The sequence below is a fragment of the Amblyraja radiata genome, chromosome 29 (genome assembly GCF_010909765.2).
Source record: "Amblyraja radiata isolate CabotCenter1 chromosome 29, sAmbRad1.1.pri, whole genome shotgun sequence".
In the NCBI taxonomy this organism is placed as follows: Eukaryota; Metazoa; Chordata; class Chondrichthyes; order Rajiformes; family Rajidae; genus Amblyraja; species Amblyraja radiata.
The window spans coordinates 29,617,753-29,761,931 of NC_045984.1; the positions used below are offsets into that span (position 1 = coordinate 29,617,753).

The window sequence follows — 144,179 nt, forward strand, 5'->3', positions numbered from 1 at the left end:
ATTAACTCTTTAACCCAGTGAGAGGGTTGACCAGGAGAACTAGCCTCTCTAACTCCATGATCAGCACCCACCCTGGCGCCTCTTGTGAATTTGGGAGGATTTTTGGAAAGAAATTCCTAGATGCTCTCCCTGGTTTTGATCTGTCCCCAGCACGTGTAAGTGTAAATATTTCGAGGACATGGACTAGGAATCACAACGTTCGATAAGGTGACTCTTGTGAGGAGAGAGCTGGGGCTCTCTGCCGGCTGAGGCACTCCATTAAGAGTGAGGGGTTGGAGTGCATTTTCTGGGTGTGATTTTGGGGGGGGTGGGCATGAGCTGGGTCTTGGGTGGTCCTGGCAAGACGGGACTCCACTGGGGACGGAGGGAGTCTGCCTCACGCTGGTGATATTTGGTATTTGTTTATTATTGTCACTCGTACCAAGATAGTGCAAAACATACAATTGTAAGGATTTACAGTACTGATGATTATAAATCAAGCTTTGTGATTCAAATTCTTTCCTTGATCTTTGAAATAAAAATGAAATTTGAAAGGTGTTCAACCTTGAGATCACTCACACCACACACGGGCTGCTTCATGGAAATAACTCTCTGTTATGGCTATAATCTTATGCTGGCTGAGGCTTCTGTTGGGTCCCAGAAGATTAACTGATGGAAGGGGGATGAGTCAACGCTCCCACACAAACCCAGATCTTCTCCACTCCTGCAGAGTGCTCTCAATCACACCATGACTGCCTCTTGTGTCAACCCAGCCAGACAGAGCAAAAGATTACATTCCCATCAGGGCTGGGCTGTACAAGATCACCGGACATGGGAGGAGAAATGGGGGGCAGGTCATTTCTGGACTCATCTGGCATTGCATTCTCAAAAAAGACGGCTGTGGAGGCCAAGTCACAATCACAATCATACTTTATTACCCAAGTATGTTTTGCAACATACGAGGAATTTCATTTGCCAAGTCAGTCATACAAATAAAATGCAACAGAACACACAAAATACATTTTATCATAAACATCCACCACAGTGACTCCTCCACATTCATCACTGTGATGGAAGGCAAACAAATACTTCAAATCTCAAAGATTTTTAAAGCAGAGATTACACAGGTTCTTGGTTAGTGAGGGCATCAGGGTCATGGGGTGAAGGCAGGAGAATGGGGTTGAGAGGGAAAGATAGACCAGCCATGATTTGAAGGCGGAGTAGACTTGATGGGCCGAATGGCATAATTCTGTTCCTCGAACATATGAAAACAGTGTCCTTTGGACACAAGCACTGGCGTAACTTAGCAGGCCAGTCAGCATCTCTGGAGAACATGGATCGGTGACGTTTCGGATCGAGGCCCTTCTTTAGACTCTTGAGGACAAATTCCACCAGGCAGAGGAAAGTCTTAGTTAGAGGGAAATTGATTTGGACTGAAGGATCTCGACCCGAAACATCACTTATTGACATTCTCAAGAGATGCTGCCTGACGCGCTGAGTTACTCCAGCACTTTGTGTCCTTTTGTGTATGAACCAGCATCTGCAGTTCCCCATTTCTACCTTTATAGTGTCCTTTGGATTTGTCCATGTTGATTGATTCTTTTGAGAAGGTGATAAGGAGGGTCGATGGGAGTAGAGCATTTGATGACAAGATGGAATCTAGGTCAGCATTTAACAATGCTGCATAAGGCAGGCTTGGGAAAATAGCAAATGCCCAGGCGAACTGAGGGAGAGGGGCAAATTGGATCCAAAATAGGTCCAGTGGCAAGAAGGGGATTGTTCGTTGGAGTTTTTAAACCAGAGCAAGGCTGCTTCAATTAGGTTCCAATGACTCCCTATTCACTCCCTTGAATTTTGTAATATATATTAACGATTTAATCCTACATCTGGATGTGGGATAAAGCAATTTTCAGATGATACAAAAATTGATCTTGTGGTCAATAAGCAAAAAGCTTTCGACTGCAGAAAAGTATTAATGGACAGGAAAGTGGCAAATGGAATTCATGCCAGAGAAGTGTGATGTAGTGCATTTGTTGAGGTGCATGAAGCCAAGGGGAATATACTATACAATAATGGTTTGCACAGTAGTACAATAGAGTTGCTGTGGTAATGCAGCCCGTGGTGGTAGAGTAACAGGACCAGACGGTTTTAGTAATGAATTTTATAAAAGATTTCAGGAGTCAATTGTACCAAGATTATTCAATTTATACACGCAGGCTTATACTGAAAATAAACTATCAGAAACCCTAGCAGAAGCAACAATAACACTTATACCAAAAAAAGATAAAGATTTAGATGAACCGGGTTCTTATAGAGCTATTTCACTACTAAATACGGATCAGAAAATTTTAGCAAAGATTCTAGCTAGAAGGCTAAATAATTATATTAACAATTTAATAAATACGGATCAAACGGGATTTATACCCAAAAGACAATCATTTAATAATTTGAGAAGGCTTTTCAATATAATGTACTCTCATAATTAGGACAATTTCAGTTGTCACGCTGGATGCAGAGAAGGCATTTGATCAAGTAGAATGGCAGTATTTATACAAGGTACTCCAAAAATTCAATATGGGAGAGAATTTTATTAGATGGGTTAAACTACTTTACGATAGACCTACGGCAAGAATACTAACTAACAATACGCTATCTCCAAAATGTTACTTATCAAGGGGTAATAGGCAAGGGTGTGCCTTATCACCATTGCTATTTGCCCTTATGATAGAACCGTTGGCCGAAAAGATTAGAAATCACCCGAATATTCACGGATATAACACTAAGGACTCAAAGAATAAAATTTCACTATATGCTGATGATATCCTTTTATATATTACTAATACACAAACGAGTATACCCACCTTATTAACACTAATTGAGGAATTCGGCTCTTTTTCAGGATATAGAATAAATTGGAATAAAAACGAAATTATGTCTTTAAAACCACAGGATTCGAGACACTTACTAAAATTCCCCTTCAAAATTGCAACAGAAAAATTCAAGTATCTGGGTATTCAAATTACGAGAAGACACAAATCATTATTTAGTGCCAATTTTATACCACTATTAAATAAACTGAATGATATGATTAAATTTTGGAAAATGCTTCCGCTCTCATTGATAGGTAGAATTAACGCTATAAAAATGACTTTCTTACCACAATTAATATATTTGTTTCAAGCGATCCCAATATATATTCCAAAATATTTTTTCAAAAAACTAGATTCCACTATCACTAATTTTATATGGGATTACAGAACACATAGAATTCAACGAAAGCATTTGTGCAAATCTAAAGAAGTTGGGGGTTTATCATTACCTAACTTTATGTATTACTACTGGGCAGTGCATATTAAGAACATAATGTACTGGCTGGATAGTTCCACTCAGCAGTTGGAGTGGATAAGAATGGAGAAAGAGGAGTGCTATCCGCACGATATAGGAACGATCCTGCTCTCACCGATAAAATTGAATAGTATAATATATAAGAAGAACCCAATTATTCACAATATAATAAGAATTTGGAAACAAATAAAAGTATCCTTGAAATTAAATAATTTATCAGTACTAACCCCACTATTGAACAACCCCGCATTCAAACCTTCTCTCATCGACAACACATATCAACAATGGGATAGACTGGGGATTAGGAAAGTAGGGGATATGTATGAATTGGGCAAACTGTTATCATTTCAACAATTAAAATTAAAATTTAAATTGAAGGATAATCAATATTTTAAATATATACAGGTATGTGACTTTATGAAGAAATATACACATAGATTTCAAACTATATTTTTAGACCCTTTAGAAGAAGCAATGAATATTAAGGCTGATTCACAAAAATTAATATCATACTTTTATAATAATATATTATATAGAGAATAACCCTCAACAGAAGCACTAAGGGAAGATTGGGAACATGAGCTAATGATAAAGATCTCGAAGGATAGATGGGAAACGTATTTGATGAATACACATAACTGTTCTATTAATGCAAGACATAATTTAATTCAATTCAAATTATTACATAGACTATATTATTCAAAAACGAGGTTGAATAAATTTTATCCAAACGTCTCTCCCAGATGCGATAAATGTTTGTTTCAAAACGCTAATATAACACATTCATTTGTAGGATGTACAAAGTTGAATAAATTTTGGAGTGATATATTTGATATATTTACAAAGCTCTTCAAGTCAAGAATAGAACCCAAAATGTAATGGATATTTGGAATAATAGGAGAAGATACCAATTTAAATAAAGACCAAAATGTTTTTTTTAATTATGGGTTAATAATTGGAAAGAAATTGATACTTAAATTTTGGAAAAATACAACCATACCAACTGTTAAAATGTGGATTAGGAATATGATGGACATAGCACGCCTTGAAGAAATGAGACTCCGACTAATAGATAAATATGACCAATTCTTAAGGAGTTGGTCTCCTTTCATCGACTTTTTGGAATCATGTGATGCAGCGGTACCATAAGGATTGCTGATTTCAGTTCATGACGTGGATAGATTTACATCTCCGAATATAGATTTGAAAAATTCTCTTTTAAGGGGCCTTCTCTTCTATTTCTACTTTCCACCTTTTCTTTTTTCTTTTCTTTTTTTTAAATTTATATACACACTTCACGTTTTTCTACTCTCTACCAAATATTTCCACTTTTTCCCCTTTCTATTGTTTTCTTTTTCTTGTCTTGCTTACTTCCTTCTCATAACATAAAACTAGAGGTTGTACATAGAATGGATTACGGTATGACATAGTTGGCACCTAAAATTAGGTGCCACTGTATTGTTTTGTACTGTATTAACTTCTAATAAAATAAACAAAAAAACTAAAAAAAGAAGTGTGATGTAGTGCATTTGTTGAGGTGCATGAAGCCAAGGGGAATATACTATACAATAATGGTTTGCACAGTAGTACAATAGAGTTGCTGTGGTAATGCAGCCCGTGGTGGTAGAGTAACAGCGGTAGAGTTGGCGGCACGATGGCACAGCGGTAGAGTTGCTGCCACACAGCGCCAGGTTTGATCCTGACCTCGGGTCCTCTGTGTATGGAGTTTGTACGTTCTTGCCATGATCGTGGGTTGCGTGGGTTTTCTCCGGGTGCTCCGGTTTCTCCCACGACTTTCCAAAGACTTACAGGTTTGTAGGCTAATTGGCATGGTATAAATGTAAATTGCCCTTAGTGTGTGCAGGATAGTGTTAGTGTGCGGGGACCACACACTAACACCGAAGGGCCTGTTTCCGTGCTGTATCTCTAAACTAAAACTAAAATGTTCCAGAGCAGGGGGCAAATTCGAGCTGACCCAATCAGCAAGTCCCAAGGAGGTCGAGTGAACCTGAACTTGAACCTTTTCCTGGGTTACGTCCGAGCTCGCGTGTCCCTAGAAAAGGAACACGCGGTGTCCATGGGGACTGTGGAGGCCTTCTGTGCACGCTGGTCACCACAGGAAGTTGAATATATTATCGATAAGAATGTTAATATTTTAATTTGATAATTTTGTTTAAGTGTTAAGAGGGAACACGTGGTGTCCATGGGGACTTTGGAGGCTTTCCATGAATACTGGTCGCCGTTGAAGGTCGAGTGTTTTGTTGATAAACGGAACACTCGACCTTCAACGGCCATTCGTGGGTCCAGTTGACGTTGATGTTATTAATTTGACGATCATTTGTTTGTAAACTGTCAGCATAGGCAGTCTTTGATTGTGTTAATACTCTATGTTTATGTTTATTTTTTGAATAAAAGTAGTTTCATAATAAAAAAATTAATTAAAAAAAAAAAAAAAAAAAGGAGGTCGAGATGGGCCTCCACAGCCGGCCTGGGTGCCATATTTTCGGGGGTGGTGGGGGAGTTAAACCAAACTGCGCTCTCGTAATCAAAGATCATAGTATTTTTGTCCGGATTAAAGGTGGTTTCCGGACAACCGGTGGTGGGCCTGGACAAGAAGCCCCTCCACCCCAGCGTCAGCATGACGTCACCACGCACGCAGCCTTCTACCGCGGATTACGTCACACAGCGCCACCTAGACCCCACGTGACGCGGCGGGCGGGAGCCGATTGTCCGTTGCCGTTGTTGTCGTCGCCGCGGTTCTGTGTGGGGAGGGAGGGGGGGGGAGAGAATCACGATGGTGATCGCGAACCAGAACGACGTGGCGGAGCCAGCCGACTCTGAGGACTACGTGTGAGTAAAACCGTGCTTCGTCCTGGGTGGTGTCGGCGCCGCGGGCTCGAGGCGGGCGGGTCGTGCTCCTGTGGATCGGTGACTTGTTTACGGCTGATTGACAGCATAATCGTTGATTGACAGGGCGGGAGACCAACCCCAGTGCCAGCTGTCCGCCAGGGGGATGATGGATGGCGGATCTGGATCAATCACGTTGAGACAGAGGCGGGACCTTGGGTTTGGACCGCCCCCTCCCCCCCCCCTCCATGGAGGGGTGACCATCTTTGGGGGTGACTGCCAGCGGCACAAGGCTGACAATCAAGGGCAGGCACAAAAATACTGAAGTCACTCAGCGGGACAGGCAGCATCTCTGGAGAGAAGTAATGGGTGATCTTTCGGGGGCGAGACCCTTCTTCAGACTGAGAGTCAGGGGAGAGCGAGACAGAGTTAAGGGAGGGTGAGGTGTGAAAACGAGACATCAGAGGGGGTGAAGCTCTTGGATAGAGTGGATGTGGAGAGATGTTTCCAATAGTGGGAGAGTCTTGGACTAGAGGTCGCAGCCTCAGAATTAAAGGATGTTCCTTTAGGAGTTTCTTCAGTCTGAGGGTGGTAAATCTGTGGAATTATTTGCCACAGAAGGCTCTGGAGGCCAAGTCAATGGATATTTTTAAGGCAGAGATAGATAGATCCTTGATAGTATGGGTGTCAGCGGTTATGGGGAGAAGGCAGGAGAATGGGGTTAGGAGAAAGAGATAGATCAGCCACGATTGAATGGCATAGTAGATGGGCCAAATGGCCTAATTCTGCTCCTAGCACTGCGCTCTCGTAATCAAAGATCATAGTATTTTTGCTCGTAAATTTGTCCGGATTAAAGGAGGTTCCAAAACCATTCGTTTCTGGAAAACCGGTGGTCCGTATAACATCAAGGGAAATGTAGAATAGTTCATTGTTAACTAGGAGAAGGTGGCAACATTGTATGTATGACTGCTTCAATTTCGTTCAGACTTCGGTCTGAATGACAATAAAGGCTATCTAATATAGAGATATAATTTAATCCGGGGACAGTCAGACTGGTCGGAGAACTAGGGAGGGATGAAGAGAGGGGGAAGGCATGGGTTACTTGAAGTTAGAGAAGTCAATATTCATCCTGCTGGGGTGTAAGCTGCCCAAGCGAAATATGAGGTGCTGTTCCTCCAATTTGCGCTGTGCCTCACTCTGACAGTGGAGGAGGCCCAAGACAGAAAGGTCAGTGTTGGAATGGGAGGTGCTGTTAAAGTGTTTAGCAACTGGGAGTTCAGGCAGGTTTAGGTGGACTAAACAAGGGCAGGATTTGTAGTTCCTTGGTCATTTACAGGCTGTTGAATGTGGGAGCTAGCTTTCAAAACATTTTCTGCTGGCACATTCCAAAGTCCCATGTTTCTTGCTGAAGTTTGCACTGGAGCTTGGGTCAATTGCCATAGTGACATTCTGCAGAATGAGCCAGTTTCAGGGCCTCCTGCACCGACGGAAGGGTGGAACCCATAACAGAATAATTCATATCATGATGATATGTTAATCCTGCACACAGAATGATCTGCCCCTTGCTGTGAATGTTAATGGATGGATATGCTGTATTGTACTCCAAATTAGCAATATTGTACATCAAATTGGCAACTAACTCTAGATGAAGGATGCCATATTGAGTGTACTGAAGTGGCAGGGAGTCAAATCTATTCAGGTCCGCTTTTTTTCCTTTGAGACTGCCAATTTATTTTTATAAGGCATCCGAAGATGTTTTTTTTCCATAATCCCTTTTCATGTCAGAAGGAATGAAAGGCATTTTTTTAGGAATGTCAGTTGGGTGTACACCTCTTTCAAACTGGAACAATCAGATCTTTCAAATAATACAGCATGTTACAGAATGAACAAATACTTCTCATTTGTGCATTTCTCAATGTAAAAGACAATTGGAAGTGTTTCAGATAGCTTTTAGAGCTTTTAGTTTTGCAACATAATATTCAACAGGGCATGCTAAAAATACACTAAATCCTGGAGAAGAAGGGTCTTGACCTATTCCTTTTCTCCAGAGCTGCTGCCTGGCCTGCTGAGTTACTCCAGCTTTTTGTGTCTATCTTCAATATAAACCAGCATCTGTAGTTCCTTGTGTAACACAGCGGGACAGGCAGCATCTCTGGAGAGAAGGAATGGGTCGAGACTCTTCTTTAGACTCTGTCTATCTGCTGTTCCTTCCTACACACATAAAATCTTTTCATTTTGTCAAGGTCTTTGTTGCAGTAACATTTTGTCTGGAGTACACCTACTATTCCTTTAATGTTGCTAACCTTGCAGGAGTAGGCCGTTTGGTCCTTTGTCCCCGTGCTGGTCGTTTTAATGTTCCCACAGCTCTGTAAAGGTTTTGGCATCCAATGAGTGATGCTTCTGTGGGAAGTTTAAAAAAAAAAGCTGCTTAAACCAGATAAAAAATAATTAATGAATGAGGAAATGCAGTTAGTAAACTTTCATGAAGTTGTACACCTCCATTAAATTATTTTCAATTTTCCTGCCTCACAAAAAAGTTATCTTAACTTCAGTCTCTCGCCAAGTAACCAAAATCTTTTGCCCGTGGAACCAATATAGTTATTCTGTTCTGCACCATCTCCAATGCGTGGTTTAGCGAAATACTGTATCTGAGGCATCAACAATATTTTTAATCCATTTTACGTTTGAAAATTCGGGTTGGATCGGCTGCCACCTTTTCAGTCAATGTATTCCAGATCCTGCATGTAATTATTGGAAAAGCCTTAATGTTGGTCCAACCTGCAAACTCCATCTCCATTTCTGTTTAATTGTGTGGCTAAACCAGAGGATTAATGAATGAACATTATTTTGTCTTTAAGATTAACCATCCTTGCTTTCACCAAGATCATCTATTTCTACATCTACACTATTGACTCACTCTATCCTGCCTCAGTTTATTTGTTGACACCCTACTCTATCTCTTTCTTTTATAATTCCTTCTTCGGACTAATCTACCACATACCTGCCTGATATCCTTCATTCAACCTTCTGTAAACTTGACCGATCAAAACTGTGCAATTCACCTCCAAGCTCTCACTAAAACCCTTTGCCAATCACTACAGTGCTTTATAACCGTGATCAAAGGACGCCTTTTTTAACCCATAGTTGTTTTCAATCCCTCCATGAAAACTACAACCTCAATCTTCCTGCACGATCTTCTAGACATACAAAGTTCCAGTTCTGCCTTCTTTAGCATTCACTTCATTTCAGATGGTTTTTCCTTTCACTGGCAAGGTGCCAAGCTGTAGAATTACTTCCCAAAACTTGTCTGCCTCTCTTCCCTTTGAGATGTTGCTGTCAATTGGTATCACATTTTGTTTGATAATGACCCAGCGAGGCCACATGGGTTCAAAGCAAAGCATTATAATACATATGAAAGCTTTTGTTGCTTTACAAAGATTTAACATAACTTCCCTTGCTCGTATTATGCCTCTCTTGTAGCATAGGTCCCTTATGTTTTTATCTTACAGTGTTCCAAGATTGATCTGTCACCTCCACAGATTGTATACTCCAGGATGTGAGTTTAACATTGCACCAAAGATAGACACAAAAAGCTGAAATAACTCAGCGGGACAGGCAGCATCTCTAGAGGGAATGAATGGGTGACGTTTGGGTTGAGACCTTCTTCAAGATTGCACCGGTTTATATGGCCTCTTCTTGTGATGTATCACTTTCGATTCTAAATTTTAACTGCCATGCCTGCCTAGCCGAATAGCCTACTGATGTCCTTCAGAAGGATGGCGTTCTTCTTGTTGATAAATATATTTTCATAGCCCCTGCAAACTGAAATTATACATTATATAACTGATCCAAGCTGTTAATAAATATCAACAATTAATTTTCCTTTTTTTTCTCTCTCTTCCATCTGCATTTCCTCAAACATCACCTTCCCATTATACTGCTGTGCTTCCATGCAGCCTGGAAACCCAACTGTTCACCAACTGATTGGCAAATGACATACCATTCTGTACTGGTGCCTTTTAAAAAAAGATTTGGAATAACTAGTTTTCTTCTCGAGAATCTTGCCTTCCTAGATTGATTCTTAATAAGTAAGGTGATAGGTTACGAGGGGTAAACAGGAATATGGTGATAAGGTTACAGCCAGACAGCCATGATGGTATGCCCAGTGCCAAATTCTTATGTTAGGTTTTTCTAATGAGAATGGTTCTTCGATGAGCTAAGAGTTTTTGCCTTCTGGAAAGGAGGAAGTATCAAACCTCTGTACATTCTACACCACAGCTTGGTGAATGATGCATCATGTGTAATTGCCAGTTATGAAATAGATTTTACTTTTGCCCCAATTTAATTAATCTTTCCTTTTTAATATTTTCAGCTTGATTGAAGATTACCTTCCTCCTCTGCAGTACTCTCCTGCAAAGCGTATATCACCCGCAAAACGCAAGCAATATTACATCAATCAAGCAATCCGTAACTCTGATCTCATTCCCAAGGCAAAAGGCAGAAAAAGTCTGAGGAGACTTGAGAACAGTAAGAAGTGAACTTTAACAATGCACAATTTTCATTATGCTTGTCTTTTGTTGGAAGTAAGACTGACCTGAATGGTAGATGATGAAAACAAGTTGTTTTATTCAATTTCCAGAAACTGTTTGTGAGTAAATTCACTTCCTATTGTGCAAGATGACATAAAGTTCTATTTCCACAGCTGATGAAGCAAATGTAGTCACTGAAATACTGTCACATTTACATGTGGGCAATCAGATCAGTTAAAATGTGCACCTCATTGTTCAGAAGCTTGGAGTTCCATTTGCAGTGTAGAGATCAGTTAGACCCTTTTCTTAAAGAGCAGACTGAGCTTAATCTGACCTGTCTTCCCGCTCATTCCCTGTTCTTTTTCCTCAAGAGCCACAGTTACCAATTGCAGTTCTGTGGTTCCAACTAGAGCTGGATATTGTAATTTTCCTTTGAGGTGGTATGGGGAATGAGTCGTGACTAGACATCAGACTGGCAACTGATGCACTGGCAACCTTTTATCAGTTTGTTGCTGTTGAAGGTCTTTATAGTTGTTTTTAAATGTCTGATAAATCAGAGACATTTTAAAATGGGTCAAATAGATTTTAAACTTTGAATTAGTTAACATTTTAAGTTTATTTAAATAGCTAGTTTAAGCTACTACAAAGTAATTAAAATTATAAAGTTAAAGAAAATAAAAATAAATAAACCATTTACATTTTTAGTAACCTCGTTCATTTGATGTGTAAGTAAGTTTGAATGTGATCACACTTCTTTCAAAAGCCACCCTGATGTGAGGTTATCTGGCTCGATCAAAGTGCACTCAGCTCGATATGTTTGTTCTCTATGGGACTGCCAATATCTAAAGCCTTGGAAATGTTAGAAGTGCACACAACAGTCAGGTCTGAAGCTCTCCTCATGATCTCTGCTGCAATAGGTGATTTCGGCTGGGTAAATGTTTGGGTTTTGCATTTGATTCTGCTACTTCTATATTCAGGATTGAAAACAATCAGACACTTTTTCTGTTCCTTTCTGTCTGGTGATAGGGCTTGGTCGGGTGAAAGGGGCTTGTGTATAACAGCTAGAAACAGAATCATCTTGGGTCTTAATCCTATGTAATGTCAATGAAAACTTGTTCTTTTGCATATCACGGTGACAAGGCTGATTGACCCTTACTGCAGCCTGAAGAGTCAACCTCTGGGAAGGAGGAATGGGAGCTAGACATTGGAAAAGTACTTCATAGTTAAGCTGTCATTCTAAATAGTTAAGTGTCTATATGCATGTTCTGGGGTTATGGGTGTCAGGGGCTCTGGGGAGAAGGCGGGCTATGATTAAATGGCGGAGTAGATTCGATGGCCAAATGGCCTAATTCTGCTCCTAGAACTTATGAACTTTAATAAATCTTGAGATCTTTTTGTAGACATCTGACATTATTTTGCTGCATTTTTTTCAACTACCCAAGTATTCAAGATTCAAGAGAGTTTATTGTCATGTGTCCCAGATAGGACAATGAAATTCGTGCTTTGCTTCAGCACAACAGAATATTGCAGGCATAAATAATACAGAACAGATCAGTGTGTCCATATACCATTGAATATATATATATATACACACACATAAATAAGCATATAAAGTGCCGTAGGTTAATTAAAGTTCAGATTTTGTTTGAGTTTAATAGTCTGACAATTAATCACAAGAAGAGGCCATATAAACCGAATAATGCAATCTTGAAGAAGGGTCTCATCCCGAAACGTTACCCATTCCTTCTCTCCAGAGATGCTGCCTGGCCCGCTGATTTACTTCAGCTTTTTGTGTCTATCTTTGGTGTGGCCAGGGTGGTGTGGGTCCTTGATGATGCTGCCAGCCTTTTTGAGGCAGCGGCTGTGGTAGATTCCCTCGATGGTAGGGAGGTCAGAGCCGATGATGGACTGGGCTGTGTTTACAACCTTTTGCAGTTTTTTCCGCTCCTGGGCGCGCAACTTGCCGAACCAAGCCACGATGCAACCGGTCAGCATGCTCTTGACTGTGCACCTGTAGAAGTTTGAGAGAGTCCTCCTCAACATACCGACTCTCCGTAATCTTCTCAGGAAGTAGAGGTGCTGATGTGCTTTCAGAATGAAGCAAACTTATTTGAAAGAAGCAAACTATTTTTCCTGCAATTAAATTTCACCTTCGGTTTGTATTCTCCATTTGTTGAGACATTGGGATATTATTGGTGAATTTAAAGATAATGTTGAAGTTGTAGCTGGGTGCATAGTCATGGGCATAGGAAGACTAAACCAGTGGATTGAGCACGCAGCCTTGAGGTGCCTCTGAGCTGATGGTCAACAAGAAGGTGGTGTTGGTGCTAGTTGCATTGGGAGGAGTAAAGACCTCTAGTTACATTGGGAGCTAAGACCTAGTTCCCTGAGCTGGATGAAGTTAACTGTTTCCTTCTCCTTCCACAGATGCTGCTTGACTGACAGAATTCTTCCACCATTTCTATTTGTATTTCAGGTTACAGTCCCTGCAGTTTTATTTGTTTTCAAAAATGTATTTTAATTATCTCTTTGCAAAGTAAATGGGTCAAGTACTTAAACTGTTATCCAATTTAATACTGTGTTGGGAATATTATTCAAACATTTCTACACTTTGTGATATTCATGCAAATAGTATCAGAATGAATTACTTTGTATAAGATTAGTAATGGAGTTTTGCACATTTAGAACAGTAACTGAAGTCCAAAAGTGACACTTTACCACCTTGTCAATTTTTTTTAGCTCTCAGAATGTTGGTTACAGTGACAATTCTTTTAAATTGCATGTTCTAATGTGCGGAGGAAGCTGATGAACTGCTTCCACGATGCTCTAATGAAGTAATTACACGATTTTGACCAAGCAACAGTGAAGACGTGGTAATTATATGTTCAAGTTTAGATGTGGATGAGTGGAGGGTATATGGAAGTGTTCATATTCCAGAGATTTATCATCACTTGATAGGAGAGCTCGGAGGAGTGGGAGACGCTAGTGAGTTGCTGCAGCTGACATATATTACAGGTTGTATGCCAGTGTGGGATAGGGATTAGTATAAAATGTGGGCTGCACTTTGCTCTGCAAGGGGTCCCTGGGTTGCAGATGACCTGAGCATTTTTAGAAATAGAAATATTGCAAAATGCTTTGGTATTCATCAATGACAAAATAATATATATAACATATGGGTCATGTTGGGATGAATATTCAATGCATGGAAAGAATTGTAGCAAGTGCACATTGAGCAACGATATAATATGGTGAACTATAGAAATCAGACATTTCTGACATGAAGAAATCTGCTTACAAATATTTCTCAGACCCATGTGTAACCTGGAGTCTGCCTGTAACTAAAAAACAATTGTACTTAAGTGGGGAAATACAACAAAGTCCTATTTCAAAACTCGGAGAGAGTTCCGTCAATCACAGATACCTGCAATTATCCAAAATGTACCAGTTTCTCCGAGTTGGGAATTTGATTAATTCTTTGTTGCATTCCTACTGCTCACTCTACATACAAGAGTGTTTTATTGTCATATGTCCCAGGTAGGACAATGAAATTCTTACTCACTTTCTGTCTCTTTTCTTTTCCACCTCCATATCTCTCTCCCTGTCTTTCCCCCTCCATCCTTTTCCCTTGCCTTGTTTCCTCATTTTCTTGCAGCATCCTCTATTGCTCCTCTACAAAAGGTATTTTGATACAAGTTTTGGAAATGATTGGCCTTTCTTTGCTGAACAATACCTGTGATCAACATTTTTCTAGTTATAGTTTCAGCTGCTGTGATTTGGCTTGTTCCTAATAATTCATTGATGGCCCTGTTCATCTGTTCAATGAGTGACTAGAAATAGGTCCAGAATTTGTAAATCCAAGCAAAAGACAAAACCTAATTTATTCATACAAATTTGTAATTCTGATTATGGATTATTTCAACTAAATTGTGACTGTGTATATAAACAGAAAATATTAGAAATACTCAGCAGGTCTGGTCACATCTCAGGAAAAAGAAACAGAGTCAATATAAACATAGTCTGACAAAAGGTCTGTGAACAAATGTTATCTTTGTCTCTTCCCACAGATGTGACCTGAACTGCTGAATATTTCCAGCATTTCCTGGTGTTATTTTAGATTCTGGTGTTATTTAAGATTCTAGCGTCTAGTTTTCTGATTTCCGCAGATTGTAACTTGGTGTCGATCACATAGTGTCGCTGTAGCTAATTCAGCTATGTCACCTGTTGCAGTTTGATTTTGACATCTGGTGTTATCCATGTAGAGTTTGTATATTTTTCCAGTGACTGCATCAGTTTTCTCTAAATATTCTGGTTTCCACCCACATCTAAAGGCCTGTTAGTTATTTTGCTACTTTAAACAAACCCGGTCAACGCAGTAGTATGTAATGGTTACAGAAAATAAGTGGTGTCATGTGATTGATAGGATGGATCTTAGAGAATGCACCAAATTGCGATTTTCCATAATGCAAGACCATATCATTTGAACATGCAATGCAAGTTTAAAAAAATGATGTGGATTTATTTATATTTTTTCACTTTAAATTTGCTCTCATGGACTTTTTCTGTATTTTTATTTCTTGGATAGTGATTTGTGAATACTGTAAAGGCGAATTTCCGAAACCTATGGCCATAGCACAGGAATGTGTAGGAAGGAACTACAGATGCTGGTTTAAACCAAAGATAGACACAAGATGCAAAAAGCTGTAGTAACTCAGCGGATCAGTCAGCATCTCTGGAGAAAATGAATAGGTGACATTTCGGGTCTGAAGAAGGGTCTCGACCCAAAACGTCACCTATTCCGTTTCTCCAAAGATGCTGTCTGACTCGCTGAGTTACTCCAGGTTTTTGTGTCTATCTTCGCCACAGCACAGGGGGTCGCCTACACTGTAAGAAACACGGTTTCATATTTCCTTTTGCTCATCCTAATAGCACAAAATGACAAATTTGTTGTGCGTTATTTTTTAATGCACTGGTTTCTTGTGCAATTGCCAAAACTTGATTGAAACTCTTCCGTTTATTGGATTTTTACAAAAACTGATATTCTCACAACATATGTTGATAAATAATTTGTAAAGTGTATGGAACAGAATGGGCCACCGTGAAGCATTGCTTAATTTTTATCAGTGCAATTATGTTGGCCTCCATTTTACAAATAATTGTGAAGAAACTGCCAGTCAATGGCACCAAAGCACATGAAATACCAAAATCGAGGAAATGCCACACACTCTGCAGGCCGATCTTTCTGTGACCTTCTCTAGCTTAAATTACAGCTATATCAGTGAACTGGCAACGTTTTTCGTTAATTTAAAGCAACTCGGCATATAATGCAACAAAGTGCAATATTTTGAAAGAATAAAGTACAACTCCGTTTTTAATGGGGCACTATATTTAAATTGTGGCATTACTTTTCTCCGTGCACCCTAAGTGTGAGAGTTGAATTTTCTGTAGATAATAATTTCAAAGTTGTTGTTCTGTTTGGTTGTTATGTCAACTGTCCCTCAATCTTGTGCATGTTTCATGCCCTGCAAAATTGTCAAAGTATTAACTTTAAATGTAGTGCATTTAGATTTTGATTTGCTGTCTGAGAACTCTTCAATATGATTGTATTAGACAATACAATGTCTGAAGAAGGGTCTGGACCCAAAACGTCATCCATTCATTCCTTCTCCAGAGATGCTGCCAGCCCCACTGAGTTACTCCAACATTTTGTGTTTATCTTCAATATAATTGATTACTTGGCTATCTAATGAGAGCATTGTGACGGGATACCAGGGATCTTTTGGTCAGCGAGGGCTTGGTGAACCGAAGGCCCTGTTTCATTACTGAATGTCTAAATTAAATTATAGCAAAATTGAAGGTCCCTGTCACAAGTTGGTAGATCGATATGGGAACCCTTCTGCAAGTCACTGTGAACACTGTTGCATAATCGTGGCTACAAAATCCAGTCCTTCATGATCACATTTGTAACAAATTGTGCTTTGTGCTATTCTGTTTGTACAGTGAAAGCCAAAATTTACTTTGATTCATTTTCTTTATAGCTCATTATTTGATGAACCTCGTGGAGAAAGAGGAATGCGTCAAAGATGTAGACCAGGCATATCCAGCTTCCCCAACAATTTTCACAGAGGCTTGTTGTAACGATGACTATATTGAGGTATTCCAATTTATTAACAATCCATGAATATTGATTTGATTGTAAAGATTCACAATTAAAATGTGTTTGAATAAATGTGATTTTATTTTTCCAATTAATTCTGTGTTTTTCATTTAATGGGTCTAATGGAGATGGCATGTCATTCAGCTGTAAATGAGTACATTCCTCAGGGCCTGGCCGAGCTCCAGTAGTCTCTGTACTTCATCGGTGGCCTTTACATATGAGGTCAAATATGTGTATGTTTGCACAGTATTTATTGCCATTTACATGTCTTCTAATAGGGAACCAATTCATTCCCACATTCAGCAAGACTTGAAATGAAATGTGACGAATAACACTTGCACTCCATTGAGAAATGGTTTAACCACCAACTCTTGACATTCAGTGGCATCATCATTGCCAGCCCTTAACCCACATGTCTGGCGAGTTGTCATTTATGAGAAATGAATTCTGTGCTTACAGTACAAGTGGAAATCAGAGGCTGACTATTCTGAAGCCTCCTGACTTTACTCATCCTGACAAATTCTCACACCAGAAACTCTCTTTCCCCCCACTTCCCCCTCTCCCATCAGACAAGGGAAAGGAATGGAGGGTTATGGTCTGAGTGCAGGTAGATGGAACTAGGGAAAAATAGCTGTTCGGCACGGACTTGTAGGGCCGAGATGGCCTGTTTCCGTGCTGTAATTGTTATATGGTTAAAAGAGGTACAGAATTGTGAAAACACATACCTCCAGATTCAGGAACAATTTCTTCCCAGCTGTTATCAGCAGTTATCCTATCACCAACTAGGGAGCAGTCCTGAGCTACTGTCCTTCTCACTGGAGACCCTCAGACTATCTTTAATCGGACTTTACTGGACTTTATTTTGCACTAAACGTTATTCCCTTTATTTTGTGTCCGTACACTGTGGATGGCTTAATTGTAATCATGCATAGCCTTTTCACTGACTGGATAGCACGCAACATAAAAGGTTTTCACTGTACCTCGCTGTACACTGTGGACGGCTTGATTGTAATTTATTATTTTTTCACTGCCACAGAAAAGCTTTTCACTGTACCTCAGTACACATGACAATAAACTAAAGTGCAAATAAGGATTATGATGCAATATGCCACATTTGTCAGTGCAGCTCTAACACAACTCAAAAAGCTTGCCTATTCAGGACAAAGCCTGTTTGCTTGATACCCTTCCCTCACCTTAAACATTCCCTCCACCCAACACCAGAACATGGTGGCCGCACGGTGAACAATTTATAAGATGTACTGCAGTAATTCACTACTGTTTCTTTGAGATAACTTCTCCAGCTTGTGCCCTGCAAGTTATGCACATTGTGACGTGAATATGTACTTCTGTTTCTTAATATTATTTAAGTAAAAATCCTTTAAATCCCTTCTTAACAGCGCCTTCCTGGGATTGTTCCGAGCACACGAACTAGACCAAATCAGAAAGGCACCTCTGGTTGGCGCAGTCCCGAAGGGCCTGTTCCGTGCTGTATCTCTAAACTAAACTAAACTAAACCACTATCATCTGGGTGCTGAAAAAAATAGCAAGGTGGCATACCTTAATGACTACTGAACAATGGCTCCAGCATCCACCATCATGAAGTCCTTCGAGAGGCCGGTCATGGTGCACATTAACTCTAGCCTCCCATTCAGCCTTGATCCACTACATCTCAACTACTGAGATCCATAGCAGATGCCACTTCCCTGGCCCAACTCTTTTCATTAAAATATCTGGATAACAAGGACACCTACATCAGACTCCTATTTGTTAACTATAGCTCTGGCTTCATACCATAATCCCCATCAAACTCATCTCCAAATTCCCAGACCGGGGAAACAGCCTGCTCCATCTGCGACCGGACCCTCGACTTCCTGACCCATAGACCATAATCAGTAAGAATAGGTGTTAAAATATCCTCCGAAATAATTCTCAATACCAGTGCCCCACAAGGCTGCATTCTCAGTCCCATACTCTCTTAACATTCATTACTGTGTGGACAATTCTGCTCTAACTCTACATATAAGATTGCAGATCACACCATGGTAGTGGGCTGGATCTTGAACAATAACGAGATGAAGGAGATAAAGAGCTTAATAACACAATATCAAGACAACAACCACTTCCTCAATGTCAGGCAGATAAAGTACCTAGTTGTTGACTTCAGAAAACGAGGTGGTGTACATGCCCCAGTCAGCGTAAGTGTTGCAGAAATGAAGATGGTCGAGACCTTCACCAAAATATCACCAGGAAAGCATACCAATGGAAGTTCGGCATGTCTCCAATGACTTTTACCTACTTTTACAGGTGTACCTGTAAAATATTATATTGGGATGCGTTCCAATGTGCTCTGCTCATGAGCTCAAGAAATTGCAGAGAGTTGTGGATGTAGCCCAGTCCATCACATAAACCAGCCTCCACCCATCAACTCCATCTACATTTCACACTGCCTTGGGAAAGCAGCCAACACAATCAAGGACTACATACACCATAGTAATTCCCTATTCTCCATTCTCCCATTGGGCAGAAGATACCAAAGTTTGAAAGCATGCCCGCCAGATTCAAGAACTGTTTATTCCCTGCTGTTATCAGATTACAGAATGATCCTCATAAAATAGGGATGTAGCTCTGATCTCCCAACCTATTTCCTTTGGTCTCTTGCACTATTTAAAATAAATCTTTGCAAGTTTCTTTATTACTGTAATACTAAAATGTAACACTATATCCTGCACTCTGGTATTTTTCCCATTGCAGTACCTGTTGTACTTGTGTATGGCGCAATCATACTCGTTTATAGTATGATTTGCCTGGAAACCACGCAAAATCTTTCACTATCTGTCAGTATATGTGACGATAATAAACCAATACAAGAATTTACCCTTGCACCATAATAATATTTAGGAAGATCTTAAATTTAAGCTGGCCATCTGAAATTGTTGTCTGGGAAGAAATATTCCAAGACCACATTACTTTTTAATCTTGTGTTTGAAGAAATATTCAGATGATTGTTCTTGTAAAACTTTGCCAGGATCTCCTCCTTGGAGCAGAGATTTTACAATTTAATAGGTAATCACAAAGTTAAATGGTATTAGCAATGACAGCCTTTTAGAATTGAATCACCTGTTAGATGATAACTGCTGTATCATGTACCTGGTAGATGTATTATACAATGGTGATTGTATTTTCAGATCTGGAATGATTTCATGAACCGTTCTGGTGAAGAGCAAGAGAAGTTTTTACATTATCTGGAAGAAGAGGCAATGAAGAAGGGCAAAAGGAAAGCTTGCTCAAATTCCCAGGATACAAAAGAAGGTAAGGAATTATCCTTAAGAATGGGAGGACCTTTTGGTCTTCCAAGTCTGCTCCGTCATTTAATTAGTCCATGACAGATTTGCACCTCAACCTTCCATAGATACCTCTAACTGGCAAATTGATTTAGGTCTTGAAAATTTCAATTAGTCTAAAATCTTATCTTTTGGTGGAGAAATTCTTCCACATTTCTACTCTCAAATGTGGTCATACTTCCAGATTTCACCCTTGATGGCTCTGATGTTAATAAGGCTCTTGTTTTTGATATCTGGTTTAGAAGTATTAGTTTATCATTATAAATTCCTTGAATAGATTGTGTCTAGCCACACCTCAAGAGAATGTTACTGAATTATTTGACAGACTCTCATAACTTAATACTTTAGCCTTGGTATTATTCAGTTGAATTAATGCCGCACTTCTTTCAAGATCAGTACAGAACTGAATATATTACTCTCAGATGAAATATAATCAATGATCCATACAATTGAAGCAAAGTTCCCTCTTCTTTGCACATCAACCCATTTATAATTGCCAGAAGCTCATAGGCCATTAGAAAAACATCTACAGTAACTCTTGGGTATTTTTAAAGTTATTTCCATGCCTGCAATTTTCTTGGATGTTCCAATTCCTCATTTCTCACCATTTACAAAGCATCCCCCACTTTCAAATACTAGCCTCCATTTGTTAGTTTTGGCTGTTCTACAAATCTAGAATTTCACAACATCCTGCTCCTAATCACACCAGTTACTTTGGCTCTGGCCTCTCGACTTATCATCTCTAGATATACACATAATCAACTGCTTCAGGCAAATTTTTCATTAAAATATTGAAAACCTGAGGCACCAAGATACAATTCCTGGGCAACACCATTTAACATATCCCACCATTGAACAATGTAGTCTTTCACATTTCTGTTTCCATCCACTCATCAATTTCAAACTGGTGCAGCGAGATTGCCTAAAAATTTTATCATGTAAAATAATGACATTAGTGCATAGTTGTTTTGTTTCATATGTTTTAAGTTATACTTTCTTACAGAGCACTCACGTTGCACGGGAAAAGAGTGTTTTCAGAAGATTGACCGAAGATTGCGTATTACTCTAAGACGTCGTCAGATCCCCATGGTTAGCACTGCTGTTTAATCAGCTTTTAGTTTGTTGTGTAGCTATCTAAAAGCATCCTAAAGGAGTATTTGCTAGAACATCCCATATATTTAAAAAAATAGTCAAATATTAATCTTAAAGATATTTGTAAATTTTACTAATATTTTGCAAATTGTAGGGCAACAATTTTTCTTTTCTGTGAAATAAATATAATAATTTGCAATCATGATTGTCAGCACTTGGGTAAAATTTTGTTTGAATGTAGAATACCTGCAGATTCCAATTGATTTTTATTTCAGAGGTTCAGGTATAAAAGTAACTTTTCTATTTACATCTTTCGTGCAAATTACATCATTTTGCTAGCATCAGTGAGAAAATTATGTTTTAAATAATCTTGGTTGAGGAAGCACATGTTTCAATTCTAGTGCTGCGGTGAGCACAGTTTTGGACTTTTCCTTCATTCAGGGTATCCTAGAAATTTTGGAAGAGGAGTTGACCGGATTCTTTGCCATAAAACCACAATCTGTGTACAAGGCAATGCTGGAAAACAGGTAACATTTTTTTTTTAAAGAAGTCTGCTACTTCTTTTTAAAATACCCTCTTGGCATTCAACAAGAACTCTATATTTTACCCCTGTGCACCAAATGGTGAAATATTTTGTTAATATATGAAGAATAAAGATGGTTTGAAATAATTTGTATATAGTGTAAATACTGTCTTATTTTTGGTTTATACTGTTATGCCAAGGACTTATTTTTTTTATATATCAAAAGTGATCAAATTCATAGTAAGCTTCTTTCTTGGATGGGAGGGAGTGATCAGAAAAGACTGGTTGAGTGTTCATTTTTGGTACATTTTGAAAGCTGCGCCAAGCATCTTTAGATAATTGTGAATATTTACTGAGCAATCTAAAAAGAGCCTTAAATATTTCTTCTTTCAGCTATGAGAGGTTGTTGCTTCATGGTCTGTGTCAGTATCTGGATCTCATCTCACAAAGTGAGTAAACATAATAACAGTTTAGTTATCATGGCTACTTGGTACACTGTTGGATCCTACACGCATTTCAACCAATATTTGTGCATTTACAGGTTCTGACTGCAATGGAAAAAGACAGACTGAGGTTAGCAACAAAGGCACAGATTTCCAACCCCCAGTACCACTATTATCTGTCTACCTGGAACGGCAGAGTTGATTGGTACAAAGTCTGTCCAATTCTAGCTGATCCGTAAATGTTGTGTGAACATAATCAGCTGCAGCCAAGACTTGTGTGAAAAACATTTTCCCTGTTGTTCAGTCACAAATTTAAAACACCATGGTTTCTGAATTAAAATATTAGTGTTTTTATCTGTAGTTTTGCACCTCTTGAAGTCAAAAAACATTTTTCCCACAAATTTATTTTGCTAGTCTTTCTAGTTTTTTTTAAATTGAAATTGCTTTCGGCAGATAAGTTTGTGATTTGAATGTGCAATTGAATATTCTGATCATTTTATTTAAATATCACAATTTTTGTTGCCCATCCTATTTTTGCCCTGTCTTATCAAAGTTGCCTTGCATTGACGATTCCTTTCATCCAACATGTAAACCAGGAAGAATCCTTATGTGTAAGAGCAATTCGGGAATTATAGCTTCCCAATTACCTCCCTGGCTTCCACTTATTTAAATTCACACAGACCAGGGTTGGAAACGGATATTAGTTAGGGAATCACAGCATAAAGTGTGTTTTGTTTCAAAGACATAAGGTTGCTAGAAAATAAGTTTTAAAATGTGTGTGTGTGTGTAGCAAATTTGGCTAAAGTGTAAGAAAGTTAGACATCGTGGAAAATAAATGAAATGACGTAGGATTTGATCTTATAAAGATTTGTTTTTAAACTTTTACTTGTGAAAGGTCTTTCTATTTTGTGTGCATCTTTAAAGAAAAAAAGTTGGAATTAAATGGTATTATGTTGGTGGTATTTTGTGAATCGTGCTGTATAAATATTGTTACTCAGCCATGATTGAATGGCAGAGTAGACTTGATGGGCCAAATGGCCTAATTCTACTCCCATCACTTATGATGATGTCGATACTTCGGAACACTTGTTTCAGTTTACCATGGTATGAGATAATTACCAGAGGTTTTTAGATGTTAAAGGCAATGCTATGTCTTATTTTATGCGGTCTGCTATTTAATAAAGTTTGTCAAAATAATAGGTGAAGCTTCAGTTTGATATCTGTGAGATGTTTCCATTGTGTGGAATTTTACTTTATTTTCAATCTTCAATTTTTCTATGCTGCAATAAAAATACTTGAGTCACACTCACTACTAGCCTCTTAAAAACAAACTGTTTAAACAAACTGTTGTTTCTGTGGTTACGGGCGGCCAGAATAATTAGTCACAAATGTGCTATATTGTAACAAAGCATTCATCTTCTGTTTACTTCTAGGCAAAGCTAGTACACTTTTGCCTCACGCTACCCACAATCAACATTGGAAGATATCAGTGCTAACTGACTCGCAGTACAGGGTGGCACAGGATAGAATTACTGCTTTACAGCACCAGAGACCTGGGTTCAATCCCAACTACGGGTGCTGTCTGTACGGAGTTTATACGTTTTCTCCGTGATCTTTGGTTTCTTCCCACACTCCAAAGACGTACATGCTTGTAGGTTAATTGGCTTGATATAAATGTTAAATTGTCCCTAGTGTGTGTAGGATAGTGTGTGTGGGGATCACTGGTCAGTGCAGACACAGTGGGCTAAAGGGCTGTTTACGCACTATCTCTAAACTAAACTAAACAATCTACCTTGGGTGCATATTCTGAAGGAATTATTTCATAATTAGATTGCATGCTCACGGAGTAATAAAATTGGCCGCAAAGGTAATAATTTTGTTTATGCTTAGGCAACAGCAGAAAGCATTGCTGACTTATCCATGTACCAGAAAATGAAGAGAGAACACAGGACTGAAATTGACAATATACCAAATATCTCGACGTTGCAGTTCATAACTTGGATCCATAGTTTCTCAAAACAACCTCTTTTTATTTGCTAAGTAAATTCTCATTCCTTCCAAAATATTAAGATACAACAATGTCAAATGTAGCTTTCAGATAACAAATTAAAATTTTATTGCAGATTACATTTATATTGGATTATATATTTGAACTCTATGTAACATACCCATAAGCCACTTAGCTCAGAGTTAAATGCTCCATTTTATTTGACAGATGAGGATGTTCTGAATTTACAAATATTGATTTCCCTAACTTCAAGTAATCCTTGCAACCCCTCTCCATCCATCCCCCACCCAAGTCGTCCTGTTGAGTTCCACTTTCTGTATTAACCCCCAAAGCTAACAATTAACCATTTCATGATTATCGTTCCTTTCTGCATATCGTCCACTCATTTGTCCTAATTATTGTCCATATCTCTCTCGTTCCCCTGACTCTTAGTCTGAAGAAAGGTCTTGACCTGAAACGTAACATATTCCTTTTCTCCAGAGCTGCTGCCTGATCGGCCGAGTTACTCCAGCTTTTTGTGTCTGTATTCGATACAAACTTCAAGATTGTGCAATGTTTATAAATGTCTAGCTGTGAATCTTGGAGAAAAGCACTTCCTAACTCACAGATACAGTGCATGTTTTTGGAAGTGCTGAAAGATTTCCCCACCCCCATATTAAATTTAATATTTAGAATGTTTATACACAATACCTCTGAGTTAGCAAGATAGCAACAATAATCAAATATTTACACACAGTATTTATATTTTATACAAATGTACAATTAAATCGAATACCTGCAAATTAAAATCATATCAATAATACAAAAACTCCCCATTGAAAATTGGGAACAACAAAGGAGCTTCAAGTAATAACGCTCAACCACCAATCCAATTTTTTTTGTGGATTTCAGTTATCTATACAGTTCCACACAGCTTACAATGTACTTAACTTATACAGTAAAGCTTTCACCACATCCACATGTCCCCTTAATATTTGGGTTATTGAAAACAAATTCAGTGGAGAGTTTAGATTCAATAAAATCCATCTCAGTTCCAAGCAGGGTTAACTGTGCTTTCTGATCAATGAACACACGTACACCTGTGAAGAAGAAAACAAAAATTGATGAATAGACTGGATGGAAATAATCTAGATTTAGTTATTTCCTATGTTTGACCATTCACAAGTTTCACTGAAATTGCACAATTTAAATCTGTTAATCAAAAGGTGGCGACCGAATCTCCCAAACTCAAATTTCTTTATCACAATTATATACCCTAATGCAAGGTACCCATTCCCTCTTAGCAGGCCAATGTGAGGCAAATTAAGTCATAAATCGTACACCCCTAGCAAACAGACTTCTCAGTTAATTACGTAGAATATTAATCCACTGCAAACCACAGATTGCTGATATTCCATACCATCCTGATTTACTTCTTCATCAAATTTTCCCTTCTCCGTTGCATAGTCTATCACATAGGAGAGTCCACTGCAGCCACGAGTACGGACTCCCACCTTCAAACCAACCTGAAGTACAAAAAACAAAATGGTCTTAATGGCATCAATGCAATACTTACAGAATAATTGTCAAAATCAAACTGATCTATACTGATATGTATTGCCCAGGAATAATAACAACGTGGTAAGTAATTTACTAACTAACTTTGAACATGTTACATCACCCTAACTTACATATAAATGGCTGCAGCAAATTGCTAAGTTTCTGCAGATGATTAGGAATGTAAAGTGAATGCGCAGCGGTAGAGATATGCAGATACCGGAAATGACCACCTGTTCAGTCACAAACATTTGGAAAAAATATATGTCCTCTCATCTTAATAAGATTATGCTTCTTCCTCAAAGGCACCGTCACAATCAGGTTTCTTTTGCAGTCTCTCTTTCAATTCCAAACCCAGCTGCTCACCTTTCCTCTTCACCCCTATGCCTCCACATTTAAATGCTTCAGTCAAACATAGCTGAGATTTTAGTTTATTGATACTCTAAAGTAAAGCATTATTAAGGCCCATTGAAAAATTCTACTTTTCATTTACAGAAGTCATAGAATGCAATTTAAAAGTTGCTGATTCTGACTAAATTGTATGGTTTTACAAAATTAAGCACAAGAATATCATAAATGTTGATGATTTATTCTACATTACAAGACATATTTGCTGTATGGCGGAACCTATCAAGTCCTTTTTTAAACATTTATAATCAAATAAGTACTTCTTGGAATGCCTTAACTCTTATAATGAAGCACACAAACACTGCAACCCCTCACAAATAGCAATATGACAATGGGTAGATTTAAAAAAAATTCAATTGAATAAAGAAGGCACTTCCAAAGTGCAATACTCCCATAAAAATGGCACAAGAGTAACGTGCAATTTTTGTCCGGAGTCTCTTGGGTGAAGTTTGAACCCACAAACTTCTGGCCTTTTTGTTAGCGTTATAATTTTAACTTTGACGTTGAAAGTGACGTGAGTGGAAGTGGACAAAGGTCTCAGTTTGTATTATCTAGGTTGACAGAAAGAGTGATTTTCACTCCCTGGTTCACAAGAGCATGGGTGTGCTTGTGAAGAAAAGATTGTTGACAAAAGGAAAAAAATCTCAGTTTTGCATTGTAATTCAGTAGTAATCAAGAGTCACATATTCCTGCAATGGAAAATGTAATGAGAAGCTTCAACCTATGGAGGTTCACACAAAAACATACGACCCCCAAGGACTTGCAGATTTTTGACATTTCTTATTCAGATTAAAAAAATAGGTGGCACGGAATAAATTACCCAGCCCAAAAGCAAGAGAAAACTGATTAAACAAAATACTTTTGGATGGAAATTTCCTAATGCGAAGGAGACACATAACTGGACCCAATTAACATGTTTAAAAGAAAATAACTATATATCACAATGGTTAGCAACAATTATTTTTCCTATTGAGCATGTATTTTTAAAACACCTTCCCTAGAACCAAATGGAAAGTACCGGTTTCATCCCAGTCCTTGATAGACGACAGACCTGTCATTACGTGGTTCTGGGAAACAGATTCATTATTGCAACAGAACAACTGCATTTCGTTGTCTCTGTACTGTACACTGACAATGACAATTAAACTTGAATCTGAATCTGAGAAGATGCTCTTCCACAGCTAGGCAGTTAAGACTACATGTACCACCAAGTTTGTCATTGACATAATGAGTAACAAACTAGACATTTTTCTATTTGAAATGCAAAATCTTATTTGCTAAAATCCACTTTTACTTACACATTCTGGTCTCTCTTGCAGAAGATTTTTAATTCTGTTTACAGCCGACAAAGTCTGAAAATGAAAAATAAATGTATGGAGTCAAATGTTTCAGACTGAGCAAGTTAAATATAGATTAGATAATATCAGTGTGGCACAGTGGCAGAGCAAAGACCTGGGTTAGATCCTGACTACCGGTGCTGTCTGTGCGGAGTTTGTACATTCTCCCTGTGACCGTGTCGGTTTTCTCCGGTTTCCTACATACTCCAAAGAAGTGCAGGTTCGTAGGATAATTGGCCCTCTGTAAAACTGCCCTTAGCATTTAGGACAGAACTAGTGTACTGGTGATCATTGGTCGGCGTGGACTCGGTGAGTTGAAGGGCCTGTTCCCACACATTCTAAACTATATCAAGATAGCATCAGTAAGGTCAGAAGGTAGACAGAAAAAGCTAGAGTAACTCAGCGGGACAGGCAGCATCTCTGGAGAGGAGGAATGGGTGGCGTTTCTGGTCGAGACCCTTCCTCAGTCTGAATAAACAGTCTGAAGAAGGGTCTCGACCCGAAACATCACCCATTCCTTTTCTCCAGTGATGCTGCCTGCCCCGTTGAGTTACTCCAGATTTTTGTGTCACCAGCATCTGCAGTTCCTTCTTACACATCAGTAAGATCAGTATTTTTATCAGTCCTTAAAGTGGTGGTGGTGATGCTGAGCCACCTTGTTGAATCACTGCAGTTCGTCTGTCCAGTAAACCTATTCGCACTACGCTCTCAGAATTGGAATTCCAGAATTTTAACGCAGTGACGAGAAAATAACCATTTTTTCCAAGTCAGGATGATGTACAAATTAGAAGGGAACCTGCTGGCGGGGTTGTTTTCCATCCCACTGTTCTTAACTTTCAAGGTGGTAGAGGTTAAGGGGTTGGGATGTAACGTCAGAGCAGCTTTGGCAAGCAACTGCATTGTATTTTGTAAATAGTTTATACTGCAGCCACGGTACTCTGCTGGTGAAGAGGACGAATATTTTAAATAAAAGGTTGCAGTTGGGGTACAACTAAGCAGAAAACAAGCTGTTCGGGGAACTGACCTACAGAGTTCCAATTGAGCAGCAATATATAGATTATTAGTGAGCAAGTGCTGCTGGAAACAACTGTTAATAATACCTTACACCACTCAAGTGATGATTGGGAATAGACTGTCTGATTTTCTACAGTAATCCTTTTTACTGCACTCAGAATTCTTTTAATTTGTTTTGAATAAAATCAATGACCAAGACTTAACAATCCTCTGAGAGAATTCCAAATAATCACCACTATAAAGTAATACATTTCCTCTTATCTCATCCTAAAGGCCTACTCCTTCAAAAGTGTTCAGTTTTTTAAAGTCTTGAAAGAATTAAAGTTTAAATGAGGCGTATCATTCTTCTAAACTCCACATCTCGGACCCGCAGACCCTCAGCACAGGAGCACTGCAAGACTGCGTTCTCTCCCCTCTCCTTTACTCTCTCAAGCACCTCCACAGACTCCTCTGTCAAACTTCTCAAGTTTGCGGACGACACAATCCCTATTGGACTGATCCAGGAAGGGGAGGAATCTGCCTACAGACAGGAAGTAACACAGCTGGCGTCCTGGTGCCTTTCTTTTTTTTAAATATTTTTATTAGAAGCAAACATATTATGGTAAAATATAATTACATATTATAGTAAAAACTTTTCATGTATATCAATCACATTATTAACATTTTCAATTGTGGATTGATTCTGCTTCTAGTTTTTTTTAATATAGATAGTCAATAAGAGAAAGAGAGAGAGAAAAAGAAAAAAAATACAAATGTCAATAAAGAAAAAAGAGTGGAATGAATTACTAATATTACGTCATTGGAGATAGGTTCGTAAATTATAAAGTATAACTTTTCATCTAATCCTGAGTTCAAGCTTCAGTTAGGTTTCCGTGCCAAGCCAATCTATCCCTTCAAATAGTTAATAAATGTAGACCTTCCTGGTGCCTTTCTAACAACCTGGAGCTCAATTCTCTTAAGATGGTGGAATTGATAGTAGACTTTAGGAGAGTTCCCCCTCCCTTCCCCTTCCCCCCACTTACCATCAACAACACCACAGTCACATCATCTCCAAGGACCTTAAATGGGGGGCCACCATCGACTCATCAAAAAGGCCCAACAGAGAATGCACTTCCTGCGGCATCTGTGGAAACAATCTGCCACAGGCAATGATGGTCCAATTCTATAGGGTGATTTCACGAAAGGTCACTGGAGCGTAAATCCCCACTCACGTGACCGAAAATTTTAACTGGGGGACAAGCGTCACTTCCGGTACATGTTAGTGGATGGGAAAACACGCACTTTCACACCCGTTAAAAACATCGAAAACGGCCAGTTTTTGAGCTGCAATTAAGTGAGCCAGTCGGGGTGACCGTGAGGAACAGCTACCTAAATTTACAGTCCAAAAAAAAGATAGAAACTAAGGTAAATACAAGAGGGAGCTGAAGGTGTAAAAAAGGCGGAAGTGCTAGCGGACATATTTCGTGGAGATTTAAAGATCCAAAATATCGGGAATTATCGCGTTTGCTCGCTGCATTTCAACAAAAGTGGCATTATTGACTTTGTTATCTTTATTCATTTGTTAGATGAAAAGTATTAAAAGTTAGAAACCCGTCAGTAAAATTGCAAAATCGCCCATGGTTCTCGGGTGGGTTTTAACATGCAAAATGAACACGCTTCTGAAGCTACATTTACCATTTAAATAATCGTAAGCTTGTATCTGAGTAAAATTGATTTCCAAACGCATTGAGAGTTTACGATTATTTAAATGGAGTTTCAGAAGCGTTTTCATTTTGCATGTTAAAACCCACCCGAGAACCATGGGCGATTTTGCAATTTTACTGACGGGTTTACTGACGGCTTCATCTAACAAATGAATAAAGATAAAAAGTCAATAATGCCACTTTTGATGAAATGCAGCGAGCAAACGCGATAATTTCCGATATTTTGGATCTTTAAATCTCCATGAAAAATGTCCGCAATCAACTTCCGCCTTTTTGACACCTTCAGCTCCCTCTTGTATTTACCTTAGTTTCTATCTTTTTTTTGGACTGTAAATTTAGGTAGCTGTTCCTCACGGTCACCCCGATTGGCTCACTTAATTGCAGCTCAAAAACTGGCCGTTTTCGATGTTTTTAACGGGTGTGAAAGTGCGTGTTTTCCCATCCACTAACATGTACCGGAAGTGACGCTTGTCCACCAGTTTAAATTTTCGGTCACGTGAGTGGGGATTTACGCTCCAGTGACCTTTCGTGAAATCACCCTATACTGCCATCGTAGAGTCTGTCCTCACCTTCTCCATCATGGTCTGGTTGGCTCAGCCACCAAGCACGACATCCGGAGGCTGAAGCGAATTGTTCGATCAGCTGAGAAGGTTGTTGGCTGCAACCTTCCCCCCATTGATGAACTGTACACTACAAGGGCCAGGAAGTGAGTGGGTAAGATCATCTCTGACCCCTCTCACCCTGGCATAAACTCTTTGAAGCACTTCCCTCTGGAAGGCAACTCCGGACAGTCAAAGCCGCCACAGTCAAACATAAAAACAGCTTTTTTTCACGAGCAGTAGCTCTACTCAATAACCAAAAGTCTGTAGCCTCCTTTTGCTCTGGTATTTATTTCATTCACATGTTTAAACTATAATGTTTTATTCTTAATGTTTTACTCTATGTTGTTTTGTTACTTGCGAGCAGAGCACCAAGGCAAATTCCTTGTATGTGTACATACTTGGCCAATAAACGTATTCATTCATTCATTCAGAATGTGGAATATCATTGAGAAATTAGAACACCAAGGAGACCCAAGCTTGAGGAACAATATCTTATTTTCCGTTGTTGCCTTCCGGACTCACAATTGAATTCAATAATTTTGGGAAACTGAATTTCCTAGTTTGTATCAAGTCATCCACCTGTATTGTTAGCTCTGGTTGTCTTTCGACCCCCTTCTCTGGAAGAAGGTATAGGAGCCTGAAATCTTTAAGGTCCACGTTCAAGAGCAGCTTCTTCATAACAACCACCAGGCTATTAAACACTACAACCTCCAAATAAACTGCAAACTTCATAGATTTGGGGGCATCATTTCTATCTTTGCATTATTGTTTTGTTAAATATATATTTATACCCAACTTTTTTGGTTGTGTAAGATGGCGTTTACAGATTATTATGTTTACACAACTGTTGTGCTGCTGCAAGTAAGAATTTCATTGTTCTGTTTCGAGACATCGACAATAAAAGACTCCAAACTCACTTTACCCCAAAGATCATAGAGCTCTATAATCTTTGCTTTACTCACCCTAACCTGCGAGACCTGTCCTCCTGCTATGCATTTCGTAACTCAGTTTTTGACATGGTTCTTTTGTCCATGTTCTTCACTCACTGACCAGATAAGCTGGTTCACAATTTACCCCCATGGTCAGCCCACTTTTACCCTGTCAGAGACCATCACCTCCCCACCCACTCTACAGTTTTGCATCTACCTTCGCCTTTCATTTCTGAAAAAGTGCCTTCCACCTGAAACGTTGACCTTGTTTTCCTCCACGCAGATGCGGCCTGGTCTGATTATTAACAGCATATTCATATTGTATTTTTGCCACTCCAGCAATCATTTAGCTAAGATGATTTCAGTGCAGCAACAAGCAATTGCAGATGCTGATTTACCCAAAAAAGACAAGTAGTGCTGGAGTGACTCAGTGGGTCAGGCAGCATCTCTGGAGGACATGGATAGGAGACGAAGACGTTTCAGGTCGGGCCCTTCCTCAGAATTCTTCAGTCTACATTCTTCAGTTAAATAAAATAATGATTCGCGCTCAGGTGCCGCGTCCCGCCTTACCAGCAGCAGGGCGGCCCGGGTGGGCAGACGCTGTCTCCGGGCGCTCACCGCTCTGACACTCGCCCTCACGGCCGCCGCCATCTTGTCCTTCCAACAACAACAACAACCCGCCCCCGACAACAGCCCAACCTCGAACCACACGTCTCTGATCTGCACTGGCCGAGAGGGAAGCCAATCGCACCCCGGCCCGGCAACAGCGGGAGATTCGATGCAAGCGTCTGAGAAAGCGTCAAGAGTCCAAACATCACCTCAGGTGGTGCCCGATTCCAAATGTCTCCTCAGGTGCTGCCCCGACCGCAAACATCGCCTCAGGTGGTGCCCAACTCCAAACATCTCCTCTCAGGATGGAGATGTGGGGGGGCCAGACGGTCATTGTTCTGTGGGCGTGCGACTTGACCATCAGAGATGCTGCCTGACCCACTGAGTCACTCCAGCTAGGATTTATGGAGACACCAGGAACTGCAGAAGCTGGAATTAAAAACAGAAAAGAGGAGACAGTAATCTCAAGAATTAGATTTGGACACACTGGTCTGAACAGTACACTTTTTATAATAGGCAAGCATAATACAGGTAGATGTGAATACTGTGGGCAAGAAGAGACAATAGAGCATGTCATTGTACATTGTGAGAGGTATGAGGAGGAGAGAGAACGGATGAGTGAGCAGTTCAGAAAAGAAAGAATACAATTTGATTTGGTAGATATTTTGCAAGGAAGTTCATATAAGTGCTATCAAATCCTGTTGCATTTTCTTAGGGTAACCAATTTGTTCGGAAGGATATAGGTTATTAGTATATGTAATGGTGTTGTTTGATCCACACTCCATGCCAGTTGGTGGCGGTAATGCACCAAAAAAGTTGTTTGCCAACCGCCAAAAAACACCACATAGAAGAAGAAGAAGTAGCTGGAATCCTGACATTAACACAAATTGTTGGAGTAACTCAGCGGGTCAGGCAGCACCTGAGGCAATGTGTGTAGGAAGCTGCCCGGCCTCAGGTACTGCCAGTTACAACAGCACTTTGTGTCTATCTTCGTATAAACTAGCATCTGTAGTTCCTTCCTACACACATCTGCATAGATGCTGCCTGGTCCTTGGAGTTACTGCAGCACTTTGTGTTTGACTCAGGATTCCAGCATCTTCAGTTCCTGGTGTCTCCCAATGATCCAAGATCTTTGGTATCTCTATCCATTCTTTCTGCAGCATTGCGGGTGTTCACTGGTGATCGAATCGCACGGCCACATAATAATGATCGTCTGATGTTCTCCCCATATCCCCGTCAACTGGCTCTTCCAGTGGTTTGCAGTTAGACTTTAGAGAGCCTTAAGAGTGGCGCAGCGGTAGAGTTGCTGCCTTGCAGTGCCAGAGACCCGGGAACGATCCTGACAATGGATGCTGTCTATAGAGAGTTTGCCCTGTGACTGCGTGGGTTTTCTCCTGGAGCTCTGGTTTTCTCTCACATTCCAAAGACGTGCAGGTTTGTAGGTTGATTGTCTTTTATAAATTGTCCCTAGTGTGTAGGATAGAACTATTGTACAGGGTGATCCCTGGTCAGTGTGAACTCGGTGGGCCGAAGGACCTGTTTCCACGCTGTATCTCTAAAGCCTAAAGTACAGATACAGCATGGAAACGGCCTTTGGCCCACCTAATACACACTGACCAGCATACATTTGGCAGGCTGCGATGGGTTGGATACTACAAGATTAGGTCTTTAACCCCAAACTATTTAGAAACTATATAGTCAGAGTTGTACAGTGTGGAAACAGGCTCATTGACCCATCTTACTCACAAAGGCCAACATGTCCCATCTACACTAATCCCACCTGCCTGCATTTGGCCCATATCTCTCTAAACCTGTCGTGTCCATGTACCTGTCTAAATGTTTCTTAAACGTTGTGATAATACCTGCCTCAACTTCTTCCTCTGGCAGCATATTTTACATACCCACCACCCTTTATGTGAAAAAGTTACCCATCAGGTTCCTATTAAATGTTGCTCCATCACCTTAAACCTATATCCTCTGGTTCTCGATTCCCCTACTCTGGGCAAGAGGCTCTGCATCTACCCGATCTATTCCTCTCATCATCTTGTACATCTTGTACACCTCAAAAGATAACTCCTCATCCTCCTATGCTCCAAGGAATAGTATTAGCCTTCCTAACCTCTTCCTATAGCTCAGGCCCTCGAGTTCTGGCAACATCCTCGTAAATCATATCTGCACCCTTTCCAGCGTTGACAACATCCTTGCTACAACATGGTGCCCAAAACTGAACACAATACTCTAACTGTAGCCTCACCAACATCTTATACAACTGCAACTCCAACATGATCTTTCACCTTCTATACTCTGACTGATGAAGGCCAATGTGCCAAATGCATTTTGACCACCCCATCTACTCGTGACGCCATCTTCAAGGAACTATGCACCTGCACTCCAAGATCCCGCTGCTCCACAACACTTCCCTACAACTATGTACCTGTTCTCCTAGTTTGTGCATTTGTGGATAAATAATCAGAAATGTAGAATAAAAATTGGGCATGAGAACAAAAGATATTTGTTAAGATAAACTAAATTTGGAGTTGTAAGGATTTAGCCGTTTTCACCAAAGATGTCTTGGTTTTCATTTTCTTGCAGAGATCAGCATGTATTTGTAATTGAAGTTATGTACAAATCAAATTGGGCAACTCAACTTTTAAAAAGAGCTAAAATTAATGGTATTGAAGAAACATAGAAAATAGGTGCAGGAGTAGGCCATTCGGCCCTTCGAGCCTGCACCGCCATTCAATATGATCATGGCTGATCATCCAACTCAGTATCCTGTACCTGCCTTCTCTCCATACCCCCTGATCCCTTTAGCCACAAGGGCCACATCTAACTCCCTCTTAAATATAGCCAATGAACTGGCCTCAACTACCTTCTGTGGCAGAGAATTCCACAGATTCACCACTCTCTGTGTAAAAAATGATTTTCTCATCTCGGTCCTAAAAAACTTCCCCCTTATCCTTAAACTGTGACCCCCTAGTTCTGGACTGTGACCCCTAGTTCTGGATAACAAACCTAATCCCACGTACAATGAAGGAGCGTTTAGTAACAGTTTAAATTGATTATATTTTAATGTTGAATCCAGGCAGCTCCCTGGTGGTGGGGTGGTGCATGCGCAGTGGTGGATGGGCGGGCTGAGGCGGCCTCTCCTCGGGTAGAGAGACGGCGGCTGAGCAGAGAGGCGGGTGGACTGACTCCCGCTGTGTAGAGAGACGGCGGCTGAGGCGCCTCCCCTTCGGGCAGGGAGTCGGCGGCAGTGCCGGGCTGAGGCAGATAGTCGGCATCAAACATGGACGTGGCCTACGTCTGTGAATGGGACAAGCAACCCAAGAGCAATTACTGCCCCTCTGTGTCACTCGTGTGCGCCTGGTCCTGCAGGAACCTAGTTGCCTTCACCACCGACCTGAAGAACGAGGAGGAGCAAGGTGGGTACTGGGCCCGAGACCGCCGGCTCACAATGTTTCCAGCACTTTGATTCTCTTTTTGTAACGCAGCATCTGCAGTTGCTTGTTTCTAATGTTTGCATGGTGTAGTGATGAAGTTTCACATTCCGGTCTACTACGTCAAGTGCAGTCCCGAAACGGAACAATGAAATTCTTACTTGCAACAGCACAACAGTACTGTGTAAGCACCATAATAGTTCATGTTGTAGGATCTGAATTCGGCCATTCGGCCCATTAAGTCTACTCCGCCATCCAATCATGTCAGATCTATCTTTCCCTCTCAACCCCATTCTCCTGCCTTCTCCCCATAACCACTGATACCTTTACTAATCAAGAATCTATCAATCTCCAGCAAACAGCAAAAAAAATCAATACACACACGCTAATCGTGCATAGACAAATACAATGTCCCCAAATCTATATAGTTCAGAGTTTATTTGGAGATTATAGTGTTTAATAGCCTGGTGGTTGTTGGGAAGTAGCTGCTCCTGAACCTGGATGTTTCTGTTTTCGGGCATCAATACCTTCTTCCCAATGGCAAGAGTGAAATCAGAGGGTGGAGTAGGATGATGCTGGCTGCCTTCTTGAGGTAGAACGCATTTGCAAATAAATGTTTGATAATAATTGAGTAATACTACAGCAATGTAATAAATAGCACCTTTCATTGAGTAGGAGGACTGCAGATTCAAATTTTGCTTCCAAGGACTAGTGCTCAATAGTACCACTGAAGGAGATGGGGTTTTTTCAGGTAAGATAGATGATTACGATCTCTGAGATGGATGTGATGACATTTCTTTGTAGATTAGATATTTGGACAGATTTGGAATTGGGGACAGAGAAGATGGCCAAATGCTTTAGAACATAATAATAATAATAAATTTTATTTATGGGCGCCTTTCAAGAGTCTCAAGGACACCTTACAAAAATTTAGCAGGTAGAGGAAAAACATGTAAGGGGAATGAAATAAATAGTAGAGACATGACTAGTACACAAAGTAAAGACAGAATTCAATACAAAACACAATATGAGGCAATTAATGCACAGATGAAAAGGGAGGGGGACGTGGGGCTAAGGATAGGCAGAGGTGAAGAGATGGGTCTTGAGGCGGGACTGGAAGATGGTGAGGGATACGGAATTGTGGATCAGTTGGGGGAGGGAGTTCCAGAGCCTGGGAGCTGCCCTGGAGAAGGCTCTGTCCCCAAAACTGCGGAGGTTGGACTTGTGGATGGAGAGGAGACCGGCTGATGTGGATCTGAGGGACCGTGAGGGTTGGTAGGGGGAGAGGAGGCCCTTAGAAACATAGAAACATAGAAATTAGGTGCAGGAGTAGGCCATTCGGCCCTTCGAGCCTGCACCGCCATTCAATATGATCATGGCTGATCATCCACTCAGTATCCCGTACCTGCCTTCTCTCCATACCCTCTGATCCCCTTAGCCACAAGGGCCACATCTAACTCCCTCTTAAATATAGCCAATGAACTGGCCTCGACTACCCTCTGTGGCAGGGAGTTCCAGAGATTCACCACTCTCTGTGTGAAAAAAGTTCTTCTCATCTCGGTTTTAAAGGATTTCCCCCTTATCCTTAAGCTGTGACCCCTTGTCCTGGACTTCCCCAACATCGGGAGCAATCTTCCTGCATCTAGCCTGTCCAACCCCTTAAGAATTTTGTAAGTTTCTATAAGATCCCCTCTCAATCTCCTAAATTCTAGAGAGTATAAACCAAGTCTATCCAGTCTTTCTTCATAAGACAGTCCTGACATCCCAGGAATCAGTCTGGTGAACCTTCTCTGCACTCCCTCTATGGCAATAATGTCCTTCCTCAGATTTGGCCCACAATGTCTATGCAGATCATGATGCCAGGTTAAACTAATCTCCTCTGCCTTCATGTGATCCATAGTATTGCAAATGTCTCTAAAAGTCTCTAATGCCACTATTGTATATTCCTCATCACCATCCCTGGCAGCGAGATCCAGACACTCACTGCTCTTTTTAGAAAAAAATGTGCCCACATGTCTCCTTTAAATTTCCTCCTCTCACCTTAAGGCTTCTGCCTCTAGTATTTGACATTTCCACCCTAGGGGAAAAAGGCTCTGATAGTCTATCCTATCTTTGACACTAATCATTTTATATATTTCTATCACATCTCCCCTCAGCCTCAGTTGCTTTGGGCTTCCAATATGTGGTTTGCGATTTTAAATGGTCTCTTCTGCTATTTTAAGTTGAACATTTTATCAAACACTGGTTAACTGAAATGAAATGATGTGTAGTATTAATGTTAATAGTATGTAGATTAATTAGTTGAAAAACTAAATATCAACTGAAGAGAAACCACTAACTGAATATATTAAACGGCATTTGTTTTGGGTGGCAGGCCAGGTGATGTGCTGTCAGCTGTGGGAGTTTGTAGTTTCTTTGGAATTACTCTCTTCTTTTGATACTTCTTAAGAGAGAGTCAAGTCCTTACACAGTGAAACTTTTTAAGTTTTCCAGCATCTAATTTTTTCCCTTCCTAAATTAAGTCTATTTGCTCCTACTTAAAATACCTTGTATCTGCTGTTTGATGTGTTGTCTCTTCACACAGGTTATTTTAAAATAAAGGCTGAGTAAATTATTTAGAATGTGATCGAAGCAATATTCTCTAAAATTCGTAGGTACGGCGAAGCAATATTCTCTAAAATCTTGTTGTTTTTTGTTTACAGATCTTACTTATATGATTCACATTTTGGACACTGATCATCCTTGGGATGTTTATTCCATCAACTCTGGACACCATGAAGTTATTGCCTCTCTTGAATGGGACCAATCAGGTAAATGTTTGCTTATACAGTGCCCTCCATATTGTTAGGGACAAAGACCTATCATTTATTTATTTGCCTCTGTACTCCACAATTTGAGATTTGTAATAGAAAAAAATCAAATGTGGTTAAAGTGCGCATTGTCAGATTTTACTAAAGGGTGATTTTATATATTTTGGTTTCACCATGTAGAAATCCATAGCCTCCCCATTTCAGGGCACCATAATGTTTGGGAAACAGCAATGCCATGTAAATGAAAGTAGTTATTGTTAGTATTTTATTGCATATCCTTGGCATGCAATGACTGCTTGAAGTCTGTGATTCATGGATATAACCAATTGCTAGGTGTCTTTGGTGATGCTCTGCCAGGCCTGTATTGCAGCCATCTTTAGCTTATGCTTGTTTTGGTGGCTAGTCCCCTTCAGTTTTCTCTTCAGCATATAAAAGGCATGCTCAATTGGGTTCAGATCGGGTGATTGACTTGGCCACTTAAGAATTGACCATTTTTTTTAGCTTTGAAAAACTCCTTTGTTGCTTTAGCAGTATGTTTGGGATAGTCTTCTGCAGACAGTGGTGATTGGCAAATCCACACCTGACTCCTGAAGAGTGTTTCTGAACTGTCAGACTGTGTTGGGGATTTTTCTTTATTATAGAGAATACCTCTTTCATCAGCTGTGGAGGTCTTCCTTGGCTTGCCAGTCCCTTTGCGATTAGTAAACTCACCAGTGCTCTCTTTCTTCTTAATGATGTGCCAAACAGTTCATTTTGGTAAGCCTAAGGTTTGGCTGATGTCTCTAACAGTTTTATCCTTGTTTCTCTGTCTCATAATGGCTTATTTGACTTTCATTGGCACAACTTTGGTCGTCATATTGATAAACAGCAATAAAAGTTTCCAAAGGAAGACTAGAGGAAAGACTAGGTGCTGAGAACTCTCTTATACCTGCACTAAGGAGGCATTTAAACACACCTGAGCAATTACAAACACCTGTGAAGCCATGTGTCCCAAATATTATGGTGCTCTGAAATGGGGGGACTATGTATAAACACAGCTGTAATTTCTACATGGTGAAACCAAAATGTATAAAAATGGCCTTTAATAAAATCTGACAATGTGCACTTTAACCACATGTGATTTTTTTTCTATTACAAATCTCAAATTGTGGAGTACAGAGGCAAATAAATGAACGATGGGTCTTTGTCCCAAACATTATGGAGGGAACTGTATGTGCGAGTGTCGGATGAGAATTAAAAACATCAAGTGAAGTCTCCTCAGGTGCCACAAAATAATAAATAAAGTCACAGGACAACACACAGATTTTAAAAAATGTATTAATTGGCTATCTTCCCTGGAGATTACGTGACCCATGGTCACTGAAGGCCTTGAGCAGAATAAATTAATCATTAAATGAATTATTAATGATGTTAATGATATTTGCAGCATGACAGACTTTATTATTAGCTCTCCTTCATTTCTAAGTGTGCTGGAAGATGAAACTCTTCAGCAGTTAAGAAAATCAAAATATTAATGAGGTTTTTCTGTGAAGTTATGTGGTGAAGCTTTAAAGCACTTTATGAAGAGCATGTGTGTGTTTTTGCTTGCAGTGCAGAGGTGAAATATGTTTTTGTACATATAAATTCTCACCTTGTATGAATAAATTGTGTGCATATTTCCCGTGGATAACAAATAGATTTTTGACAGATTTATGTTTTGGAATGAAAGTAAAAACAATCCATTAATTAGGCGTCCCCCCCCCCCCCCCCCCTAAATTACTGGGTTCTAAAGTGTAATTTATGTGATGTATCTCCAAAATGAATATTTATTCCATCTGTTTTGTGTTTGTAAGGTTCCCGGCTGTTGTCGGCAGATGCAGATGGCCGGGTGAAATGTTGGAGCATGACTGATCACCTTGTAAATAGCTGGGACAGCATAGTTGGGAGCTCAGTGGATGGAGATCCTATTGTAGCCTTGTCGTGGCTGCACAATGGTGTCAAGTTGGCCTTGCATGTGGAAAAGGTTTGTGCTGTAATCTAAAACTTAAGTAACGTTCCAATTATCTGTCAATAACTAAATATGTTAATAGCTAACACTAACACCTTTGTCCCTCACAGTACTGTAGGAGTCTGTGGTGCTGACTAAGAGATATATTGAATTAAGACAGATCAAATCTGAATGCTCAGTTGTTTTTGTTTTCAATTGTGTGCAGAGATTCAGATTGATTTCATCCTCATTTCCTTCATTAGGTATTGTGCAGTGAAGATCTAGAAAACTGATCTGTGACAAAAATGGCATATTATGGTTTTGTTTACATCCATGTTATGTGCTTATATTTAACTTTTCAGGCTGGTTTTCTATAAATTATGATGCAATTTCAAACTTGCCTGTGTCTCAACCGCTGGACAAAATTCATTTGGCAGCACAGTGACACGGCTGCCTTTGTGGAGTGTGCACGTTTTGTATGTGCCTGTGTGAGTTTCACCCAGATACCCTGCTTTCCTGCCACATCCTAAAGTTGAGAGTTAGTTGGCCACTAAATTGCCCCTACAATGTAAGTAAATTGTTGCATCTGGGAGAACTGATGGAAATGTGGAGTGAATATAATAGGTTAGGAAGGATTAATGGTAAAATGGGTGCTTGATGATTGGCGTGGACTTAGTAGATCGAAGAGCCTGTTTGTGTGCTCTGTCTTTATATCTAAATCCTAAAATTCAAAGTTCTGGAAGTAAACAGATTTGAAATAGATGTAAACAAAAATGCAGGTACAATGCTTGCCTTTTACTTCAATCTTTGTACATATAAATGTAACTATCAATGATTCATTCCAAAACATTAACTTTAGTGGTTGCTTGAATTTATAGCCATGAAACCAGTTGAAAATGCTGATGGTGTGCCCTGGATAGAACAAGCTCATTGGGCCACATTGCCATCCGATTCTACATCTATTTCGGTGTTGCTTTATATTATGTTGCCAGAATATTTTTAGCCAGTGGTTTGATAGCTTTAAGGATGACGTGCTTTCCTGTTTTCTTTCCCCTGCCTATCAGTCTGGAGCATCCAATTTTGGTGAGAAATTTTCCCGGGTGAAGTTCTCCCCGTCGTTGACGCTGTTCGGAGGGAAGCCCATGGAAGGCTGGATTGCAGTAACCATCAGTGGTCTTGTGACTGTGTCGTTATTGAAGCCCAGCGGACAGGTTCTCACTGCCACGGAAAGTTTATCACGGTTGAGGAGCAGAGTTGCCCTGGCAGACATTGCATTCACTGGAGGTGGAAATATTGTGGTGACCACGTCAGATGGCAGCAGCTCGTCACCTGTTCAGTTTTATAAGGTCTGTGTGAGCGTTGTTAATGAGAAGTGCAAAATTGATACGGAGCTTCTGCCATCACTCTTCATGCGCTGTACAACGGACACTGCTCGGAAGGAGAAATACCCAGCCGTCACTCACCTGAAGTTTTTAACAAGAGAAACCTCGGAGCAGGTAGGGGATCAAAGTTGTTGTATTTCTCTTTTCACTGCTCCTGTGCCATTTCTTAAATGTGCCACGTGTCAAATGTTTGAACACAGTTTATTTATGAAGTCAGGTGATGTTTCAAGTCAGAATCTTTCTTCAGACCTGAAATGTCACCCATCCTTTTTCTCCAGCGATGCTGCCTGACCTGTGGAGTTAGTCCAGCACTTTTTGTCTATCCTCGGTATAAAGTTTGAAGCTTGCCCATCATGTTGTCTCATCTTGTGCAGCATTCATGTACTGTTTTATGCACTGCGTGTTTATCTGATGTTAGCATTATATAAATCCTGTCATATCTGAAGAAACTCTTGCTATCAATAATATAATACAGGAAAACAAGGGTTTCTTCAGATATATAAATAGTAAGAAAAAGGCAAGAGTGGATGTTGGACTGCTGGAAAATGATGCAGGAGAAGTGATAATGGGGAATAAAGAAATGGCAGAGGAATTGAATAACTTTTCTGCATCGTCTTCACATCATGCTAGTGTCTTTACATTGGAAGACACTAGCAACGTGCCTGAAATTCAAGAGTCGGGGTGGAAGTTAGTGGAGTGGCTGTTACTAAGGAGAAGGTGCTTGGGAAACAAAGGTCTGAAGGTGGATGTCACCTGGACCGGATGGACAGCATCCCCAGGGTTCTAAAAGAGGTGGCGTTAAAGATTGTAGAGGCATTAGTAGTGATATTTCAAGAGTTGGAAGTGGTTCCAGATGATTGGAAAATTGCGAATATTACCCCGCTGTACACGAAGGGAGCAAAACAGAAGAGTGGAAACTATAGGCTGGTTAGCCTGATTCCAGTGTCTGGTAAGATTTTAGAGTCCGTTATAAAGGATGCGGTTACGGAGTACTTAGAGGTTTATGATAAAATAGGCCAAAGTCAACCTTTTTTGGATTTTGTAAATATCTGGCTTTGGTATGTATGGTATTTTCTTATGATAGTTTTTTTCATTCTGAACCAATGCTTCCAGTTATCTGTTCACAACCAAGTAGCGAGATAAGTCCAATCAGATGACTCTTTCCAATCTGCAAAGATCTTCCTTGCCCATCCATTTCATCCTCAATGTTTTTCATTTCCAAGCCCCCGTGCAGCGAATTTTAAGATTACCATCATCAAATCTATCCGAGATCTATCACTGCAAGCTCTTCCAATTTTTTCATCCACCCTGCTTGTTTTTGGAGCTGCAGCTGCAGAGTTCAACATTAAATGAATAATCAAAGTGATAAATTCTCTCCCCAAGCCAATCTCCCTGCCACTTATTTTGCTATCTCTACAATATGTTGAATTATTCTTCATTCAGGCTCTCAATCTCCGATGGCTGGATGGCACTTCCAATTATTTCCCCCTCTCTGAAAATGTTTGTAGTTAACAGCACTGTAAGTCGCCCCCTCCAACTCATTAGTTATTATATCAATCAAAGCCTCAAACCATTATCTTCAACCTGCTAGTATGATGAGGCATTGGAAGCACTAAAGAGAACAAGAGGAGAATTGTAAGAGTTACGATACTGGGTGATGAGCAGTGGACTTCTTGGTTGAAGTTTGTGAAATTTGATCAATGATGAGTTTTATTGTTGGCACAGCTAGATGTAAGAGTAATTGCCATGCTCTTGCCTCCTGTAGGTGTTGCTGTGTGCTTCCAGTCTGTCGGGCAGCATCGTAGAATGCTGGTCATTACGGAAGGAAGGGTTGCCAGTAAACAATATTTTTCAGCCAATTTCCCCCATGGGTGAGTATGGAGGTAGCTGCTCTCAGCGGGACTTGATGGTTATAAATTGCAGACAGCTCAGATTAAGGTTTAATTTTCAGTCCTCTATGGATTATAATATTAAAGATATTCTCCATTTTTATATGATCTGAGATTGAAAAAGGATGGTGTTCTTGGGAATCTGGTATTGTTACATAAATCACTGCAAGTTAATGCCTGCTTAGGGATGTACAGGATTACAAAAAAACATTTTATTGTGTGTGAATTTGTTCTACGAAGTGAATACATCGATGATAACAATTATAGTTAAATATGAAATGTTATTCATGATTGGCTGTAGAAAAATATTTTTTTTCATTTAGTTTTCCCTTCCCTCAAGTGTGGTTTCTATTTTCTTAGGTGATAAACAGCCAAGCATCCTGAAGTGGAGGATTCTAAGTGCAACCAATGACCTAGATCGTGTAACAGCTGTGGGTTTACCCAAACTTCCCATCTCTCTTACCAGTAGTGATCTAAAGGTGGCAACAGACACCAAATTCTTTCCAGGCATGGGTTAGTATTGTGCTTCATATGGAGTCCTCTTTGGGGGCAAAAAAGCATTAATTGTGTATATCCTTGCTACTGTGATGTAAGGAACCATTAAAAACAAATCTCTCAGCAGTGGTCTGCATCAGGACATGTTTCCCAGAGAAAGTGGAAAATCAGACTGATCGGAAAGTAACATCAATTAGATAATATTGGGGAATGCACAATGAAGCTGATCCAGTCTTCAGCTTGTTACCTACTTTATAAAATCACCAAAAAATAGAATCCGTGAAAGATGTATTTATAAATCCTTATGGTCTCGTTTGGGGATTTACTTTGTTGCTCCATGGTGTTTGCTCAAAGGACCTTGTAAACTGAAAAGTCATTTAGATGATTTGGGTAGGATGGTTTCTCCTCATTGCATCTAATCTAGGCATTCAAGGAGAGCAGGGCATTTGAGGTGATTCTATTTTGCTGATTTTATTCAGTAAGTGACGAGTTGATGGCTGGATTTGCATGCTTTTCCATTCCCCTGATTTATCTTATTGATATTACTTTCCAATCGGTCTGACTTTCCACTCTCTCAGGGAAACATCTTGAAGCAGAGCACAGTTGAGAGAATTTTTAAATAGTTTCTTCTATCACAGTGGTGAGAATATACCCCTTCCATGTAGAAACAAGGAGCAGCAGATGCTGGTTTACACAGAATGAAACAAAGTGATGAAATAACTCAGCGGGTCAGGCAGCATCTCTGGAGAACATGGATATAAAGAAGCGTCCTGACATGGAACATCACCTATCCATGTTCTCTGGAGATGCTGCCTGACCTGCTGAGTTATGCCCCTGTCCCACTTAGGAAACCTGAACGGAAACCTCTGGAGACTTTGAGCCCCACCCAAGGTTTCCGTGCGGTTCCTGGAGGTTGCAGGTGGTTGCTGGAGGTTGCAGGTAGTGGAAGCAAAAACCTCCGGGAACCGCACGGAAACCTTGGGTGGGGCTCAAAGTCTCCAGAGGTTTCCGTTCAGGTTTCCTAAGTGGGACAGGGGCATTACACCAATACTTTGTGTCCTTATTTTATACCCCTTTCATTTTTTTCCCCTCACTGTTAATGAGTTCTCCTGTGCATTTGGTGTATAGGTTATTTTCAGAACACTGAAGTAATTCCTTATTATTCTTCAGCTCATGAATTTGAAGTGACTGTTTACCCAGCCTATTGTCTTAAACAAGCATCTTGCCAAATAAGCTTGAACTATTGTTGTGATCATTGGGTTGTGAGAATGCATTTGGGTTTGCTGTGGAGGTATTGACTAAATTCTAGTTTCCTTCCTATCTCTAGGCCTTGCATTAGCATTCCATGATGGAACTATTCACATTGTTCACAGGCTTTCACTACAAACATTGGGAGTTTTCTACAGCATTCCCTCCCAACGACCAGCGGACGACCAGTCTATTAAGCGACAGCGTACAACTGCGTCGTCGGTGCACTTCAAAGCACTGCAGCTGTCCTTGACTTCATTGGCATTAGCTGGAATAGACAGCCAGGGAAAGGTAACAAATAAAATAAAAAGAATGCATTGTTAAATTATATTCAGTATTTAATAATACATTTAAGAAGATTTGCCTGTCCTTTCAGTTCCTTAACTTCAGTGATGCGGCCAAAATGCCAAAAATGTTGCCTTAAATGTGCCAGTGCCATTTAATTTCTAACTGAAATAGTAATTTTTTTCAAAAGTGCAAAGTTACTTACATTCTTATTGAAAGGTTGACATTATTTTGTTCCCTCCTAGCTGAGCATGCTAAGGATCTCTCCTTCAATGGGTCACACGTTAGACATAAACACATCACTGCGTCATCTCCTTTTCCTATTGGAGTACTGTATGGTGACGGGATTCGACTGGTGGGACATCCTTTTGCATGTACAACCTAACATGGTGCAAAACCTAGTGGAGAAACTGCACGAGGAATATACACGCCAGGCACAGGCTTTGCAACAGGTAAAGGTTTACTGGGGTGGCAGGGCGTGCATTTTATGTTTGGTAATGTTCACTTCTTTTTGTAATGTTCACTTGCTGCTCTTTTTCAGTTGTTAGTTCTGAAAGCAAGACAAAAAGCTTGCATGACTCAAACTCACAAAATGGAAATTTTAACCTGGAGCATGGTAGAGTTTAGAATCTTTCTGACAGAACTGTCAGTCTCACTTACAACAGTGGCTTTTGACATTTGCACACATTGCATTGGTTCTAATTCATCTAGTGGCATGGATTAAATGTCGAGCTATTGAGAAACAGTAGAATCTTACCATCTCATAACATGAAAAGAAGACGAATATTCAGTTTCTCACAGGTTCTTGTTTTATTTTACCATAGTTAGACATTTTTACAGCCCTATCCAATCATGTCAACGTGATAAAACATTCTCATTTTAGCAATATATAACTATTATGTGCATATACCTGTACAAGGAAAATATGAAGGAGTTTAATTGATCCTGACCAATGGAAAACTGAGCTAAAATCCTTTGCAGGAATTGACTCCAGCCGCTTGAAAGATAGGAGCTCAGAAGAGCATGGAGTTTTGAACTATCTATTTGTGACACACACATTGCAACCACTGATGGAACAATGCAAATGATGGACTGGATTATTTAGTCGCAAGAGACACTGCAGACCAAAGCACGGGTGCCTTGCAATATCCACCATCTCCCATAGATCTTGTGTGTGCAAGACAAGTTGGTGAGCTGCTGCCTTGAACGGCTGTGAAACCATTCCCACATTTAGGAAGGGATTCAAGGATTCTGACCTGAATGATGAAGGATAATGGAGGTGCAATGTACTTCCAAGTTAAACTGATGTGTGACTTGGAAGGAAATTTTGCCGGGGAGATGTTCCCACCTGCATTTTCCAGGTGGTGGAAACAACAGTTTAAGCTGGTACTAATGAAGAATCATTGGTATTTTGTAGATATTGCATATTGCAGCTTGTTTAATTATAGCATTCCCACACCTGAATTCTTAGTCCAGAGATATTCAAGGTGTTTCTATGTACTATTGAAGAATTGCTGCATTCTGGAGATGCTATATTTTAGATGAGGGGTTAAATATAGCTACTTGGTGCCTCTTTGGATAGATGTAAAAGATCTCCAAGGCATGACTCGACGAAGAGCAGGGGAGTTCTACCAGTATTCTATCCAGCACATATTCCTTGGTCAACATCTCAAACAGATTGTCTGGTCATTTATCTCATGGTGTTTGTCAGAATGCTTTGAGCAAATTGGCTATATCTGCATTACAGCATTTTTAAAAGCTATATTTTTGCACCTAAGCATCCTGAGGTTGTGAAAGGCACCAAATGAAGGTATAGTTTCCAACCATCATTTGTAGTTGCTTCCAGTTTGTTTTTATGGCTTTAGTTGAGAAATTAATGACTGCGATTCTTTATGTCGGGATGCAGCTCAGTGGAAGAGCACAGGCTTTGCATGTATGAGACCCCGGGTTCAATCCCCGGCATCTCCATACTGATGAAGATAATTTTAAACTGTGGATGGCTTGATTGTAATCATGTATGGACTTTAACTGGATAGCAGGCAACAAAAGCTTGTCACGGTACACATGACAATTGTAAACTAAACAAAAGAAAATTGCTAAATGCTTCTTGACATGTCAAGTGGTGTTGAACAAAGGATTTTATATGATCTGGCATCTTGCCTGCTAAAAATACTTGTCATTCAACTTGTTGTGAATGAAAACATGGGAGAGTTATGGTTTTGTTCAATTTATTGTTCCCTCAGAACTATTCTTTGTGGGCATGCATTTAAATTGCTTCCTCCCTTTCCCTTTATTAAGGTTCTGTCCACCCGAATAGTCGCCATGAAAGCATCTTTATGTAAGCTGTCAACAAATACACTGGCAAGAGCCTGTGATTTCCATGCAAAGCTGCTGCTGATTGCAATAGGTTCCACACTTAAATCACTTCTTCGACCACATTTGTTGAACACACCAGATAAAAGCCCTGGAGAGCGACTGACTGAGATCTGCTGTAAAAACACGGACACTGGTACGTATCCTATTTTGCACGTGGACCAAATGTAAATGCTTGAGGTGGCTGAATAACGCCTTCTGATTCTTCAAGTCGAGTGTTGTGGAAATTTCAGTAAGCTACAGATTGCTTAGTTGAAGGAATTGAGTTTTCTTTTCATTATTCCAACTGTATATTTTGTGTTGGTTATGATACTCCATCTACACTTCACGCTGCCAATGCAAGGCCGCCAGCATATTCAAGGATCAGTCACTCCCTTTTCTTCACCTCTCCCATCAGACAAGAGGTACAGAAGTTTGAAAACGCATACCTCCAGATTAGGGGACAGTTTCTTCCCAGTTGTTATCAGGCAACTGAACCATCCTATTACCAACTAGAGTGGGGTCCTGACCCCCCCCCCCCCCCCCACATGTACCTCATCGAGACCTTTGCACTATCTTTAATAATCAGACTTCATTGGACTTTATACTAAATGTTGTACCATTTATTCTTTATCAGTCCACTGTGGATGGCTTGATTGTAATCATGTATAATCTTTGCTTTGACAGAATAGCATTTAACAAAAAACTTTTCACTCTACCTCTGTACACGTGGCAATAATATAATAAACTAAACTAAAATTCAACTGGTAGAGCTCCCTTGCTCTTTATTAAGTAGCATTGTGGGGATCATTTACATCTATCCCAAGAGGCACAAAGGAGCTATGTTTAAATTCATATATAATAGGAACAGAATTAGATCATTCGGCCCAACAAGTCTACTGTGCCGTTCAATCATGGCTGATCTATCTTTGCCTCTTAACCCCATTCTTCTGCCTTCTGCCTACAACCCCTGACACCCCTCGTCCAAAGCATCTCCAAGAGGGCAGCAGTTCCTTAATTGTACACAGAAACACCTTGTAAATCTCTGCCATATTATTTCTCAAGTGCGTTTTTTTTTCAATGTGGATTACTTGGAATTATGCACATTCCTTTATGCTTGTCCTTTCTTAATTTGGTGACCCGAGAAAAAGATTTTTGACAGAACTTAATGTATTTAACAAATGTTATTTTTATTTAGTTATTGCTATTAATTCAGTATTTCAGTAAAGTTAGCTAAGTGTCCAGTTGATTAAAGATGTAATTTATACTTTCAGATATTGATAAAGTTATGATAAATTTAAAAACAGAAGAGTTTGTTCTGGATGCCTGGGTGTTGCAGTCCCTACAGCAGCTCATTCAGTGGGTTGGAGACTTTGTGCTGTATCTGCTGGCTAGTCTGCCCAACCAGGTGAGTTTACTGTCACACGTACTGTGAAAAGCTTTTGTTGCGTGCTAACCAGTCAGTGGAAAGACTACATGATTACAATCGTGCCGTCAACAGTGCACAGATACATTATATAGGGAATAACGTTTAGTGCAGTAAAGACCGATTAAAGATGGTCTGAGAGCCTCCAGTGAGGTAGATAGTAGCTCAGGACCACACTCTAGTTGTTGATAGGATGGTTCAGTTGCCTGATAACTGCTGGGAAGAAATGTCCCTGAATCTGGAGGTATGCGTTTTCACATTTCTTACCTCTTGCCTGATGGGAGAGGGGGGACGAGGGAAGTCTAATTCTAAATATAGAAGTATGCTTAGGGTTTATTTTTACCATGTGGATGGTGTAGGTGTAGCAAAAAAGACAGGATTTTCTCCAAATTTTTTAGAAATCATCCTCTGTAAAGAATGAACATATTACAAGGCTTGCATATTACAAGATTGCATCAGCAATCATCTTGCAGAGTAATTTCAGTTTATTTTATGAGATGCTTATAATAATAATAATATAATAATAATAAACTTTATTTCGGACTCAAGTTCCAGACAAGGGGCAACATTACATTAAAAATGCATTGCATATCAAATATCATAAATACATATAAAATCATGGTATATCACATAACTTCATAACTTATATATTTTTTAAACCCACAATACTTAAGTTAAAAATCCAGATTAAAAGATGATCAATGTCCTACAACGAGACAACAATACCAGTGTCTCCACAGCTGGGATTCGTAGCGTGTAGTGCTAACCCTTATGTTTGTCAAGGCCACAATAAGCACATTTTTAGAGTCATTTATCCTGCAAATGAATTTATACATGTGGTGTCTTAGGATAGCTTCTAAAGTACTGACTCCTGCAGCCACAAACATATTACTGGCACTACACCATCTAGGTTGCCTTAGCAGTGTTCTCATGGCATCGTTATAAGCCACCTTTAGTCTCTGCATACTTGTCTTTAAATAGTTCGACCACAGGTGCGCAGTGTAGAGGGGTGTGCAGTATGCTCTAAATAGCGACATCTTCACCACATCTGCACACGCACCAAATTTACGCAAGAGGATATTCGCCTGTACATACAGCATGCATCGTTGCCTATAAATATCCTCATCGTCTGTCTCTCATGTATCTATTTTCACAGAATGAGATATTTATGTTTTAAATCTTGGTACCTCGGTTTGCCACTGTTGTCAGCTAGAAAATGGCCTTAACTTGTATATGGTGTAAAGATCTATTTGTCAGAACCTCAACACAACCTCCACAACGCATTCTGAAGAATGGTCTGGACCCAAAATGTCACCTATCCTTGTTCTCCAGAGATGCTGTCTGACTTGCTGAATTGCTCCAGCACTCTGTGTCCTTTTTCTCCACAAACCAAGTATGGGAATTACAGTGATGTATCACCCTCTAAGAAATAAGTTCCTTGTCATCTGTGTCTTAATTGGATAATTCCTTATTCTGAAACTCAGTTCCCTGGTTCTGGGTTCTCCTGTGAATGCTGTGAATGGAAATTTTTTCTCATCATTTACCCTGTTAGGACACTTCAAATTATTTTCATTCACTAATTTCCTCGGTTCAAAATGAATGTAGAATTCCAGGCTCTTTAGACAATCACTTGATCTGAGGAATCAGAGTTAACTATCTCTTAATTGCCTCCAATGCAATTAATGGGGCAAAGATGATTGACATTGTATGTAATCATAGTTATTTTCTCATGCAGTAAAGATCAACATTACATTTACTTTGCTAATTACCTGCTCTACCTGTAGGCCAACTTGAATCATGTTCGAGAACCATCAACCTAACAGTAGGTTCCAGTTTTGATTTTTCCTGCTAAACGTGGATAACCTTGCATTTTCCATATTATACTCCATTTTGCTGTTTTTGCCCACTCACTTTAAACAAATGAAAACAATGTTTAAAAACTTGGCAAATGAAGCAGCACCTATGGAAAGAGATGCAAGTTAATTTTTCAGAACTGGGGAAAAAGAAAGTGAATTAGTTTTAAATTGCAGCCAGAGTGAGGGAGGAATGAATAGAAAAAAGCAAATATGTCTGGCAGGGTGAGACCAGGGGTGTAGCTATTGGTAAAGCTGTATCATTGATAGGTTAATGAAGGAATTTGGAGGGAACACAAAGTTGTGAAATGTAGTGCTGCAGAAATTACAAAGGGTGAGAGAATGAGTCAATACGAGTGAACGACCTACAGCAGAACTGGCTAATTCAGATACTGACACTCGAAGCATGTTACCTGAATTCATTGAATTCTATTTTGAGTCCAAAAGGCGTCTAATGTAAGATGAGGTGCTATACTGCGAGTGCATGTTCTGCTGATGCAGTATCCACTGACAGGTAGGAGTGGAATGGTGAACAATCAACTGAAAGTTCAAGTTAACCCCTGCAGTCATTCAGTTTCTCGAATGTACAGGTGAATATATTTATAGACATTGAATGCTTTACAATAGATTGGAAGAATTATTTAACCTAAAAGGACAGTTTGAGACCCTGGAGGTTGGAATGGGAAGAGATAGAAGGGCAGATGTTGCTTCTCCAATGGTTGCAGTGTGTTATTTTGCAGACAAAAATCTGCTGGTACATATAACAATTCACGCAACACTTTGGCTGCTTTATATCAATCTAGTGTTTAACTTTATAGAGGTGCCAGTATGTATTACCAGCACGTACCACCATGAAAAGCACGGGTTGTATGGAACAGTGTTTTAAGAAGGAAAGTGGTTATTGCTGCTGGAATTGGCAATTTCAAAATCACAATGGAATGGTTTCTGCATTAGTCGAAACAGAAGCGGTGGAATCTTATTGAAGACGGCAACAAATGCAAACTCTGTGTCCACCTCCCCATCCTTCTGCCTATCTTAGTATTGTTAACAAACTTGGCTGTAATATATTAGGTTGCTTGAATTATGTCATTGAGAAGCCCTATTAGTTGCCAATGTGAAAATAACCCAAATAATATCAAACTAGTCTAATTGGAAAAGAGAGATACTTGGATCATCACGTCGTCACAAATATTTATAGTATCAACAGTTGCTAACAATGTTCTTTGGACTAATTTATTTTCCCTTTGCAGCTTCACTTTTTTAATATCATTTAGTGGATTTGTCCTGTTGATGGTCAATCTTTCCTTACAGGGTTCTCCTGTTCGTCCAGGATTTAGTTTTCTCAGAGATGGAACCTCACTTGGCATGCTCAGAGAACTAATGGTGGTGATACGAATTTGGGGTCTGCTTAAACCTGGTTGTTTGCCAATATACACTGCTACATCAGACACCCAGGATAGCATGTCCCTGCTTTTCCGACTACTCACCAAACTCTGGCTCTGCTGTAAGTTCAAATCGCATACCTTCATTCTGATGTGGAAAAACTTGTTTTGTTTCTTTAAGTATATAAATTAAAAAATAGACATCATAAATATGGCATCAAGTTCAAGGATGATGTGCTCTCACCAAATTCCTATGCATTCCCCATATATCTTGATTCTCTGAGTCTCCCTGCCTTCAGTTTACGCAGTAACTGCATACAAAGCCCTTGTGGGAGAGAATTCTAAAGACTGACAATCCCTGTTTGATGGAGTGGGTTGTACAAAATTATTACAAGACATAGTAGATGTGAGGTAGACACAAAAAGCAGGAGTAACTCAGCGGGTCAGGCAGCATCTCTGGAGAGAAGGAATGGGTAACGTTTCAGGTCGAGACCCCTCTTCAGACTGCCTGAAGAAGGGTCTCGACCCAAAACGTCACCCATTCCTCCCATATCCCAAAGATATATTGGTGTTGGGTTGATTGCCTGTTGTACATTGCCTCCAGTTTAGGTGGGTGGGTCAGGGAGTATTCATGGGTGTATGTGGGGAACAAATAGGTTAGAGGGTAATAAAAAGGGGAAGGGTGTAGGGAAGGGGATGACTGAGAGCTGGCGTTGATTTAATGGATTGAGTGGTCTACGTTGAAAGGAACTACAAAGCTAAGTGGCAGTGAGAAATATGAGAATGATGCAGACAGGTTTCAGAGGAAGAGAGACAGTTAAAGTAAATGTGCAAAGATATGCAAATGGAATTTATATCTGGAAATGCGATCATCCACTTTCAGAGGTAGAATATTTTTTTAAATTGTAAAAAATTGAAAGTTATTGGTGTTTTAAAAAAAAAAAAAATATGGGTGTCCTCTTTATAAATTACTGAAGCTTAATGAGCAGATTCAGCAAGCATAAGAAAAGGCAAATTATGGCCTTTTGGCCTTTATTACAAGAGGGTTGAATACGAGAATTATGGCATTTTGTTCCAATTATAACTTTTCAGTTGCAATATATATGTAGTAGATTTCTTGATTACCAGAATATATCAGTACAGTATGTTCCAGCTGAATAGGCAAATCGAAAAACTTTTAAAGTTACAAATATAATATGAATGTTCACACACTTCGCGGCCAAATAGAAACCCTGAGTTTGTATTTCCTCAAGCAGGTATTAATTTACACAGCTCTCTTGAATTCATTCAGACTGTAACTCAGCACTGAAATGCAATCCGATCACTTGCGAATGAGGTGATACATTTGTCTGAGGGCTTGTAATAACTTTTCCTTTTGAATATTTATTGTCGCGTATGCTCAGTGGCTAATTCTTGAATGGTTCTTAAGTTGGAGTAATGCAGCACAGCAAATTTGGATTGATTTGGAATTATACTCTGCAGTGTCCTCTGGCTATAATATCCATTTAGCCTAGATTGATTATAAGAGTGATATTTGATCTGACTGATCTGTATGAATGCTACCAATGAACATGGAGGCACAGGACAGACCACAGCAGAAACCTAAGAAAAACACTAAATGCTGGAGCAACTCAGTAGAACAGGCAGCATCTCTGGAGAAGAATCTTAATTGAATAGCAGTAACCTAATTGGTATGAATATGCAATGCAATAACTGATGGTTTTCAGAAAATTATAAGTCATATAGGCATAGAGTATGGAATGGAATGCATGAATGTACATGAATATGAAAAATGAAACAGTTTATTGATTTAAAAAAATAATTTATGGGGTGTGTTGTTGACAATTGGGATTGTCCATCCCACATGAGCTCTTAAGAAATTAGCGGCGAATCACTCCTGGGACTACCACATTCTCAGCAACGTATATGTTTTCGGCAATGATCCATGTTTTTGACAATTTGTTCACTACTTATCTTTGCCTTTGCACTAGTGAGAAGAAACTATTTCCTTGTGTGTTATCTTCCAAGCAGCTGATTACACCCTTGAATCTCAGAAATGCACATCACTTAGACCATCATTTCACTCCTGTAGATTATTGGAGAGCCTTTTTAGTGAGAGCCCCTCACTGGTTAATGCCCTTTGTAGAGGAGAAATGAGGGACTAAATACAAACATTTTATGAGCGCTGATCGACTTAGGATGGTTGTGTATATATTTATATCATGGTATATGGACACATTTATCTGTTTTGTAGTAAATGCCTACTATTTTCTGTGTGCTTAAGCAAAGCAAGAATTTCATTGTCCTATACAGGGACACATGACAATAAACTCACTTGAACTTGAACTTGTCTGCAGAAGTCACATTATTGGGAGAGAGTTGAAAACATAATGCCACGATGTAGCTGCTGCTTCATTTTTCATACTTGATTCCATTGAACCTTTTGTGATTTTTACAATCATCTTCTTGCATATGGCGTGCACAGCCTAAAGTTGCAGACACCAAAACACTACATCTATTTGTTTGTGCACGTCGGGTTGATTGCATTAGTCGAAACGGGGTGGACCACCTGAAGGCTGCAATCTCCCACCCTTATCATGCAATGATTTCCACTGATAGGATCTGCATGGATAATCACAAGCAAATTAAAATGTTTCTTCCCCATTTCTAATGTTACATTATAGGTTGCATGCATAAACCATCTACAATCACAATTGTGACATCCATATTAAAGGTTTGTTTTGCACGTGTAGAGAACTTGTGGGGTCAATAAGTTCATATAAATGTGTTGTTTTTATAAGTGTTAACGTTTCTCATCGACCAATTTTTCCAGGTAGAGATGAGAACCATATGACTGAACCCGATGACAATCTGATCGATGAATGTTGTCTGCTTCCCAGCCAGCTGCTGGTTCCCAGCATGGACTGGCTGCCAGTGAATGATGGAATTATTGGCAAGTTACAGAGCAAACAGCCACTAAAGCTGCAGTTTGGAAAACCAGTCAGCGTGCCTAGCCACTTTGCAACCACACAGCTTGATATCTTTGCAAGGTAATTGGAATGTCTTATTTACAAAGAGAATCCTACCCTGTTCTGCCTATGTTGACTTTGATGCATTATCATCACAAATACCCATTGTTAATTAATCAATATTGATTAGATCATTAAAATATAGCCAATGGTGTTAGTTTTGTGATGACTTTGTATTGTAAATAGGCCTTGGGTTAATGTTAATTACTGTTAATAGTGACTTCCATAGTTTTTGGAACTAGTTTAAATAATCTCCATTGTCTGGGAAAGAAGCGGCAACAGGTAGCATTGATGTACGTTGCAGATTTTTACATTGCAAACATTGCTCTCTATCCCAGTTGAGATCTGTTCATTGAGATCTGGGAAGAGGAATCCCATTGGTTTGATTTCCATTCATCTGTTCCACAATATGACATTATCTTAATCTTCCCTGTCCACAAATACTCATTCATAATCTTGTGGAGAAGTGGGTATGAGGAGTAGCTATGGGGGAAGTGCTGCCTGCAAGGTTCCGTAACTGAGTATTTCTCACCCTAGAAATCCGATTGAGATATATCTTTGCAGATGTGCAACCACCTTGGGTAAACGTTGTACTAATACAATCAGAATCACTTCCACTTGTCAGCCTCAGCCAACACATTGAAGCAGGAATACATTTCCTTCATCCAATTGAATTGTGAAGTATGATTTAAAAAGTGGGGATAGGATAGGTAGACTATTACACCATCAATGTTCTACTTCATGTGAATGCAATGACTACACCATCATTTTACCTGATGTTCAGGTCACCTGGGTATCAGAAGATGGACAATTTAAGACGACTTAATTTAGGAGTGTGCCCAACAGAAGAAACCAAATCCTGCACCAGGTAAGCAAATATAAAGACAAGAATCTTATTTGTGGAAGAGTTCAACTTGATCAGTGACAAATTGCAGACATCAGTTTAGCTAAACACCATTGAAATATGTACACTAGAGCTTGGTTATGAGACGCAATCCCGACTGGATCAGGTCAAATCAGGTGCAGGTTCTGATAAAACATGTGGGTTGTGTTGTGCCAACCTGTCTAAGCAGTTATCCAGGTCCGAGTGATTGCATTCTATCGCTTCATATTGAAACCTTTGTGTTTCAATCTCAGACAGATCAAAAACATGATGAAGGTTTTTACGTTAAAAGTTGATAGCCAAGTTGGATTGGGTATGGAAAGTATTACAGTGCTCTCCATAATATTTGGGACAAAAACCCATCATTTATTTATTTGCCTCTGTACTCCACAATTTGAGATTTGTAATAGAAAAAAATCACATGTACCTAAAGTGCACATTGTCAGATTTTATTAAAGGGTATTTTTATACAGTTTGGTTTCATTATGCAGAAATTACAGCTGTGTTTATACATAATCCCCCCATTTCAGGGCACCATAATGTTTGTTTGTGCAGTGGGCTGGTGCTATAGACCTGCACGGGAAGGTAGTCACTCCCGCCCCCACGAGTCTCGAGTCTAGAGACATCAGCCAAACTTTAGGATTACCAAAATCAACTGTTTGGAACATCATTAAGAAGAAAAGGAGTACTGGTGAGCTAACTAATCACAAAGGGACTGGCAGACCAAGGAAGATCTCCACAGCTGATGACAGAAGAACTCTATCTATATTAAAAACATTCCCCAAACACCTGTCCAACAGATCAGAAACACTCTTCTGGAGTCAGGTGTGGATTTGTCAATGACCACTGTCTGCAGAAGACATCATGAACAGAAATACAGAGGCTACACTGCAAGATGCAAACCACTGGTTAGCTGCAAAAATAGGATGGTCAGGTTACAGTTTGCCAAGAAGTACTTAAAAGAGCAACCACAGTTCTGGAAAAAGGTCTTTCGGACAGATGAGATGAAGATTAACTTATATCAGAGTGATGGAAAGAACAAAGTATGGAGGAGAGAAGGAACTGCCCAAGATCCAAAGCATACCACCTCATCTTTGAAACACGATGGTGGGCATCGGGTATGTTATGGCCTGGGCATGTATGGCTGCTGAAGGTACTGGCTCACTTATCGTCAATGATGATACAACTGCTTGTATCAAACTGATTTTGGTTGGGGGCGCTGTCCTGTGCATGGCTGCCCAGCCAGCAGCTGTCTGTGTCTGATCATCTTTTTTTTTTTTTAGTTTGTTAAAGTGTTTTGTTTGGAGGTCTAAACTTTTTTATGTGGGGGGTGGGGGGGGGGGAAGGGGGAAACTATCCTTCAGGGTCCCTACCTGGTCGGAGAGGCAGCTTTTCTCCGGGCTGCAGTTTTGACCCGTCCTCGCGACCTACCAGCGGGCCTGGAGTGGCATTTCCTGTCGGGGACCGCCCAGTACCACAGCTTCGGCGGCGGCACAGCGCTGGAGCGCTATCGCGGAGTGGGCGATGCCTTGCCCGGGTCGCCGCGCTGGAACTGGGACCGACGATAAAAAACATCGCGGAGCTACGGGTCTGAGGAGCGGCCAGCTGCGGGCGGCAGTGCTGACTTTACATCGGGAGCCTGGGATCTCTCGACGAGATCACCAGTTGTGGAGCTCCATCCGGCACGGCCTTGTTGGCTTCGGAAGCCGCGGTCTCCAGTACGGAAGCGGCCGTTCCAGGGTTCCCATCCCGCTGTGAGGATTCTCCCGACGCCGGAGCACCATCACCCGGCGAGAACGGCCAGGAACATCGGGCCTCCGTAGAGGCAACTGTGGAGGCCTCAATAGGCCCGACTATGGGTGAACTGGGGATGGGGACTGGACTTTGTGCCTTCCCTCATAATGGGAACCATTGTGGGGGGATGTTTTTATGTTTAAATGTCTTTATTATTGTTATGTCTGTATTCTTTCTTTATGTGCTGCACGGAGAGGACGCTGGTGCTGTTTGTTTGCCGCTTCTCCGTTTGCTATTGTCTGTTACTATTGTAAAGCGACTTTGAGTCTTAGAAAAGCGCTATAAAAATTAATTTTATTATTATTAACTGCTGATGGTAGTAGCATAATGAATTCTGAAGTGTATAGTCACATCCTATCTGCTCAAGTTAAAAAAAAAAAATGCCTCAAAACTCATTGGCCGGCAGTTCATTCTACAGCAAGACAATGATCCCAAACATATTGCTAAAGCAACAAAGGAGTTTTTCAAAGCTAAAAAATGGTCAATTCTTGAGTGGTCGTCAATCGCCCGATCTGAACCCAAATGTATACATGCCTTTTACATGCTGAAGAGAAAACTGAACGGGACTAGCCCCCAAAACAAGCATAAGCTAAAGATGGCTGCAATACAGGCCTGGCAGAGCATCACCAGAAAAGACACCCAGCAACTGGTGATGTCCATGAATCGCAAACTCCAAGCAGTCATTGCATGCAAAGGATATGCAACAAAATACTAAACATGACTACTTTCATTTACATGACATTGCTGTGTCCCAAACATTATGGTCCCCTGAAATGGGGGGACTATGTATAAACACAGCTGTAATTTCTACATGGTGAAACCAAAATGTATAAAAATAGCCTTTATTAAAATCTGACAATGTGCACTTTAACCACACGTGATGTTTTCTATTACAAATCTCAAATTGTGGAGTACAGATGCAAATAAATAAATGATGGGTTTTTGTCCCAAACATTATGGAGGAAACTGTGTAACTGCTTTCACTCAGGTTGGATTTGGATTGCCTGTATTAGAACAGGTTTACATTTTGGTTAAGCAAACAGACTTCTTGTGTGTTCATCAATGATGCTCTCTCGGTGTCTATCAAGCTGTCATTTTGCAAATAAACTGTGTTACAATTTGTAGCTAGTATTTTTAAAATAATCAAATGATCAGTCTCTATGGAACTGAATTAATTCTTATTCTTCACTCAATTGTGGTCAGGAATTTTCAGCCTCCCCCTCTGGGACTCGATATTGAATTCAACTATTTCAGATAACTAGCCTGAATTCAACAATTTCAGATAACCAGTTTTGGAACTGATCAGTTTGATTTAAGCTTATCTAGATGTGAAATCAACTCTTCCCTCCAGAGATTCTGCCAAGTATTTGCTGTATTGCTTTTTGTTTCAGCACTTCTGATAACTGCAACATTCTGCCCCTCTCACTTCCAGCATGTTATTTTGATTTTCTTCTTTCTAACTATCCTCAAACATCTCTCAAAAAGATGGCTGGACAACTGTGGTCTGCACCCTATTACAGATATTGCCTCTGCTCTCGTCACCCCTCCCTGTCGCCGCAACTTAAAGCAGACTTGTTTTCTCAATAGTTAGGATTAGTGTAAATGGGGCACCTTGGTCGGTGTGGGTAAACTGGGCCAAAGGGCCTGTCTCCATGCTGTATGACTTTGACGCTAGAACACCTTTTTATTCCATTCTCTCTAGATTTTAGTGTCTCTGATTAAAACTTTCATCTTTTAAATAGATGCGGATGCAACACCATGCTGAAATCACCAAACAAATCAACAGCGGTTAAACAGTGGGAACAAAGGTGGATCAAGAACTGTCTGTGTGGTGGACTATGGCGTAAATTCCCTATTAGTCTCGCCTGAATAACAGCAATTAATTTGTACTGGTAATGAAGAAATACACAGCTGAAAATGTTCATTGAAAATTTACTGATGTGCAAAAGACACTGTATATATTGCTTAGAAATGTTTTCTGAACGTTTTAATAGAATTTTTCAAGTAAATTGACTTATTTTCCATTCAGGGCTCAGATTTTTGTTTTAATGTCCACTTTGGTTTTCTCTTGTATTTTCTCCTGAGGTGATTGAATTCCAGGGTTTTGATGGATGCCAGCTGCCTTTTCTTTGCCCAAGTTGTCCATTATTGATGTGCAGCCTTTACAATGATTGTCTCCCAGCCGTCTTGTGCCGGGGGTAGTATTTCATTCATTTCTATTCTTGCTCAAAGCTGCACATTGACTTTCAGTAAGCTTGAATTTGGAAACTAATAAGGTTTTGAAATGGTGCTATGTTGCAGAATAGAATTATAGAGCTGTACAGCCCTTGGCCCACCTTGTCCACACTGGCCAAGTTAGTATTCTGGACTTGTCCCATTTGCCTGACATAGATACAAATCCCTCTAAACCCTTCCTAGCCATATCTGTCCAAATGTCTTTTAAAAGCCGTAATTGGATCTACTTCTATAGCTTGAAGATAAACAAAATTCTGGAGTAACTCAGCAGGACAGACAGCCTCCTGGATAGAAGGAATGGGTAACGTTTCGGGTCGAGACCCTTCTTCAGACTCGACCCGAAACGTCACCCATTTTGTGACTTTCAGCATTATGTACCCTCCAGCACTTTGTGTCTACGATGTAAAAGAGCATCTGCAGTTCCTCCCTACAGACTTCTATTTGGCAGCCCAGTCCAGATAGGAACTGAGTCATATACCATCTGAGTGGAGAAAGTTGCCCCCTGAGGATCCTCTTAAATCTCTCCCCTCTCACCTGGAGCTTATGTGCTCTAGTTTTAAATTCTCTACTCTGGGGTGAAAAGGACTGAGCATTCCATGCCCCTCAGATATTGTACACCTCAATAGGTCACCCCTCAGCCTCATACACCAAAGAAAATAGTCCCAGCCTATCCAACCTCTCCAGAATTGTGAAATTCAAAATAATTAGAAGGAATTATTCATTCCTATTTTAATTGAATAACTTTTAATTGAAATTTGAATAGATATGGATGCCAGTTTTCCACTTCAATTACAAGCCTGTGGCCTAAACATCCTGATCTGTCATAATTCACTCAACATCAGTTTCTAGTTACAGACTCTGGAAATATACTCAATTATTCTGAAGCTTTGCAGGGAATGGTAATAGCACCTGCTTGGTCTCAGTTACTAAAGCATTCTGAAACCTGTTAATATAAATTCCTCAGATTTGCTCTATATTAATTTATCACAATGTCTTGTTCCAAACTAGTTTTCTTGCTATTGCCATTAGCTCAGATTAAGATTCTATGTTAGCCACATACCTGTGGAAACAAAATTTACTCTGAACTCTGTTAGCTGTAAATACTGCATGTTAGAAAACTAAGACTTTAAACTCCCATTACTAGTCCATTTCTGCTGGTCAGTAATTTGAGTAACCCTCCTCCATCAAAAAGCCACACAATTACACATTGATTTGGAGGTAAGTTTTCAGTTTGTGTACAGAATTGTATGTTTCTATAATCAAGGGAGAAGGCAGGCACGGGTTATTGATTGGGGACGATCAGCCATGATCACAATGAATGGCGGTGCTGGCTCGAAGGGCCGAATGGCCTCCTACACCTATTTTCTATGTTTCTATGTATAAGTTTGAACAGAGACAGATATGTTTATGGTCCTGAGATTTGGAGTGTCTATAGTTACAAATACCTAGTACAGAACAGTCATAAACTGTTAAACTTCTAAGATGTCTCAAATTGTGAGGGGAAAAGGTAGTATTCCGGTGGTTTCATTTTGAATGTAGAAATAAGGAACTGCAGATGCTGGTTAATACACAAAAGGACACAAAGTGCTGGAGTAACACAGCAAATCAGATGGCACCGCTGGAGACCATGTATAGGTAACATTTCAGGTCAGAGAAGAAATAGGTGGGAGTCTGGGAAGGAGTCCCTTTGTTTAATTTTGAATGTTGTTCATTCCTATATCTCATGAATATACTTTCAATAGTCTACAAATAAGTGTAGGAGCCTGTATAAGTTAGAGCTTGGTATAAAGTTAGAGGTAGAATGGGATTTTAAATTGTGCACTGGTCTAAATGCAGGCTCCAGCACTGGCGGTCGAGTTAAAATACCTGAGCTGTTAATGATACAGCTGATCCCAAGTTATAAATATGATACAACTCTGAACTAGCTGCTGGCCAAATCTCAGCCAGTGAGATGTTGAATAGTTCCAGTGACATTTGCTGTTGCCAATCTAAAGATGTGTAATAGTATTAAATGCTGGCTGTGCTGGCACAGCAAAAATAAACAGGTGAATAACTTGTTTACAACAGATTTGGGGATTTGCATTTTCATCTGTTGCTAAACTAATTTCCTGTACAAAGCAGTTGCTCCATACTCTTCAAAATCTTGGCGTGCTATACACATGTGGTGGAAAGTGGAGAGACCTGCTAAAATGGATGCTCCTTTCCATGAAAGGTACTTCCTGTTGGAAGGTGCAAGAACCTTCACCTATCAAAGGAGAGGAAGAAATATGTCAAAGGAGGGATACTGATATTTACAAATAACAGCATTTTGGAATGCATCTTAAAGGATTTATCTGACTTTTTAATTTAATTACAGTATACAAATATGCCTACAGTGAGTACTCCAGCTGAAATCAATGCTGTTAAATAGCTTACAATAACTTACTTCCTTGTTACACAAAAATGCTGGAGAAACTCAGCAGGTGCAGCAGCATCTATGGAGCGAAGGAAATAGGCAACGTTTCGGGCCGAAACCCTTCTGGGTTTGCCTATTTCGTTCGCTATTTCCTATTGCCTATTTCCTTCGCTCCATAGATGCTGCTGCACCCGCTGAGTTTCTCCAGCATTTTTGTGTACCTTCGATTTTCCAGCATCTGCAGTTCCTTCTTAAACACTTCCTTGGCACTTGCTGGAAGAATGCTAATGTAATGAAATGTAGCAGGAGGTCCAGGAATCATACAGATCAAGGCACTGCACATTCTTGCACTTAAAGGGAAAATTGCAGAAAGGTACCTTCTTTCCTGGTTTTACAAGGTCTGATATTTCCTGTTGAATTCTCTCTCCCATGTTTCTGAACATTGTATTACCACCAGCTAGGACAATGTTGGCGTACATGTCATCGCAGATATCTTCTTTACAACGCTCAATCACAGAATGTGCCAATGAAGGCAAGTTCTGAATGTCCTTGCCTGAAATACAAGGGGATTGTATCAACAAGGTGTAGTTTTTACTAATGCAAACACCAAAAATAACAGAAATGCTCGAAAGTAGATCGGGCCACTTCTAGGAAGAGAAGGGTCAAAAATCCTCCCACATTTCATTTAGATTGTGTAACAATACACACGTCAAGGATACTGTATCTGAAAGCATAGCAGCAATTAATTTACCTTCTAATAGATGCTGCATACGTAATGGCTATGATGTGATAACTATTACAGAGATGTGGTTACAAAGTAACCAGTACTGGTCTGAAGAAGGGTTTTGGCCTGAAACGTTGCCTATCTCCTTCGCTCCATAGATGCTGCTGCACCCGCTGAGTTTCTCCCGCATTTTTGTGTACCTTTCCAGCATCTGCAGTTCCTTCTTAAACACTGATTTTATACTTAAAGGGACAGGAGCTGGTGTTCCTCAGTTGAGAACGGTCATGTTGGAGAATTAATTTGGGTGGAATTAGAAACTAAAGGAAAATGAATGTTGACTGGAGGAACTCGGCATCCACGGAGGGCATTGACAAATGACATTTTGAATGAATACGTTTATTGGCCAAGTATTCACGTACAAGGAATTTGCCTTGGTGCTCCGCCCGCAAGTGACAACGGCATACAGTGACAGTTAGGAATGACACATAAAACATTTTGGGTTGGGACTCCTATTCATTCAGTCTGCAAAAGGGTTGTAAGTAGATTAGATGGATGAGAACAAATTTGGCTAAGAGGCCCATGAATCTTTGGAATTTGTAGCTTTGAAACAACTTGGGCTGGTGGGCAAAGTAGGAAATTGGATTTGCATCTTAGGGTAGATCAGACATGACTTGTACACCTATTTGAGATATATAATGCAAGCAGGAATATGAAGACAGAGGCATCAGTCTATTGCTCCGGGACCATACCCTATAACAAGGTTAGGTTGCATGAGCCACAAGTACTCGAAGGCTTCTGCTCGTGCCCAGGACTAACCCGTGACATTTAAGTTTCAAGTTAATAGTCCACAAACAAGAAAAAAAAAACAGGATGAAATGGGGTCAAACATTCTCAGTTACCTATTAAAAATGGCTTGAACATGACTTCAGGACAGCTGAATTTCTGGTTTGTGATGATCATATTTTGCCCGTCTGGAAGCTCATATTCTTCCTTTATTGCATCTGGATTATTCTTGAAGTTCTGGAGCTCTGTTTCAAAATCCAGGGCCACGTAGCAAAATTTCTCCTTGATATTTCTGATAATATCTAGGCCAGCTGAGGGGAAATAAAAATCATAAAATTAAAACAAATGATGCACCAGTCAACTACGTTTGGCAATAATTAGATTATAAAGATTTCTCAAAGTCAATGAGACACATTTAGGCAGCGTTGTGTATCTAGTCTGAAGAAAGGTCCCAACACAAGACGTTGCCTATCCATGTTCTCCGGAGATGCTGCCTGACCTGACCTGCAGTTCCTCATTTCTATATCAGGCACAGTTAGGGGCTGGCTCTTGGTCGAACTCCTCTTCCTCCACATTTCTCTTAGTTCTACTTAAATATATTTAAAGTTAAGATTGATAATGATGTAAACTGTATCCCAGAGGAGCAAAATAAATCCCTCCTCATCTCAGCATTAAATAAGTAGACCCTTAGTTAGAAATTATGACATTTCTCACTGCAGGTGAAACTAATATCAGTCAACAGCAGAGGGAAAACATTCCAGTGGTTAGAGCCAAATCTGACAAAGATTGTCATGGTTGTTAAATAACAATCATTCCAGCCTCAAGACATTGTCCTGAACAACTCCTGCAGCATTGTGTCTCAGTTCCTTCATCGATTACTTGTTTTTAAATCATGAGGCGAGAAATGGAGATGGTGATAATTGATTGCCCAACATTGAATTCTGTTAGCAACTTTAGGGCAGTGTGATGGTGCAGCGGTAGAATTGCTGCCTTACAGTGCCAGTGACCCGAGTTCAATCCTGACTCCAGGTGCTGTCTGTACGGAGTTTGTACGTTTTCTCTGGGATCTTTGGTTTCCTCCCACACTCCAAAGACGTACAGGTTTGTAAGTTATTTGGCTTGGAATAAATGTAAATTGTCCCTTGTGCCTGTAGGATAGTGTTAGTGTGGGGATGGCTGGTTGGTATGGACTTGGTGGGCTGAGTGGCCTGCTTCCGTGCAGTATCTCTAAACTCAACTGCTTGAAGAAACAAATCACTCCACTGCCTCCATGCAACACAACCCAGACAACATTAAGGCATGGGCTGACGTAATATTTTGATGATATAAGTGCTAGGCAATGGCCAGATTCAATGAGAGGGTCCTGCCACTTACTCATTGACTCTCTGCATCTATTCACCTGGAGTTCACCATTGACCAGAAACTCATTTGAAATTCAACTGATAAACTTTACAGTTTCTGCAACTGAGGTCCAGATCTGCTAATAACAGGTGGTAAAGGGAGGCTTCCATTTGCAACTAAATTACAGCCTCATACAATTGGGCCATTTGGCCTGTTTCTTCATTGTAATTTTTAAGTAATACAAGAAACTCCAATTAAAAAAAAACAATTATCCTGTGTCAAACTGACTTCACCTAGACCCATATTTCTCAGCCATTTGTATGTGTTTTAAAATGGACAAAGTGAAGAACAAGAGAATGCAATATATTTTTATTGACCCATTTTACGTCATAGTGGAGCTTGATGTTTCATTGAACCTGACATAGATACACATCCGCCAATACACAAGGATACGCCAATGCATAAGAATAAGGGGTCGGCTATTTAGGACTGAGATGAGGAAAAACCTTTTCACCCAGAGTTGAGAATCTGTGAAATTCTCTGCCACAGAAGGCAGTGGAGGCCAATTCACTGGATGTTTTCAAGAGAGAGTTAGATTTAGCTCTTAGGGCTGAAGGAATCAAGGGATATGGGGGGAAAGCAGAAACGGGGTACTGATTTTAGATGATCAGCCATGATCACACTGATGGCAGTGCTGAATAGCCTACTTCTGCATCTATTTTTCTATGATGTTTTATGTCTGAGAAATAAATCCTTGTCCTGGCATATACTGCTGTAAATGGACGGGTTGAGTTACCGTGATGGTACGTTACTACCTTTGGAAGTGAAAGACCAGCTGTTGTTTTCAGCCAAGGATCTCATCAAGTGTTCCGTCAGGTCCTCTCCTCCCAGGGACACGCGCTGGGCGACGTTGTTCAAAGCACCTCCTTCAAAAATAGGCACCACATGTGTCACAGCAGATCCTTCAATCAGAAAGAAGAAAATTTGTATTGTCTGAAATAATAGTATTTTTTAGTGTAGACGCATTGCATTGTTTTAACTAAAGACGTAAAATGCTTTTTACCTTTACATAGATGCTTGTAGACTAAAGCCCCTGCCCCACTTTCTGGTGCCATCTCTAAAACACAAGTCTCCTCTCCGAAAAACTCTCCAGCTATGAATGAACATGCCTTGGAGTGACAGGTGACCTTCTGCTGTTTAAATAGCCTTTTTTTTCTACTGACCTTTTTTTCACCCCGGAGCTATTACCTTCGACTGCCTCCGACCACCTACGACTAGCATCACGACCTACCTACGAGTAAAAGAGTATCCAATTTTTCCATGCCGACCTTTTTTTTAAAACTCGTAGACATTTATTATCAGGCTAGAAAAAACACCGCAACCTACTTGATGCCATGAGTACACGGAGACCACTCACGAGCATGAGAAAGATTCAGATTCAGATTCAATTTTAATTGTCATTGTCAGTGTACAGTACCGTGTACAGTACCAGTGTACAGATCTATGTGAGTCAAGGGCAAACTCGGCAGAGGTTGCGAATTAGGTCGTGAAATTGGGACATGGGCTTAAGTGTGAATGTTGATAACTGAGTAAATCAGTAACAAAGTAGTTAATTGTGTAAAAAATTACCTCAGCAAGTCAGGCAGCATCTGAGGAGAACATTGATAAGCGACATTTCGGGTCAGAGCCTTTCGGACAAAAATGTAGAATTTTTTTTGCAGCCACCAGTCACTGTGATCACTTTGAGACCACACCTCCAAAAGGTATATGAAGTACATAAGGCAGTCTGCACCCAAGTGCAAAATAATATACAGAAATGCATCCCAATTCACTTGGTGAGAAGATAGTACCTGAATCAATGACTGTCCCAGAAACTCTGCCGGTGGAGTGTAAAGCCAGCACTGCCTGGATCCCCAAAAGTAGAGACGGAACTTGAAATGCTTCAAAAAGAATCTGTTTTAGATAAACAAAATGCAACTCAGTTAGTTATAAGTGTTTAAGAAGGAACTGCAGATGCTGGAAAATCGAAGGTACACAAAAATGCTGGAGAAACTCAGCAGGTGCAGCAGCATCTATGGAGCGAAGGAAATAGGCAACGTTTCGGGCCGAAACCCTTCTGGGTTTCGGCCCGAAACGTTGCCTATTTCCTTCCTGGAACGTTGCCTATTGCCTATTTCCTGCTGCACCCACTGAGTTTCTCCAGCATTTTTGTCTACCTTCGGTTAGTTATAACCCTGGATGAAAGTAACTGAATAACTGCAATATTTTTTCATTTGTTAGCTAAAGCGAGTTTTCACTTGGCATGTGGAAAGTCAGCTCCCACCGCACCATCCTCGAGAGTGATGGGATGTGTGTGCATTCACAATCGTGGCCATAGTTTCAGAGGGAGGGAGGCAAACACAGTAAAAGAAAGTCACCTCAAGCTGATAGTCGGTCTGTCTTTAATATTGGAGGCAGGAATAGGAAATTATATATCCTGACGTGTTGTTAACAAGGAAGAGATACAGCAGGCCGTGAGGACGAGAGTAAGAACTGGACTGCCTCCAATATTGTGTGAAATGAGGAAACGTTTTACAGACAGAAAATAGTGGAAATCTGTAGCTTGGTGTTGAGATAATCAAACATTTTACGACAGATTAATTAATTTTTGTTAGGTATGTCAGGGTATCGCGGGCTGGGTCACTCAGGCAGGAAACTAAATGGCTGAACAAGCTCCAGGGTCTGAATGACCATAATTCAAGAGCAGTGCTAAACAGTTGCTTCAAAGAAAAGGGAAAATTGAGGAAATTGGTCCCTACTACTTTCTAGTTTATCATGTGGAGCTTAAATTCAAAAATTAAATTAAATAGTCTTATGGATTTTAAAATATGTATCAAGCAAGCCAACCTTTCTGGATTGGATCTCCTTGCAGGTCTGAGGGGAAAGGGAAATGTTCCATCATCACCTCATAAGCATTCATACCAGATTTTAAGGATCTATTCCAGAAGGGTTTCGAGATAACGTCCTTCTGTCCAGCTCATCTCAGCAGTAGCTGGTTAGTTACCTCAGTTGTTTTCTCCCTGTTCTTCTGGGGGTTGTTCGCTGGCTCCGTCATAACAACTGGATGGTTCTCAACGTCAAGACGCAGTTCGTTTTCAAACGTGTGCCCCCAGAGGACTTCCATTTCTGTCCAATGTGTGATCAGTCCATTCTGAATTGGATACTTCAATGAAACACAGTCAAACATTTGAAGACGTTGACCTTCAACACTTCCCACAACACTTCAATTGTTTGTACTTTACTAGTGAATTTGATATTTTGGGTAAATCTTTGGTTCTTTATGTTGAGAATTATAGTAGCTGGCTAATCAAACGTCCTTCACGTTCTACATCCACGAGCGAGCATCACTTAACCCCCCATGGATGGGCTATATTGAAATGTTATATTTCAGGAGGTTCCCATTTAGCACAAGTCTACACTAGACACTTGCAGAGCTATACAGTCACCCCCCAAAGTCCCCATGTTTCCTTAAAGTCCTGCAATTATTTTAGTTACATATTTCTTCTGAAAATCACAGTTGAATCTACATCCATTGCACTTTCAGGCAGCGCATTCCATATTATGTCCACTCATTGTGTAAGTTTTCATTCACCTCATCACTAGATATGTTGTCAAGTGCTATAAATCAACTTCCCTCCTGGGATGAATAAAGTTCTATCGTATCGTATCTATCTGTATTATCTGGCCATTAAGTCCTCTTTTAACGGAAATAGATTTTCTCTTTTACACGACAGATTTTAAACTTATCAAACTTTCTTCTCAACTTCCTTTGCTCCATGGAGCATAACCCCTTCTGTTGGTAACTACAATTTCTCATCCCTGGAACTACTATACTGAACTTTTCTGCAATTCCTCTTGGGCTTACACATCCTTGTTAAAGGACTTTCAGTCAGAGGTTGGCGAATGCCTGTAGACAGAGGGTGATGACTTTCACCCTTTTCTCCCACACCATGCTTTGAGCCACGCAGTTGCCTCTTCAGTCCAATTACCCTTTACAAGCTGGCACGTGGTTTAGGTAATCTGCAGATCACATACTCCAGCTGATGAACCCTGACCAAAGTCCCTTGAGCAGCCAATGCTTGCTGCAGATGTAATCACCGCTCAACACAATGAGGTCCACCAGTTACCACACTTTGCAATGACAACACCTCGCGTGCAGGCCATCTCTTCTACTTAATCAGCTAATGTAGTACTCAATTTCGTACCCTAACCAGCGTTCAAATGTCTTTTTTAACCAAGATAAGTAAGTAAGTTTATTGGCCAAGTATTCACATACAAGGAATTTGCCTTGGTGCTCCGCCCACAAGTAACAACATGACATACAGTGACAGTTACGAATGACTCAGAAAAAATTAAACATTAATAATAATAAAACATTAATGATAAAACACCATTGATCAAGGATGTGAACCAACAAAATACCAGATCACAGATTTTTGGCTGTTGAGTAGAGCAACTACTCGTGGATAAAAACTGTTTTTATGTCTGGCTGTGGCAGCTTTGACAATCCGGAGTCGCCTTCCAGAGGGAAGTGATTCAAAGAGTTTGTGGCCAGGGTGAGAGGGGTCAGAGATGATCTTACCCGCTCGCTTCCTGGCCCTTGCAGTGTACAGTTCGTCAGTGGAGGGAAGGTTGCAGCCAATAACCTTCTCTGATTTTGCATTAACTTCAAACAAGTTTGTATCCATGGAGGACAATTTTTTGATTCCACTCAACTCACCATGGCCTTGTGAGATCACAAATGATCAAATTAAAATTGAAGGAAAATTGGGTAGACTAACAGAAAAATTATGAAATGTTATTAGTATTTTTATGCACAAGGTTTCTACTTACAATCAATTGAAGAATGCTGCGTTTCCTTTGGGCTTCCTCTCCGACGTACGTTTCTCTTCCAGATGATCCAAAGATATTCATTGATGTGTTCTTTGGCCTTCCAACCACACTTGGGAAAACGAAAGCTGGAGAATGATTTCCTGAGAGTCCGGCTTTTATCAGCCCACTGCCATTATCAATTATAACCGGAAGGCCCAGGTCACTGGGCAAGCTACAGGTGTCAATCACCTGTGGCAATGAACCATCTGGCAAGGAATTTGGATGATAAAAAGGTAAATAAGACATGAAATACCTGTGAGTGTTCATGGAAGAATCTAATGGTAATCCAATCAACATTATCATCTGATGCACTAAATTCCACTCAGCTAATCCGTTACATTGAGATAATAAAAATGTTAAATGTAAAAGTACACAAGGTAAAAACAAACATTGTTTTAGTTGAAAATAATGGAAAAATAATAAGACGAGCCTTAGCTCACCATGCTGCCAGGTCTGAGGAAAGACATTCTTGCCATAGAGGGAGTGCAGAGAAGGTTCACCAGACTGATTCCTGGGATGTCAGGACTTTCATATGAAGAAAGACCGGACAGACTAGGCTTGTATTCGCTAGAATTTAGAAGATTGAGGGGGGATCTTATAGAAACGTACAAAATTCTTAAGGGGTTGGACAGGCTAGATGCAGGAAGATTGTTCCCGATGTTGGGGAAGTCCAGGACAAGGGGTCACAGTTTAAGGATAAGGGGGAAGTCTTTTAGGATCGAGATGAGATTTTTCACAGAGAGTGGTGAATCTGTGGAATTCTCTGCCACAGAAGGTAGTTGAGGCCAGTTCATTGGCTATATTTAAGAGGGAGTTAGATGTGGCCCTTGTGGCTAAAGGGATCAGGGGGTATGGAGAGAAGACAGGTACAGGATACTGAGTTGGATGATCAGCCTTGATCATATTGAATGGCGGTGCAAGCTCGAAGGGCCGAATGGCCTACTCCTGCACCTATTTTCTATGTTTTTATGTCTACGAAAACATGCTTAAACCTATGTATAATGTGTCGATTAATATTCTGGATACACATTGTGTTTGTGAGGAGATACAGGCCACTTGAATAAGGAATGCAAGAAGAAGGCATTATCCATAGCATCTTCAACAGACGGAAAAAACTAAAAAATAGTGATGCCCTTTGTGTCAGAGTTGATAAAATGAACCCATTTCTCACCTTCATGTCTCATCAGCAGGTCTTCATCACAATATAGCGCCAGATCGTGCAGTTCAGAGTCGGGGGGTCTGGTTGCTTCTGCCTGTGTTGGATCACTCCCATCCTCCTGAACTACCACTGTAACCTTGCTGACCGATTGCTCCCGTAGTGCAGAAACTGAGTCAATCTCCCTCAAACCACAGTCCTCTTCTCCCAAAGTCTTGTTATTAATGTTGCCGTTATCTGTTAATCAAAAAAATGTCACATGACAAAAGGGGGTTGAAAGATACGTGCGATACACTTCTTGATTTCTGGCCTTTATCATCCAAGATCGATTGAAAAAAATGATCATCAAATCCTCTGGTGTCTAGTTGGACATATCTGCTTTAGATAAGTTACGTAAATTAATATACATTATTGGAGGACGTCACATAATATTAAATGTTTAGGTTAATTAGAAGCATTGTATATTATGCTCACCACACCCCCCAAATTTTTTTTATTGAATGTGGTCATTTGCAGCTATTTTGATGCTGAAGAGGATTTTGAGAACGACATCAACTGACACAACAAAAACACACAAAGAATGTAAATAAAAACTGCAGATGCTGGAAATCCAAAATGAAATCAGAAATTGCAGGACCCGTCGAATGCTTCTCACATTTTATGTTTGTACTTTGAAATGACATAGTTTAATATTTCTTTATTATTTATGAGTAAGGAGGCTACTATTTTAGTTTAGTTTATTGTCAGGTGTACTGAGGTACAGCAAAAAGCCTGTTTGTTTATTTGGCCCATTGCGAACTATTTGGGTTTGTATTGGTACAAAGTATTTGAACAGCAAATATGACTAAAAATCATATCCATTGTTGATCAAAATTGATCCTGCAATATTTTATATTCTAAAATTGAGGCTCCTTGAGCATTTGTAGAAAAATCAGAAGACCCACAGATATTGCTATTTTCATTTGGTCCTATTTATTATTTGTCATGAAAGGAATGTTTATACTCTACAGTAGAACCTGTTCCTAACGTATTATGGAAACCATTATTCAGCTATGCTAAAGTAATATATAATATATATATTTTTTTTTTCCTAATTGCACAAAATGATTTGCAAGTCCCCTTCTTCCGACAAAAATGTTTCTGACACCATTTTTTTTTAACACTGCTTATCCTTGTACTTCATTCTGCTTAATTGGTCTCATCGTTTGCCTCTTGTTTAAACTCGACAATAAGGAGATATTTAAAGATAACTAGACCAAGTGCAGACCCGTTGGGTCTGTTTCCCCAACGGCGTTTGCGGGGTGGGGGGGGGAGGAGGGGCTGCGGCATCAAACTCACATTAACCACCCCCCAAACACACAGGTGGGGAGAGGGGGGGTGAGAAGAGGGAGGGGAGAGGAGGAGGAGGAAACGGGACAGATTTGGGAGGGAAAGGAGAGCGGGGTAGGGGGTGAGAGAGGGGGATGGGGAGAGAGATGTGGGGGATGGGGAGGTAGGGGAGGGAGGAGGAGAGGGGTAGGGAGAGTGATGGAAGAGGGACAGGGGTAGGAGGAAGGGGGCAGGGGTGGAGAGAGGGAAGGGAGTGGCGTAGAGAGGGAAGGGGGTGGGGGAGGGAGGGATGGGTGGGAGAGGGAGAGGGGTGAGGAGAGGGAAACAGAACCATAGAAATTAAGTGCAGGAGTAGGCCATTCGGCCCTTCGAGCCTGCACCACAATTCAATATGATCGTGGCTGATCATCCAACTCAGTATCCTGTACCTGCCTTCTCTCCATACCCCCTAATCCCTTTTGCCACATCTAACTCCCTCTTAAATATAGCCAATGAACTGGCCTCAACTACCTTCTGTGGCAGAGAATTCCAGAGATTCACCACTCTCTGTGTGAAAAATGTTTTTCTCATCTCTGTCCTAAAGGATTTCCCTTATCTTTAAACTGTGACCCCTTGTTCTGGACTTCCCCAACATCTGGAACAATCTTCCTGCATTTAGCCTGTCCAACCCCTTAAGAATTTTGTATGTTTCTATAAGATCCGCCCTCAATCTTCTAAATTCTAGAGAGTACAAGCCGAGTCTATCCAGTCTTTCTTCATATGAAAGTCCTGACATCCCAGTAATCAGTCTGGTGAACCTGCTCTGTACTCCCTCTATGGCAACAATGTATTTGAGCATTGGGCATTGTGACATCACACGATGGAATGTTCACCAGGGGCTTGGGCTCCTGCAAAGGCATATGTAAATGAATCTATTCCGATTGGACATCTGTGAGCATCGGGCATTGTGACATCACACAATGGAACGTTCACCAGGGGCTGGGGCTGCTTCTATGGGTGAGAAGCCAGTTTATTTTTGAAATATTGGGTGGGGGGGGGGGGGGGAGAAGGATTTGATTAAAAACGTGTACTTAAACACGACGAAATGTAATGAGGAGCGGATACTTTGAAAGAAAAGTGAAATCTCTACCGAAATGGAAAAGATGTCGGCGATTCTGCGTCTGGTTTTGGCGTAGCAAGGAATCAAACGAAGAAAGGCAGCCGGCAGCCGGCCATGTACATGGATCCATTCCGATTGGACATCTGCGAGCATTGGGCATTGTGACATCACACGATGGAACGAATCAAAAGGCAGAAAGGCAGCCGGATGGCTGGCGGTAGCCACAGACTTTTATATAATAATAGATAGATGAACACCAGCTGGGGTTTAACCATCCCTAGACCATTTAGATCACCAGTACCTTTATCGTCCAAAGGAACAAAAAGGCGTTCAAATGGTCTGCAGCGTCTACACAATACATCGTCACCAACACTTTGTAATGCAGTCAGCAACAAAGCAGGAAGATCAATGCAAAATCCCCCGAAAAGCCAATGACTGATCTGGTGAAGTTAGATACAAAATGATGGAGTAACTCAGCGGGACAGGCAGCATCTCTGAAGAAAAGGAATAAGTGATGTTTCAGGTCGAGACCATTTTTCAGCAATGACTACGTTATGGTGGCCTTGATGAAACTAGAAACACTGGTGAAGCTTTCCTCACAGTGCCTTGCTGGAATGACTGGCCCATGCAGAGTGGTGTGGTGTTCTGAAATACAGCACTTTGAAATACATTTCCTCGGAGAAGGATTGAAATATTAGGTGCTTTGAAAACAACTTCCTCCACTACGTACTGGTCAGACACAAACCATAGAACGCTGGCACGGTTCAGTTCTGGATTTCGCTGGGATATTGGTCTCGAGAGGGTGAATGCTTTCTGAATAATACAGGACAGGTAACGTCCCCGACTTGGTCTGGAGCCAGACCTCAACAACATGAAGGGAGAAACAATGAACTGTAGAAGCTAGTTTACACAGAAGGACACAAAATGCTGATGTAACTCAGCGGGTCAGGCAGCGTCTCCGCAGAACATGGATAGGTGACGTTCCGGGTGTGAAAAGGGGTCCCGACCCGAAACGTCACCTATCCATTTTCACCAGAGATTCTGTATGACTCGCTGAGTTATTCCAGCACTGTGTCCGAATGGCCTAATTCTGCTCCTATCGCTTATGAACTTATGTCTAAACTAGGAGCTAATTAGGTTTAGGAAAAATCATTTTAAATGTTTTAAATTAATTTATATATTTTTAAAAAAATTAATTTTAGGGGGAAAAATCACAGAAAAAGGTCATGGTTGTTAATTTAGTTTCAAAACATACACAAGGTGCTGGAGTAACTCAGCAGGTCAGGCAACATCTCTGGAGAAAAAGGATAGGTGACGTTTCGGATCGCGACCCTTCTTCACACTCGACGATTGCATTTAGAAATACAGCGTGGATACAGGCCCTTCAGCCCATCTAGTCCACGCCGACTACAAATCACCCCGTACACTAGCACTACACTACACTCAAGGGACAATTTTACAGAAGCCGATTAACCTACAAATCTGTGCACGTCTTTGGAGTGTGGGAGGAAACCGGAGAAAACCCAGACGGCCACAAGGAGAACGTGCAGACTCCACACAGACAGCACCTGTTGTCAAGACTGCAACTCTACCGCTGCGTCACTGAGCCGATTATACGTGGGAGTGGGACCCACCAGACTGGCCAAGTGAGAGTTCTGATGAATAGTCATTGAACTGAAACATCAGCGGGTGCAGCAGCATCTATGGAGTGAAGGAAATAGGCAACGTTTCGGGCCGAAACCCTTCGGGTTTCGACCCGAAACGTTGCCTATTTCCTTTGGGTTTCGGCCCGAAACGTTGCCGATTTCCTTCGCTCCATAGATGCTGCTGCACCCGCTGAGTTTCTCCAGCACTTTTGTCTACCTTCGATTTTCCAGCATCTGCAGTTCCATCTTAAACAAGAAGTTTAATTGTATAACCAGTAGTTTGTTTTTTCTAGCTCTAGCGTTGCACTTACCTCGAGGGCTGGGGTCGGCGGTGCCCTGGGCCGGCGGTGACCTGGACTGGCTGAACACCTCCCCGGTCTCCTCGTCCGCCTTCGCCCGGTCCCACGCCAAGCCCGGGTCGCCCGGCGGGGCCGGGTTAGGAGCGGGAGGAGGGTGCAGCAACACTTGTGTCTGGCCGTCTCCCGCAGTGAGCGCGGCTCGGGTGGTCTTGACACTGGAGGAGGCGCAGCCCATAGCGCTTAGGAAGTTTCTGACCCCCAGTCCCGGGCTCCCGAGTCGGTGCACGAAAGTCTTTCCGATCCTCGCTTGTACATCTCGGGAAGTGTTGCAGTTCGCCAGGCAGACCGAAGCGTGGCCGTTGCTAAGCTACACGCGGTTGCGGAGCGATGTGTCCAGGACAAAAAAAAACACTTAAAGGGGCAAGGCTCGTTAATAAACACTCGCAGTTTTACACGAATTATTCCAGATACATATATATATTTTTAGAAGGTACACAAAAATGCTGGAGAAACTCAGCGGGTGCAGCAGCATCTATGGAGCGAAGGAAATAGGCAACGTTTCCGGACGAAACTCCAGTCGTTCCATAGTTGCTGCTGCACACGCTGAGTTTCTCCAGCATTTTTGTCTACCTTCGATTTACCAGCATCTGCAGTTCCTTCTTAAACACTATATATTTTTAGACAATTATATCGGTACATATAACGATGCCGATTAACCGGATTTAAACCAATATAAACAAGGTGACGAAAAAAAAAGAAACTCGAAAATTAATAAAGACCCGAGTCCATTGTGGAAGAAAGACTGGATAGACTCGGCTTGTACTCGCTAGAATTTAGAAGATTGAGGGGGGATCTTATAGAAACTTACAAAATTCTTAAGGGGTTGGACAGGCTAGATGCAGGAAGATTGTTGCCGATGTTGGGGAAGTCCAGAACAAGTTTAAGGATAAGGGGGAAATCCTTTAGGACCGAGATGAGAAAAACATTTTTCACACAGAGAGTGGTGAATCTGTGGAATTCTCTGCCACAGAAGGTAGTTGAGGCCAGTTCATTGGCTATATTTAAGAGGGAGTTAGATGTGGCCCTTGTGGCTAAAGGGATCAGGGGGTATGGAGAGAAGGCAGGTACAGGATACTGAGTTGGATGATCAGCCATGATCATATCGAATGGCGGTGCAGGCTCGAGGGGCCGATTGGCCTACTCCTGCACCTATTTTCTATGTTTATATGTTGCATTTTAATAACTTATAATAACTAATATCATCAGTTTATAATTTTGCGATTTTGATGTTTCCCTTTCAGAGTCGTTTTCCATGTAAGGAGACGGCATTCGCTTGTTGCTCGTGTATCAAATCCCCAGATCCTTTGAATAAAGTGTTTCCCCTAAAGGTCAAAGTTGTTTTATCATTTGACTTTTACACTTGTGATACATCGCGGAAACAGACCATTCGGCCCACCGAGTCGGCGCCGACCAGCGATCACCCACTTACACTAATTCTATCCCACATAACTAGGGAACTAGGTACAGAAACCAATTATCCGACAGACCTGTGCGTCTTTGGAGTGTGGGAGGACCTAGAGAAAACACATGCAGGTCACAGAAGAATGTACAAACTCCGTGCATACAAGCACCCGTAGGCAGGCTCGAACCCGGGCCTCCAGCGCTGCAAGACAGCAACTCTACCGCTGCGCTATCACATTCAGTATCCATGAAATAAAATAGTTGAAGATTTGTTACTTAGTTATTGAAGCAGAATGTCAGATTACATTTACACTGGTACATGGATTGGATAGGGTTAGAGGAATATGGGCAAAACGCAGACAGGCGGGACTAGTGTAGATGGGACATGTTGGTCGGTGTAGGCAAGTTGGGCCGAAGGGCCTGTTTCCACGCTGTAGTACTGACTACTTGGACTGGTCCTGCTTGCTTTAGTAATTGGCGTCTTCATATGGACCGGTCGTTCCCCTGTGGGCTTGAAGGAAACGGAAGCTCTGCTTACCTGCATTATTGATACATTATTATATTAGTGTATCTTTATCGGTTGTGTTGTTGCGTTAATGGTCCTGTAAAGCTGCAGCAAGTCAGAATTCCGTGGCTCGGTCTCCGGTGTATCACACGATTGAACATTCTTGCTGGTTGTGTGGGTTCCCGGGAGGTTGATGTGGGACCTGTGGATTCTGCAGTTTGCGAGGTGAAGCTTTCCTTGCCAAGGCAGCGTTCAGGACAGTGACTAATGTCCTGATGTCAGTGCTCCTGCTATTCCACGCCACAACACGAGCTGGAAGCAGGGCGCTTGTTGCAGGAGTTCGTGGGCAACTCAACCCAACAAAGCCATCAGAGTGGAAATAGGGCCTTCGTGCTAGGAATTATAAAGAGGTGGGTGGGAAAATACCTATGTCGATTTGCTTACCCGACCAGAGAATTTAGCAGAGGCACCATTTCTGATGCATCCAGTGCCTTGTGACTTCTGCTGAAGCAGCCCAAGTCTCAGGGTCACACAGAAGAACAGGGATCACAGCTATTAAAGAGACTGTGGGCTTCTCCCGAGATGTAAGCACCAGCTACTAAAATGTTTTCCCTAGCAACCAAAGGTTCTGCTATCAGACCCGAAGGTAATAATGGATCTCATCATCAATGTCCGGCCTTCACTGGGTGACTGGTCCCAACATATAGAAAGAAGTCAATATTTTTAAAGCATTTCATTGTGGACTTTATTGTCAGGCTAGTGATGTTGGATAGTGCGGTAGGTTGATGGAGGACCTTTCTTCAATAGACATTTTTTGTAGAAGGCCCATTCTGTTAAACACTTAGCAAGAGTGCTGATGATGATAAAAATAATAATAAATTTCATTTATGGGCGCCTTTCAAGAGCCTCAAGGACACCTTACAAAAATTGAGCAGGTAGAGGAAAAACATGTAAGGGGAATGAAATAAATAGTAGAGACATGACTAGTACACAAAGTAAAGACAGAATTCAATTCAAAATACAATATGAGGCAATTAATGCACAGATGAAAAGGGAGGGGGACGTGGGGCTAAGGATAGGCAGAGGTGAAGAGATGGGTCTTGAGGCGGGACTGGAAGATAGTGAGGGACACGGAATTGCGGATCAGTTGGGGGAGGGAGTTCCAGAGCCTGGGAGCTGCCCTGGAGAAGGCTCTGTCCCCAAAACTGCGGAGGTTGGACTTGTGGATGGAGAGGAAACCGGCTGATGTGGATCTGAGGGACCGTGAGGGTTGGTAGGGGGAGAGGAGGTCAGTGCGATATGGGGGGGCCAGATGGTGGAGGGCTTTGTAGGTGAGGATCAGGATTTTGTAGTTGATCCAGTGGGAGATGGGAAGCCAGTGAAGTTCTTTGAGGACTGGAGTGATGTGATGCCAGGATTTGGTGTGGGTGATGAGTCGGGCGGCTGCGTTCTGGACCAGTTGGAGTCGGTTGATGTAGGTGGAGCTGATGCCAAGGAGAAGTGAGTTGCAATAGTCCAGTCGGGAGGAGATGAAGGCATGGATGAGTCTTTCAGCAGCGGGAGATGTGAGAGAGGGTCTGAGTTTGGCGATGTTGCGGAGATGAAAGAAGGAGGTTTTAATGACATGGCGGATGTGAGGCTCAAGGGAGAGGGTTGAATCAAAGATCACGCCAAGGTTAATAATAATAATAATAATAAATTTTATTTTTGGGCGCCTTTCAAAAATCTCAAGGACACCTTACAGAGATTAACAAGAATAATAAAACATATAATTGGAATAAAATAAATAATAAAGACATCACCAAAACACAAATTAAAAACAGAATTCAATCCAAAGACAAAAAATCAAAAACACAATGTGAAGAGAGAGCAGCGGCAGCTAAAGCGCGCCAGCGTCCACTCTCCCTTCCGACAGCCATCTTGGACACAGACTAACATGTTTACTTACACACAAGGTTGCGGGCCTGGGGAGATAGGGAGACAGTGGTGCCGCCGATGGTGAGAGTGGGGTTATTGATTTTGCTGAGTGTGGCTTTGGAGCCTATAAGGAGGAATTCTGTCTTATCGCTGTTGAGTTTGAGGAAGTTATGTTGCATCCAGGTTTTTATAGCTGACAAACAGGAGTTGATATGGGAGAGGGGGGGGGGGGGGGGGGGGGGGAGGGTTGTGGGGGGATTTGGTGCCGAGGTGGATCTGGGTGTCATCGGCGTAACAGTGGAAGTCCAGGTTGAAGTGGCGGAGTATCTGACCAAGGGGGAGGATGTAGATGATGAAGAGGAGGGGGCCGAGTACGGAGCCTTGGGGAACGCCTTGAGTGACTGTGGCTGTAGCAGAGGTGTGGTTGTGGAGAGAGATGAAGTGGGATCTGTTGGAAAGGTAGGAACGGAGCCAGCTGAGTGCAGAGCCTTCAATGCCGAGGTCTTTGAGTCTGGTGAGCAGGATGTTATGGTTCACTGTATCGAAGGCTGCGCTCAGGTCGAGGAGGATGAGGGAACCAGTGTCAGCAGAGGTGAGGAGGTCGTTGAGGACTTTGAGGAGAGCAGTTTCTGTGCTATGGAGGGGGCGAAAGCCAGATTGGAGGGGTTCAAGTAGGTTATACGCAAGGAGGTGGGAATGAAGTTGCGACGCAACGATACGCTCCAGGGTTTTTGATGATGACGACTTGGCAATCGGCATCTGAAAGCAAATGTCTATGTGTATTCACAAGAAGCTGAAGTAAATCAGCGGGTCAGGCAGCATCTCTGGAGAAAAGGAATTGGTGACGTTTTGGGCAGAGACCCTTCTTCAGACTCATCGAAGAAGAGTCTCGACCCAAAATTAGCAAACGAGTCTGAAGAAGGGTCTCAACCAGGAACATCACCTATTCCTTTTCTCCAGAGATGCTGTCTGACCTGCCAAGCTACACCAGCATTTTATGTGGCTGGTATATGGAACAAGCTGCCAGAGGAGGAAGTTGAGGCAGGTATTATCATAACATAGAAACATAGAAATTAGGTGCAGGAGTAGGCCATTCAGCCCTTCGAGCCTGCACTGCCATTCAATATGATCATAGAAACATAGAAAGTAGGTGCGAGAGTAGACCACCAGGTCCGTCGAGCCCGCACCGCCATTCGCTCATGGCTGAACACTAAACAGACACACTGACCACAAACAGTAGACACAAGACACAGAACACAAGACACTACCCTTCCCTTTATACCGCTATCACCCCTCTCCACCCCAAAAACCTCGTGATCTCCTGGGGGAGGCAAAAAACCGGATAAAAACCCAGGTCCAATTCGGGAAAAAAATCCGGGAAATGGCTGATCATCCAACTCAGTCTCCCGTACCTGCCTTCTCTCCATACCCTCTGATCCCCTTAGCCACAAGGGCCACATCTAACTCCCTTTTAAATATAGCCAATGAACTGGCCTCAACTACCCTCTGTGGCAGAGAGTTCCAGAGATTCACCACTCTCTGTGTGAAAAAAGTTTTTCTCATCTCGGTTTTAAAGGATTTCCCCCTTATCCTTAAGCTGTGACCCCTTGTCCTGGACTTCCCCAATATCGGGAACAATCTTCCTGCATCTAGCCTGTCCAACTCCTTAAGAATTTTGTAAGTTTCTATAAGATCCCCTCTCAATCTCTTAAATTCTAGAGAGTATAAACCAAGTCTATCCAGTCTTTCTTCATAAGACAGTCCTGACATCCCAGGAATCAGTCTGGTGAACCTTCTCTGCACTCCCTCTATGGCAATAATGTCCTTCCTCAGATTTGGAGACCAAAACTGTACGCAATACTCCAGGTGTGGTCTCACCAAGACCCTGTACAACTGCAGTAGAACCTCCCTGCTCCTATAACGTTTCAGAGACATTTGTACTGGTTAGATTTAGAGGGTCCTGGGCCAAGCAAGGGCAGGTGGAGCTAGTGCAAATGGGGCATGTTGGTTGGCGTGTGCAAGTTGGACCAAAGGATCTGTTTTCACGCTGTATGACTCTATGACACTGGATCGCCTGTAATTTTAACAATGTGGAGTTCGCAGTCTCTGGTTAGAGACCGACTTCGGGAGCTCCAATTGCCTGACTGCAGATGGTTCGACTCCCCCGACCGCGGGAGAAAAGGAGGAAAGAAGATAAGGCTTTATTGCCTTCCATCACCGTGGGGAATGTGGAGGAGTTGCTGTGGTGGAAGTTTATGTCAAATTTTTATATCGTTTGTGGCTTGTTGCTTTTTTGGTATGACTGTCTGGCAAACTGAATTCCTCGTATGTTGCAAAACATACTTGGCTAATAAATGACGATTTTCTCCACCCACCATCTGTTCTTTCGGTTATGGGTTTTCTGTTGGTCCTTCAGACACCTGTAGAACTGGTTATTTTCCCTTGAAAAGGGCACTTGTTCAGAAAAGTAAAACTGCAGATTCAAAGAACTTCGGTGATTGTTAAAAATCAGAATAAAAGCATCTGCATTGGAGAAAAATAAAGCAAAGATCAGTCATGTGTGGATCCAATGACTGTGGTGAGTGTGTCGGAGTCGTGTTTGAAATGCAATGCAAGTCAGTATCATTATTTTAGCTGAAGTTATAGATTAAACTGACAGAACCAGGCTCAGAGTATAAAGGAAAACAGGCAGATGGATAATACAGCGTTTAAGAAGGAACTGCAGATGCTGGAAAATCGAAGGTACACATAAATGCTGGAGAAACTCAACGTGCAGCAGCATCTATGGAGTGAAGGAAATAGGCAACGTTTCGGGCCGAAACCCTCTGGGTTTCGACCCGAAACGTTGCCTATTTCCTTTGGGTTTCGGCGCGAAACGTTGCCTATTTCCTTTGGGTTTCGGCCCGAAACGTTGCCTATTTCCTTCGCTCCATAGATGCTGCTGCATCCGCTGAGTTTCTCCAGCATTTTTGTGTACCTTGGATAATACAGTAATCAGATACAAGGCAGCAGAATTTTAAAAAATGAACGGCAGACAAAATCTGAGACAAATAGAACATTTAAGAGACATTATGCAGGCCAGGTGGCTTTCTAGAGAAGACGAGTTAACATTTGGGCAAAGAAGCTTTCTCAAAATGTATTTAAATAACTGCAAAAGAGGGAGAAAATAAACACTTTGACAATCATTTCCCTGTTTTTTCTTGTGTGTTGTTCTACAATAAAACATCCAAGTTTGATTTGACCAAATTAAACATTTTAGTAGAAACAAAGAACCAACTGCAGATGCTGGGTAATACACAAAAGGACACAAAGTGCTGGAGTAGTTCAAGTCAAGTCAAGTTTATTCGTCACATACACATACGAGATGTGCAGTGAAATGAAAAGTGGCAATGCTCGCGGATTGTGCAAAAAAACAAACAAAAAAACAACAAAAGAATGGAACAGAATCACATATTCACATATTACATATTTGTGGGAGGAAATAAAACGGAAGAAAACAGCCATTTTTTAAAACAGTGAAATGCTACAGTAAAGTTAGTCCCTGGTGAGATAGGATTTTACAGTCTTAATGGCCTCTTCTCCTTCTCATCCTCTCCGTTCACACAGCATGGCAACGGAGGCGTTTGCCTGACCGTAGCAGCTGTCAGCAGGTCAGACAGCATTTCTGCAGAACATGGATAGGTGAAGTTTTGGGTCGAGACCTTTCTTCAGACTGGAGAAGGTTCTCGACCACAAAACGTCACTTATCCATCTTCTCCAGAGATGCTGCCCGACCCGCTGAGTTATTCCAGCACTTTGGGTCCTTTTGAGGTTATTTTAGTGATGGATTTAGTATATTGGGCAGCAGGGTATTAATTTCTTTCATTTGACTAAAAATGAAGTGTTTTATACTGTACAGCAGCAATATCTCAGATGATTTGATCAGTAAAGTATTACTGGTGAACACTGAAACAAACAAGTTACCACAGTGCAAACTTATAAAGTTACTTCAAGACACAGGCAGAATGGAAATGGCAGCTTTTATTTGGGCACATTTGATCATGTTGAACATACAACGATATTTTAAGGAGCTGCCAACACCAGGTGTCTATCAACAACCACTTCCTACAGAGTAACGGACACAATACAACATCAACCACTATGGAAGAGAGACCAACACATAACCAGCAGAGTGAGGGGATCTCCAATATGAGGGAACGTTGACCATTACTTTTATTAATCCATGAAACATGACTCAAAAGGCAGAGAGAGACGAGTAATTAATATTTTTGAATATTCAGGTAAAATAGACAAGGGAAAAAGGAGGCAGAACAGTTCTGATGAGGATTTGTGTGCTTCAGGGAAATTATGTTCTTGAGAACCAACGGAATGAGCAGGGTACATCACACTATTGAGGATATTCTATATGCCTACAAATAGTGATGAGAAGATAAAGCTACAAATCTTCAAAGAAATTATAGAGATGCAAAAGGATCTTTAGAACACTATTATTGTGATTTCTATTACACCGATATTATGCAAGTTAATAACTTAAATGATAAAGACAGAATTTTGAAATGTGTTAAGGAGAATTTCCCTGTTCAGCATAACTTTTCTCAACAATGGAGGGTCTGGTCTGGAGAAAACAATGGGACAAGTGGAACATGTGCAAATGACAGAACAACCAGGGAGTTGTGATGATCGGATCATAAGGTTTAAATTATCAGAGAGTAATTTAGGGCAGAGCTTCTTCATTTCAGGAACACCAACTATGAGGATACAATGAGGATCTGGTGAGGATAAAGTGAAACCAAAGATTAAAATCAAAGTGGGTGGTGTTTAAAGAGACATTCAGAGAATTCTTGTTATTTACCCTGACAGGAAATGGAGGGTGCAGATGTGAACAATAACCACAGTAACACCAATCGTTTGAAGAACTAGTCCAGTCTGCAGAAGGGTTTCGACCTGAAACGTTGCCATTTCCTTTGCTCCATAGATGCTGCCTCACCCGCTGAGTTTCTCCAGCATTTTTGTCTACCTTCGATTTTCCAGCATCTGCAGTTCCCTCTTAACCACTAGTCTGAAAGCTGCCCATCTTCTTTCAAAGATCCTTTTTGGGATGTCATCCACAATTAAGATGTTCCACAATGACTTCTCAAAAAATGGAAGTGTTTTATACTAGAAAGACATCATTGGTATAGCCCAACATCTGCACAAGGCTATTCTGGCAGTGCCTACCGACATCAGTCTGCCCACCGCACAATCGCTACCCAGATTGGCATCATCAAGAGACTCCACACCAGAAACCTTGACAGTGAGACCAACGTTGGGAAATCTGCTAACAAATGCTTACATCCAGCATCGGCAGTAAAAGATCTCAGAAACATAAAAAAATTATGGCACAGAAGAGCACATGGTTCCAGTCGAACGAGGAGCTACCCATCTTCCAGAACAAGTTTCACAGCTTTGCAGATCATGACTCTTAAAGAGATATCCAATTACTCTTTAAGCATGACAAGGGTTTCTACTTCAACCACCCCGTGAGACCACAAGAACCAGACCATTCATTTTACTCTTCCCTTTAATTATTTTTCAATCACTTAAGATTTATTCATGTTACTTTTGTCCCCTCTGATAAGTAAAATAGGGTCTTCCAGCTTAATCCCCCCCCCCCCCCCCCCCCCCCCCCCCCCACCAATAACCACTAATAAGCACCTCAAAGTCTCATCTTACACTCCTGTGCTACATCATGGCCACAACATGTCCAGTCCTGGCATCATGCTGGTAAATCCCCTTTGCACATTCACCAACGCAACAAAACATCTTTCTTACCTCTAGTCTCCTCCTCCTTAAGTCTGATGAAGGGTCTCGACCCGAAACGTCACCTATTCCTCTTCTCCAGAGATGCTTTGCCTGTCCCAATGAGCGACTCAAGCTTCGATGTAAACCAGCATCTGCAGTTCCTTCTTACACAAAACATCTTTCTTGACCGATTGAAAATTTGACAAATTAAAAGATCTACATGCATCAGGATCATGGATCAATGGATAGAACGCTTCTCAGTACCAAATCGCACAAAAATATTTTTTCGGAGTAAAATACATTTAATCTATGTCTGCCGTTTTATTTTCTCTATATCTAGCAGCGCTTGGATCGTGATACATGCACAACAAACACAGCGAGGAAGTTCGGTTAATTGTTTAAGAAAGAACTGCATATGCTGGAAAAATCGAAGGTAGACAAAAATGCTGGAGAAACTCAGCGGGTGAGGCAGCATCTATGGAGAGAAGGAATGGGTGACGTTTCGGGTCGAGACCCTTCTTCAGTTAATTGTTGACGGAGGTAATTTTCAATAAGTGCTGAGAATGCGTCGGTTCTTCCTTAGAATTTTTAATTGTTCATTTTCCGAATATTTCGTTATATTTTGGAACATTATCTCCCTGGAGACATTAACATAAACATTGGTGTTATCTTAAGTAATTAACACGTTAAGTGTCTTTCTCGCTGAATTTTAAAAAAAAGTGGGCTCAAAATGCAGCGTTCGACAAGATTTCAGAAGGAGGGCTTGTCACAAAGGTCTGGGCTCACTGGCCCGGGACAACCGGCAGCCCAGTTCTCCTCGGCCTCGGCAACAAGGAGATACGTTCTACAGGAACACCAAGGTCGGATTTCTTTGGATTACACTCCTACATTTCCACAAGTCAACCCCTTTAACATTGACACTTTATCCTCTAGTCCCCCCCAACTCGCCCTTTTCGAATTTTGCTCTTTTAAAAACTCAACAACTTTCACTTTCTTTCCACCCCATCGCCCCCAACCCCCCCCCCCCCCCCCCCAATCTGCCGGTGGTCCGCTTTCCCGAGCGGCAGTTTTAGGGTACGGTACAAACATCCACAAAGCATGCCCCAAATGTAACCACTGCTGGTATTTATAACTAAAGTGGAAAAGATTTTCACTTATATAGATAGCGGAGGGCTTATCAATCACCCCCCGCCCTTGTATGTTTCAAACAGTTGGACTGTCGATAGAGCACATTCCAGCCAGGTGTACTGACAAGAATAATGCCGTCGTTAATTTGAGCACAAACTTCAACAAAGGGCAGCATGTCGTGCAGAACTCTTCTTTATGAAACGCTGGAGGAATAAATACTGCTCAAAAAGGCCAAAGAAAGAAACAGGATGGGGTGGGAGAAAGCTACTTGATCCCTTGAGCCTGTTGATTCGTGATTAGTGTAGGAAGGAACTGCACAGTTGCTGGTTTAAACCAAAGATAGACACAGAAAGCTGGAGTAACTGAGTGGGACAGGCAGCATCTCTGGAGAGAAGGAAAGGGTGACGTTTTGGGTCGAGACCCTTCTTCAGACTGTAATGATTAGGCCTTGACTGTCTCCATTGTAGAGAATATCACTCCTTGGGTGATTTCTCCACATGCTCCATATCCTTACGCTATGAGCCCCATTTTTGGATTTCCCCAATATCAGGAGCATCTCATCTATTTAGTCCCATCAGGATCTTGTTTCACCAAGGTACTTCTCACGTGCTTCCCAACTCCAGGAAGTACAAAGGGGTGTCTAAATATCGAGGGTAAACATTGAAGGCGAGGGGGAGGATGATCAGAGGGGTAAATATTTCATGCAAAGAGTGGTTGGTCTCTGGAATGAGTGGCCAGAGGTGGTGGTTGAGGAAAAAACAGCAACAACATTTACAAGGCATCTGGGCAGGTACTTGAATCAGCACGACACTGAGGGAAATGGAATTAATGCAGGCAAGTGGGATTAGTGATGATGGTCATATAGATGCAGTGGGCCAAAGGGCCTGTTCCTATGCTGTCCAATTCCATGCCTCTGAAAGCACAATCATCTAAATCTCTCTTCATAAGTTAGTCCTCCCATCCCAAGAAATAGTCTGGCAAACCTTTGCTATATTCCCTCTATCCTTCCCAAGATAGAGGACAGAAGCCGCTCGGTGCTCAAGGCGTGGTCTCACCAAGTTTGCAGGTTTGCAGTAAGACATCCCTGAACTTAGTGTCAAACCATCTGCTGCATCTGCTCACTTACAACAACTGGTGTGCAAAGGCCCACCTTTCCAAATACATGCTCTTCAGATAATAATCTGCTTTCCTGTATTTGTCAATGCATCTGCCACTCACCTGACCAATCCAAAACACACTGAACCGCACTGCAACGTCCTCAGAACTCACACGTGCACCCTCTCACCCACATGCACACCTCACACACACGTCACTCATGCCCCCACCCACCCACCTCACACATGCCCCCACCCATCCACCTCACTCGCGTCCAACCAGCTTTGCATGCTCCCGGCCTTTTTACAAAGTAATAACACATGCTCATTTACATCTACCCAAGAGAACAGAGAGTCTTGGTTTAGGATTTTGATCATGACACAGCACATTGACAGTGCAGCAATGCTGTGAACATCCTCTGCAACACAGGAGCACTCCCCTAGTGCTGCACTAGGTGTCAGACCAAGTCAAGCCATCCACAGTGTACCGAAACAGGATAAAGGGTATAACGTTTAGTGCCAGATAAAGTCCAGTAAAGTCTAATTAAAGATCGTTCGAAGGTACTTTGATAGTTTGAAAATTTATAACTTTTAAACTATGGTTGGCCATGCAATCAGCCAAGGCAATGTAACTGAATAACTAATGAAAAAAAGAAAATATCATACGAGCATAAGATTTTGGGGCAGGTGTCGGCCACCTGGCTCTGAACCTTGTGCCACCTTTGATCATGATCTTTTTTCAAAACTCAGGAGGAGATCAGCAGATCCTCAATATTCATCAGCTTTTAAATTCACCAGCAATCTCCAACTATTAGACAATAGACAACAGGTGGAGGAGTAGGCTATTTGGCCCTTTGAGCCAGCACTGCCTTTCAATGTGATCGTGGCTGATCATCCACAATCAGTACCCCGTTCCTGCCTTCTCATCATATACCTTGACTCCGCTATCTTTAAGAACTCTAACTCTCTCTTGAAAGCATCCAGAGAATTGGCCTCCACTGCCTTCTGAGGCAGAGAATTCCACAAATTCATAACTCTCTAGGTGAAAAAGTTTTTCCTCATCTCTGTTCTAAATGGCCTACCCCTTATTCTTAAACTGTGGCCCCTGGTTCTGGACTCCCCCAACATTGAGAACATGTTTACCTGCCTCTAGCGTGTCCAATTCCTTAATAATCTTATACGTTTCAATAAGATACCCTCTCATCCTTTTAAATTCCAGAGTATACAAGCCCAGCCGCTCTATTCTATCAACATAATGTATGAAATGCCATACAAAAGGTCTTACAAAACATATTTTCAATAAAGAAATTTGAAAAAAAATTAAGATTGTTTAAAAGTGATGAACTGGTAAATTTGCAATGGTACGTAAACATAAATGAATGCACTGTGTGAGTAGTACCAAGTCAAATAACCCAGGAACACCCCCATCCAAATCCCCCTCTAATATGCTGAATAAACCACTCATCTGGGTGTGCAAAAAGGTTCAATTATAATAAAATAAGCAACCCAGATGGAATAAATTTATATCAGCAACTATTTTCTGATTTATCTAAAGGATGAGCTCCTGCTTGCTAGCCTAATTGAAAAACAATGTCCATGGTGTTCTGTAATTTAGATTCTTGATCTTGTGGAGTTGTACGAAGCAGAATCACAAAATGTGGTAGAATTTGTATCCTGAAAACCAAGCGACCAACACATTTAACTACCATGCTCAGTCTGACCAAGTCCCACCTCTGAAATAGGGTGCTACATATTTTATAGCACAACAACATAAGATGTTGCTACCAAAGACCAAAGTGGGCACTGTGCCCAATCCAATAGCAATTCTGAAATGAGATTGGTTGAGCAGGAGAGCCCTAAAGGAACCGAGCAGACTGCTCAGTAATGTTCAAGGAAAAGTCTATGGTGGTGATATTTTGTAAGTGAATGTGCTGGGCTTTTGCTGGGATCCAAATATTCCAAAGACCTTCTGGATTAACACCACATCAACATGTAAACTTCTAGCTTGACTGCACAAAGCAGCCTCTGGGTTTCCTCATTCCCCGTCCAGAGAGATTCTTGACCAAGCTCATTCATTGTCCTTCAACTGCAGGAAACAAAGCCTGACTACACACACTATGAGCCGCTTTGTCGTGCCTGATATGGGCAATGTGAAATAACTGACATTATGGTATTGAACATGCAAAATAATAAACGGCAACTCTGCAGCAGCTGTGTGTCAAGTATAGACAAGTACCAGAAAATGTACACATTTAGGAATACATATGCAAGATATATATTTACATATATATTTACATATATTTCGGAGCCAATAGTATTGAGAAAATTGTTCTAGTGGAAGTAAATTTACAAGTTTTTTTCTTCACTTTTACAGGTTTCCATGTAGCACCTTGCGGTTGTTTATATGACCCCAGAATACACAACATTGGAAGTAATGGAACTCACTGCGAATTGCCGCCTAGACTTGCTTCACCATTTTACGGCCAAAACTTCATTTTAAATACCGCAACAATTCCAACGCACCATGAACTTCAATACCTTTCCCCACTTTACTGTTCGCCACCTGATCACAACAGTAGCATTTACCAACCACCCTCCGTCTACTATCAACAAACTCCAATTTTACTTTCAGGACGAAACCAAGTTTCATACTCTGGTCCGTTATTTCCCATCAATAGTAAAACGCACGCATCTAATGTTCCTGCAAGGTTTCAGGCTGAATTGCCAAATCATCAGATTCAATTGCAACAGCATCACCCAAGTCAAAACCCAAATGATCAGCCTCCGAAAGCTTTGAAGTCCGAAGATGCAGGGAGTAAGGCAACCCCATTGCCCATAGATACAGCAGTTCATGAAGGTCTTTCTGATCAAACGACCTCAAACCTCAGCCCTAGCACTGACGAGGAACAGGAAAAAACAAAATATATAGATTCTTCAACCTGTGATAAATCCCAGTTAAAGGATGATGAAGAACAAATGCTTGCTGCATTGGATGCAGTGAGTGAAGAAGAATTAAATGAACTCATTTCCAATGAAAGAAAAGGTAAAGGCTCCACAAGTCCAAGTACCAGTCCAGATGCGTTGCCTGATGAAGTTTCATTAGAGGATGCCATGAAGATGTTTGATTGCATCCCATTTCACAGTGCATCATTGAACAATTCACCTGTTGCAATGTCAGGAAAACTTTCCAATAGTGCAGATCTGATTGAATTCAGCACAGATATTGAGCTCAGCCAGGGAAATTCTGAAGAAAATAGCATAGTTGAAAATGTCTCAGATGCCACGGAAATACCTTGGGATGAAATGTCAAGTCTGTCTCTGTCATTTGAAAGAAGTTTGGAAGACGGCATGGGACTTCTGGCACTACCCAAGGAGTTGATGTCCCCTGATTATGAAGTGCCCGAGCTTGCAAATATCATCACGACCATGGATTACTTTTACAGCGTCAGTATTTATGATCTGTTCAATGATGAGTTATCGGACTGGAACCCACACGGGCCATTATTCAGCTCTGCAAAAGACAGCAGCTGCAACCCAGGCGTGAACACTTTACCAAAACCTGGAGAGTTATCTCCAGTAACGGACATCTCCACAAAAATTCTCGATTCAGTCAGAAAGGAAAAACGACATCCCGCAGACATGGTCTCACACGCTGTTTCCAAGAAATGCAGGATTGCAGATTCTGCAGCTCTGGAAGCAGTTCAGGAGTTCTGTGCAGTCTCAATGTCTGCAACAATGAAGAAACGTCTAGGGATTGAAGACTAATGAACTTGGGATCAAACTGACTTTATATTTCAAAATTCACTCCAATACAATATTTAATTGTATATGTGCAAATAAATGTTATCACAAATTTATAAGGTTGATTGTTAATTATCGACAAAGAAATAATGGCTTCACCAATCACAGAAGCTAGAAAACAATGGCCTAGATCTTCTGTTGGGAGGTGAAAGCTGATTCTCCTAGAACATCAAGGTATTTTTCATCTTTATAGGTGGCGTTTTTTGTAAGAATTGTGATACCATATATATTGTTGAATGAAATTCCAACTATTCAAAACTACCTCCTCTGGCAGCTCGTTCCATACACCCAACATCCTGTGTGTGGAAAAAGTTGCCCCTCAGGTTCCTACTAAATCTTTCCCCTCCGACCTTAAGCCTATGTCCTCTAGCTTTCCATAGAGAATGTCACCTTAAGGTAACAAAAGCTGAATATTCCATTTAACATTTTCACCAATGGTACTAGAATGATTTTATACATTCAAGTTTAATAGAGCTTTGATTTGCAGGAAACACAACTAAGCTATAATTACAGCTAGACCAGCAGATAGTGATCTGGCAAGAATCATAGTCTCAATTTCTACTACAGTTGACTGAAAAAAAAAAGGTAGTCTCGTGCAAGCCACGCTCATACAGAAGGTCAAAATCTCCCTATGCGAGTTTGATGCTGATCTAGAGAATTTTCTTAGAAGCTATAGCTACCATGCCAATACAATACTACTTTCTTGATACTTGAATGTTGAAAACTAGTTTTATGTTCTGTATCTCAACATATCTGCAGTTCACGTATTTATTAAAGTCATTTAAATGATTTTTTTTGATAAACATTGATAATGCTGGATGTCACATGTTCAGTGCATGATTAGGTGGTGGAAACTTGGTTAATTTCGGGTCTTGACCCGAAACGTCACCCATTCCTTCTCTCCAGAGATGCTGCCTGTCCCGTTGAGTTACTCTAGCATTTTGTGTCTATCTTTAATCTTCCCTCATTCCCTGAGCCTGGATTAATCATCCTGCCAATACTGGAGTGTTTCAAGATCTACAAATTCAGCACAAAAGCTGGAAGTGAGGCTTTATTAAAATGTAATCAGTTTAGCTTCAGATTTTCTGGTGCCGATTGAGTGCAAACATCAACGAGGTATGTGTGCGTGCACAGTAAAACGGAGGTATTTGTATGTGTTTTTTGTCTAAGGGTAAAGGCTGTCTAATCATTGCATCTTCTCTTAAAATGACAACTTTGTCCTCCCATCATGGAGAACTGTGAAAATAGAAAGGGGCTACTAAATTTGCATGATCTTCTATAAAGAGTGGGGCCCAGTTGTAGAAAAGAGTAACGTTGACTTTTTAAATTTGGTGTGGATCACAGTTTGCTAAAAACAATAGTTAGCAGATGGCACATGATTGACTAGAGGTCTGCTGTGCAAGTGCAAGGTAAAGCCAGCAAAGTCCGATCAAGGATAGTCTGACGGTCACCAAAAAGGTAGATAGTAGTTCAGCACTGCTCTCTGGTTGTGGTAGTGTGGTTGTGTGATTCAGTTGCCTGTTAACAACTGGGAAGAAACTGTCCCTGAATCTGGTGGTGTGCGTTTTCACACCTACACCTTTTGCCTGATAAGAGAGGGGAGAAGAGTGAGCGGCCAGGATGTGACTCGTTCTTGATTACGCTGCTGGCCTTGCGAAGGCAGCATAAGGTATAAATTGAGTTAATAGAAGGGAGGTTGGTTTGTGTGATGGTCTGGGCTGCGTCCACAATTTGCTACACTTTCTTGCCGTCTTGGGTTTGTACATGGCTGCACAGCCGTGGGTGTACAAGGAGTAAAGGGGTCTGAGAAAGCATCCTTGCAGAGCCCCCCCGTTGAGGATTATCATGGAGGATGATTTGTCCCCTATCCTCACTGATTGCAGTCTGTTGATCAGGAAGTCTGTTGACCAGTTGTAGAGAAGAGTGCTGACACCAAGTCCCGTGAGCTTGGCGATAAGCTTGGCTAGTATAATGGTATTGAAGGCAGAGCTGTAGTCTACGAATGGTATTAAAGGCAGAGCTGCAGCCTATGAGTCCTAACGCCCACTAACCTGCAGCTGACCCGCTAGCAGATACACTATCCCCTCCGCTCTCCAGATTGCTAACATCTTACACAGCTCATCCTTAAAACATACCCCTTCCTCAGGCAGCTGCCACCGTCTCTTCCAGCCAAGTTTTTTTGCACAGAGAATGGCGACTTGTGAAATAAATCCACAATTTCCATTTTAGGTTTAAGATGCATCATTTCCACCACACCCTCACTGCCTTTCTGCTACCCGTATACTCTTATACACAATTCATATTATTTTACAAATCGTTGAATTGCAATACTGCTTATCTTTCCAATTTATGAACCAATACTCAATGCAATGTCATTTGCCCAGGGATATATTCAGACATCAGAGAATAATTAATATTAAATTGAATTGATGGATTGGATAGCAATTTGACATGGTACAGTATTAAAATCCATAGAAGATAACATATGTGTTTTGAATATTGTTTTGAATTGCTGTCACCTATAACAATTGGTACATGTCATGTTAAATACTGCTTTTTGATATGGTTTAAAAAAATTAATTAAAAGAATATTTTTTATTGGAATTAGCTCATTAAGGCTCACGACTTTTCAATTATATTTCAGGAAGTGAGAGTTCAAGCTGGTTAATGCATTTAAGCTAAATTAAATGTTGCATTCCATGTAATGGGTAGCACAGCAGTAGAAGAATATCTCTACATCACCTTTTAGATGATCTTTTAACCAAGGGAGTGTTGGATGTGGGTTTGCTCTTGGGTCTTGTTCATTGGAATGTCCAGTGATTAGTATTTTAAACATACTTTTAGAGCAGTTGGGGGAAGTTCAGAAGTCAAGCTGCCAGTAGGCATGAAAAGGTTATCTTGTGATTTAAAAATCACAATTTAAAACAAACATGATTTAAAAACAAAATAACTTTACTGTTTGATGGGGGCTTTTATCCTATATTGATGTATTAATGCTGGAACTAACAAACTGAATTAACAGATCAAATTAAAACTGCATTTGTAGTTACTAATGTACCACTGTTCCATAAGCCACAGCGAATAATATTTTAGTAATTTACAATCAGCATAACACTTCAATATGCAAATATTTATTCATAAATGGTATATTAATGCAGATCAGCATCATAGCATGTTAATCATAACCCCAACAAAAATTAATTGATCCACAGTGCTTCATTATATTATACACAATGACATTCCATGTTTTGTACAGCATACATCATGATGGTTTACTCAACATTGTTACCCTAATTGCTGAGGAATTGCTTGGTGCTCCCCCAAAACAGAGGCACTCTGCTGCATATGTTATTTTAACATTAACATACTCCGGAAGAAAATAAGTGTCAAGTACAATACATGCAAAATATATTTTGTGCAAAAACTACATTGCAAATCCCTCATTCATTGTAAATGGACCATGGCATATGTGGCCATTACCGATTGAGCCTTGGCCTCAAGTCACCCTTGTACATTAACTTCAAATACGAATCAGTGTCTTAGAACTATTCTCCCTCTTCCAATGCTATTATGAAAGCCCTTTGTACCATCTGGGCCAAAGGGAAGACGGATCAATCCAGGCGGAAGGCCTGTAGCACAATGAGACTTCCTTCCTGACTGCCTACACGTGGCCTGGCTGACCTCTAAAGAGACAGATTTACAAGCAGCTAGCCTGCGTCGTTGCACCCAGGGACTTCCTGAACAATTCCCACTATCAGATGAGCAGTCATGGAATTTTTTGGTTAGCTCTGGATTTGTACATGAATTTGGCCAAAGCCCTTGTCCAAAATCTGTTAGGGGTGATGGATTATGATAAACTAACCCCCTATGAGGAATAGATGGGCTGTAATGGTCACTCCATGAATGAGACCTTGAGGCCATGCATGGATTCAGCTTTTGACTATTGCCGTCATGGACATCACAGATTTGGTGCTGCAGATACCTTTGGACAAAGACAGGTGGTGTGGCACCATCAGATTCTGAAGAACTGTACAAAGACTCTTCCATTGCAGATTGAAATTGCTCTCTTTTTGTTGGTCGTCTTGAAGGCTTTTTATAATTTGATTTTAAATCCTCCAATTCTTTTGCGTCTAGATCACTGATTTTTTTGGCACCTTTCCCTGTCAGTACGACAACCTTTATACTCTCACAGTTATAGTTGTGCCTTTGGCCAAGTTCTTCGTACGCCTTTCTGGCTCCTTCATGATTCTCATATTCAATCAAAACACAAACTTTGGTCCCAACCTCTGGATATTTCAATGTACATTTTTTCAATTCCGTAGGAATTTCCTTACCTGGCTGCAAGAGGCGGATTGAACTGATAGAGCCATAAATAGAAAAAGTTTTCATTGCCATCTCCATGTCATTTATTTGAGCATGTTTTTCACCACCATCCTCTGGAGAATCCTTGCGAAAGTTCCACGCCAATATACGTTTACTTGATGGTAGCTTCAGGAGGGATTCCGGAACAGGGTTTCTTCGCCGAACTTTTGTCCCTTCTTGATTTATTTCCAGCAAATTGGAATAATTAAGAGCATAAGCTGTTACCTTCCAATCCTTTGTTAAGATCTTAATCTACAAGGGAAACAATTCATAAGTGTCATTTTTTATAATTGATGCAAAAATGATTGCAATGGATTCAAGTTTTAAATTCACAACTAAGGGTAAGAGTGCAATTATAGGGATGTAAATTGCACAAATTGTAAAAACCAAGTTTTAAATAACAATTAACTGAAATGTATAGATGTGATTAATCTAAAAAATCAAAAACAATGCTAAATATTCTTTACGTACAATCAAGATTGTTATACATTCTTACACCCTTTAATTACAAGGATTTATTATCCACAGCCAAAGCCCAAAAGCATCTCTGAACTGTGCGTGGCCCACAACTTCGGTCTTATTGCAGGCAGGATTGGTGGCACAGCTTCACAATCTACTTCAGCTGCAGTCCACCAAAGATCAGAAACTTGCTGTGAGAATTGAAAGGAGGTGAAAAAAAAGTGTTCAAAAAATTAGTCTTGGTTAAATTAAGCAAGAAACAAAGAATGAACACAAAGCAGCTAGGTTTAAAGTATTGATCCAAGAGCTTTGGATGTTAAGCTCTTATTCGAGTGAATATGAGGGCAGATCTGTACAGTTAAATGCACATTCTACACCATGTAAATGTTTCGCAAACCCTGGATAACAAAAAAGGTGGAGAAAGAAATAGACGATTCAGCAATTCGGAGCGGGGAGAATGCAGTTCCAAAATATTCCAGGAGGGGGTGGATAGCCAGAAGCTGTGCTCAGCATTGGTCCCAATGAATATGGGTAGAAGGATTAGATCTTGAAGACAGATTACAGGTAGCTACAAATTTTTATTTTTTTAAATCAAGTAGTAGAAGCATAAAAAGATCTCTGTATTATTACAGGTAGGCAGAAAAAATGCTGGAGAAACTCAGCGGGTGAGGCAGCATCTACAGAGCGAAGGAAATAGACCACGTTTCGGGTCGAGACCCTTCTTCAGACTGATGCGAGGGTGGGAAGAAGAAAGGAAGAGGCGGAGAGTAGAGTTGGAGGGAAGGGGGAATCACAGATGGGTGGCAGTGAGCGAGGAGGTTGTTAAATTGCCTTCGGAGAGAGGAGGAGAACTTCTTCAAAGTAGGCATACCTTGAGGAGATTTCGCAGTGGAGTAGACAAAATGTTTAAGAAGGAACTGCCGATGTGGGAAAATCGAAGGTAGACAAAAGTATCATATGCCAGCAAATTCAAGAAATGCACAGATGAGTATATTCATGTTGTGTGGCACTATTGCACTAATTGGGATAAAGAATCATGCCATTTCAAAACCAGGTACTTGGGAATTATAATGGTTCATCATCAGCAGAATTTAATTTCACCACAATCTGTTAACTCATAGCCTGGCACACCTCACTATCACAACAATCAAGCCAGCAATCAATCCTGTCTCAATGACAAGGATATAGAGTACCAACAGGGCTATCTGAAATGTTTAAGAAAGAACTGCAGATGCTGGAATAATCGAAGATAGACAAAAATGCTGGATAAACTCAGCGGATGATGCATCTATGGAGCGAAGGAATAGGTGACGTTTCGACCCAAAACGTCACCTATTCCTTCGCTCCATAGATGCTGCCTCACCCGCTGAGTTTCTCCAGCATTTTTGTCTCCCTGGGCTATCTGAAATGAGTGCCCACCTGGCAAAGTTGCCTACAAAGGTCAGCAAGAGATAGAGCTGAACAGTTCCACAACTAGATAGACAAAAGCCCTTAATAAAGAACTGACACATCAGTTCTGAATAGTGGAGAACAATGAAATAGCAAACAGGAGGCTCCATGAACATAACCATACTCAATGATGACAGGGTTAAGTATTTGAATATCAAGATGCCACCAAATCCTTTGCAACCACCATAGCCAATTCCCATCCTAGCCTTGGGTTCAATCAGCAAAGTGATGCAAGAACTATAAATTGTACTTTCAGTTGGCTCTCACAAACCTGCTCAGCATCTCCTGGTTTAGGCTTCATCAGAACCACTCTTTAGTTTAGTTTAGTTTAGTTATAAGCTGTTCAAAGTTCTTCACATTTCGTTACAATCTTGGTCCAAATATGAATGGGAGTAAATTTGAAAAGCTGAGTGCAAGTGCACTTGACATTAAGGCAACATTTAATAGAGTGCAAAATAACAGAGCCCTGGTAAAAAGTCAATGATCATCAAGAGGAAAAATCCCACTCCAATGGCTGGAGTCACAACTTGCATTGACAGAGTTGGGAGCAGTAGTACAGGGTCTATCATTCCCAACCACAGGTCATCACTGTAGAGTTTCGCAGTGCAGTGTCCGAGTCCAAGTTACCACCAAACAATCTGATTTCCATCATTAAAGGTCAGAACTGGGTGATGTATGCATAGTGTTCAGTTCGATTTGTACTCAAAATGAAGTGGTCACTGCATGCATGCAGCAGAACCAAGTCAATGTTTAATATGGAGACAAGATACTGCAGATGCTGAAATTGAGGTAAAAGAATGGCTGATATTTAAATTGGCAAATGTCAATCTAGGATAGACAGTCAGCATGGATTCAAGACAGTATCCAGCACAGAAAGTATCCTATTGCGCAGGTATCAATGTTTGTTGATGCGTGCATGCATTTGATGCGTAGCAAAACATTTGACAATAAAAAAAACATTTGTGTGGGAGATTATTGTATGATGCTTAGGTTTTGTTGCATCCCAATGGCCTCAGCCATTAAAATTTTTTTATTGAGACCTAAAATGTATTGCAAGACGCTTTAAGCCACTGAGAAAGCCTTACCTTTTTGAAGGAGGTGAGAAGTTTGATGCTGATGTAGCCCAATTTATTTCTCTTCATGTGCTTTAGCAGAAAACAATCGGATGCCAAATTTTCATCAGACAGGTAAAATTCAACCTGTGATATTATTTGTTGAATCTTGTCAGAGTCAGGGGGAATCCATTTATTAGATTCTATGCAATCATCATTGGTATCACTTGGGTCATAAGAATTCCTGTACAAAAATAAAGCAACAGGGGATTTCAAAGTGAAATCAGAGCCGATTTAAAAATTAAAAGCAAAAAAATCTTTCCCTGTAGGATTTCAATGACCCAGATCCTCATTTTCTTTCCTAAATCTTTAAAAGAAAATCATGGATGATTTTTTAAATTTTCACAATGGTGAATAAAACCCAAGTAATGTTAAGATTTCCCCATTGCACACTGAAATGCTCCATTAAACTGGTATTACCAAACTCTCAATTGTTCAAAATGTAATAACATATACACCTTTGTCCTCTTTTTCTGCACTTCAAGGTTATGGTGGAAAAGGTAACATGTTGTTACTTGTGGGCGGAGCACCAAGGCAAATTCCTTGTATGTGAATACTTGGCCAATAAACTTACTTACATGAATTAGGTAGATCCCGGGGATACAATTTTAAGGCCAAATGTAATTTGCTATTCAGAATCAGAATCAATTCTCTTCTACAAATAGCAGACCTCTGGAATTGGCTGCTAACATCAGTAGACAAACATTTGCTTGTGATATCTATAAATGTTTCTTCCCGTGGGAAATAGTACAGAGTTTTTGTTTCTCTCCACTACTTCCTCAACATTCCTAGTTAGGGCATTATAATTGCGCAGGACAATACTGACCACGCACACACCAATAGGGTGTTTAAGAAGGAACTGCAGATGCTGGAAAATCGAAGGTACACAAAAGTGCTGGAGAAACTCAACGGGTGCAGCAGCATCTATGGAGCGAAGGAAATAGGCAACGTTTCGGGCCGAAACCCTTCTTCAGACTGATGGGGGGTGGCGGGGAGAAGAAAGGGCTGAGGGATGGGAGGAGACAGCCCGAGGGCTGAGGAAGGGGAGGAGACAGCAAGGGCTAACAAAATTGGGAGAATTCAATGTTCATGTCCGCAGGATGCAGACTCCCCAAGCGGAATATGAAGTGCTGTTCCTCCAATTTCCAGTGTTGCTCGCTCTGGCCATGGAGGAGACCCAGGACAGAGAGGTCGGATGGGGAATGGGAGGGGGAGTTGAAGTGCTGATCGGATGGGGAATGGGAGGGGGAGTTTAAGTGCTGATCGGATGGGGAATGGGAGGGGGAGTTCAGCACTGCCAGAGGAGGTAGTTGAGGCAGGTGCTGTCACAATATTTAAGAAACATTTAGACAGGTATATAGAAAGGTTAGTTTTAGAGGGATATTGGGTCGAATGCATTTAGGTGGGGCTCGTGTAGACAGGACATGTTGGTCGGCGTGGACAAGTTGAGCTGAAGGGCCCGTCTCCACGCTGTATGATAGATCAAAATAACACAGATGGGGCAGGTGGCATGGATCAGGCATGGAGAAAGTGAAGGTATTTTATGTGACCCACTCTTCCATTTGAAAGGATGTTAAATGTCTGAGCTCTGCTTACCGTTGGTTACCATTGCATTGGAGCTCTTCAATCTCCTCACTGTTGGTTCTCTTCCGAAAGCTCAGTGCTTCCCCACTGACTTGCATTGGCAAACTGCACTCGTGTGAAACTAAAGGAACTGAGGAATCCAAAGACATGGCAAAAACCTTGGAAACAAAAAATCTATGGGAGGAAAATAACATCAGGGGAGGTTCAAAGCTAACAAAAACAAAGTTCAGAATGAATGCAGAGTAATGGGCATATAGAAGGTTTGACTTAATTCATTAATTCAGAGTGGAAACAGGCCCTTCAGCCCACACCGTACACTAGTTCTATTCTACACATCTGTACATTGCCCCTAATGCCAATTAACCTACAATCCTCTACTTCTTTGGAATGCGGGAGGAATCTGGAGCCCCCAGAGAAAACCCACGCTGTCACAGGGAGAATGTACAAACTTCATACAGACAGCACCTGTAGTCAGGATCGAACCCAGGTCTCTGCAAGGCTGTAAGGCAACAGCTCTACAGCTGTGCTACTCTTACTTAAAATTAAATATGCAGTAAAAAAAATTGGGATGGATGCAAGGCATTGCAACTACAGGAAACCAAGACAACAAAACATCACCTCAGTATCTTGAGGCCCAACAAGAATATAGCTATACAAAAGGCTCTTGGCAATAGAGAGTACTGTGCAAGGATATTCCAAACTGCAGAATATCAAAAGAAAGCTAACTTTCACAATGGAAAAAAGTAAAGCGAAAAAATGCAAGAAGAAAAGGACAAACCACCAAAGAAATATCAGAAGTAAAATAGGATAGACAGAAACAGTATCATTGTCAAATTCAAACCTGGTCCACCCTTTTTCTAGGCCATTTATTTCCTGCAGAAGTGAGTTTCAACAGGCTTATTAACACAGCTTCTAGATGCTGTATAATTTGTTAGTTTATTAGAGAAAAAAAAAGTTGTTACATCATAAAGCACAAATGCAGCCAAGGGGGAAAAGTTAAGGTCAAATATTTCTTAAAGATATTCAGTAATATTAGAAACTGACAGAATTGCTCAGTATATGTAAAAAAAATAAAACTCACCTTCATACTGCAATCCTGGAACAATTGTCACAAGACATATAACAAATGATTAGAGAAAATACATTCAGGCCAGCAATTAAATACAAACATGCAAAGTGAATGCAGGTGTAAACATATGCTTCCCTATACTGATTTTGACTTTTTACATTTAATGATTTTCTGAAAGTTCTTAGAGGGAGCAGAAAAAAACAAGTTATTAAAAAAACAACCTAATATTATACAAGAAAAAAGTCATTTAAAAACTGTTAAATCATACCCAAGAAATCTAACAATCATCTTAATTTCAACCACAGATCAAAACAAAAGGCCAAACAATTCTGGAATTTTAATTAAAGAAGCAGAGTTGGAAACAAGGAATACCCAACACAGCCAAGAACATCAAACAGTGGAATCTAATTAGGGCACGACTGAAAATTAGAACGAGGGAGGTGGGGTTCAGGTGTAAGCAATATGAGCTAATTGTGCAGATTTAATCCCAATTAGTTTGCAGCCTATTGCAGATGTCCAAATTATTCTGCATATTGTTGGTAATTCATCATTCTTCAGTAACATTGTTATCTATATACAAGAGACTAGTCAAAACTTTATCCAGTAAAATATATCAGTTCCGGTTTTTTAGATGCTTTTTGATTGAATTTGCACCACAGTGCAGGATACATAAAACCTATGCATTCTAAAGGCTTAAGAAGGGTCACGACCCAAAATGTTGTCTGTCCAAATCTTCAACAGATGCTGCCTGGCCTGCTGGGTTCCTCCAGCATTTTGTGTTTTGCTCAAGATTCCAGCATCTGCAATTTCTTCTGTCAGTGTTCATCGTTGCTATGAAGATGTACTGGTCACCCTTTGTAATTGCTTTGCGCTTTGATTGATTGATTGATTCAAAGGTGCAGCGAAGACACAAACCCTTCTGCCTACCGTGTCCACCAAACAAATAAACAGGTAAATCATTATAGACACAAAAAGCTGGAGTAACTCAGCAGGACAGGCAGCATCTCGGGACATAAGGAATGGGTGACCGAAGGGTCAGGTCTGAAGAAGGATCTCGACCCAAAACGTCACCGATTCCTTCTCTCTAGAGGTGCTGCCTGTCCCTCTGAGTTACTCCAGCTTTGTGTGGATATCTTTGGTTTAAACCAGATCCTTTGTACACAGGTAAATCATTATTATCGATCTGTGGTGCATGTGCTTAATAAGATTCAAGCCCAAAGTGTTCATCCATTTAGGAAATAATATATTATTTCTAAAAACACTACTCCCTCAAAATAATTATCTACCCACAAGCACTACCCAAAGATTGTTGGCTTTGGAAGAGGACAGTTGAGGATCCACAAACCTGTCTAAATCGACAAGATGATAGACAGTCAAAAACGTTAACTTCTTTGGCGTGCATATCTCCAAAGGTCTGTCCTGAACCCAGCACATTGATGCAATCATTAAGAAACCCCATTAATGCCTCTACTTCCTTAGAAGTTTGAGGAGATTTGCTATGTCAATGTATACTCTCTTGAACTTTGACAAGTATAGAGTGGCGAACATATTGACTGATAGCATCATGGCCTGGTTCAGCAACTTGAACGCCCAGGAATAAAGAAGAATGCAAAAAGCAGTGAACACTGCCCTGTCCTGACCTCCCCACCATCAAAGAGATCTACAGGACTTGCTGCTTCAAAAAAGCAGCCAGCATCATCAGAGACCCACACCATCGGGAATAAGGTATAGGAGCCTGAAAATTGTAACATCCAGGTTCAGGAGCAGCTTCTTCCCAACCATCAGACTATTAAACACCACAACCTCCAAATAAGCTCCGAACTGCATAGACTTGGGGACAAGTCTGTATAGATACTGAACTTGTGTTTTGTTGGTTATTGTGGTGTTTACGGAGTACTACATTTACAGTCTGTTGTGCTGCTGCAAGCGGGAATATTATTGTTCTGTTTTGGGACATATGACAATAAAACATTCTTGATTATCCATTTTACTAAGTTATTATACTGCCATGTCAAAAATGCTGGAGAAACTCAGCGGGTGAGGCAGCATCTATGGAGCGAAGGCATAGGTTTAAGGAATAAGCAAGAATTTCATTGTCCTATCGTGGACATATGACAATAAACTCTCTCGACATGACTTAACTTGAGGTTGAAGAAGGGTCTCGACCCGAAACGTCACCTATTCCTTTGCTCCGTAGATGCTGCCTCACCCACTGAGTTTCTCCAGCATTTTTATCTATCTTCGATTTTTTCCAGCATCTGCAGTTCTTTCTTAAACATACTGCCATGTTAGATGTTTTCAGCATTTTATGGTATTGGAAGTTTGATAAGGTCAGGAAGTAACATTATTTGGTAAGTGTTTTTATATATATATGCTTTCTTTTACTCTACATTAGAAATGCACCCATAGGTTATTCATCTTCATGAATTTTATCAGACAATTTATTACATGACATTTTTAATATTAATATTTTATTGTACACAAGTATAGGATTATGCATCAAATGTTCTCAGATTACAATAACTGTCTAATTAGAATCAACTAGAATAGCCTTTTCTAAAGCCACAGGTTAGAGAGGGCAGAGACTATCAATAAAACTTTACGAACATAACATTTCTTACATTTCAAATGGACATCAAACAAAATCTCAGAACATTTGCAACTCCATTTTTAAAAACTTAGCTCCGCTGTGCATTCATCGAAACAAGTAACCAACACATAGCACTGAAAGTAATACCGAAATAAAAACTCCAAGCAACATTTCTGAAGAATATAAAGGGTCAGGGTGAGCTCCATATACATACACGCTGAACGTAGTGGAAAGTTCACAGAAGCTGAAAAAGAAGAGGAAGAAAAAAGGCAAAAGTGAAAATGTTCACTGGGGTTCTCCAGAATATGTTTGCACGTGTTTTTATAAATAACCAGCATCTATAAAGATGCATATTTTGCAAATTTATGATAGGAAATTAGAAATATATCCACAGAGGGCACTGGTGTTACACGAGCACACAGACAGGTTTGTGGGTATGTTCCCAGTTGAGGGAATCAGTCCAGCATAGGGGGTTCAGCAGGGCTACCTGAGAACGAATGAGTCATGCTACCCAGGTGCTTTGCTATAGTAACAAAGACATTTTGATGATAGTGACACCCTAATTGAATATTCAGGAAGTGATGGCCTTTTCTCTTAATGAGCAGTTTGAGGATCACATGTGGATCCCTTGGCATCAAATGCTTGCAAACTTCCCCTCCGTGAACCTTCAGGAAACCCATCATCTGGGCACACCTGCATGTCTGTGTTGCTCTCTGCATGAGAGGAAACTGATGAGTTTGAGAGCCTGTTTGTCATCGTAAACTAAGCAAAGTGACATTTGGCAGACGTCGGGTTGCTTCTGTCTGGACTGATCAGGAGCTATGAAGTTCAGGGCCAGCATGGAGGCATTGGTGGATGTTGGTGACCAGTTATTTAAAAAATCTTAGCATCTTGATATATTGTTTCTCAGGAATGTGGAGTCAGGAGAATTGCTCTTGGAAGGATAGGTCCTCCTGGCCAGAGCCCCTTCCCAGTCTTTCTTCAGCTTCCTCTGGCATTAACACTGTACGGCTCACACAGGTCAAACTGAAGGACCTAACTCTAATCTAGAAATGACATTACATGACCACATTTTTAGGCATATGTTTTCTCAAACGAATTAACTATTATTTTGTGACAGAATATTTCAACAAGTGATTGTGATTCAAATGCACGTAAAACTCACTAAATATAGAACATTCTACTAAAATATCAGTTACCTAAATTCTTTTGGTATACTATCACGACTATAATCTATTTTACATATTGATAGCAAGTTATAAATGCTGGAAAATGAAAATGAAAATAGAAATGCTGGAAATATTCAATGTTTGGGAAGAGAGAAATATGTTGGTAAAATGTCGAGAAGTAGCGGAAATTATTTCCTGAACATGAAAAGAAAAGCTGAGATGACCATTACTTTTTAAATAATAATAATAATAATAATAATCTTTATTGTCATTGTACAAGACAACAAAATTTTGTTGGAGCAGTCCTCCAGCTGCACAGGAATATGAGTATAAAAATACGTTTAAAAAATAACTATAAAAAAATTAGACTATAAACATATAGGAGTATGGGCGGGTGTGTGAGAGAGAGGGGGGGGAATCAGTGTGGGAGGGGGATAGAGTTCAGTAGTGTCACAGCTCTATGGTAGAAGCTGTTTTTTAGTCTTGTCGTGCGGGCGCTCAGTGTCCTGTATCGTCTTCCTGAGGGCAGGGGGGTGAAGAGGCAGTGTCCAGGGTGTGTGCTGTCTCTAATGATGCCCTTGACCCTCCGGATGCAGCGGGTCCGGTAGATGTCCTCCAGTCTGGGGAGCTGGGTGCCAGTGATATTCCATGCCAGTAAACATACCTGTATTGGTTGTTTACCACAATTGCTTTGAAAATATAAATGCCATTGCGTCTTGCAAAGAGGATTCGGTTACTGATCCCACCACCCATAATTTCGTATTCATCGTAAACATTTGCAGTTAGTGGTGGACCAGATTTCAAACAGCTATGGAAATTCTTCAAGTGAATGTAACAAAAGAGCATTAGTTTAGCATAGTCATTCATCCCTATGGAAAACATTTTCTCAATCATAATTTCTTTTTTTTTCTCCAGAGGCATCTGATAGACATGACCGAACATAATATGTTCATGTTCATAAGCCATAAGAATAGAATTAGGCCATTCGGCCCATTGAGTCTATTCCACCATTCAATAATGGCTGATCTATCTTTCCCGCTCAACCTCATTCTTCTGCTTTCTCCCCATACCTCTTGACATCTTACTAATCAAGAATCTCCACCTTAAAACTACCCAATGACTTGGCCTCCACAGACATCTGTGTCAATGAATTCCACTGATTCACCACCCTCTGATTAAAGACATTCCTCCTCATCTCCTTTCTCATGGTATATCCTTTTATTCTGAGGCTATGCCCTCTGGTCCTGGACTCTCCCACTGGAGAAACCATCCTCTCAGTGTCTACTCTGTCCAGGCCTTTCACTATTCAAATAAGCAGGAATTTAATAATTGTAATTTATCAGAAGTAAATAAACTTGTGGATGAAAATTACATATTGAGGAGGTTACTCTGAAAATGTGGATAATACGAGAAATTTATCAATGTGATTAATAACTCACTACCTTTGCATTCCAAGCAGTGTGAGGATTTGGTTTGGACTGTTGGCCTAACATGAATGTCCAGTTTTGTACTTCGGAGATGCAATCAATGTCATGTACACGGAGTTCATAGCTGTAATCGTTTATCCCATTCACTTCAAACAATACATATTCCACTTCAACCTCCTCCACGAATTTACCAGAATACCACCTGAAACATTGAAAGTTAGGAGATTAACACCCGAGAATCTGATCAAGACTAAGTAAACCTGCTGCTTTTTGAAACTATTTACTGGACTGACAGATGAAACGTCCATTTAATGTCAGAAAAACTGCACTGCAGCTGAACCTCCACAAAGCACTGAAATTTCATCGGAAATACTTTCAAGCTGTAAGTCAGGCTGAACTAATTAACTTGCTAACTTGGCAAGCCATCACATTGTTATAACAATAAAAACTTGTTGAAATTCTCATAATCAATCAATTCACATCAATCAATGATCGGTATTATAGCACAATACTTCCTCCAGAAATTAAATGCCTGTAACTTCATAACAATATGAAAAGCCACTCTTGGGTAAATAAGCATCAAATGTATTTACTGCTCTTGATATATCTCAGTTTTTCCTTCACTTGGAAAGTACAGTGATGTACCTGTATAACGGATTTTGGTTACAGCGGATTGACCTACCGGCCTTCACCGCCTGGCCGGCCTACCAACACCACACCCGGCCAGCACCGTCTCCCCAGCTGCTTCCAGGTTGAACCTACCTGCCGCCACCACCGGCCCACACAGCTTCCTCGGCCGTTTCCAGGCCGCGCCTGCCACTGCCACAGCCAACTCTTACCTGCACTCTGGCCGCCTGCCAGCCACGATCAATGACTCTGCCGATCCTCGCCTCTCCTCTGACCGCCAGCGGGCCGGGCTGTCAACTCACCTGGATTCCAGGCCCAGTTCCAGACCAAGAGTCTCAAGATGAGCTTGACCTGAAACGTCACCTACACCTTGTATGTTCTCCAGAAATGCTTCCTGACCTGCTGAGTTACTCCAGCATTTTGTGTCCTTTTTTGCATTAACCAGCATCTGTAGTTCTTTGTTTCTACTACTTATATTATGATACTTTAAAAGTCGGTAATCCCTTACACGGTTATAGCCGACAATCGGCAATAATGTTTACTATACTTCATTCTTCTTTATAATATACTTAGCTAATTATATCTTCCATGACATTTTCCACAAACAAATTGGAAAAAACTTACAGCTCAAGGTCTGGCGTCCAAAAGGATGCATAATATGCTACCAATGGACATCCCAATGAAGCATAGTCATAGTGCACAACTCGATCTTCTTTTGCTGTTCCATTTTTAGAAGTAAAGGTAGGATCATAGAAGTCACTAAAAATTTAACAAATAAATAAGAATTTAAACAAAAAAAATATCAGTCTTCTACAACTGCAACATGACCTCCCAACGTCTGTACTCAATGCTCTGACTAATGATGGCCTGTGTGCCAAAAGCCTTTTTGACCACCCTTTCTACTGTAATATCACTTTCAATGAACTATGTACAGTACCTGTACTCCTAGATATCTCTGCTACAAGCTTCTACAACACCCCTCAGAGCCCTGTGTATGTTTTGCCAATGTTAGTGCTCCCAAAATGCAACACCTCGTATTCCTCTGCATTAAATTCCATCAACAATTCCTCAGAGCACCTGCCTAACCAATCAAAATCCTGCGGTAATTTATTGACAGCTATCTTTATTATCTACAATACCACCCACTTTTACGTCATCTGCAAACTTACTAACCATGCCATGAACGGTCTCATCTGAATCATTGATATTGATGACAAAACAGCAATGGGCCCAGCACTGAACCCTGAGGCACACCACTAGTCATAGGCCTCCAGTCTGAAAAGCATCCTTCCAGCATCACTCTCTACTTCCTTCCATGAAGCCAATTTTCTATCCATTCAGCTATCTTTCCTTGAATCCCATGGGATCTAACCTTCCAGAGCAGCCCACCATGTGGAACTTGTCGAATGCCTAAAGGACCTGTCCCACTTAGGCGAGTTTTTAGGCGACTGTCATAGTCGTAGCAGGTCGTGGAAAAAACGGCGACTGGACCCCCCCTATGACAATGTCTATGACAATGCCTATGACAAGCAACAACAACCTCCCACCTAGTCGATGTCAAGCTACGGCAAGCTACCGACAACCGGCGACCCATTAGGACGTCCACCTACGACCACACCTATGACAACCTACGACAGCCGAAGTCAACCTACGTCCACCTGACGACAACCTACGACAGCACCTACGTCAGGAGAAGTCAAGCTACGCTCATTGGCGTCAACCCACTGTAGCCTAAAAGTTTTGAACATGTTGAAAATCCAGCGGCGACCAGAAAGATGCAACAACTATTTGGGTGACTGAGGAGACTACTCACGACCATACAAGCGACACCCCGGCGACCATATGGCGACAGCCTAGTCGCCTGTAGTCGCCTAAAAAACAGCCTAAGTGGGACAGGCCCTTTACTGAAATCCATGTAGACAACATCTACTCCAATCTTTTTGGTCCAATCCACAAAAAACTCAATCGGATTCGGGAGACATGACCTCCCACATACAAAACCATGTTGACTATCCCTAATCAGCCCTTGTCCATCTAACTGTCGGGACGACAGATGGCACAATGGGCTAAGTGTTCAGCTGGCGACTGGAAGGTAGCCGGTTCGAATCCCGCTTGGAGTGCATACTGTCGTTGTGTCCTTGGGCAAGACACTTCACCCACCTTTGCCTGTGTGTGAATGTGTGTGAGTGATTGGTGGTGGTCGGAGGGGCCGTAGGCGCAGAATGGCAGCCACGCTTCCGTCAGTCTGCCCCAGGGCAGCTGTGGCTACAGAAGTAGCTTACCACCACCGAGTGTGACTGAGGAGTGAATGAATAATGCGATGTAAAGCGCCTTGAGTATTAGAAAGGCGCTATATAAATCCCATCCATTATTATTATTATTAACTGCATGTATTTCTTATCCCTCTGAATACTCTCTAGTAACTTTCTGACCACAGATGTTAAACTCACTGGCCTGCACTTCCCAGCTTTTTCCCTGCAGCCCTTCTTGTATAGAGGCACAACATTTGCCTCCCTCCAGTCTTCCGTCACCTTGCATAAATCAGTGAAGGCTCCTGCAATTTCCTTTCTAGCTATCCACAGTCCTTGGATATATCTGATCTGGCCCGGGAGATTTGTCTACTTTAATACGCGTAAGGACCTTCGGCACCTCTGCGACCATAATACTGATCGCTCTTAAGACACTTCCAGTGACTACTCCAAGTTCCTCTGTCCTCCATGGTAAAAACAAAGGAAACATACACATTGAGGACCTTGCCCATCTCCTGTGGCTCCACACAGAGTTGACCGCTTTGATTCGTGAGGGGTCAACTCTCTCTCTGGTTATCCTTTTTCCCTTTATGTGCTTGTAAAATCTCTTGGGATTATCCTTAATTCTATCTACCAGGGCTATCTCCTATCCCTTTTTGCCCTTCTAAGTTATTTTTTTAGCTTACTCCTTAGTTCCCGAAACTCCTCCAGGGATCCCAGCTGCCTATACCTGTCCCATGTCTCCTTCTTACTCTTGACCAATGTCTTAATTTCCCTTGTCATCCAGGCTTCCTTGCGTTTGCCTGCCTTGTTCTTCACTCTAACAGGGGCGTGCCTGTCCTGAACTCTTGTCAGCACACTTTTTAAAAACATCCCACTTTCCTGACATGCCTTTTCCACCAAACAACCTACAATCAACTTGGGTCTTGACAAACTTCACCCAAGAGTCTCAAAATAAGTCTTCAGTGAAGCTGTTGAAGCATTGATGTAAGTTTTCTAAAATTGCCTAGAATCAGCGAAGGTTCTATTAAACTGAATAACAGTGAAATGTAACTGCTTTATTTAAAATAACAGGGAAATATAATGCCGGAAACTATGGTCCAGCTATCTTAATTCGAACACATTCGAAGTTATTATTAAAAACATTACGGTTGGGCACTCAGCAATGACAGGGTTACCTGGCAAAATCAACATCAAGATTTCAATGTTTCAAGTTTTAAAGGTCAGTTTATTGTCACATGTACCAATTAAGGTACAGTAAAATTGGAATTACAATACAGCCTTACTAAAAAAAAAGCAACTAGACACACGACTACATAAAAGTTAACATAAACATCCACCACAGCGAATTCCCCATGTTCCTCACTGTGATAGAAGGCAATAAAGTCTAATCTAAAGGGATTTAGATTCTCAAACATTTTGTCTACTCCACTGCGAGATCTCCTCAAGGTATACCTACTTTGAAGACGTTCTCCTCCTCCCTCCGAAGACAGTTTAACAACCTAATCTAAAGGGAAATCACATTTAACCAATCTATTGAACTTCTTTAAAGAAGTAAATTGTGCAGTGATTAAATGTGTATATGCTGTACTTAGATTTCCAAATCAAATGGTATTGCAGAAAAACAGCTTATGGGAAGTTATCCGGGAAGTTACAAATTGGTGATGGCAGAAGGAAACAGAGAGTAGACACAAAAGGATCTTTCTTTGATTGACAAGAAGCAGCGAATGGTGTGTCGCAGGGATCACTGCTGGGGCCTCAACTTTTAAAGACACCAAAGGGATGGTTGCTAAATTAGCATAAGAACAAAGGTGGGTAGGAAAATAATTCATGAAACAGACATGAGAAGATTACAAAGGGAGCTAGATAAATTGAGGGAGCAGGCAAACATGACAAATGGTGTAGCAAGAGGTAAATGGATGGATATCCATTTTGGCAGGAAAATAGGCCACTTGTGAGAGCAGTGTATAGGATCATGAGAGGAATAGATTGGGTAAATGCACAGTCTTTTACCCAAAGGATGGAGAATTGAGAACCAACGGACTTAGGTTTAAGGTGAGGGGGGAAAGATTTAATATGTACCTGAGGGGCAACTTTTTTCACACAATGGGTGGTGGGTATATACAGTAAGCTGCAAGAGGAGGTTGTTGAGGCAGGTACTATCATAAAGTTCAAGAAACATTTAGACAAGTACATGGATAGAATAGGTTTAGAAGAAAATGGGCCAAACACAGGCTGGTGGGTCTAGTATAGATAGGGCAATGTTGTTTGGCGTGGGCAAATTGGGCAGAAGGGCCTGTTTTGAAACTCTATTACTCTAAGGCCTTCTGGAATATAGGATAGTGTTGATTCTGTGAGGGATAAGATGATTAAACCACCATCATTGTGAGGGGCTGAGTGATTGTAGTCACCGACCTTGTGATGGGCCGAGAAGTTGGAATCACCAACCTTGTGATTCGAACAAACAGTCAGACCTTCAGAGCTGTTGATAACATTGTAGAATAACAAGATGAGGTAAGGAATGTAGCTGACAACACAGAAGCTATTCTTTAGGTCAAAGGCAATTAAGTAGGTTAGGGCAACACTACTGAGCATGCTTAATAAAATAAATGAATATTAACTTTACGCCCCTCATGACAAAGAACCTAATTTAAATGTACATGCGATGTATGATGTGGGAGGAGAGGGAATGATTGATGACGCACGGAGGGGAGGGTTGGAAGATTGTGAACCTCGGTACCCTGATTGGAAGGGGTCAGAAAGGGAGGCGTCCGATCAATAAAGACTGTATACTGAATTGTATAAAAATAGACGTTTTTCCTTTGCTCGGTGTGTCTCAACTTGGAGAGGCACCCGATTCTGTAGACTCGCAAATAAAGCATTTCTTGTTTCCACGATTTAGTCTCTGAGTAGTGATTGTGAGCACAAACCATATATCTCACAATTCCTTATTTAAGGAAGGATGATAATGTATGTTTTATAAATTAAGACTTGAAATTAGTGGGGTGACTTGAGGAATAGCAGGGCAGGCTAGGTTCAGATCTATTGAAATTTAGATGATTAAAAGTGGACAGAGACCTATAAGATCTTAAAGGGGACGAAGAGGAATTGGGCCCAAAGTTTAAAATTGAGAAATTAGCATGTTTTTCTCTCAGCAGGTTGTGAATCTTTGGATCTCTCTTCCTCAAATGGTGGTGGAATTGGATCCCTTTAATATTTTTAATGCAGAGGTAAATGCATTTTTGTTAAGTAAGGGGTTGAAAGGTTATTGAGAGAGACTGGAATGTGGACGGGGTTGTATTCAGATCAGCCATGATATTATTGAATGGCAGAGCACTCAGAGGGCTGAGTGGCCAACTCCTGCTTTTAATTCATATGATTATATGAATAATACCCAATACTCACTTCTTAATGACATATGTGTAATTATTCTGAAGCTCGAATGGGTCAAATAATCCTTTGCTACATGCAGTTACTCTTCTATTTTGTAAAACACAACAAAAAGAGAAATATGTAGTTCATATTTTGTCACAAAACATATTAATGTTAACAAAAATGTTACTACTACAGAGATAAAGCAATTTTTCCTGGCTTTATTAGACTGGAATCTAGTAATATAAAATGGAGAAATTATTCGCAAATTTAACAGCCATTGATCTTAAAGAACTGTGGCAGGAATGAAATGGGTTGAATAAGGTCATAAGGGATAGTAGGATTAGTTCATTTGGCCTATCAAGTCTACTCTGCCATTCAATCATGGCTGATCGATCTCTCCCTCCTAACCCCATTCTCCTGCCTTCTCCCCATAATATCTGACACCTACACTAATCAAAACTCTATCTATCTCTGCCCTCAAAATATCCACTGACGGCCTCTACAGCCTGCTGTGGAAAAGAATTCCAGATACACCATTCTCTGACTAAAGAAATTTCTCAAAGAACGTCCTATAATTCTGAGGCTATGATCTCTAGTCCTAGACTCTCCCACTAGTGGAAACATCCTCTCCACATCCACTCTATCCAAGCCTTTCACTATTCTGTATGTTTCAATGAGGTCCCCCCTCATTCTTCTAAAGTCCAGCGAGCATAGGCCAAGTGCCGACAAACGCTCATTATAGGTTAACCTAATCAAAGTAAACATCTACTGACTCTCCTTTGTCTGTCTTGCTATTTACTTCTTCAAAGAATTCCAGCAAATTTATCCAGCAAGTCCTCCCCTTATCAAAGCCATGCTGACTTCAGCCTATTTTATCGTAAACTTCTAAGTACTCCGTAACCTCATCCTTTATAATGGACTCTAAAATCTTACCAACGAAAGTTAGACTAACCGACCTATAGTTCCCTCTATTCTGCTTTGCTCCCTTCTTGTGCAGCGGGGTAATATTGGCAATTTTCCAATCATCTGGGACTTCTCCTGTCTCTAGTGATTCTTGAAATATCACTGTTAATGCTACCACAACCTCTAAGCCACCTCTTTACAAGCCCTAGTGTGCAGTCCATCTTGTCTAGGTGGCTTACCCACCCTCAGTTGAACTGGGAGTGCCCAGTAACAGTGCTGTTGAAAATAAGATCTAACTTCTCAGGAATCCTCATTGATGTGAGCCCATGTATGACTAATGGGGAAATCTAATCAGGAGAGTGAAGTGTGACTGAAGGTAAAAAACAAACTACTGGAGGAACTCAGCAGGTCAGGCAGCATTAGTGGAAGATTTGAAAATGACAAATAAAAACACACCATTAAGAAGTCCCTGCACCATTTAAATTTGTCTTTGCTACTTTTGAATGAAAATAGATTCAATTAGCCCACAAAACTTGAGATTCTGATGATAAGTCTTTCTCTGTTTCTTCTTACAGATGTTATTTGACCTGCTTAGCATTTCCACCACTTTCCATTTTATTCTGGATTGAAGGTCATGCTTAGCATTTGGCTAACGTAATTCTGTAACCCATGTTCTTAAGCAACCCTAAAAGCCAAGGTGCTGACATGATGCCTGTTTTACCTTTGAAACTGAGGCTAATCATTTTGGAGGACTAACAAAAAAACTGCACTATATGTGTTCTGATGTGATATTCATAACTTCCAGGAGCCGAATTGGGCCATTCAGCCCTTCAAGTCTACGCCATCATTCAATCGTGGCTGATCTATCTTTCCCTCTTAACCGCTTTCTTCTGCTTTTGCCCCATAACCCCTTACTAATCAAACTAAACAGTATATAAACTAAACATCTCATACTATACATTAAAAAATACTGAATTCGATATTCCTTTAATTATTTTATAGTATGCACCAAAAAATTCATCTGTTGAATTTAACTAGTGTTGCTATGTTAAAATGTTCAAATACTTACTTGGATACTTTTATCTCTTTAGTTGGGGGACATCCTATCACCAAGTATGTGGACTGGAAAAAAAAGATAAATTGTTCTGTAAAATGAGAGATGGATCAGTACTTATTTATAAGGCGCTGGTCACACCGCATTTGGAGTACTGTGAGCAATTTTGGGCCCCATATCTGAGGAAGGATGTGCTGGCGCTGGAGAAGGTCCAGAGGAGGTTTACAAGAATGATTCCAGGAATGAGTGGGTTAACATATGATGAACATTTGATGGCACTGGGCCTCTCCTCGCTGGAGTTTAGAAGAATGAGGGGGGACCTCATTGAAACTTACCGAATAGTGAAAGGCCTGGATAGGGTGGAAGGGGAGAGGATGTTTCCACGTGTGGGAGAGTCTAGGACTTGAGGTCGTAGCCACAGAATCAAAGGACATTCCTTTAGGAAAGAGATGAGGAGGAATTTATTTAGTCAAAGGGAGGTGAATCTGTGGAATTCATTGCCACAGAAGGCTGTGACGGCCAAGTCAATGGATATTTTTTAAGGCAGAGACAGATAGTCTTGATTTGCATAGAAAATAAGTGCAGGAGTAGGCCATCCTACCCTTCAAGCCAGCACCGCCATTCAATATGATCATGCTGATCATTCAAAATCTGTCCCAGTTCCGGCTTTTTCCCCATATCATTTGATTCCTTTAGCCCTAAGAGCTAAATCGAACCCTCTCTTGAAAACATGCAGTGAATTGGCCTACCACTGCCACCTATGGCAGAGAATTCCATAGATTCACAACTCTCTGGGTGAAAAAGCTTTTCCTCATCTCAGTCCTAAATGGCCTACCCTTTATTCTTAAAGTATGACTCCTGGTTCTGGACTCCCCCAACATCGGGAACATTTTTCCTGCATCTACCCTGTCCAATCCTCTAAGAATTTTATATGTTTCTATAAGATCCCCTCTCATCCTTCTAAATTCTAGTGAACACAAGCCCAGTCGACCCATTCAAGTTCAAGTTCAAGTTCAAGTGAGTTTATTGTCATGTGTCCCTGTATAGGACAATGAAATTCTTGCTTTGCTTAAGCACACAGAAAATAGTAGGCATTTACTACAAAACAGATAAATGTGTCCATATACCATGATATAAATATATACACACATGAATAAATAAACTGATAGTGCAAATAACAGAAAGTGGTTGGTAATAATCAGAGTTTTGTCCGAGCCAGGTTTAATAGCCTGATGGCTGAGGGGAAGTAACTATTCCTGAACCTGGTTGTTGCAGTCTTCAGGCTCCTGTACCTTCTACCTGAAGGTAGCAGGGAGATGAGTGTGTGGCCAGGATGGTGTGGGTCTTTGATGATACTGCCAGCCTTTTTGAGGCAGCGACTGCGATAAATCCCCTCGATGGAAGGAAGGTCAGAGCCGATGATGGACTGGGCAGTGTTTACTACTTTTTGTAGTCTTTTCCTTTCCAGGGCGCTCAAATTGCCGAACCAAGCCACGATGCAACCGGTCAGCATGCTCTCGACTGTGCACCTGTAGAAGTTAGAGAGAGTCTTCCTTGACAATCCGACTCTCCGTAATCTTCTCAGGAAGTAGAGGCGCTGATGTGCTTTTTTGATGATTGCATTAGTGTTCTCGGACCAGGAAAGATCTTCAGAGATGTGCACGCCCAGGAATTTGAAGCTCTTGACCCTTTCAACCATCGACCCGTTGATATAAATGGGGCTGTGGGTCCCCCTCCTACTCCTTCCAAAGTCCACAATCAGTTCCTTGGTTTTGCTGGTGTTGAGGGCCAGGTTATTGCGCTGGCACCATATGGACAGTTGCTCGATCTCTCTTCTGTACTCTGACTCATCCCCATCAGTGATACGCCCCACAATTCTTTCATCAAATGTCATCCCGCCATCCCAGGAATTAACCTGATGAACCTACGCTGCACTCCCTCAATTGCAATAATGTCCTTCCTCAAATTTGGAGACCAAAATTAGTACTGGTGTCAGAGGATATGGGGAGTAGGCATGAGAATGGGGCTAAGAGGGAAAGATAGATCAGCCATGATTGAATGGCAGAGTAGATTTGATGGGCTGAATGGCCTAATTCTGCTACTATTATGAATTTATGAACTTATGCACAAATTCCTTGCAGCCACTATTATGATAATCCAAAACCATTCTGAAGGCCATTTTATTTGAGCTAAAATGTAAAAAGTTCAGTTTATTAGTAGTTTGTTAAATGAAAAATTTGTTCATCTTTATAAATTAAACTGAATTTTAATTATTAAAACAGAGAGGATGATCATACTAGACTATACCCTTTACCTGGAACTATCACCAATGGTACGTATTTCAGTTATCTCAGCTTCCCGATGTTGGGGAAGTCCAGAACAAGGGATCACAGTTTAAGGATAAGGGGGAAGTCTTTTAGGACCGAGATGAGAATTGATTTTCACACAGAGAGTGGTGAATCTGTGGAATTCTCTGCCACAGAAAGTAGTTGAGGCCAGTTCATTGGCTATATTTAAGAGGGAGTTAGATGTGGCCCTTGTGGCTAAAGGGATCAGGGGGTATGGAGAGAAGGCAGGTACAGGATACTGAGTTGGATGATCAGCCATGATCATATTGAATGGCGGTGCAGGCTCGAAGGGCCGAATGGCCTACTCCTGCACCTATTTTCTATGTTTCTAAAGGAAAAAACAGGGTCCTGCTGGGGGGATGGTGCCTAGGAGTATTTGACTGATGAAGTATTAACATGTTCAATTAACTTACTATTTCAGGCATGCTTCTGCAGACAATATCTTTATACAACATGTCCACGGTAAGTGTCGAAAGCTCACTTGGGAACATCCTAAACAGAAAAGGACTCATTGTACAATCATTGTTTTTTTCACACTAAATTAGGCACTGAAATAGATTGAATCACATGCAATAGTATGCAATATATTAATCTCATCACGGCTCAAATGAACCCTAACAAGCATAAGAAGATTTTATATCTTCAGGAATATATGTTCACATGCAAAAACTTACACACTTACTTTCACCAGTGAATTACCATTTCCTGGTCTATACACTTCCCTCTTGAACTGGGCTTAAAGATATTAAGAGTATAAGATGGGACTCCCATCACTTAATGTGACATCCCCCTTGCCAGCACGGTGGCGCAGTTGGTAGAGCTACTGCCTCACAGCACCAGAGACCCGGGTTCAAACCTGACTGAGGTTATGTCTACGTGGAGTCCGCACGTTTTCCATGTAACCGTGTGGGTTTCCCCCAGGTGCTCAAGCTACCTCCCAGCTAGAGTCATACAGCATGGAAACAAGCGCTTCGTCCCAACTTGCCCACACCAACAAACATGCTGCATCCACACTAGTCCGATCTGCCTCCGCTTGGCCCATAACCCTCTAAACCTATCCTATCCAAATGTCTCTTAATCATTCTGATCGTACCCTGACTCAAGTACTTCCTTCGACAGCTTGTTCCATATACCCACCATACTTTGTGTAAAAAAAGTTACCCCTCAAGTCCCTATTAAATCTTTTGACCTTCTCCTTAAACCAATGTTTTCTCATTTCCCTACTCAATTCCCCTCTTCTGGGCAAAATACTCTGTGTAATTTCCAGATCTATTCCCCTCACAATCTTGTATACCTCTAAGGTGTACCAGATGTGCCAAAGACGTGCATGTTTTGTAGGTTAATAGGCCTCTGTAAATCACCCCTCATGTGCAGGGAGTGGATGAGAAAATGGGATAACATGAGACTAGTGTGATCAGGTGATCAGCGTGAACTCAGTGGGTTGAAGGGTCAGCTTCCATTCTGTATCTTTAAGTAAACTAAATTGTGGGAATTTTCCCGACTCTTTCAGATGCTTAATGTCATTTTTTTGTGTAGTAAAGCTCCTCTCGAGAGAATATCTTCTTAAAAAATCAAAGAGCAAATTGTTATTAACAATATGAGATTCTGTGAGATGAGGATAGTTACAGAGTGAGATAATAGATAAGGAGAGTGCCAGAGTGCACTTTTGTGGGAAGAAAATCTGATCGAATATCGTGGTCGTCATCGTGACTATCCCTCGAGGTCGAAGATGATGGTCTACGTTCTGTTCTTTTTATGGACTTTCAGGTGGCTCATGAGTCCAATCCTGGCTTTGCAGCTCACAGAACAAAGACGCATTCTGTGCGTGTGTTTGTTTAACGTGTACTTGATGTTGCACTCCAACAAGCACACGGTCCTTCACAAATCAATCAACTAATTCCAATGACAATGAAGCCAAGACAATTGGAGCTGATAGATCTGTTGCAGCCTTCACAGCTGTTGAGTTCAAGATAACTTCGTCCGCCTGGTCCGCCATTGAGGTCTTGTAGGTTGGATCGTTCTTAGTCTGGATCCTCATCCCCGACATTACCGCCATGGGTGGCACTACCAGAAACTGGTGCATCCGACGTCATCGCTCTAGGAATCATGGGGTCACGCAATATCATAGATGGATTAGAGCAGAAATGGTCACTCTAATGCCAACTGAGAAGCAATTTGCCTGAATTTGATATTGAATCCAGAAGAATCACACAGCTAATAAATTTATGTTCTGAAGTATAGTGATATACAAACACCAGCTAATTTGCACATATAGAACCTGGAAACAGCATTCAAATGATCCAGATATTGGCAGAATTCTTTGCCCTACTTTAAATGGATTTTTTACATAAACCTTGGTATTTTTGTTCCGAGTTTAGTTTGATATGTCATAAGACTGAGCATCATTATGCACTGAAATGTCAAGCTAATTTCTGGGTTCATATTTTTTGTAGACCTTAACCTTCAACTTTCTAGTTTAGTGGAGGTAGGCAATCAATGTCAGACATGTTGGCACTGTACATATATTTATGATCTTTCCCAAAAGAAAGAGGTTTACAATCAAGGACACCATCAAACATTCAGCATAAGATTAAAATGTCAATATAAAAAAATGTAAATTAAAATGTTTATCTGCTATTAATTTAATAATGGAGGTTTTATGCTCACAGGTCACAGGTTGGTGACCTGTTTTTCCGGAGCTCTCACAACAACAGCTTCGTCCGCTGGACTGGAGGGCGGCAGCTTCGACCACCCCGGGCCGCGGAGTTTGAACCGGCCCGTTCACGGAGCTCAGATTCAGTTGTGGGACTTGCTTACCATCACCCGGCGTGGTCACAACATCAGAGGCCTGGATCGCCTCAGTGCAAAGGGAGAGCAAGGAGGGAAGAGACAAGGACTTTGGGACTTTTTGCCTTCCATCGCAGTGAGGAGGTTCCTGGTGGACTCACTGTGGTGGATGTTAAACAGTGTTGAGTGTGTGTTTTGTTATTTATTCTATGTTATGACTGCAGGCTAAACCATTTCGTTGCACTGAAAAGTGCAATGACAATAAAATTGAATCTGAATCTGAATCTGAATTTTGCTAATCCACAAGCCATGTAAGAGAAAACAAAATATTCAAGTAAAAATCTAAGATACCTTTCCATGAAATCATATTTTATCTCTCGAGGAACTGGAAGCAGACCCACAGATACATTCTAATTAGGAATAAAAGAAACAATAATGAAGCAATCTATAACATGATAAAGTAATCGCTTTACATATTTTTAATCTGCTGAAACATTCTGTTTTAACATTGGCAATGCCATTGGTAATATTAAAATGATAGTGAACTGCCTGGATTGTTTTAAACTTTCAGGACTAGAAGCTCTTTAGCAGCATTTTTTCATTATGAAAAAGGTACAGACCCTGCTGCATTGAAAAATTCCTAAGATTGTGTGATATAAATAAAGTGTTAGACACAGCGGGTCAAGTAGCATCTCTGTAGAAAAAGGATGGATGACATTTCGGGTTGGGACCCTTCTTCAGTGGGAAGAAGGTTCCAACTTGAAACGTCACCCACCCTGTTTTTATCAGGAACTGGATTGTTTTTATTTATGTGTGAAATGTTTAAGTTTTTATATGCGATGCTCCGGTATTCCCTGAGAAACGTCTTCTCATTTTGCACTGTACAATTTGTTGCTTTGCATGATGACAATAAAGAATTATGATGATGATGAGTTACTTTGCATTATGTATCTATCTTTGGTATAAAGCAGCATCTGTAGATCTTTGTTTCTACATTTCTTAAGTAAAGTGTTGTTTGCCTCATTTGTTTAATACCATGCTGCTTCAATTTTAGCTGGCGTCAGTGAAAAACATCAGTTGAATTTATTGCAGTGAATGATACTTAACCACAAGTCGAGATTTCATCAGTCAGTCCTTAAGGTGCATGCAGCTACACCCATCAGTACTTTTCCAGTCACTGAACACTACTGATTACATGGACATGGCTGCACCAGTTCACACAGGGAGCAAGGAAAGTGCTTCAAAGTTTCGTAAGATGGACATGGTGTGGCTGGTGATATGACATACCAGGGGATAAAGGGGAGGTCATTTAAGACTGAGGTGAGAAAAAACTTTTTCACCCAGAGAGTTGTGAATTTATGGAATACCCTGCCCCAGAGGGCAGTGGAGGCCAAGTCACTGGATGGATTTAAGAGAGAATTAGATAGAGCTCTAGGGGCTAGTGGAGTCAAGGGATATGGGGAGAAGGCCGATTGGGACGACAGATGGCACAATGGGCTAAGTGTTCGGCTGGCGACCGGAAGGTAGCCGGTTCGAATCTCGCTTGGAGTGCATACTGTCGTTGTGTCCTTGGGCAAGACATTTCACCCACCTTGCCTGTGTGTGAATGTGTGTGAGTGACTGGTGGTGGTCGGAGGGGCCGTAGGCGCAGAATGGCAGCCACGCTTCTGTCAGTCTGCCCCAGGGCAGCTGTGGCTACAGAAGTAGCTTACCACCACCGAGTGTGACTGAGGATTGAATGAATAATGCGATGTAAAGCGCCTTGAGTATTAGAAAGGCGCTATATAAATCCCATCCATTATTATTATTATTAGAAGGCAGGCACGGGTTATTGATAGGGGATGATCAGCCATGATCACAATGAATGGTCGTGCTGGCTCGAAGGGCCGAATGGCCTCCTCCTGCACCTATTTTCTGTTTCTATGAGATACATCCTGTGTGTAAATGGATCATGCAGACCCTCCAGGGATAATGGTAAGTTGCAATAGTCTCTGTGACAGGCATTGTTACCCATGGTGCAGACCAGTGTCAAAAAATTCAAGATCCCACAAGATTTACTATAGTGAGCCCTCAGTATTTAAAGCTTCTTCATACTAACTACAGCCCTGCCTTCACCCTGTTCACACTTTGCTCATACCGTTTCTTACAATACATTCAATCTCTCACACATAATAGCTGCTTCTGCCGCCTTTCTCCCTTTAGTTTTGCATGGATCTCTCTTTGCTTAATGTCCCGACTGCTCTGTATTCCTCTTCCAGTGTAACAATTAAATTATTTATGGTTCTCTTCCCTTTCATGCCTTACTCTGCAGCTCTGCATCTCTCCCTCTCTCTCACACACACACACACACATATATATATACTGTATCTCCCTCAGTGTCCCTCACTTTCATTCTTCCCTTGGGATTGAAGGAACAATATCGTGTACACAGCACCAATGGTTCCAACAAATGCAGCTTTGGCATTGACAAGAGCCACACACTGTGTACTGGAGGTTGGAGTGAGCTGGAGTGGTGGAACATGATTATTGGCTGTGCAGCACTGAGTTGAATGGTATTGCAGAGACCAGAGAGGGGGGGCATTGGGAAGGGTTGTGAATTCAGGCCTTGGAAGTTGGAAATTTTCGCAATTCAAATTCTATCATTTGCAATTCAGATTCTATAAAAGGTCAAAAGTGTTGGAGTAACCCAGCAGGTCGGGCAGCATCTCTGAAGAATGTGGATAGATGATGATTTGGGTGGAGACCCTATAATGCTCATTCACTTCTCAAGCTTTTATGAAGAAACTCTCTTAATGGCCACGTCCTCTACATTCTCTGTGCCTTTCTCTGGTATTCTGACTTTGTCTCTTACTTTCCCTGTATCAAGTAGTTTCTGTCCCTTACCCTCATCCTGCAGACAGTGAAGTGAATGAGTGTGTGTGTGTATGTCGGAATGTGTGAGTGCGCACATGCATGTTTGAAAATATACCTTAACAGGGCAATATTTAATAACATTGCATAATTCAGCTTAATATATTAAGCAAGTTCATTTTCATGCTCTAGGAGCAAACTAGGCCATTCGGCCCATCAAATCTACTCTGCCATTCAATCATGGCTGATCTATCTTTCCCTATCAACCCCATTCTCCTGCCTTCGCCCCATAACCCCTGACACCATTACTAATCAAAAATATGTCAAACCACCTTAAACATTTCCACTGACTTGGCCTCCACACCCTTTTGTGGCAATGAATTCCACAGATTTACCGCCCTCTGATTAAAGAAATTCCTTCTCATCTCCTTTCTAAAGAAACATCCTTTAATTCTGAGGCTATAACCTCTGGTCTCCCTCGACTCTCCCACGAGTGAAAACATCCTCTCCACATCCACTCTATCCAGGCCTATCACTATTCGGTAAGTTTCAATGAGGTCGCCCCTCATCCTTCTAAACTCCAGCAGGTAGAGGCCTAGTGCCATCAATCGCTCATCATATGATAACCCTCTCACTCCTGGGATCATTCTCGTAAACCTCCTCTGGACCCTCACTACGCCAGCACATCCCCAACATTTCTCACAATATATTGAAGAGAAAGTAAATACATTATCACTGACCATTGCGAGTAACCTGGAAAGATCAGATGTCTTTCCAAATTGCTTAACAGTTGCTTTAAATGTCACTAAAAAAGGATCCGTTGCCATAATCTGAAAGTAAAACATTTTTTATGTAAGAGGAACAAATTTCAAAAAGACCAAATTTTTACATATTAAAGGTTTTTGAAGTTTTTACATGAAATCACTATTGCTGTTTCGCTTTGTGGAACCATTGTATAGCAGCTCAAACAGCATCGTTGGATAAGTGGGAGTTTTGGGAGGTACATTCCTCTTAATAAACAGCAAAATGGTTGTTTTTTGAGGCTCCAGGACCTCGCTGTAGAAGTTGTTCAGAGCAATCTTTTAGGCCAAAACATTTTCAGCTTCTTCATCTTCTTCCCACCAGGAATTCCAGTGAGCCACACGCGGTGAAAGGAATCCCCACATCCCAACGGCAGGCGTGGCTCGCACGTCCCTGGTGTGGGAAGCCCGTAGAAGCCGTGGCCGTATCCTAACGGCAGGCCTGGCCCGCCGGCGGTGGAATCAGGAACTGCCCAGAGAGGGAAGCTGTAGAGAGGAGGGTGAAGGGAGACGGCGGCGCACACTGGACAAAGGTAAGAAGAACCAGGGTGGGGCCGAAAGGTTGGTTATGGGAATATGGGAAGAACCCCCCCCCCCCCCCCCACCGGGAACAAGGGCTGGGGAGGGCCATGCAAAGAGAGAGACATTGGTTTACCGATGACCGGAATGGATGCGACGGCTGCAACGGGCCTTTGCGGCCAGCTGCAGTTGGGACTGTAAAAGGGTGCTAAAATGGCACCTCATGCATATTGTGGGCCATTCTCTATATTCTGTATTAACTGGGGGATTATGCTTACGTATGGTGATATTCTTGCTAAGCTGTATACAAAAATGTATTTCACTGTACCTTGGTACATGTGAGAATAAAAATAACATTAAACCACACAGCCATAGAGTGGATGTAGGGATGTTCCGTATGATTGAACTAAATGTCAGATTCAGATTAGCTTAATATCATTATCATTGCGATGCAATGAAATTCCTTATTCTGATGAAGTTTGAGTAAATCGTAATGATAAATATAACTGATGACATAATTAATGATAAATAAATTTGAAAAAGTACAAAACTGCAACAATAGAATAACCAAATGAGGTAGAGGTAAGAGTAGCATCTTCATAAATGGGGTGTGAAAGAGGTGATTGATTCAGGAATATGACAGCAGTGGGGGAAAAGCTGTTCTTAGGTCCAGGCTTTCAAGCTTCTGTATCTTGTCCCAGAGGTTTGAAAGCAGAAAATGAAATGGCCAGGGTGGCAGGCACCCTTCACAATACTACCAGCCTTCCTGATGCAAAGCATAATGAAGATGGAATGGATGCAAGGAAGTGACGAGCCTGTGATGAACTGGGCTGTGTTCACCACTCTCTGTAGGTTCAGGCGGTCAAGAGCAGAGCAGTTGCTGTACCAGGCTGAGATGCATCCCGTCAGGATACTTTCTGTAGTCCATGTGTAGAAGCTCGAGGGAATCATTGTGGATGTGCTGAATCTTCTCAGATGACTGAGGAAGTTTTCTTGATCACTGCAATAGTGTGGAGGAGCTAGATTACTAGTGATATAGATGCCTTGGAAATTGAAACGGTTGACAGCAGCTCCATTGATGGGGGCAGGTTTTGTTCATCCTCCCTTCTCCTTCAGTCAACCACCAACACTTTTGCCTTGCTGGCATCAAGGGCTAGGTTGCTCAATTGCACCTGCCAAACGTAAGCAAATGAAGACATTCATACCACCATGCAGAAAGACATAGACATGAACTGATAAGAGGCAAGGAACATTCATGCCACAAATGTATGAGACGATGGCCATTGCCAACAAGATAAAGTTTAACCATCTACCCTTGACATCCCATGGCATTACCGTTACTGAACTATCAATATCCTGGGGGTCACCATTGACGACAAACTTACTGCACATAAACACTCCGTCACATAATTACTGCTTCAGCTCCACTTTCATGTTGTGCCTGTTGTTTATAAACTCTTGATTCTCCTGCAGTCCAATGAGAACTGGGCTCAGTAGATACATTTTTATTCATTAACAGGATATGTATACCATTATAGTCAATGACCATTCCAATTGTCCATGAGACAATGGCATTCAGCTGCCTCCTTGACCTATTACAATCCTTTTGGTGAACGTATTCCCATGGTGATGTCAGTAGGGACCAATAGAATATTAATCTAATGATAATTTTAGAAAAGTGATCTGATTAAAAGTAAGGGAGTGCTTCTTGGAGCTCTACTTACGGATGGGGCTGTATCCAGGCAATTCCTCCAACACGCTATTTTCAGGTATTTCTGAAGATGCACTGGTAAGTTAGCCATCTGTTTTGTAAATTGCATTGCAGCTGGAGTGCATAGGCCATGATCAACAGTGGCTTTTCAGGATGGTTAATGAAGGTTGCTGTTTGCTTCAAATTGAATGAAGTTAATCTTTTAGATTTTGGAGCAACCATCATTCAGGCCTGTGGGAGACTTTATTGAGCATTGTTGGAACTGTACTCATCCAGACGAGTAGAAAGCATTCTTCAATACGGCGATTTCTCCATTCATCTAATCAACAGGAAAACAATTTCATAGCCCTGATTCCTCAGATAAGGGGCCCAAATTTGTTCACAGTACTCTGTTTTTATATTCCAGTCCTCTTGATATAAATGCTAGCATTGAATTTGCCTTCCTGACCACCGATTCAACTTGCAAATTAACTTTTTGGGAGTCCTGCACCAGCACTCCCAAGTCCCTTTGCACCTCCGATTTCTGGATTCTCTCCCCATTTAGAAAATAATCTACGCCTTTATTCTTATTACCAAAATGCATGAGTCCGCACTTTGCTATACCGAATTTCATCTGCCACTTCTCTGCCCACTCTCCTAACCTGTCCAAATCCTTCTGCAGAGTCCTAGCTTCCTCTGCACTGCCTGCACCTCCACCTATCTTAGCACCATCTGCAAACTTGGCCACAAAGCCTTCAATCCCCTTATCCAAATCCTTAATATACAACATGAAGAGAAGCGGCTCCAGCACCGACCCTTGCGGAACTCCACTAGTCACCGGCAGCCAACCTGAAAAAGCGGCATGTATTACAAATCTTTGCCTTCTGCCATCCAGCCAACTCGCTATCCATTCTAGTATATTCCCTTCAATACAATAGGCTCTCATCTTCCCTAGCAGCCTGACGTGCAGCACCTTATTGAAAATCTAGGTAAACATCTACAGCCTACCCTCTGTCTGTCCTCCTATTAACTTCCTCAAAGAATTCCAGCAGATTTGTTAGGCAAGACCTTCCCTTTGGATGTTGGCCAGCAACGATAATATCATTGAATGGCCGGGATAGTTTTCCTCTTGTTGGAGATATTGTTACGTTGTTATATTGGAAACCTGTCATTTATTAATGTTGAATGATGCCTTAATACAGCATGAACTGCCTAATGCTCTGAATTCTAATAATGAGGAATGGAATCATCAACTATAACAAAAAGCGATTGACTACACTCTTGCAACCTGTTCATAAGGGTCCCTTTTATTTCCTGCTGTTCCTTTTCAGTTTTTCTTTTCCTTGTGGTGCCATGGCAAAACATGTGTCCATTAAATGGCCAGATTATATAGAATGCAGCAGGCAACAACAAAGTAAGAGACCCTCTTGGGAGTGTACCCTCAGACTGGTCAGACATCTACAAGTAATTAAGGTTCCATTTCTGCATCCTACTCCAACTTTGACCTCTCTGCCTTCAGCCGCAAGAGTCAAGAGTTAAGATTGTTTTTTACAGAATGAAAAAATAAAATTCTTACTTGCAGCAGCAGCATAACACGTTTGTAAACACAATACTACATAGATAATATAATAAACAAACAAAATATTCAATAAATAGAAAAAAACAAAAACAAAACAAAGCCCAAAGTGCAACCCAGGCAGTTCGTAGTTTAGTTTGAATTCTTAGTATTCAATGGTTGTTTGGAAGAAGCTGTTCCTGAACCTGGAGGCTTGTTTTCAGACACCTATATGTTCGTCCGATGGCAAGAATATCCCGGGAGGTGTGGATTATTGATGATGCTGACTGCATTTTGAAACAGTGCCTCGTATAGATTCCTTCGATGGTGGGGAGGTCAGTACCCTTGATGGACCGATCAGTGTTCACCATTTTTTGTAAACTCCCATTTTCCTGGGCGTTCGAGTTGCTGAACCAGGCCGCGATGCAACCAGTCAATATGCTTTCTGCTGTACTCCTGTAGAAATTCAAGAGAGTATTCAACAACATAGTGAATCTCTTCAATCTTCCAAGGAAATAGAGGCATTGAAAGGGAAATAGGGGCTTTCTTTATGATTGCATCAACGTGCTGGGTCCAGAACAGACCTTCAGAAATATACACGCCCAAGAACTTGAATCACCTGTTGATGATGATAGGTTTGTGAATCCTCTGTCTTTCTCCTTTAAAGTCAACAATCAGTTCCTTGGTTTACTGACATTCAGAACACGTTTTTTTTGTTTTGACAACATTTAATCAGAGGATTGATCTCCCACCGATACTCTGACTCATCATTATCCGTAATTCGTCCAACAATGGTGGTGAAATCAGCAAATTTAAAGATGAAGCTGAAATTGTGTCTGGCTACACGGTCATGGGTATAGAGTGAGTAGAGCAGGGGGCAGAGCACATAACCTTGAGGTGCCCTATGCCGATGGCTATCGAGGAAGAAGTATTATTGCCAATTTATATCGATGTGTTCCTTGGATGAGAAAGTCATTTTACATTTTTTTTTTTTTTTTTAATATTGAAAATATGAAGGAGGGTGGGGGAAAGAAAATAATTTTACTACTTTTAGACCAGGTTTACAAAATAGACACAAAATGTTGGAGTAACTGGAGCAGGCCAAACAGCATCTCTGGGGAACATAGGCAACATTTCAGGTTGGGACCCTTCTTCAGACAATCGATTAACTGGATGACGTAGCCTAATATGGCAGGAAATGCTTCATCCAACGACAGTCAGGATTGATATTACCGACGACTATATCAAAGAAATATTTGGTTTACTTTGACCGGTAATCTGACAGAAATTATACTTTGACCGGTAATCTGACAGAAATTATAATTTTCTCATCACAAATACACTTGACCAGACTAAATTGCCAAAGTAGTGCTAGAAAACAAAGAGCACATCAAAATCCTCTTTCTAGATCAGTATTTTCACTGTATTACAGAATCTTGGATTTAATGCCTTTATAACCATGTTCACAAATTACAAACCTGTTCATCAAAGAGAAACTATTTGGAATTTTACTGTATAATCCATTCACTATCATTTCAAACACATTGTAATAATATAATGACAACCAGAAACCTTTTCCCAGGATCAGTGCAGGTGGATCAAGATACAATAGTGACATTTAAGAGACTTTTGGATAGGCATGCAAGGAATGGCAGGATATGGATTATGTGCAGGTAGATAAAAGATGGTCTTGGCATCATGTTTGGCACAGATATTGTTGTAATGGTTAATGTAATGAAAGAATGGGTCGCCCCATTACAGGAAAGATTTGGAAAGGGTGCAGATTTACCCAAATTATGCTTGGATTACGGGGTATTAGCTACAGGGAGAGGTTGAGCAGACTTGGATTGTTTTCTCTTTTGGCCCTTCTAATCGCCTGCTGGAGTTCTTTCCTCTTGTCTTTATGTTCCTCAAAAGCCCTGATTCCATCCTCTTAAACCTTGTATGTGCTTCCTTTTTCTTTTTGACCAAATTTACAACCTCTTCCGAGGTTGACTTACTTTGCCATCCTTCTCCATCCTCCTTGCTGGAAAATGCCGGTTTTGAACTTTGACCAAATGGCCTTTAAATGACTCCCACATGTCAGATGCAGAATCACTCAATAATAGCTCCAAGCATACACTCCCGAGCTGCTGCCTAATAATGTTGTAGTTTGTGTTAGTCCAATTTACTACCTTCCTGTAAGGTCCAGCCTCCTCCCTGTTCAAAACAATCTTAACATTTATGGAGTTGTGATTACGATTGCCAAAATGCTCTTCCACTGAACCACCAGTCACTTGGGCTGGGCTCATTTACCAACAGAATATCCAGTATGTTCCTTACTTGGGTGGGACTATCCATACATTGTTTCAATAAATCCTCTTGGATACATCTCACAAATTCTGCCCATCTGAACTGTTGGCACGGAACAAGTCCCAATAAATATCGGGGAAGTTAAAATCACCCTCTGAGACAACCCTGTAATAACATTTAAGAGGCATTTTGACAGACAATGAATGGGCAGGGAATAGAGGGATATGGACCAAGTCCAGGCTGAAGCGATTAGATTGCCATTCCGGTTGGCACAGACATATTGGGCCAAATAATCTGTTCCTGTGCTATATTATTCTATGTTCAAGAGCACTTGCCGTGAAGAGTCCATCATTTCCCAACTTTGGCACATAATTAATCACGTAATAGGAACTTTCGTTCATGTCTATATACTGGGCTCTATTTTTATAATCACTATAGAACCTCTGAACCTGCAATAAAAAGAGAAAATGTTCTTTAGAAGTTCAATTAAAAATGCAAGTGGTTACACCCTATCAAATACCATACAATGAAACAGCGGAAATCTCCAATTTTCTAAAGACAGTCATCGAATGATTACTATCATGAAACAATAAAACAATTTGCATCTTGGCAAAAGGCTAAAATGTTCAAGATTTAAATTTTACGATGGAATGACTACCTATTGGTATATTATAATTCCCATAAATTACTAAAACATGTTTACAACAACACAGCATGCCTCAAGCACCTGTCTAGTTCCTTTGCAATACTGCAATGGCAGGGAAGATCTTACAAATTTTGTCGGGTGGAGTTCTGTAAGGACCATGTATTGTACATGATCCTTACAAAACTCCACCCGACATTCTTGGAGGTTATACATACATTTTGAAATTTAAAAACAATCTTCATGGTTTTGTTTCTATCTCCAAGTCCAATACTTCTAAAGACCTGTCGTTCCATGCATCACCTAATTTCTTTGTGTTTGTGCTGCCACTCAGTGATATTGTCTAAAACTCATCAGCCACAGAGACAACACGGTTGTTATGTTATTGGATCAGTTGCCTCGTCAAGGCCACCAGCATAATCAAGGACAGGTTTCACACTCCCTCTTCTTCCCTTTCCTATCAAGCAAGAGGCACACAAGTGTGAAAACGCACACTTCCAGGTTCAGGGACAGTTTCTTCCCAGTTGCTATCAGGCAACTGAACCATTCTATCAACTGCTAAAGAGCGATCCTGAGCTACCATCTTCCTCATTGGAGACCCTCGGACTATCTTTAATGGGAATATACTGGACTTAATCTTGCACTAAACATTATTCCCTTTAACCTATATCTGTAGACTGTGGATGGCTTGATTGTAATCATGTAAGGTCTTTCTGCTGACTGGATAGTACGCAACAAAAATGTTTCACTGTACCTTCGTACACATGACAATAAATAAATCAAGATGCAAGGACTAACCATACAGACATCATAATACAAATTCCACTACAAAAGGTCTGGAGGAATCATTATCATTAATATCACCAGCAACGTTTTCTGGACTACCCATATTGAAGCAATGACCAAGAAAGCACACCACGTCTCTACTCGCTACGGATGTTTGACATGTCCCCTACAACCCTCACCAACATCAACAGATGCACCATAGAAAGCATTTTATCAGGATGCATCAGAGCTTGGTTTAGGAACAGTCCATCCAAGACCGCAAAAATGTGGACCTCACACCAACCAACCTTCCTTCTATTGAGTCCATATCTCGTGCTGCCATTGCAAGGCCAGCAACATAATCAAGGACCAGTCGCACCCTGGCCACTCCCTCTTCTCCCCTCTCCCATCGGGCAAAGGTACAGAAGTGTGTAAACACACACCTCTAGATTAGGGACAGTTTCTTCCCAGTTGTTATCAGGCATCTGAATCATCCTACCACAACGAGAGAGCAATGCTGAACTACTATCTACCTCTTTGGTAAACCCTCAAACTATCCTTGATCATACTTTGCTGGCTTTACCTTGCACTAAACGTTATTCCCTTATCATGTATCTGTACACTGTAAATGACTCGAATGTAATCATGTATTGTCTTTCTGCTGACTGGATAGCACGCAACAAAATGCTTTTCATTGTACCTGTACACATGACAATAAACTAAACTAAACAAAAAAAATTCAGACAAAAACAGTACATATTAGAAGTCGAGATGGAGCAATAAAATCCTAAATTACTAATGATTTTTTTTCTGAAACACGTTACACATTTCTTTAAAGTTCAGGAACTAGAATACAAACCATGCATGGTTTCAGATGTCGCTCGAAATGCGTAATTTCCTGTTCGACCCCAATATGGCAGTGAAGAAAGTCATAAATCTCAAGGAAGAAACCAGCTTTGGGCTCGACTATGATCATATCTCCGGATTGGTCAAATAACAGCAACCCAAAAGGAACTGATTTTAAATCTTTAATCTGCATGAATCAAGATATTTAGAAGTATCAATTATGTATTGTAAAAATTAGGCAGATGTATTCAATTTGAAATTTTGATTTAAACAAAGAAGAAACTAAAATCCTCAATAACCAGAATACGGAAAATTGATATTTGTAACAGTGATGGCGGAAAAGATTACATAACAGAATAAATGGCAACACTGAGGGGGAATGAATCAGATGGAGATTGTCATTCATGTGTAATCCATTTCAAATAATTCTCCATGTTATACTGGAGATTGAGAAATAGGACATCACATACAGCATCAAAGAATTACCAATGGTATAATATGCTACTTGGTGATGGACATGCTAAGAAGTTGCTTTTGAAGCTCAAGGTAGATGCAGATTTGACGTAGATGAGAAAGATTGAAAACTGCAGAAAAGGAGTAGTTTAGATCGAAGGGAAAGCCATATCTGAAGAGATGTTGCCACTTTTAGAACTGCAAGAGAGTGCAATTAATATACTGTCCCAGAGCATATCCTGTGTCATTACTACTTTCATTTCATCTTCAAAGTGCCATTCAACGTAAAAAGCACTGTTTCATTAGCTAACAGAGAAAGGTAGGCGGCAGTCAAAAAAGGTAATCTTGTCCATATTTGACATGATGCCTTGAGACTTCATGTGGTCTGGACTCATTGAGGATTTTCTCTTGCGTTGAAAGATCATTCAACTGCCTCATTATGTGGGTCTGAGCTGATACTGGGACAGAACATGCACAAAGATTGCGTTGGAGAATCCTGGCATGTTGTTTGTAAGGTACAATTTTGTGAGTAAAATTATGACAGAATGTTGCTTGACTCATCTGTGCGGTCCCTTGATGTATGTGGGGAGAAATTGGCAACATAACTGATCTGGCAGTGACTTTACTATTTGAAAATTCATGCCAAGGTGCACGTCAGGTTGTCCAATTAGTTTTATTCCTACTACGTCTTCTGAAAGCAGCACCTCATATTCCGCTTGGGCAGTCTGCACCCTAGCGGCATAAACATTGAATTCTCAAATTTCCGGTAGCCCTTGCTGTCTCCTCCCCTTCTCAGCTCTCCCTCAGCCCTCGGGCTCCTCCTCTTCCTTTTTCCTTTCTTCTCCCCGCCCCCCCCACCCTCCATCAGTCTGAAGAAGGGTTTCGGCCCGAAACGTTGCCTATTTCCTTCGCACCATAGATGCTGCTGCACCCGCTGAGTTTCTCCAGCACTTTTGTCAATCTTCGATTTTCCAGCATCTGTAGTTCCTTCTTAAAAACAATGTAGGGTGTTTCTCTCCAAAGTTGACTACAACTAGATACCGGAAAATACATAAAATTCTTAAGAGATTGGACATGCTAGATGCAGGAACAATGTTCCCGATGTTGGGGGAGTCTAGAACCAGGGGTTACAGTTTAAGAATAAGGTGTAGGCCATTTAGGACTGAGATGAGGAAATACTTTTTCACCCAGAGAATTGTGAATCTGCGGAATTCTCTGCCACAGAAGGCAGTGGAGGCCAATTCACTGGATGTATTCAAGAGAGAGTTGGATATAGCTCTTAGGGCTAACGGAATCAAGGAATATGGAGAGAAAGCAGGAACAGGGTACTGACTTTGGATGATCAGCCATAATCGTATTGAATGACGGTGCTGGCTCGAAGGGCTGTATGGCCTACTCCTGCATCTATTTTCTATGTTTCTATACTTCTATGTTTCTAACAATTCTTAATAATTTATAGTTCATTCTTAAAAAATGCTGGGATATTAATTCAATATGTTATTTATAACAAATGAGCAATTGTGCATTGTACTCCTAAAATTCAGTTTCATTCATTTTATTGGCCAAAATTTCAGTTTTAAAAGACAACATTATTGCTTCCAGACATTAGAATAGTGGCCGAAGATAGACCTCCAAAATTACATGCCCTATTAACATCTATATTAATGGCTAATGTGAAAGTGTAGAAATATGGCATTGAAGACCTTTGAATACTATGCTACATGTGAAATAGACCTCTTATGTGGAATGTACAAATGGGAACTGTGCGGGTTAAAATCTTACAGCAAAATCATACTGAAGGGTCAGGCGGTAGGTAGTTAGGTGCAATCATTGACTGCCAACATCACACTCGAGTCAAACGCTGGCACCAGGAACCTATTGGAAAAAATGTTCCCAATGTTGGGCGAGTCCAGAACCAGGGGCCACAGTCTTAGAATAAAGGGGAGGTCATTTAAGACTGAGGTGAGAAAAAACTTTTTCACCCAGAGAGTTGTGAATTTGTGGAATTCCCTGCCACAGTCACTGGATGGATTTAAGAAAGAGTTAGATTGAGCTCTATGGGCTAGTGGAGTCAAGGGATATGGGGAGAAGGCAGGCACGGGTTATTGATAGGGGACGATCAGCCATGATCACAATGAATGGCGGTGCTGGCTCGAAGGGCCGAATGGGCTCCTCCTGCACCTATTTTCTATGTTTCTATCTATGTTTCTATTGACTCTATTGATTTATTATACTTCCCCTCAATAATCTTGCACCTATGTTGAGCTTTCCAAAATAGATTTCTCCACCAATGGTCATCATAGCAATCTCATCATCAGTATCTAAAATAGAAGACAGATAATAAAGTACTGCTTTTTTTTTCACTCTGACAAAAACAAAAAAGTTGAAAAACCCATATTAAGCGCCATGAGACTTGTTAATGCATTAAAAATATCTAAGTTTCAAAACAAAATTATAAATTCAAAATGGATATATTTATATTTCAAATTTTTAAAAATTCACAGTATGGGAGATAGCCACATGGGTTCTCAAAGCTAACTCATCACACACTCCCTCCCTCACTTACTTCCCTGACAGCAATATTTAAACCTCGATAACAAGCAGTCGTCAACATACAGAGCTTCCAAAGCTGAGCCAAGATGTCTGTAAATCATGGGCCAAAATATCTGACTCCATAGCACATTGATATTTTTGTGCTGTTATTCAGCTGCTAACATTGCAAGGCACCAGATCAATGCCTGCAGGCACGGAAATCGTTATCAAAATATGGAGGGGACCGGGGGACAAGGGGGACACAATTTTTTGGTGGCCGCGCGCGCATTCGCACACTTACACACACACGCGAGGCTTCGGAGGCCCAATCCAGCGCTAAATGCAGCTCAACTCTGCCTGTCTCGCCGGGTTAATCTACAGTCCTACAGTTTAGCGCTGCTTCTCTGCACTGGCTCTGGCCCTGGGGGCACCGCGCCCGTCTGACTCCCGACTTCTCTGGCCACCCCCGGGCGTGGGGGGGTCACTCGGGTGGGACACGCCGGAGAGCCGGGATCGATCCTGGCTGCGGATGAGGCACAGGTCTGTGCCGAGAGTGTTTTGGCACGTCTCCCTCCTCCGATCACCGCGCTCTATCCTCAGTCCCACCCCCCCCTACTTCGGCCTCTCACCAACACCTCCCTCCTCCAATGATCGTGCTGAATCATCATGTCCCGCCCCTATTGCCTGCTGACCGACGTCTCTCTCGTCCAATCGGCGCCCTCGATCAGCAGTCCCACCCCCACTGTCTCGCGGAAAGCGGAGATTTCACCGGGTTTTAAAATGGATTACAAAAAATGGGGGGGTTTTGAGAGGTGGGGGACGATCCCCACCTCTCAAAACAGAAGGGAGACGTGTCCCTCCTGGCCCTCCTGGGATTTCCGCCACTGGGTAAAAGTTCACAAACAGGAAAATGTTGCTGGGACATTGCAACTATGAGGGAATGAAGAAACCATGATTTCTTTCTTTGGAACAGTGGGAGCTGATGGGAGAATGATGTATATAAAATGGAAGGTGCGAGATAAAATAATTAGGAAAGACTATTTTCTACCTTAGCCGTGGAGTTGAAGGCGAGGGGCATAGACTTAAAGTAACTCGCGAAGAATAGGAGGAGACAAGAAGAACATTTTCTCCCAGTGGGTGGTACAGGTCTGGAATGCATTTGCTGGTAGAAATATTCAATCCATTTAAATAATACATAGATGTGCACTTGAAGATATGTTACCTACAGAGCTGGGACCTCGTGTGGGAAGGTGGGATTAAGATAAAGTACACTTTTCACTGTGCTAAATGGTTTCCTTCTGTGTTGTCATTTTTTTAATGATTATTTAATTCAGACAATGTGCAGGTTATTGAGCAACAAATCTGAGCTTCAGAATTGGCTGAACCTCCAATCAAGCTGTTCCAATTAGTTACAATGCCAGCATCGACCTGAAAATGTGGGTTGCTATGTCCTGGATATATATAGCTAATTGCACCTCAAGCGAGAGGATTCATTAGAGAGACCTGGTGAAACTAAGGTTAAGGAGCATCAAGTGGATACCACTGATAGACAATTGGAGTCATACCTCACATAAAGGAATATTATTGTGGTTGGGGTAGGTTAATTATCTTATCCCAGGATATTAATGCAGGCATACCTCAGGCCATTGTTCTTGGCCCGTACATTTTCAGCTGCATCATCAATGAGCATTCTTTCATCGTGTCAGAATGGAGATATCCACTGATGTTTAAACAATGTACAAAATCAGTCACTGTCAACTTGCATGGTTGCATGCTTTGAGCTAGCTGTCGAGATCACGACTGCACGTTAAGTGCTGGCAGCTGCGAGAGCTTGCAATAAATCAATAGAAAATGCTGTGCTGGAATTAACACATTTTGAGATTTCATAGGATACCCAACAGAGGTGTACCGTGAAAATCTTCATGCTTCACATAATTTTAACTTAATCAGTGAAAAATGATACATGTTAAATTAATTTGTCAATTTTAAGATACATACTGCAGATAACTTGCTGAATAATACGCTTCTGAATCATCACGTGGGACACTTGACCAGGCAAGTCATAATAACGAATTGGATATACATTCTGGCCTGCAAGATAAAATGGTTTAAATCCTAAATTCCAATTATTGATCACTCATTGATTGGCACTTTAATCATTTCATTCCTTAACATGATTAATTTCAATGAATTATTTTAACTTAATGAAAAAACAGCTCCCTCATGCCTATCAATGGCTTACCATGGTTCGGAGAGAAAAGCAGTGTATGAACACTCCAGATGACAAGGTGTCCCTGCATTCCCACTGGTTGTATAAAATAAGGGTTACGATCACGAGGGTGCAAATTAAAAGGAGTTGCAGTGAGGTTACTGTGTATTGCAATGTACCTAAAATAAAACTAATAACAATTATAAATCTTTTACCTTGTTGCATAGAAAATTCCATCCCAAGTCTAGTCAAATGTATTTCAACAACATTGGACTCTAATCAATTCCTCAACATTTACACATATCACAGGGAAGTGCGGGGCAGAGTGTACATTGTGGCAGATAATTACGATACTAAGTTTTGTTTTTTTATGGGGTGGAAAACTAAAGATTAGATCACAATAAACAAATCAATTAATTGTACTTGTCTCAGTTTTCCACCCATTTTAGAGACATAAGTCCCCTGGGTGCGAGAAATGATCATCGATGCCATAAAACAGTTTAAAACACGACCCTAAAACAGTTTAAGCATTCCTGTCAAAATCGTGCCAATTACAAGTTACTGCACTTCAAGAGGCATTATTATAATTAAATAGTAACAGTATTGAAAGGATACAAACATACCTCCCGATATTCTCTTATTAAAAATGCTAATGCCGATATTGTAGGGAAGATAAATGCTCCTTCAAAACTTCCCTGAGGATATAAAGCAGTTAATTTTTACATTAGTGACTGCTAAGTTTTATGATCACCGGTAACACAACTGAAGTACAAGATAAACAGAATGAAATAATATAAATTAAATGATACAATTGAATCCAGATATTTCCTCAGGTGCACTTGTACATTAAAATCCACTAGTTCATTTCCTCAGCATTTATACTTGAAGGGATATGTGTAGAGATAACACCAGTCACTTGATGGATGAAAAATTATATTTATATTGATGTCCCACTCCCCCCAAAAATCTGAAAGTAAAATAGTGCAGATGCTGGAAAAATGATATAAAACAAAACATGTTGCAGGTCAGCAGAGAGAAAAACAAAAGATAATTCTTCAGATGGATGTCCTTCCTGGTTATCAATGTGAAACATTGATTTTGCTTCACTCTCTACTCCCAAGTAACCAGTGGTGAATGGCTACGTCAGAGTAAGCACTATTGTAAAATGGTAAAAAAACATTACATCAAATGTTTACATTAATGAATGAGGAGCTAGATAGGGTGGAAGATATAATACAAATCAAAAAAGTAATCTTTTAAATTCGAATTTCATTCATTCTGAACATCTTTGACATTTGAAATTGAAAACTTATTTCTCTCAGGATTAACATACCTCGAGTGGCAGCTCTGGAGCTATTTTTGAAAAATCCAAACCACCATCGGTAGACAACCATAGTGAAACTTGAGACATGTTGGCACCCTTATGATATGCAATGACTAAGGCACTTATACTCTGTGAAGGGACCAAAAGATTACAATAAAATTCAGGTGTTGATATTGGTTTCAGCAAGATGATAAATGTATATAAATCAAGCACATGGCGCCTTTTTCTGTTAATTATACATTTGGTATTAAGGAGCAACAGAATTGGTAACATCTGTGGTAAGAGCTTTAGAGTTAACGGCAAAAGATTTCAGATGAGCATAGTGAAGGCAGTTGTTATAAGATCATGTGATAGGAGCAGAATTAGGCCATTTGGCCCATCACGTCTACTCCACCATTCAATCATGGCTGATTTATCTCTCCCTCCTAACCCCATTCACCTGCCTTCACCCTATAACCTCTGACTCCCGTACTAATCAAGAATCTATCTATCTCTTCCTTAAAAATATCCACTGACTTGGCCTCCACAGACTTCTGTGGAAAAGAATTCCACAGATTCACCACCCTCTGACTAAATACATTTTTCCTCATCTCCTTCCTAAAAGAACGTCCTTTAATTCTGAGGCTATGACCTCTAGTCTTAGACTCTCCCACTAGTGGAAACATCTTCTCCACATCCACTCTATCCAAGCCTTTCACTATGCTGTACGTTTCAATGAGGATCCCCTTCATCCTTCTAAACTCCAGCGAGTAGAGCCCTAGTACCGTCAAACGCTCATCATATATGTTAACTTACTCATTCCTGGGATCTACTCGTCCTTTTCCAGAGTCAGCACATGCTTCCTCAGATATGGTGCCCAAACTTACTCACAATATTCCAAATGCGGCCTGACCAGCGCCTTATAGAGCCTCAGCATTACATCCCTGTTTTTGTATACAAACCCTCTCGAAATAAATGCATTTGCTTTCTTTACTACTGATTCGACTTACAGATTAACTTTTTGGGAATCCTGCACTAGCACTCCCAAGTCCCTTTGTACCTCCGATTTCCGGATTCTCTCTCCATTTAGAAAATAGTCTGCGCCTTTATTCCTACTAACAAAATGACCAACTCCACACTTTGCTGCACGATATTTCATCTGCCACTTCTCTGCCCACTCTCCCAACCTGTCCAAGTCCTTCTGCAGAGTCCCAGCTTTCTCTTCACTACCTGCCCCTCCACCTATTTTCATATCATCTGCAAACTTGGCCACAAAGCCTTCAATCCCCCTCATCCAAATCATTAATATGCAACGTGAAGAGCAATGGCTCCAGCGGAATTCTGCTAGTCATTGGCAGCCAACCAGAAAAAAATACCTTTCTTGCCACTCTTTGCTTTCTGCCATCCAGCCAATCTGCTATCCATGCTAGTACCTGCCTTTAATACCATGGACTCTCATCTTCTTTAGCAGCCTCCCAGGTGGTAACATCAAAGGCTTTCTGAAAATCTAGGTAAACAACATCTAATGACTCTCCTTTGTCTGTCTTGCTATTTACTTCATCAAAGAATTCCAGCAAATTTGTCAGGCAACACCTGCCCTTCACAAAGCCATGCTGACTTCGGCCTATTTTGTCATGAACTTTTGAGTACTCGGTAATCTCATCCTTTATGATGGACTCTAAAATCTTACCAACCACTGAAGTCAGACTAACCACCCTATAGTTCCCACTATTCTGCTTTGCTCTCTTCTTGAGCAGCAGAGTGAAATTGGCAGTTTTCCAATCATCTGGAACCACTCCTGACTCTAATGATTCTTGAAATATCTCTATCAATGCCTCCACAATCTCTAAAGCCACTTCTTTCTGAACCCTAGGATGCAGTTCATCGGTCCAGCTGACATACCCACCTTCAGCCCTTTCAGCTTCCCAAGCACCTTCTCCTTAGTAATAGTCGCTCCACTAACTTCCACCGCTTTACTCTCTTGAATTTCAGGCACATTGCTAGTGTCTTCCACTGTGAAGACTGATGAAAAAAAATTATTCAACTCCTCTGCCATTTCTTTATTCCCCATTATCACTTCTCCTGCACTATTTTCCATCGGTCCAATGTCCACTCTTGCCTCTTTCTTACTCTTTATATAACTGAAGAACCTCTTACTATTCTCTTTTATATTATTAGCATGCTTGCCTTCGTATTTGTTCTTTTCTCCCCGTATTCTTTAAAAGCTTCCCAATCCTCTGGCTTCCCACTAATCTTTGCAATATTATATGCCTTCGCTTTTTGTTTTTCCTGTCCTTGGCTTCCCTTGTCAGCCATGGCCACCCTTCCCTCCCCCAAGAATCTTTCATCCTCTTTGAAATGAAAAGATCCTGCATCTTCTGAATTATTCCCAGAAATTTCTGCCATTGCTGTTCCACCGTCATCCCTGCTACGGTCCCTTTCCTGTCAACTTTGGCCAGCTCCTCCCTCATTCCTCTACAGTCCCATTTGCTCAACTGCAACACCGACCCAAATTATTTCACATTCTCCCTCTCAAATTGCAGATTATAACATATCACGTTGTGGTCACTACCTCCAAGTGGTTCCTTTACCTTGAGTTCCCTTATCAAATCCAGCCTATTGCACAACACTAAATCCAGAACTGCCTTTACTCTGGTAGGCTCCACTACAAGCTGCTCTAGGAATCCATCTCGGAGGCACTCTGCAAATTCCCTTTCTTGGGAACCAGTACCAACCTGATTTTCCCAGTCTACCTGCATATTGAAATCTATATCCTGGCTACTTTTGGGGGGCCTGTAAATAACTACCCTTACAATTTCTCAACTCTATCCACAATGACTCTACAATTTCTGAGCCTATGTCACCCCTCGCTACAGACTGAATTTCATTCCTTACCAACAGGGCTACTCCACCCACTCTGCCCACCTGTCTGTCTTTCCGATAGAATATATAATCTTGAATATTCAGCTCCCAGCTCCGATCCTCTTGCAGCCACATCTATGTAATTCCAACACATCATACCTACCAATTTCTAACTGTGCCACAAGCTCATCCTCTTTATTTCTTATACTACGCGCATTCAAACACAACACCATTAATTTGGTATTCTCCTCCCCTCTCACCTGATTTTACCTGACCTTACATGGAAACATAGAAATTAGGTGCAGGAGTAGGCCATTCGGCCCTTCGAGCCTGCACCGCCATTCAATATGATCATTACTTTCCGTCCCATTCATTCTGGAGACCTCTGTAACTTTTCCTGCATTCTCTTTCCCTTTAACTCTACCATTACACTTCCTGTTTGTTGATCTCCCCCCACTATTTAATTTACAGCTCTTTCTACGGCCCTGGTTATACAGTTTGCCAGGATTCTGGTCCCAGTCGGGTTCAAGTGGAGTCCGTCCCATCGGAACAGTTCCCTCCTTCCCCAATACTGGTGCCAATGTTCCACAAATTCAAACCCACTTCTTCCACACCAGTCCATGCATTCTGAAGAAGGGTTTCGGCCCGAAACGTCGCCTATTTCCTTCGCTCCATAGATGCTGCTGCACCCACTGAGTTTCCCCAGCAATTTTGTGTACCTTCAATTCTCTATGTGTTCCCTCAGTTGTGGAGGGAAGTGGTTTGGGAAGTATGCCAATATGCCACATATTGGAAATGCAATCTCTGATGAGGTTTAATGTTCTTACAAACATAGCCATAGTGAGTAAATTTGAGTAGTCAATTACAGGCAGTTCTACCTGAAATAATAACACATGACTTGCCTAGAAAACCATAGTGGAGAGATGAATGTGTAGATAAATACATATCAATCTAATATCCTCATCGCTTCCTCAATTCTACATCAACTATCATGGAAACTGCTTTCTGCTTCAGTTGACAAACCTCACTCTGAGTCAGAGATTGTGTGCCCAATCCCCAATATAATTTAGATCATAAATAACAGATAAATGAGCAGGAGATGAAACGTTGTTGGAGATGCCATTTTTGCTGAGATGTTATACTTAAGCTTCTAATTGTAAGTAGGATGATTCATTTATTAATCTACTTTTGAGGCCATACTATGTATAAATTCACTTTCTTCCAGTGACTATTCATCCAAAGCACAATGTAAATGAGTGCCGTTCTTGTTTTGCTTTGAGATGTTTTCTCTCTGCGACAAAGTGGCGCAGCGGTAGAGTTGCTGCCCTACAGCGCCAGAAAGCCAGGTTCGATCCTGACTGTGGGTGCTGTCCATCTGGAGTTTGTACGTTCTCCCTGTGACCGTGTGGGTTTTCTCTGGTTGCTGCAGTTTCCTCCCACATTCCAAAGATGTGCAGCTTTGTAGGTTAATTGGCTTCTGTAAATTGTCCTTAGTGTCGAGTGCACAGGTGATCATGGTCGGCACAGACTCGGTGGGCCGAAGGGCGTGTTTCCACGTTGTATATTTAAACTAAACGAAAGTTATATGATGACATGAAACAGTCAAAAATGTGATTAAATAGTACAGTAAGAAGATTCATGTAGGTGTGGAAGGAGTCTCCCTTTGGGAATGAGCATGCATGGATAGGAGCAGAAAAGTATGATTTTCTTATGGAACTGTGATAGAAGGACAACTGTATAGTAGTTAAATTGTCATTGCACATTTTTTGGTCAGCATTTCGTTTTTCTGGGAACCTGGGCCTTTGGTGCTGTGAGGCAGTGGCTCTACCAACTACAGAATTGTGTTGTCCTTTATACAGTTATCTGGTCCCTCAGCCTTGGAATTCCCTCCCTAAGCATCTGTGTCTCTCTACTTGAATCTTGATTGGACCATGACTTGGTCTTGAATCTCTTTGACAATGACTTGGGTCATCATATCGACATTTCCTTATCTGCTTAAAATTTCCCATTGTCTTTTATAAATTTCAGTGAAGTACCTGAGGATGTTTTACATGTTGT

At 41.0% G+C, this 144,179-nt stretch overlaps 5 protein-coding genes and 1 long non-coding RNA gene across 7 annotated transcripts in view; 2 read left to right on the forward strand and 4 right to left on the reverse strand.

Annotated features, from left to right (window-relative positions):
* The first annotated feature begins 6,020 nt into the window (after window positions 1-6,020).
* Window positions 6,021-23,452, forward strand: r3hdm4 (R3H domain containing 4). The gene is made up of 8 exons (XM_033047097.1): window positions 6,021-6,174; window positions 10,544-10,698; window positions 16,736-16,851; window positions 20,040-20,163; window positions 21,199-21,284; window positions 21,729-21,814; window positions 22,204-22,259; window positions 22,352-23,452. Exons 1-8 carry the CDS (start codon window positions 6,119-6,121, stop codon window positions 22,453-22,455), a joined length of 783 nt encoding a protein of 260 aa, XP_032902988.1. The 5' UTR covers window positions 6,021-6,118; the 3' UTR covers window positions 22,456-23,452.
* An 810-nt stretch (window positions 23,453-24,262) lies between these two features.
* On the reverse strand, window positions 24,263-32,497 carry LOC116989577 (iron-sulfur cluster assembly 1 homolog, mitochondrial-like). Its single transcript, XM_033047098.1, has 4 exons — window positions 32,361-32,497; window positions 27,504-27,557; window positions 25,661-25,766; window positions 24,263-25,340 (listed from the first exon to the last, which is right to left on the reverse strand). Exons 1-4 carry the CDS (start codon window positions 32,439-32,441, stop codon window positions 25,192-25,194), a joined length of 390 nt encoding a protein of 129 aa, XP_032902989.1. The 5' UTR covers window positions 32,442-32,497; the 3' UTR covers window positions 24,263-25,191.
* A 3,022-nt stretch (window positions 32,498-35,519) lies between these two features.
* Window positions 35,520-60,659, forward strand: med16 (mediator complex subunit 16). 2 transcript variants are annotated; one of them, XM_033047100.1, is made up of 14 exons: window positions 35,520-35,824; window positions 38,542-38,649; window positions 40,482-40,651; window positions 41,680-42,111; window positions 43,763-43,868; window positions 44,247-44,399; window positions 45,709-45,920; window positions 46,160-46,366; window positions 48,213-48,423; window positions 49,541-49,674; window positions 52,857-53,049; window positions 55,761-55,977; window positions 56,741-56,824; window positions 60,376-60,659. In XM_033047100.1, the coding sequence occupies exons 1-14, from the start codon at window positions 35,689-35,691 to the stop codon at window positions 60,500-60,502; spliced, it is 2,490 nt and encodes an 829-aa protein (XP_032902991.1). In that variant the 5' UTR covers window positions 35,520-35,688; the 3' UTR covers window positions 60,503-60,659. The 2 variants fall into 2 exon arrangements, with proteins under 2 accessions (XP_032902991.1, XP_032902992.1); XM_033047101.1 differs by lacking the exons at window positions 56,741-56,824; window positions 60,376-60,659 and having other exon boundaries at window positions 35,542-35,824; window positions 55,765-55,902.
* A 955-nt stretch (window positions 60,660-61,614) lies between these two features.
* Window positions 61,615-72,394, reverse strand: LOC116989579 (actin-like). The gene is made up of 8 exons (XM_033047102.1): window positions 72,194-72,394; window positions 70,984-71,228; window positions 69,155-69,313; window positions 67,962-68,064; window positions 66,927-67,073; window positions 64,887-65,081; window positions 63,641-63,816; window positions 61,615-63,113 (listed from the first exon to the last, which is right to left on the reverse strand). The coding sequence occupies exons 1-8, from the start codon at window positions 72,204-72,206 to the stop codon at window positions 62,964-62,966; spliced, it is 1,188 nt and encodes a 395-aa protein (XP_032902993.1). The 5' UTR covers window positions 72,207-72,394; the 3' UTR covers window positions 61,615-62,963.
* Window positions 72,395-95,769: 23,375 nt separating this feature from the next.
* LOC116989631 (la-related protein 6-like) lies at window positions 95,770-109,267 on the reverse strand. Its single transcript, XM_033047200.1, has 9 exons — window positions 109,260-109,267; window positions 108,711-108,845; window positions 107,475-107,661; window positions 106,697-106,851; window positions 105,011-105,107; window positions 102,286-102,300; window positions 101,217-101,362; window positions 99,594-99,804; window positions 95,770-96,852 (listed from the first exon to the last, which is right to left on the reverse strand). Exons 1-9 carry the CDS (start codon window positions 109,265-109,267, stop codon window positions 95,770-95,772), a joined length of 2,037 nt encoding a protein of 678 aa, XP_032903091.1.
* A 29,312-nt stretch (window positions 109,268-138,579) lies between these two features.
* Window positions 138,580-144,179, reverse strand: part of LOC116989696 — a 16,621-nt gene continuing 11,021 nt past the window's right edge. The window contains exon 3 of the long non-coding RNA XR_004416298.1: window positions 138,580-138,651. This is a non-coding gene — a long non-coding RNA (uncharacterized LOC116989696). The remainder of the gene's footprint in view (window positions 138,652-144,179) is intronic.

What these genes read in the sequence shown, in the direction of transcription:
- med16 (XM_033047100.1), top strand. Translation starts at nt 35,689, where the DNA reads ATGGACGTGGCCTACGTCTGTGAATGGGACAAGCAACCCAAGAGCAAT. An exon ending in GAATAGACAGCCAGGGAAAG is followed by an intron (nt 45,921 to 46,159) that starts GTAACAAATAAA and finishes GTTCCCTCCTAG; the next exon opens with CTGAGCATGCTAAGGATCTC. An exon ending in AGGCACAGGCTTTGCAACAG is followed by an intron (nt 46,367 to 48,212) that starts GTAAAGGTTTAC and finishes CCCTTTATTAAG; the next exon opens with GTTCTGTCCACCCGAATAGT.
- r3hdm4 (XM_033047097.1), top strand. Translation starts at nt 6,119, where the DNA reads ATGGTGATCGCGAACCAGAACGACGTGGCGGAGCCAGCCGACTCTGAG. An exon ending in TCTGAGGAGACTTGAGAACA is followed by an intron (nt 10,699 to 16,735) that starts GTAAGAAGTGAA and finishes TTTTCTTTATAG; the next exon opens with CTCATTATTTGATGAACCTC. An exon ending in TCTGGATCTCATCTCACAAA is followed by an intron (nt 22,260 to 22,351) that starts GTGAGTAAACAT and finishes GTGCATTTACAG; the next exon opens with GTTCTGACTGCAATGGAAAA.
- LOC116989577 (XM_033047098.1), bottom strand. Translation starts at nt 32,441, where the DNA reads ATGGCGGCGGCCGTGAGGGCGAGTGTCAGAGCGGTGAGCGCCCGGAGA. An exon ending in TGCAAGAGAGACCAGAATGT is followed by an intron (nt 25,767 to 27,503) that starts GTAAGTAAAAGT and finishes TTTGTACTTCAG; the next exon opens with GTTGGTTTGAAGGTGGGAGT. An exon ending in TGAAGAAGTAAATCAGGATG is followed by an intron (nt 25,341 to 25,660) that starts GTATGGAATATC and finishes TCTTCTTCACAG; the next exon opens with GTGTACGTGTGTTCATTGAT.
- LOC116989579 (XM_033047102.1), bottom strand. An exon ending in GCAGCATTCTTCAATTGATT is followed by an intron (nt 69,314 to 70,983) that starts GTAAGTAGAAAC and finishes GTTTCATTGAAG; the next exon opens with TATCCAATTCAGAATGGACT. An exon ending in ACAGGGAGAAAACAACTGAG is followed by an intron (nt 68,065 to 69,154) that starts GTAACTAACCAG and finishes TATCTAAAACAG; the next exon opens with ATTCTTTTTGAAGCATTTCA.
- LOC116989631 (XM_033047200.1), bottom strand. An exon ending in TGGACGCCAGACCTTGAGCT is followed by an intron (nt 107,662 to 108,710) that starts GTAAGTTTTTTC and finishes TCAATGTTTCAG; the next exon opens with GTGGTATTCTGGTAAATTCG. An exon ending in TTCTCACCTCCTTCAAAAAG is followed by an intron (nt 96,853 to 99,593) that starts GTAAGGCTTTCT and finishes TTTCCCTTGTAG; the next exon opens with ATTAAGATCTTAACAAAGGA.